Source organism: Diceros bicornis, chromosome 32 (genome assembly GCF_020826845.1).
Source record: "Diceros bicornis minor isolate mBicDic1 chromosome 32, mDicBic1.mat.cur, whole genome shotgun sequence".
Lineage (NCBI taxonomy): Eukaryota > Metazoa > Chordata > Mammalia > Perissodactyla > Rhinocerotidae > Diceros > Diceros bicornis.
In genome coordinates, this window is record NC_080771.1 from 12078675 (window position 1) to 12222853 (window position 144179).

Sequence of the window (144179 nt, forward strand, 5' to 3'; positions counted from 1 at the left end):
TCCCAGATTCTAGCACAGTTCCTGGCACATATTAGGTGCTCAATACATTTTTGGGGTTGGAATTAATTTCCTTATCATATCATCTTTGCTTCTATGTATTTTTGCTCACTCTGATTCTCCTTCTGCAGGATGCTGTTTTTTGTTTCAAACTCCACTCAATTTTTCCTCGTCTCTCTCTGTTTCTCATATAAACGAAGAGAGAGAGAGAGTTAGTTCTGGTTTCTTATGAAAAGAGGAACTCAGTCATGGTGGTCAGAGCCAATTGATTCCTAATTAAATGAAACATAGAATTGAGCTGGGATGCATTTGTTCTGATTCAAAAGCCATCTTTCCTTCCTGCCTGATGATTGTGTCTCTTTCAGTGTCAGCACAATGTGGGCAGGGAGGAACTCTCTCCGCTCTGTTCCACTCCACACAGGGATAAAGGGAGATGTAAGCACAGAATGCTTTGTGATAAAGCCGGAGCCACTTGTTAGAGCAAGGGGAGAATCGACAGTAATAGGAGACTGCCCAAATGGAAAGGATGGGATCACAGGCACTCGTTCTTTTAGCAGCGGAAACTTTTCACTCCCCAAGAAGCAGGAAAGGAGCCAGCAGAGGTGATTAAGCCAGTGATCAGGATGAAGAGCAGTCTGAGATACAGTCGATGTGCAGAAACGACTCAGCAGGCTCGCCGAGCTGGGGCTGAACCTGTGGCTCTGTGAATCAGCCCGAATAGTTCATCACCTGGAATCTGCCAAGAACCAGCACTGTAATTTGTCTGTGGCAGTGGACGCTGATCATCAGACATCGTGTTTATACCCACTCTCTCATTCATGCATTCAACAAATATGTGTGGAGCTCCCTCTACATACCACACTGCCTTCTTGACGGTGGGGATTCATAGGTGATTAAGATAGTCTCTTTCTCTAAAGGAGCTACTAATTTCATGGGGAAATGATAAATGATACCAGAGTAAACCCTGCATAACTGGTAGCTGTTATTTTCATGTTCTGGGGACCCAGGCAAGCACTCATTAGTGATTATTTCATGTAACAACTCTAGGAGTAAATTCTATTTTTCTCTCTGCTTTTTAGGTAGAAAGCAATATGATCAACATTACCCAAAAATCAATGGCAAAGCTGAGGTTTGAGCCCATGTGGTTAAGAAGCAAGCACAAAGTACTGTAAGAACATAGGGGTGACTGACTCAACCTTTTCTGGAAGCATTCAGCAAAATATCGTTTTTTGATTTGGATCTTGAAGTATAACTAGGAGTTCACCTGGCAGACAAAGACTGAGGAGGTCATTTCAGTGTTTGTAATATATGAGAGGGAATGGCCATAAGAAGTATTTCTGGATTCTTTTGTGAAGCCCAGTTAAGTTATAGTTTTCATTGAACAGACTATTTTGATAATCTGATTTAGGTTGACTTTTATGACTTTAAGCAATATAGTTTTGGCTTCAGTGTGATGTTCTCATTGTATTGACTTTTGTAGTAAGTGGCAAAGGGTTAAGAGAATGTTAGAAGGGAGGATGGGTTTGTGAATGGATATGGGATCAACTCTCAGAATCAGGCATAAGATTTAGGGCAAGAGCAGAAAAGCCATAATGGAAGTTGAGCCCAGAGTGATTGTCATAAGGAAGATTAGGGTGTGAGCACCGGGCCTTTATCATCCATTTGATATGGGGCACAAGGATGTTTCCATTTGACTTAAAAGGGTTGGGTCAGAAGGCAGAAATGGTGTATGATCCTGTAATTTCACCGGTCCTTATGTTCCATATGTTGCCTTAGTGTTGATTGTCTCATTTCCAGCTAAATGGTCTCCCAGGCTCATTCCTGCCCTCCTCAAATCAATAGTTTCACCAGTAACCAGAATTAAAATTCTAAAAAGCAAATTTTTTTCATGTCACTCCTTTGCTTAAACATCCCATAGTCTTTAGGATAAAACCCAAAACCATGAGCAAATCATATAAGGCTCCCGCTTGACTCTTTAATTTTTTGTTTTGTGACCTAGAGCCTCCCCTCCTTTCCACCACCAGCACTATGCCCCAGTGTCTTTGCATCTTTTGGGATATTATTGCTGTCCCACACCTCCCTTATCTAGCCAACTCCTCTTTTCTTGCGAGTTTAATATTAAACATCCTCTTTTTAGGAAGGCGTCTCTGACTCCCTTGAAGACTGGGTGAGGGTTGCCCCTCTCTATGCTCCCATAGCACCTATTTTATCACTTGTCACAGGGTATTGGACATGACTCGGTGTGTGTGTCTCCTCCACAGGCTCATGAGCATCGGTGTCTGATCATTTCATATGAAGGCACTCAATAAATGTTTGGTGAATGAATGAATGGATGAATGACAAGATGAGAACTTCACTAGAAATGTTATGGAAAATTTTGACCAGATTTCTAGAATGCGGTTTTGGTTGTGTCGTTTACATGACAATATGTTTGGTTTGAGTTGTGTCAGGGTCTAGTTCTTTACTTTTCAGTCGTCCTCCTAATGGAGCTATTGCAGGAAGAGAGTCTTCACTATGATAAGTTAAAGTAATAAATTTCTTTTAATATAGAATAGTCCCCATTTAAGTTTTTTTATTTTGAAATAATTTCAAGATTTCAGAAAAGTTATAAGAAGAATACAAGGAATGATGTCTTTCACCCAGGTATCCCAAATGTTAAATTTTGTCACATTTGCTTTATTATTCTATCTATATATGTTATTTTTTCTTCTGTAACGTTTGAAAATAATTACAACTATGATATCTCTTTAACCCTAAATACTTCAGTGTGTATTTTTGAAAATAAAGACATTCTCTTACATGAATACAGTACGGTGATCAAAATCAGGAAATTAATATTGATACAATACAATTGATTGATTGATACAATACAATACAATTGATACAATACAATACAATTATCTGGTCTGTAGATTGTATTCAAGTCCAAGTTATTTTATAAGAAGCATTCAGTATTAAAAAAGCACTTGGTTTGTCCTGAGTCCTCATGCTTATGTAAGTGGGACATCCTTGAATCAGGAACTTGCCAGTGTGGGCTCAGGAGGCAAGGAAGCAGGAGTCAGGATTTCCCTGTTAGGACACGAGGGTCTGGAGCACGATGATGTCAGAACCCTTTTTGGAAACATATATAAAAAGAGAGACGGAGCAAGAGAGAGAAAGAGAGAGAGGGGAATGAAAAGAGACTTAGGATGTTCTTAGGAGACAAGCACTTATCCTTATAGCCCTCTGTCTAGCTTCTGAAGTCCCCATTCCCTGGACTGCAAGAAAAATATGCTACATGCTAGATGGGGCTCTTTTTGTTGAACGAGTCGGTCTGCCGTTCTAGCAATTGTGCTTTAGGACACACACACACACGCACCTCTAGCTGATCTTTAAAAGACTAGTCTCTTTTAGAAACTAAACAAGCCTTTGCTTTCTCCTGTTATACCAGTTTGCCTCTCCAAATAATTTTCCCTTCCATACTTTCTATTTTACCCCTCACGCCCCGCAAGATGGCAGCTAAATGTGAATAAATATATCAGTCCTTCTAAACAGAAACTGACACTCCATTCACAGTATACAAACATAGAAAGGAAAGCAGATTGAAAACACCTAATGAATTGAGTCTGTTTCTTTCCACCAATGTTTAGGAATGGCTGAAATTTAGCTATCTAGGGCCACCGTGTCAGGGGCTGCTGAGACCTGGTGGTTCTTCAGTTCTCATTTTCCATCACGGTGATCATGCCATCTGCCTTTTGTCGCTTGCTCTTATCAGACACACCACCACAGACCACACTGGATGTGGGAAGCAGGCAGCACTGTCTGATTAGACTCAGACATCCCTGGGAGTTGCACCCACTCGTCCCTTGCCATATAAATTGAAGCTTTGCTTCTGGGCATGATTAGCCCTAGACCTGGAATATGAGAACAGTACATTGAGAAATATGGGGAAAGAGTGCCAAATCTGTGTCTTTATCCAGAGAGGAACAATTTGTCTATGAATTCTGCAATTATTCACAATTCTCAGCTATGTGGTCTTGATCTGTTTAGAAACAGAACACACTTAGCTATAATCTGTATACAAATGTAAATCTAGCTTCTCAAAAACGATGAGGATTTGGCAGCCAAAGTAGTAATTGAGTCAGAGTCAGCATTTTGGTGTTTGATAAAAATATTCTCTAGCTCAATGATTACATCTCTTGTCCAGTGGATGATATTATTTCTTGGCACTAATTAAATCAGAGAAATTTTTAGCTTGAAAAGAATCTTAAAAATGACCTACTCTAATCTCTTCTTGATTTCCCATGAATGTGCCTCAGTTTACTCACTTGTGCCCCCCTTCCCCTTAGGGGTTGCTAAGTTTCACAGGGCAGAGAGAAGGTGGCCCTTGGTCCTGAACTTGTGGAGGAATTTTGTATTCAGTGGAGGGTGTCCACTTTATCCTGCATATAGAAATGATTATTTTCCATGACCTTCAAAACAGATTCTAAATACAAGATGTCCTCCTGTGAGTTAGGGCTGTAGAGTGGGCAAAGACAGAGGATGGAAATAGACTGCTAAGTGGACCCAGAGCTCTGATCTTGAGTAGTTCTCTACTTAGTTTGACTGTGGGGTCATTGCTTGAATGACCTAGAGATGCTGAAATCCTTTTCTGTTCTGGGACTAAGACCACAGGGAGAGTTTTTTATTGTAACTCTTCTCTTCTGGTAATAATGAAAATGAAATATTAAGAGCTCTTCATTACAAGCCTTAGGGAAATACGCAAATATGTTACAACTTTCTAAAATATGTCCTGATTAAATATCTCATTTCTCCACTTTCATAATCGGGAGATAATAGACAAACTGATTGTGCTAAATGGATTCCAGAAAGCCTCAGTGTCTTGTTCCATCAGGAGGGAATACTTATTTCTCCATTGTGGCATCTTCCTCTACAAAAGGTAACTCATTTCTGCTATTTAAAGTAGATTTCTTTAAAAAAAAGAAGAAAAAACCTAATAATCAAAGCTCTATTTCTGATCTATATATTCCTATTTATACATGTATACATAGATATGGATGTATATATGCATTGGCCCATAATGTTGAAAGCATTTTTTTTCCGTCTGGGGAGATTAAGGACTTTTTTTTGCATCCTTCATAATGCTTTTTTCCCTTTTATTTGTATTTTTTGGGTAAAATTTTATAATAATCATGTGCATTTTTATGAACAGAAATAAGCAAACATTATAAAAATTTAGTACCAATTCCTGAATTGCTAACATAATGTTGTGGTTTGTTTTAAACTCGCAAATTCCTCCTATACCAAAGACCTGGGTAGAAAAGTTCAGGTAAATTAGACAAATAAGGATGGAGCACTTACTGTATGCCACATGTTGGGCTGACATCTGGGTATATAAGAATAAACAAGTTATGGATGCTTGTTTATCAAATGGGCAAGACTATTATTTTTGGCTTCTATATCTTGTTTTATGTAATAAGAATAAAGATATAGATGAGACTTTGGAGATGGGGAAATTGCCTTTATTTGGAACAAGCAGGGAAGGTCTTTCTGAATAGCCTGAATGGGGTTTTGAAGGGTCACCATCCAGGGTTTTGAAGTTTACCATCAGCAGTAGTGAAAGTGCTCATTCCAGATATTGGGAACAGCATATGCAAAGGACGGAAAGCCTTTTTTTAAATTGCATCATGTGAAAGGGCAAATAGAAGTACTTTTGGACTGCGGGAGTATAAGGGAATGGCACAGCATGAGGGTGAAAGATCAATCTGGTTTAGATTGTGAAAATCCATGAAGACCGGTCAAGGAACTTGACCTTTATCTTATAAGAAAGCAGGAACCAATGAAGAGGAGCAAGAAGAAAAAAGACAACTAGTCACTCCCAAGACCTTAGTTTCACTCCTGTCCAGAGCTTTGCTACTTAGCCACGGGAACACGGGTGATCATACCTCGGATGGTGTCTGCCAGCACTCATTAAGACCAATGCTTAATCTCAACTGACAACGTCAATATCAAAATCAGAGCTTGAAGCTGGCAGTATTTCAGCAGAGGAGTCTTCGGAGCTTCCATGAGTTGGTTCAATAAACAGTCTTGCTGCGAAACACAGAACTTGGTATTTAGAAGGGTTTTAGCTGGCACATCCACAAAGTCGCAGTGTCCTGTCCACTGACTAATTCCACTGTGAAATGTTGAAATACGGCTCTTAGCTCCAAGAAAACATGTAGGCTTCTATTTGCATGCAAATCGCCGTCATTCATGTGTGAACTACAGCAGGTAACGGCTCTGCCAGATGGAATAATTTGGGGTAGGGCCATCCTCCTTGCTAAAGGCCACAGGTATCCACACACGCTGCAGTGCAGCTCAGTCCTCTTTTCACATCACCCCCTGGGGAATAATCATTTCAATAATGGGCGTCAAGGAAAGGAAATTCCATTCCACCCTGTCATCATCTAGTCAACAAAATGGTACTAATTAGTGTAATTCTGAGCTAATGTAATATTTGATGCAATTAGTAAATTGAGTCATAGATATTGAGAGGGCTAGCAGGGGATATGGTAAATTGACAGATCAAGAAAACTCCATTGGATTTTGAAAGGATACAGTGTATGCAGTTTTCAAAGGAAAACCATTGTGGTCTCAACCTGCGTAGTGATTAGGTGTGTGTGTCTCTGGAATCGGAATGCTTGGGTTTTAATCACAGCTCCACCTCTTACTAGCCAGGAGAATGAGTCAGTGCCTTAAACTTCCTAAGTGTCAACTTTCTCATCTGTAAAGTGAAGATAATACTAGATGATTGAATTTAATCCTCTCATGATCATACGAGGCAGGTCTGATTTAAGTAGTTTGACAAATTGCCTGATACACAGTAAGGCTTAATAATAATAACTATAATAATTATCATTACTATTAATAAAATAGCCATAGAAGCTAGCTGAATTAAATTTATTTATGCATGTAGCAGCTAATGCTGCACTGTGAACACAGAATCACAGATCTGATTTCTCCAATAAACAGGAAGTTCCTAAGGACAGAAACCATGTCTTCTCTACTTATTGTCAACAGTTTCCTCAGCTAAGTGCACACACTTAGCAGGTGTTCAACAAATAGCTGTTAAATGTAGTTTTTTTAACCTTCAGTAGTATTTGTTGTGTTATTTATTTCTCCTTCTCCTCCTCCTTCTTATCTCCTTCTCCTCTATCATCATCATCATCATCATCAGCATCACCATCATCATCACCATCATCATCACCATCCTCCTCATCATCATCGTCATCATCATCATCACTATCATCATCATCATCACCATCATCATCATCATCATCATCATCATCATCATCATCGTCATCATCATCATCATCACCACCACCACTACCATTTATCTCTTTATTTCCAAGAAATAAAATGTGTCCTGGCAGGATTCAGGAAGATGATATGGAAAGCAACGTTGCAGATATTCAAATGTCCTCTAGGAATACCTACCAGCTTGTGGATCTTCGATATTTTTCATTTGAATCTCCAGACCTATTTTTCACCCTTTCTCAGCCCTGTTCTATGGTGTAATTTTCCGGATGTCATCAATTAGTTTGCTTATCTTTGAGCTTCCTGTTGGATTAAGCCAGTGAGAAGCCAGGAGGGTGAGAGCTCTACCGGGTTTAACTGCTGCCTTTGTGCTCTCTGTGGCCGCAGCTTCTGCCGGGCAACTTTCTCTTAGAGCTTCAGTTTCTCCCTCTGGATTCTGGTATCCGCTTCCTTTCCTTGCCCTTCCAGGCCTTATTGGTTTCCCGTAAGTAATCCTGCCCACTTTTCTGCACATAGTTCTTTTATCAATTTCTCCTCCAAGTTGCTCTCCTTGAGTACGCCATCTGTTGCCTGCCAGGTCTCTGACTGACCTGGGGCTCTAGAGAATGGCAGCTTCAACCGATTACCACTAAGTCCGCGTGTTCTGTAGCTGCCACTTACCAAGTGGCAGGACCTTAGCCATCCCCCCACCATTTCCTGCCTTTATAGGGGTCACTAAACGCAGAGAAGAAGGGAAAGAGTCTCACGTGTAATCAAGCCAGTCACACAGTCCAGCTGTTTGTGCCCCTTTTATGCCATCTGTCTCCGCATCTCTGATATGTTGTACCTGCTTCGACTCTGCTTAGGCCACCCACGAGGTGGTGGCACTCCCTTTCCCCGCCGCTGGCTCTTGACCCTGATGTTGCTGGGACATTTATACTCTCTCACCTGTTACCCTGGAAATCCTCTACCTCTTGTTATCTAATCTCTGCCACCCACCTCTCTCTGTGGTGGGTTAGAAATCACTATCCCATTTTTGTGTGCAGCTGTTTCTTGAAGGAAAAAAACCAGGACCCCTTTGGACACGGTTCTTTCCTTTCCTCCTTCTAGAGTGCATCCTGCAGGTGAGTCAGAGGGCGTTCAGGTACAGTGGACGTAACCCAGCGTCACTCCTTTCTCCAATAACCGCTCTGGGGATCAAGCCAGAGCCTTTCCTTTTGATTTTTGGTTATTTTCTCTCTTGCTCCTCTCACTGACTTCTGGCTATTCTGGGGCTTCTTCCAGTCCAGCAAACGTCTTATATTCCTGAATACTGACTGACATGCAAAGACTTCAGTTTCTTTCCCAGGGGGGCTCCTGGGCACAGCCTAGAAAAAAACTATGGCTAGCTGTCTCTCGAGGTGTCCCCGAACATATGGAATCACTAAGTGGCAGTTAACGCAGATTTTTATGGTTAAGGTAGCTCTTCCTCATTTCCTAAGGATTGTTTCCAAGTAAGACATCGTGTTATTTATTTAGGCCTTTGAAATTCATAATAACATCTCATATTTGTTGCTTTCAGATGATTTTACCTTTATCTCGTTTGATCCTTAGTGGGCAAAGAAGAACTCTGAAGCTTGGAGTACTTAAGTGATAAGGTCCGTTGTGGTGAATAATTGGACTTCAGGGTCAGAAAACCCAGGCTCAAAGCCTTTCCTCTACCCTAACCTGCCTATCAGAGAGGATCCAACAGGGATTCTGGGACTCCTTTAAAAAATTCAACTTTTTTTTTTGCCATGAGGACAGGGAGGACTTGCTCAACTAATGTATTGCCAACTACAAACAACACTTTCACCATCTATTGGGTAAGAGAGATACTTAGATATGCTTGTTATTTATAAAGAAATATATAAAAAGGAAATTTCAAACTTTTGTGCAAACTAACGTGGCTTGAGAACTGCAAAAATATGCCCAGAGATTCCCTCAGTTTGAAAAAATACTCACTTAAGAAAACTAGAATTTTATCCTATGAAAACGTATTTGGAGACTCATTCCTGCAAGAGAAAGTTTCCACTTTAAAACTGGTACATTTTTGTTTTTAGATTATCAGCAAAATGAGAACATAAAATTGAAACAGGAGTCTCAGAGACAGTATGGGTTCCTGAATATACATTCTTATGTCACAGTTTGAGAAATGTCATCATAAATAAACTATAATGATACAATAGCAATTTACCCCATTTGAGGAGTCAGAAAGAAGTGATGTTTAATGTGAGTCTGTTAAGGATGAGGGAAGAGAGTGAAAGGGATAAATATGGCAGGACGAGGGAACTGCAGTCACTCATAATAGCAACCATTTCTTGAGAGCATAGGATGTATTGTGGCGAAAGCTTGTCTGCAAACCCATGTTTTAGGGCATGACATGGTCTGGGAAGTGTGGGTAGTGCAGTACGGCTGGGCTGCAGTGTGTATTATTGCAGAAGTAGCTGAAGAGTAGGTTGAAATAGATTAGCTTTGAAGGAGCTTGACTGTATATTAGGAGCTGGGCTAGTCTAGGTCAGTGTTTTTCAATCTCTCTCTCTGCAAAACTCTTTATCGCAAAATTCTTATTCAGAAGACAAATGTGTAACAAAGAAAAGGAGGTTCACCTCCAGCGGAAGCCAGGGAGATGGCCAGGAATCTGCCCGCTCTTCCTATCCCACCGGGAGCCTCTTATTCAAATGTCCTGGAGAACACATCTACCAACTCCCTAGGATTTCAAAAAGCACAGTCTGAAAACCTGCCCCAGGTGGTGGGAAATCACCACATCTACGTTCAAGAAAGATCAGCACCCCCTCTATGAAGAGAAGGAAGACCAAATAGTCTATTGAGTAACGGAAAGGAGAGGTGATGAAGGCTTGTGTTAAAGCTATGATGATGAAAGTAAAGAAGAGGGACAGATGCATCGTCAGGCCCAAGTGAGAGCCAGTGTGATGTTGTGATTTCTTAAATATAGGGTGTGAGGGAAGTGTGAGTACCGAGATTGTCTGGGGTTTTCTTGTCAGCTTAGATTGATTAGAAAATTCTGGGCTAGACTAGGAAACAAACATGAGAGAGCTATATTCCCCTTGTTCCAGAGCATGGGGCCATCATGCTGAAAATATAGAAGGCAGCCCTCAAGAAAGGAGAAAGGCATTTGGAAAGAGAAAGGGAATGACGAATGAGCATCTAGAATAGAACACAGTCCCATTATCCCATTAACCACACATAAACCCGCCAAACAAGGACTCAGGATGGAGAGCTCTAAAATCCTGATGGTCTGAAAGGGGTGTGGAGGACCCTCCATAATACTGTGGACTTGGGTTGGGTGTGAGGTAATTGTGCGGAAGAACAGGTCCAGTTCAAAACATAAAAGAGATGAATTACGTCTGAATAACAACGTTGATATGAGTTCCCAAACCTGATATACAGATTCTGGAATTTACCAAAGCCCATATACATCAACTAAAAAAGATTCCTGAAGTTAATGGATACTAGATACACAAAGGGACTTACTAAAGGAACAAAAAAATATCTCGCGTCACCATGATCCACTCTCCTGAACACACGAAGCATACTCATGTTGCTGTGCTTGAGAGCATAGGCAGCTCACTCACAAACCACTCCTTCAGAATGTCCTAGGAGCCCATTCCCTCAACTAATTGGCATTCGTCTCATCTAATATGTCAGCAAAGTCTATTGGCTCTACCTTCAAAATGCCTTCTGAGTCTATAGGCTTGTTTCTATCCCTCTTGTCATCATTGTCATCTTTTCCTGGTTCAATAAAATGGCGTCTCTATTTCCACTCTGCAGTTTTTACCTCCACCCTGCACCCAATAAAATCTATTTTTCAAAGAGCAGCCAGGGCGAGCTTTTAAAAATGTGAATCGGATCTGTTACTCTCCTTCTCAAAACCTTCATTGCTTTCCCATACCTTGTCCTGGGCTTCAAGGCTCTGTACGATTTGGCCCCTGCCTGGTTATTAAGCCAAACTCCCACCACTTTGCTACCTCCACCCAAGACTATCTACCAGTTCCTGGTTACTCCATTCTCTCTACATTGCCTTTCTTGCTGCTCCTGAAACATACAGGAGCAGGACATTTGTGTTTACTTTTTCCTCTGTCTGGAATGTGATTTTCCTCAATCGAGTTAATTTCCTCCCACACTTTTTTCAGTTCTTTTCCCAAATGTCCTATACTAAGAGGCTTTCTTTGACCACCTTAACTAAAATAGCCCTATCTCCTATTCCCACCCCAAAGCCACCCCTTGACCCTTCGTGTTTCTTCATAGAACTTATGTACCTTAGAAATTGCATTTTATTGGCACTCATGTATCTCTTTAATAAGTGCCTTCCTCATTAGAATGTAAACCTTTGATGGTGGGAACTTTAACTTTTATTGGCCATTGTTAAACCACTGAGACCTCCTACAATGTCTGGCACATAGTGGACAATATATGTTTTTTGATGGTATCTTGATGCATGAATCAGATGTCTGCCTTCTCCCTTACATGTTTCTTCTCCTGGCTCTCCCTTGAATATCTGCCGGTTGTCTAACCTACAACCAGACCAGAAACCCCTTGCCTTAGACTCAAGTAATATGATTTTTTTTTTTTGTGTGTGAGGTAGGTTAGCCCTGAGCTAACATCTGTGTCAATCCTCCTCTTTTTTCTTTTTTTGGTGAGAAAGACTAGCCCTGAGCTAACATCCATTGCCAATCCTCCTCTTTTTGCTGAGCAAGATTGGCCCTGGGCTAACATCCGTGCCCATCTTCCTCTACTTTATATGTGGGACGCCTGCCACAGCGTGGCTTGATAAGCGGTGCGTAGGTCTGAGCCTGAGATCAGAACCTGTGAACCCCGGGCCGCCGAAGTGGAGTATGTGAACTCAACCACTATGCCAATGGGCTGGCCCTCAAGTAATGTGATTTTTCCAGTGCAGAGGAGAACTTCACACTTGTTCAGGAATTGGAGCATCTGAAAAGAATGATTTATTTTGCAGAATATCATGAAATCTGGATAAATCAGTTGTGAAATAATGGCATGTATAATTGTGTGAAAAATCAGATATCATCATATATTTAGCAGTATACCAAAGTGTTTAAGAATAATTTCTAGAAGGAAAGGAGACTTAAATCTGTAGAAATTCTGTTCAATGACTTATTAGGGATTTTTGCTGAGAATTTGAGGAAAAGGGTCATTTATTCTATTAAAGTTTTAGAATTTCTTGGACAATTTTGAATCATGGTGGTGTGAGAATTATTATCAAAGGCATTAGAGTCTAAAAGAAGTCAGGAGGGTTTTTTTCCCTAGTGATAAACTTTTTGAACCATTATCCAGTTAATTTAAAATATTTTAAGGAATAATTCACTTACTATTCCCTTTGTATGAATAATCTGCTAATATCTGATAGAAGCGTCAAGGAAAATTTTTTCTTGATCTAAAGCTTATGCTTTCCTTTTCTTAATTTCACCCATTACTCTTACTTACATCTCCTTGTTCTTGTTAAATATTCACTCTCCATTTTCAGCCTTGCACACCTCAGCTGTGTTTCTGGCATCAGTGAACTGGATTAAATTCTTCTGTCTCTCTCTTGGCCTTGCTCCTTCCTTTCCTTTTATTCTTCTTGGAACTTTCTCCAGTTTTACTCCATATTTTGGGAGTTAAAGTGCTCAGTCCTGAGTCCAGCAACTCATCTCAAGGCAGGGATGAATCAAAGCCTGCTTCACAAAATGTGTAGCCACGGTTTGCTGGAATGTCTGGTCATGCCAGGTATTGCGCCTGTTGCTTTTGATGTAGGCTCTCATTTCATCCATACAGCAGTCCCACAAAGTGGTTATCCTTATTCTCATTTTACAGATGGAAAAATTGGATCCGACGGAAGACCTAGGTTTGAATCTCAGATCTGTCTTCCCGACTCCAAATCCAAGGTTCTTTCACTCTACCAGAGAGCGGTAAGCCAGAGTTCTTTTTGGCAGCTGTTTCACATTACAAGCTAAGATCTAATTGACTTTTCACTTTATCCCCGCAGCTTTATTGTGTAAGTTTAAGGTGTACAACGTGTTGATCTGATACATTTACATATTGCAAAATGCTGACCACCATAGTGTCAGCTAAAACCTCCATCGTAATTCTGATTTATTTTATTACTATGATGGAGTTAGATATGTAGACACAAATGATCAACCTAAAATGCAACGTGGAAATTTGAGAGTTGAGAGCAAGGATGGCAGGTTGGGGATGGGCTGGAGGGGAGAGGGAAGTTGATGGAGGAAATGTTATTAACTTTTCTGATGTTGTTGACTAAGAGGCTTCCAAAGCATTATTCCTAAAAGAAACCCAGGAGTTGAAGAGAAAAGTCATTGCTGAAAAAAATAAAAACTCTATCATAATAATTAAAAAAAGCCACATAATTACCGTTTCTTTTTTTGTGGTGAGAACATTTAAAATTTCCTGTCCTAGGAACTTTCAAGTATATCATGTACTATAATTGACTATAATCATTATGCTGTACATTAGATCCCCGGAATTTATTCATTTTATAGCTGGAAGTTTGTACTCTTTGACAGACATCTCCCTTTTTCCCCCACCTCTGGTCCCTGGTAACCACCATTCTAGTCTTTGTTTCTATGAGTTTTGCTTTTTAGATTCCACATATGTCATATCATACAGTATTTGTCTTTCTCTGACTTATTTCGCTAAGCATCATGTCCTCGAGGTCTATACATGTTGTCACAAATAGCTTTCTTATGGCTGAACTATATTCCATTGTATAAATATACTACATCTTTGTTATCCATTCATACAAATGAACAGCAAAAAAAAAAAAAAAAAGCCCAATTAAAAAATGGGGAGAGGAACTGAATAGACATTTTTCCAAAGAAGACATACAAATGGCCATCAGGTACATGAAAAGGTACCCAACATCACTAATCATCAGGGAAATGCAAATCAAAATGACAATGGGATATCACCTCATATCTGTTAGAATGGCTAGCATCAAGAAGACAAGACATAGGGCCGGCCCCATGGCTTAGCAGTTAAGTGCGCGTGCTCCACTACTGGCGGCCCGGGTTCAGATCCCGGGTGCGCACCGACGCACTGCTTCTCCAGCCATGCTGAGGCCGCGTCCCACATACAGCAACTAGAAGGATGTGCAGCTATGACGTACTACTTTCTACTGGGGCTTTGGGGAAAACAAAAGGAGGAGGATTGGCAATAGATGTTAGCTCAGAGCCCGTCTTCCTCAGCAAAAAGAGGAGGATTAGCATGGATGTGAGCTCAGGGCTGATCTTCCTCACAAAAGAAAAAAAAAAAGAAGAAGAAGACAAGAGATAACAAGTGTTGATGAGGATGTGGAGAAAAGAGAACCCTTTTGCACTGTCGGCAAGAATGTAAATTGGGTGGCCACTGTGGAAAACAGTATGGAAGGTCCTCAAAAAATTAGAAATAGAACTACCATATGATCCATCAATCCCACTTCTGGGTATGTATCCAAAGGAAATGAAAACAGGATCTCAAAGAGATATCTGCATTCCCATGTTCATTGCAGCATTATTAATAATAGCCAAGACATGGAAACAACTAAGTGTCCATTAAGGGATGACTTTTTGCTTTGACTCCTGGGTTTCTTTTAGAAATAACACTTTGGAAGTCTCTTAGTCGATGACATCATAAAAATTAATAACACTTCCTACATCAACTCTCTCCCCCATCCCTGCTTTCAATTCTCAAATTTCCACTTTGCATTTTAGGTTGTTCATTTGTGTCTACATATCTAACCTCTTTGGATTTCTTTTGATAATTTAGCAGTCTTTATCAGTGTTTGCAAGGCCTCCTCATATATTAGCATTTGTGAATTTCATAAACAAGCTATTTGCTCCCTCCTTCAGGTCATTAATGAAGATGCTAAATGAAACTCAGCCTATCAATCCCTGTGCCACCCCAGTAGCAAACTACGTACTCAGAGGTTTATGATTATTTCTTGTTCGTGACTCTTGAGCGAGTTCCCAAATCAACTGCGAGTGCTCATAGCCAAGCCAATTTCAATTAATTCTGCAAGGAGAATTTCACGAGCAAAAGCAGCACCTGTTTCTCTAAAACTAAGATGGATCACTCACATTTACTTAACCTACTAAAATTAAAGTTGTGTCCAAGTGGCAATTATAGGACATTTCTCTGGTGGCATTCAATCTTTTTTTTGAATTTCTATTTACCTCATATTTTCCGTGACCAGGAACTGTTTCTTAAATATGTCTATTTTTCAGTTCCATGTTTGAAAATCAGTATGAATAGAGACATTTTTGTCTTCATAATTTAGAAGATTGCCATTTTAATTTTATTTGTTTCCTTCTCCACAGCAGCTAATAACTTTCCTGCACACAGTTTATGCCGAATAAAAATCTAATGATCAGCATTGTGTAATAAAAAATGTGCAGGCTTTGGAGTCAGCAGACTTAAGTTTAAATCTCTGCCCCACTACTTCCTAGTCATAGAACTTTGGACAAATAGTAACTTCGTGTCTATGCAAACCTCAGAATAATGTCATAGTGTAATAAAACGTATAAAAATAACAAAAATGTAGGAGTAGTAATTCTTATCTTACTATCTTTCACAATTTTCGTATTAGAATCGATGAAATGTAATAAGTACTCAACAAAAAAGTAGCCATTATTGAATAGAATATTTTCATCATTTGCAAAGACTTCTGGACCTACTCATGTATTCAGATAATTGTGTTCCATAAATTAATTTAAAAAATAGTCAAAAGTCCAATAAAATAAGAAAGCCCAATATGAAAAAAAATAATCAACCTCACTAGCAATTAATGAATTGCAAATAAAAAAATGAGGTTGTATTTCATACCCACTAGACTTAAGAAAATTTCCTTGGCCAGGACTTAACATTATCAGATTGGCAAAGATGTACGGAATCAAAAACTCATGCACTGTTTGTGGGAACGTAAAGAACCCTCACCTTTTTAGGTGTTTTTAACTGTTCTCCAAAGTTGAACATCAGTGTGATCTTATGAACTTTCAGTGCTCCTAGGACATCTCAGATGTATGTAAAGAGAAGTTCATTGTACAAGGGTGTTCATTGCAGTACTGTGCATTACAGTTGTAGCTGTAAAGAAGTGGAAGTAAGTAACTTATTGGAGTGGATAAATGGGTGCAGAAACTATACCATCTTCATTAGTGGAATTCTATTATGAGTTAGGAGTTAGTAAGGCTATATATAATAATCAACTACTGTACCTTAACCAAAAAGAAATTCTGCTTTTCTCACTTAATGTGAAGTCCAGAGGCAGGACTGCTTGTCACGTTAGTTTCATAAGGCCATCAAGAATCCAAGCTTCTAGTCATCCTATTCCGCCATATCTAACATGTAGCTCTTTTCCTGATCATTACAAAATGGCTGCATTACCACCATGAATCACATCCTCATTCTAGGCAGGAAAAAGGTGAAGAAGAATGAAACAAGGAGGAGGAGGAGGAGGCAGCTGAGGCGTCAGGAATTTTCCTGAGCAATCCCAAGGAGACTTTGCGTATCTCATTTGCCAGAACTGTGTCATAGAGCTAAACCTAGTGCAAGAGAAAAATAGTGTCCAGTTTTGCAGGGCACATGACTGCACTGAAAAAATATTATGTTTCTCTTAGTAAGAAAAAAGGTGAGGCATGGTATTAGGCAGGCAACCCGCAGTGTCTGCCCCCTCTATTTAGAAGTGGAAAAAAAAAAGAACTTTATTCGGATTTATCAATCTGGGTAAATTTCAAAAGCACAATTTGAGTGAAAATCTAAGGAACAGAAAAATATCTATGATATGATACAGTTTACATGATTAAAAAAAGCCACACACAAAATAATTCCGTTGTTTGTGGATACCTACATATCATATTAAAAATGCAAAAACATGTCTGGGAAAGCTATACCGCTTGGGAGAATAAGAGGGGAATAAATTAGGGCTGGCTACAAAGGGTTTCAGTTGTTTCTTTAATGTGTGATTTCTAAGCAAAAGTTCTGAAATGAAATAAAAGAAACAATTATGAACACATTTTATGAAATTCTATATTAGAGTTTGCTTCTCGGTTATTTGAATTGTGTCTCATCTTCCCCTCATTGCAATGATTTTTTGTCTTTGGAATCTCTTCTGTTCCAAACTTCTTAAATATAAAAAAATTGACCCTGAGGTAACAATTTAATTAAATTGATATAATCATTCTCCGAGAATGAAATCTGTCATTTCAAATCTATAATAAATATTTAGAAGAGGAAAATAATAAGAAAACATAAATAGGGATTTGCTTTTGGCAATCTATTAAAATATTTAATCTTGAGTGAGAATGAAATAGTTCCTTATGTTATTCAGTGCCCTCTGAACTCTGAAATTCTTGTGGAGGAAATTACAAAGATGAAAACTAAATGGCATTTGATACAAGAATACAATTGAATACTTTTTGAATAATATATGTTGTGTTATAAAGCTGTTATGAAAATACATTGTTACACAGAAGTGATCAAGTCTGTAAAGTTCTTTTCCAATTTCTAAATCAAGTTTAAAGCTTACAGTATTTACTGGCAGCAATAATGAGACGATAAAGCCCAGTGTAACTGATAAAAGCATTTATTTATGCTGAGAATTACCCTTATAATTTCTACCATTCGTTTATACACTTATTCAATAAACTTTTATTAAACACCTTTTATATATGAGTCCTTTACCGTGTGCTGGAAATTCAGATATTACACAATTATTGCTCATATTGGCATTTAAGAAGCTAATGGAAACACAGACATGTGAAAAAACCCAAAACAATTAAAGTGTGAAAAAAAGTGTTATTAGCAGAGTCAGGCCTATGACTGCCTTTTGGATGGAAGGATGGAAAGACTTAATTTAGTTAATGACTGAATCAGTCCAGATACCAGCAGGAAATGGATGGCACATCCCAAAACAGGATAGTTTGAGGTCAGTTGAATAAAGGACCGTTCACAAAGTGTAGCCAGGGAATAAAGAAACTACAAGGCATGGTGGGTATGTACCACCGCTAAACTCAAAGTGGAGATGGGGAAGAAAGGGTCAATCTCCTCCCTTCTCAGGTCTCTTGCCAAGTTTCCTCATTCGCCAAATACAACCGGAAGTCACAGGGTCTGACACACTGATAAGTGTCATGCATGTAAGTGACCCTTTCGGGAAAGGTGGAGATGGGGGCAAACACCATATCTGGCAGGAAGGTTTCAGCTGGACTTAGACAAATAAAAAGCAGCTCATTGAGAAAACTTTGCAGTGGGAGAGAAAGGGTGGGGCACAGCAGTCTGGATCAGGAAACTGTGCGCAGAGGAACAGAAGAATGAAAGAGGAACTTCTGTTTCTGGGTTTAACATGGCTAGAATTTAGGGAATGTATTAGTGTATTGGAGTGTGTTAATGACAATAGGAAAGACAATCCCTCTTTGCTGTTTTGGGTGAAATGAAATCTCGAAATGACATGGTCAAGTTCTCTGAGTAATTATAAAATTTGCTTTCACTTATGCCATGGCACTGTAGAATATTGTACTATGTATTCTCTCTCTTTCTCCCCTCCTCTATCTCTCTCTCATTGGGGAAAAATGTGCCTTGAACTCAACTCAATGTAACATTGTGTGTGCATGAGCGTGCGCACGGTGGACTTCTTTAGCAGCCCGAGGAAGACTGTAGACTCTTTTCAAAATAATCTTTTCAAATATCTAAATACAATATATAAGATTACAAAGGAAACAAGTATGTTGAAATACTATTATGACAGTATATAAAAAATTATGATGTAGTAAAGTAAGAGCTTCTTTATGAGTGCATTAAATAGTATGTTCCTGTGGGGTCTATTAGCTATCATAATTTCAGTGTAATGATGTCATGGTAAGCGTAGAAAGTATGTCAAGATAACAATTGTAATGTTAAATGACAATATCTGTGATTTCTACTAGTGACAAAGTGACAATTGAAGGAAATGTTAAAATTCACTTAGAGGTTAATGCAAAATGAGATGTCATTTTTCCTGCCCAAGTTTGGAACTACTGGTGGTCTATGGACCTCACGTAAAAAACCCCTGTTTTAAAGCTCATTTACAATATCTTTGAACAAACCAAGTGAATTTTACAATCATTAAATTCACCAAACATAAGATGAATGCATATCTTATGCCAAACATTGTGCTAAGGAGATACACGGTGAAGGAAAATTTTTTTTTAACACTTTAAAATTCTGTAGAAAAATGCAATTAGCCCCAGATGACTAGTCACAAAATATTAGAATGCAGTAACTAAAGATTTCATCGACTACTTCATGGAGCTAATTCATAACACACAGAGATACTCATGGAATAATACACCAAATTTAATGTAATAAAAAATACACGACTGCTAAATTGCTGCAATGAAAAATGTAACCTCTTTTTATGACAGAGCTTTAGCCAATTATAGTCATTGTTAATTCTTACAATTGGACGCAAGTCATGCCTTGTTTCAGGGAATAGGCTGTAAAGATATTTTCTTCTATTAAATGTTGCTACAGATGTACTACTTTTAAAAATTTTTTGTTGAAGTAAAATGTAAATAAAGACAAGTGCACATGACATAAATGTCCAGATCAACGAATTTTCACAAACTTAATATACCCATGTACCCAGCACCTTGGTTAAGAACTGAATATGAAAGTACCCCATAAGCCCCCTTCATTACTCCCTCTCAGACAGTATGCCCTACCCAGCGTCCTTAACGTCTACCAGCATTATTCATTTTACCTGTTTTTGTATTTTATGTCGATTGAATCACACAACATGTATTCTTTTGTACTTGGTTTCTTTCACTCAACATCATGTTTGTGTGATCAATCCATATTGCTATGTATAGTTACACATTATTTATACTCTTAGATGCTGAGATTTCATTGAGTGAATATACCACAATTTATTTGTTCATCCTGCTGTTGATAGGCGTTTGGATGATATAAATAGCAATGAATATTCTAATGCATATCTTTTGGTGAATATATGTGAACATTTCTATTGAGTATATACCCTGGAGTGGAGTTACTGAGATATATAAAGTGGATATGGTTAAGCTTTAAAAGATACTTCCAAATATTTTTCCAAAGTGATGGTAACCATTTACACTTCTACCAGAAGTGAGAGTTCTAATTGCTCCAAATTCTAGTTAATACTTAGTATTTTCAATCACTTTTATTTTAGCCATTCTGGTGTATGTATGTAGTATGTTGTTTTGTGGTTTTAACTTGATTCCCCATTATGGTCGATAAAGTTTATGATCGTTTCACATGCTTGTTGCACACTTGGATATCTTCTTTTTTGAAGTTCGGTTCAAGATTGTCTGTTTTTCTATTGGGTTTTCCTCATTGTTAAGAGTCCTTTGTTGGATATATGTATTGCAAATATCTTCTCTCATTCTGTGGGTTATTTTTCACTCTGCTAATGGTATCTTTTGGTGGACAGATATTTTTTTTTTTGTGAGGAGATCAGCCCTGTGCTAACAACTGCCAATCTTCCTCTTTTTTTTTTGCTGAAGAAGACTGGCCCTGGGCTAACATCCGTGCCCATCTTCCTCTACTTTATATGGGATGCCGCCACAGCATGGCTTGCCAAGCCGTGCGTCGGTGAGCGCCTGGGATCTGAACCGACGAACTCCGGGCTGCCACAGCGGAGTGCATGCACTTAACCACTTGCGCCACCAGGCCGGCCCCTGGACAGATATTCTTGATTTTATTCTAGTCCAATTTATCATTTAAAAAATTTATGGTTAGTACATTTTGTGTCTTATTAAAAGTAATCTTTGCCTACATTAATGATGTTCTATATTTTCCTCTAAAATCTTTATTATCTTAACCTTTTATATTTAGGTCTGCAGTTCATCTAGATTTTATTTTCATGTTTATTTTGAAGTGGATGATGAAATATATTTTTTCCATATGGATATCTAATTGACCTAGAACCAAATGAAAAATAATTCTCCATTGTGTCTCGTGTAATCATGGAAGTTTGCTTTTGGACTCTATCCTGTTCCCTTTGTTGTTTTGTCTATCCTTGTGCTAATACCACACTGTCTTAATTACTCCAGCATTACACTAAGCCTTCATAGATGGTAGCATAAATCCTCCAGTTTTGTTCTTTTTCTTCAGGATTTCTCAGATGTACTACCCTTTAAATCAGACCAAATTAAAAATTAAAAATTCTATTTCAGAAGCTGGAGCAATTCAGACTAGATGTAACTATTTGGATGAAGAATTATATCAGGAGGCAGATAATCATACAGAATCCTTTATATATGTCTGAGAGAGAACCATCCCTGATGAAGTCTTTAACCTGAGTTGAGATAAAGTGCGGTATAACAGGAAGCTCACACGCTTTGATTTCAAAGCTGGTGGAAAACACAGTACTAACGAGGTTTCCGCGATTCAGATCCAGCAAATATGTCCTTAGTACCTGCTATTTGCCAAGTGTTATTCTACACCTTTCTGCTGCAGCAGATGATTAACTTCATTAACTTCTGTGATCCTCATGCTCCTCCTTTGTAGGATATATTACTATAGAGAAATAGTCTAATATTCCACCAAATTATACCCTTGTCTCATAAACTGGTTAAGATTCCTTGGTTTTAAGCAACAGGAACTGACTCTTACCAAAATGAAATTTATTAGAGAGACACTCATATAAAATCAATGAAAAGTTGAACAAAAGGACATTAAGAGGGATGAGGATCCGCTGGCCCCGTGACTTAGCGGTTAAGGGCTCGCGCTCCGCTACTGGCGGCCCAGGTTCAGACCCCGGGTGCTCACCAACGCACCGCTTCTCTGGCCATGCTGAGGCCACGTCCCACACACAGCAACTAGAAGGATGTGCAACTATGACATACAACTATCTACTGGGGCTCTGGGGGAAACAAAAGGAGGAGGATTGGCAATAGATGTTAGCTCAGAGCCGGTCTTCCTCAGCAAAAAGAGGAGGATTAGCATGGATGTTAGCTCAGGGCTGATCTTCCTCACACACACACAAAAAAAGGATGAGGATCAAGATGGGTCAAGAGAAGGAACTCATGGAGACCCTGAGTTCCCTAAAAACAGAGTCTGAGGCAAGATTTAAGTGGCAATGATTTATTGGAAGTTCAGATCTAGGGCAGAGAGTGAGAGCGAAAGGAAGTGAGGCAGGAGAGGATGGGGACCAAAGGCAAGGTGATGCATGACTGCGTGGCCACTGGTTCATGATGCGTCATGAAGAGTCACGGTTAGTTGCTCAGTAGGTGCATCCACTAAGCTGTGTGGAATGAACGGCTGGACACACTGCACGAAGCAGCTGGGCTTCAGTCTCACGGAGTAAAGAAACAGGAAATTTACCGTCTCTGATCCCCATTGATCAAAGTTGATCCCAGAGAGAGATAGCTCCTCTACCCTTCTCGATTAGATCACCCGGTCCCTTCAGCAGTCCTCCCTGCCCTGGGACATATGCGTCCTCTCAGCCCATACAGATCAGGAGGAGCCAGAGCTCAGCTCAGCTCAACTGCGGTGGAACAAAGTAGCCAAGGGCCTGGAAGACAGACGAGGTGGGAAGAACCTAATGAGGTACGCGTCATATGTCCCAAACACATGAATTCGGGAGGCAGCAATTCTCCACAGTAGGGGTCGCTGGTCAGACAAAAATCCAACCAAGCTAAACAAACAAACAAATAAATATATGCTTTAGTTTTTTAGCTCATCAAAATACTGCTTTTAATAACTAACACAAAAGGACTGGCAGAACTGAGTGATGGCAAGGACTTAGAGTGATTGGAACTCTCACATTTTGTTGATGTGAGTGTAAACTGGTACAATCACTTTGGGAGAAAGTTTGGCAGTTTCTTATCCAGTTAAATACATACCTACCATGTGACCCAGCAATTCTGTTCCCAGGTATTGACCCAAGAAAAATGAAAACTTATGCTCACAAGAGATTTGCACACAAATGATCACAGAAGTATTATTCATAATAACCCATATCTGGAAACAACTCAAATATCCACCAACAGGTGAATAAATAAATAATAAGGGTATATCATACAATGGAGTTCTACTCAGCAATAAAGAAGAATGAGGGCTGGCCTGGTAGTGTAATGGTTAAGTTCACGCACTCGGCTTCGGCGGCCTGGGGTTCGCAGGTTCAGATCCTGGGCGCAGACCTACGCACCACTTATCATGCCATGCTGTGGTGGCATCCCACGTATGAAGTAGAGGAAGATGGGCACAGTTGTTAGCCCAGGGCCAATCTTCCTCGGCAAAAAGAGGAGGATTGGCAGCAAATGTTAGCTCAGGGCTAATGTCTCCCCCTCACACACAAAAAGAATGAACCACTGATACATTCAACAATGTGGATGAATCTTAAAATAATTATACTAAGTGAAAGAAGCTAGAGACAAAAGAGTACGTGTTTTAAGATTCAGAACAGGCAAAACTAATCTGAGGTAAGAGAATTCAGAATCAGTGATTCTCTGGAATGGAGGAGAGGATTGACTATTGGGGCATGTGGGAACCTTCTGGAGTGGTGAAAATGTTTTATGACTTGACTGGAGTGGTAGAAACATGGAAGTGTACATTTATCAAAACACATTAAGTGTGGGTACGTTTTATTTAATTCAAATTATACCTCAATAAAGTTGATTGAAATATACTGCTTTTAAACATGAGTCAGGCCACTCTACATTGTAGGACAATCTACTCATCACGCTGGCCACTAACGCCAACTGGAAAAGTCTGTCTGCCTGGTTTGCGCATTTGTTTTCATCACGGATTGAGAGCAGGAGGGAATGCTAATGTGTATAGCTCATGGCTGATTTCCGTTGCCCCATAGCCATTCATCTGACACAGCTTTGTTGAATTCAGACGAACTTCTACTTACATTGCCCCATATCTGAACATTTGGACTCATGAAAAATTCCAAAGGACTACAGCCTCCTGTACATATTAGTTCTAGGGTCCTTTCTGAGTTAGCCCTCACTTATTAACATTTCTTTTTTTTTTTTTTTGTGAGGAGATCAGCCCTGTGCTAACAACTGCCAATCCTTCTCTTTTTTTGCTGAGGAAGACTGGCCCTGGGCTAACATCCGTGCCCATCTTCCTCCACTCTATATGGGACGCTGCCACAGCATGGCTTGCCAAGCGGTGCGTCAGTCCGCACCTGGGGTCCAAACCAGCAAAACCCGGGCCGCAGCAGTGGAGCGTGGGCACTTAACCACTTGCGCCACCAGGCCGGCCCCCTTATTAACATTTCTATTTGTGTCTTCCACACCATCTTAAATGTGTTGTATCACCACCAGTCCTCCCTCTTTTTAGCCCTGTTGCTGTTCTTAGCTTTACAGCCCTCCAATATATTTTGAACTGGAGACACTTAAAAGTGACTAAGGGATAAAACACAGGAAATGAGTCTCCCAGGATAGGGGCAGCTGCCTTATTTTATAACTGAGCGGGTTTCTGCGTCACTGAATCAGAGATAAATAATAGAAGGAAACCCAAACCCCCTCCCAATTAACTTCTGGGTGGTATGTTTGCTATGAGATCATTTGTAGGGCGTCTCATTTCAGCTCCCTTGGCTCGTTATTGTTGAGGTTTCCTACAGATTCTGGTAATGGCTTGGTTGTCTGTCTGTTTCCAGGCTTCCTTTGTGTTCTTATGTCTTTCTGAGTCTTTGTAGGTATTGCAGCAGCATATTTTGAGATATTGATATGTGGACTGCCAACTAGATGCCATTTTATACTGGCAAATCCACTCATTTACTTTTTAGGATTCTCTTTATAAAGAGGGTTGCATTCTTCAGCAAGATTTATTCTAACCTAAATGTATGCTGTTTAGTTCCGATTTTGTCAGTTCGGAAATCTCTACCTGTGCCTTGCTAGCTCTCTCACTTTCATTTCTAATCAACCTAGCACTTCCTTCCATGCCTATATCTGTGTAATTACATTAATAGGATGGTGTCCTAGAGGATTTATCTATATTCTATCTTGAAAGTGAAAAGTCAGAATCTTGTAAGTCCCTATTTCTCCTGAAACCACCTTCAAAGGATTGATCATATTTCATATTTTCTTAGACTTTATCAGCTTATAAAACACTGCTACAATGAAACTGATACTAGCCTCACTTTGCAGAGCAGTAATTGACTTTCTTTAAAAAATCTAACCCAATTCTTTCCAACTTATTTTAGATAAAAGGAAAGTGTATTTAGAGAAATGTATTTACAAGTGAAATGTAGAAAGATGTAGGTAAGGTTGAGTTTGAAAATATGGCATTGCAGCTTATTAAAAGTGAGCTGAAAAATGAGTTCACTAAATCCTTTAACCCCCTTGAGAAATGTTCTCAAATTTCAAGATTTCACGTTCAACCCCAGACCTACAGGATTAGAATATCCATGGGTGGGAACCAGGAATCTGAATTGTTAATGAACTACTCAGCCCATGAGTTTCAATGCACATGTGTCTAGTCTACAATTTGAACTTTATCCTGTAGTTAAAAGATCCAGTTGGAGTGAGTTTTAGCATATACAAAATTGAAGTGGAGTATTTTTATTCTTGATCCAGTCAACATTGCTGAAACTCTACATTTTTATTATGTAATAAACTAACAATCTTTTTTCCCCAGTAAGCAGACTTACTGAAGAGTTCCAAGAATTAGGAATAGTAAGAGAGGCCTCCATTCCGTTAGGGAAGTATCTGTCACAAAGTCCGTGCATTTTAAACTGGGAGAGAAAGGCAGCCACTGGCATTTTTGTTTTTACTCAATGAAACTTTCATATTTAGCAGGAGTATTTATCTGTTTTCCCTTAGAAAGTTTTTCTAGCTGAAAGCAGAATGTAATACGGAACAGTGTGAGCTGGGGAAAAATAAGGGAGAGAGTGAAACTAGATCTAGTAACCAGCGAACTGAGAAGTGATCCATTTTGAAGCATCATAAACAACAGAAACACTAAGTTCAAGACATTTGGAGCTAGATTGTTTAGGGCAAATAGCACTATCTAAGGTCCTGAAAAAATATCTCCATAATATCAAAGCAAAAATTGGTTTGCAATGAACGATCCAGAATAATAACAAAAGTTGAAATTATGTTCAGGGCCATCTGGTAAAGATGTTTTCACTTGCTTTATTACATTTCTGGAAAAAAAAATCCTTCCTGAATAGCTTCTGTTAAGGCCTAGATCTAAAGAAAGAGAAGAAAAAAATGCTAAATAGAAGAGAAGAAAAAAACATATATTTATGCAAAAGCAATGGGAGTTTTGTTGCTTTTCTTTACACAAGAGGAAAAGGTGTCATGTGCCAGTCACCTTCTCTGGGAAATCAAGTGACACAGACTCACATGTAGATGTATTTCACAGGCCTGTGGGGGGACACTCAGCTGAATTTCTGTCAGTTTTTGATATTAAATTTTAGAAATAGAATTTCTGCAGGAACCTGGGGAAGAAATACCCCAGTCATTGTGAATGATGCTTTTGGACAATTAAAAAACATGATTGAGGTTTTGCTGATTGGATTCTTAATTTCCATGTATGATACACAGAATTAATAGAGATATCATAACAATAGTAACAATTAGATAGGAAGTTGGTGCCAGCCACTGGAATAAGCTTAGTATACGTTCTCGTATTTAATCATTGCATCAGTCCTATTATGTATCTATTATTATTATTCCAACTTTACAGGTGAGACACTGAGATTTAAAGAGATTTAAAGAGATCAATAAGCTTACCCAAGATAACATGGCTAGTTAAGTGATAGCAGCAGGCCTAGAACATATGTTTTTTAACTTCAAATCTTAACTTTTAATCTCTCCGTTAGACTCTGTGTGTGTATATTTATATCAACATTGATATTTATTTTCATATCTATAGTTATGTTTGCATTTATATTTATAAATAAGCATATGTCTCTTTCTATAATCTTGAGCTACCTGTGCTAGCAAAGTGGCAGAAAGCATAGCTTTTTTTCAGAAAAGTAGATATTCACAGTTAAGTTGGGAGAGACCATGGAAAACCAAAAGGAAACCCTAGAAAAATTTAGCACTGAGTCTTCATACTATAGTTGACGGATGTTACTTCCGTATCAGCATCAGTATGGAAGGTAAACCTTGTAAGGACGAGGACTTGACTCTTCTCTTTTTTCTCTGTTCCCTTACTGCTGCAGTATATAGAATAGTGCCTGATACAAAACAGAGACTTTATATATATTTTTGAGTTAATAAGAAAATGAAATAATCAAATAACTCTCAATTTCTCTCTCTCAAAGACAAGTCTGTTTGAGTGGTGAATGGAGGTGATATTGACTTTGATGCTTTTAAGGCCAGGGGGTTTTCTGAAGTCAAAGGCTGAATGATTTGGAGCTGAGTGTTCATTCCTATTCTCTCTTACTCCTTTAAGACTAAAACTTTGGTCAGGACTTATTAGTTTTCAAGTAAGAGATGCAAATGCAGTGTCACCTGGTATTTACACAGGTGCTAGTGAGGGGTGGGATGGGTTAAGGAATTCTTGGGAATTGAATATTTCAGTTGGAGTATTAGAGATACTATCCTTTTTTTCTAATTGCTTTAACTCATTATGAGTTGAAGCTAAATTTGTAAAACACCTTACTATTTTTAGCAAAGTAAGTCAGCGTCACAGTGCTGCCTGTTTTGAAAAATTTTAAATAAATGCCTCTAGATCTCCATAGGAAAAGAGACAAACAAACAGTTGCATTGTAAGTTACTTAAAACCTTTTCTCATCCATCACAATAACTTGTGGCTGCTCACATTGTACATACCATGGGCTTAGGTACAGAGAAAAAAAGAATAGTGGAGAGATTATTAATTCAGGTACATACCTTCTGATAATTTCTCATGAAAGATGGATGCATTTCCCTTCAATGGTTTACGAACGTTTTTATGAATGGGAAGTTTGGTGCTAATGAAAACCATCTTTCGGATTTCCTGAGTCTCATTCAGACAGTCTGGAGACATCAGGCCGTTTCCAAAAATATTCTTTCCTGTATGGTTTTGGATTTACCTGTGTTAGAGAGCACTGGCACAGATTGTGAAAAGAGAATACAAGGATTTGCTTATTTGATAAATATTAAAAAATACATAACTTGCTATTAACAAGGACTGAAACGTGGTTTAGTATTAGGACCTGGCATGATTTTGCTTATATACCCGTTTTTCTGAAAATGTCCTCATTTTATGTGATTTCATTAAAAAATTTATTACAACCATCAACATGCCGAACAGTTTGTCAGGCTCTACAGATGAATGAAAAAGACAAAAAACAGATCTCATTGCATTATTGTTTTGCAAAGCATGGTCCTCTCTCAGAATCTCCTGGGGCATTTGCTCCAAATTCTAGACTCCTTGCTCTCACATCCCACAAATCTCAGAGAATACTGTGGGCTCTACCTTCAAATTCTATTTATATAAACTGCCACATTTTGCCATCTCTGCCCCCACTACCGTGGCCCAAGCCACCATCAAATTGCACCCTTGCTTTCCTACAGATTGTTCTTAATGCTGCACTTAAGACATAAGTCAAGTCATGTCTCTCCTTTGTCCAAAACACTAAAGTCTCCCATTTCAGAGTGAAAGCCAAAGACTGGACACTGGTTTACAATAAGTGTTGACACTCAGAGTAGTATTGGAGATTCTCATGTCACATTGGTGTGTTTCCCTCAGTGACAGCAACATATCCAGAGAAAAGGAAATCCCAATAATTTTGGCTACAATGAATGTTTTATGATTAGCTATTTTTGAACTACATCTTGTCATGTTTAAACAACACATTCAATCACGTAATGTGATCTCTAAAATTTCCTGTTAAGAATAATTTCCTCTGCCCATATTTCTGTCACTCCAGCCAAAACTATACAACTGCACCCCCCCTATAATTACCACCACCAGTAACTACCATCACCATCTCCCACAACTACCACCATCATCATCACCATCACCACCATCATCTCCACTCACAACTACTTCCCCAACTAACATCACCACTGTTACTACCCACAGCAACTACCACTTGCAGCTGTCATCACCATCTTCCCAAACTGCTACCTCCGTGACCACCACTGCTCATAGCTATCACCTCCACCATCGCCCCCATACCCACAACCATTCCCCTAACTCCCACCCCCCCGATAGCTACTACCAGCACAAACGTCACCATTATCTGCCCCAACTGCCACCTTCACTACCAACACCACCCATAACTATCACCTCCACTACCATCACCACTACCCACAGCTACCACTTCTGTCGTCACTACTGCCCGTAACTACCACCACTCCTCCCACAGCTAGCACCACCCCCACAGCTAGCACCACCACCACTAGTACTCTTCTCGGGTAAAAGTAAGTTATTGGTAGAAAATCTTGTGAAAACTAATTGGAAAAAATATTCCAGAGAAGTCATTATTTCTATTAATTGTAAATATCATTGATCTACTTATAATCTAAAATAATTAACATTTTCTATTGCTGAAGGATTGATTAGTTATAAAATACATCTTATAAAATTACAAAAGGGATACTGTACTTCTATTACATAAATTTTGGCATTCTCGAGTTCAAAATGATAACTCTGTTGCTTCTATTAGAAGTTTCTGACTCTTCTACCAGTCTTTGTTATACGTGTTTGTTGTTCATGCACTATAAACACGCTCCTATTGTACGCTGACTCCATTCAGACTTACATAGGGAAAAGTAAAGAGTTACATCCCAATATATTTTAATAATATAGTATAAAATGTATTCTCTTGAAAAACATATAATGTTTATTTGAAACTTTTGGCCCATCTGCAAATATTGTCTCCTTTTAAAGAACGTGGGGACGTATTTCTTGAATCTGAAGGAACTGAATATAAAGTCGTTACACTTTTCAGTTGTTAAGTTGTTGGTCAATCCATAGAAAAGAAAAGTATTAGGAAATGTTGCCTTTGACCTTGCCAAAATACAGCTATGGAGTCTGAAGTGTTCTAGGACTCCTCAAACTTTTTTGTTTGTTTGTTTGAGCCTGGAATTCTTGATTCTGACAACCTTATGTAGATTAAAGCGGAGATGGTCTGATTGAAGCAGCGATGGGGAGTGGGGCTGGGACCCACCCACGTGGACTCCTCCTTAGCTATTCTGATATTTCCCACCTCTGCCTGAACCCCAGGGCTCCGAGGAAACCAGTTTTCATTGACATCACCCACACGGTGTTCGGCAGGAGACTAAACAGTCGCTGCTGTACTGTGACATCCAACGGCATCATTAAAATTGAACATTTGCTTTGTGTTGGGCACTCTCAGCAAGGTGGGCATGACCGAGCCCTCATAAGATGAACAGTCTGGTGGAGAATGCAGAAGGGGAAGAGGGAATGTTTGAAAGTGTTACACAGAAAGTTTAACTGCTCTAACACTAATAAGTTTTCAACGCCCATACAAGCCTCACGAAAGGGCAAGAGAAGAAATCTCTCTCATATGGTACGCCATTGTTATAATTTAGCACAATTTGGTGACATAAAATCAAATCATCTGTTAATTTTGTTAAAGGAATCTCTTTACTATCTTTCAGTAATTAACTCAGCTAAGTCATTAGCTACTTCGGCTACTTTGGTAAATTAAAATCCACAAATATACACACACAACTCACATAATTTGCAGTTAGGAAATAGGGGGGTTTGGTAAGGTGCTCATATTCAGATGGACCGTCGCTCTGTGCACCCCCAATTTGTGTTACAGATGAATGTAATTTTCGTCAGGTCTGTATATCAGGATAAAATTTTTTTCCAATTTTGTTTAAAGAACACTTTTGGGGAAGGGGAAGTGCTGATTGCATAATCATTTAGCACATTAAAAAAGAGTTCTTTTTAATAATATATGTGACTCTATTAGCAAATTTTTAGATCTGCAGAAAATCGGACAGCAGACTTTCTTCATCTAGAATTCCAGGAGATCCATAGATAATGAAAGGGAGTCCATATCACTTTGAAATTATGTTCAGCATTTTGTGTATATGGGCATTTTTCCCCTGAGCGGAGTATTCATTTTTAAAAGCAGATTTTCTGAAAATATTTTGAGAGCTTCCCAGAAGATACGAAGAAATGTTGCATAGGGAGGGCTTTGTTTCCAGTTGGTGCCTATTCTGATTCAGTTTTTGGACCTAGGTTGCAAGTTTTCATTAAATTTATCAAGTATGTTTTTCCTTAGTTTTCCTTAGAAGCAGGAGTTGATTACAATCAGCTTTTACTTAATTATGAAGTTGAAAGCTTTAGCATTTAATATAAATTTAATTAAAGAAAGCCTGCTATGGAATAGTTTCACCGAGATACTCTGGATTATTAACTCCCTACCCCCCCAGCTTTACTGAGGTAGAATTGACAAATAAAAACTGTATATATTTAACTTGTACAACGTGGTGATTTGATATTAGCTTTGACGGAACTCCCGAGCTAGAGAGAAAGATATAAGAGGTGGCCTCTATAGTGAGGACAGGTTAGCAGGGTGACATTCCCATAAGGAAGAAAAGCCAGGGAAAATCAGACAAAGGGTCTTGTTAAGTGTGGATGGTTTTTCTGTTACCTTTTGTGCATGTGGGGGAGTCAGCTACCCGTTACCTATTTATATATTCCTGCTGTGTTGTTAGTGCCAAAGGAAAAGTCTTGCCCAATTTTTCTCTCACTAAATAATTCTTTATTGCAAAATTGAATTAGGAAAAAGGAAATTTTATATCTGTTTTTGTTGCCTTAAAACATAGTTTATGCACATAAATTACTTTGGAGATTGGATGCCCCTCTTATGAAAGAAAACATTTATTTTGGAGACGTATATAAAGCATACACACAGGACATAATGCATGCAGATCTCCAGAAGTTTATGCAAACATCAAAGAACATGACAGCTACTGCTCAACCTCTTTCAGCTATGATTATGCTGGGCGGCCTCCCAAATGCCCAATTTTACATATATAAGTCAAACGATTTGCCCAAGCTAAGCTGTCTGCTTGTTCTTTTAGGCACTGATGAACTTACTTAAAAATCTATAATGAGTAATAGCGACCTATAATTTCAGAGAAATACTTGAAACTACTTGAGCATAGTTTCTCTAAAAATGCCTGCCAGGGTCCAGTTTTAAACAACTAGTCTATTGCAAACAAACCATGGCCAATCAGGTCTAAAAGGAAGACCCCACTCCTAATTGAGAATCCAGGAAAAGTACCAAGAAGGAGGGGATTTTTCATAGGACAGAGAGCTGTTGGTGTCTCTGATTTGAGTGTGTTTTGGGTAAGTCACTTTGGCTCCCCACCTTCTGTTTCCTAATCTCCCAACGAGGGGGGATGACATTATCTCTAAAGCATTTTCTACTTCTAACCTTTCGTTAGTTAAGTAAGTCTGATTTGAAGGGCACTGAGAATTGATCATGTAGAAGGTATTTGCTTACTGCTACAGGGGATAAGTAGTCACCAGACAGCACTACTGCCAAGTCAGACCCCTTGGCCCGCCTCTGATTTCAGCCACAGCTACAGTGGACAGTTCTGACCGTCCTCACACTGTCAGTGTCCCACCTCGGGGCCCTCACTTTGTCTTTTACCTTCAACGCAGGGCCTCTCCTATGCAGCAGGAGTGTGCTTAGCCTGAACACGAACGTGGCCCTGAAGTACGAGGCCCTGAGCTTCCTGGAGGCAATGGCAAAAAAGCATCGTAGAGTATCGTAGAATCTACACATGAAGCTGAGATACTCTAGAGAGGTGGAGAAAGAGTATTTCCTACAGATTATAATAGATTTCCCTGCCAGTGGAGGCAGTGGGTTGATAGCTTGTGACCTGTGATTCCAGCACACACACACATATTTATGTATATGCACACACATATACACACACATGCCATATAGAATGCTGTTGTCTATCAATGATTGATTGATTGATGCATTCATTCGTTCCTTAAAAGTTTATTGAGCACCTCGCATGCCTCAGGTACTCTTCCAGCTGCTGGGAATACAGCAGTGAACAAAAAAGACACAAATATTTGTTCTCACGGATGTTGCGCTATAAGGGGTGGGTGGTAGGATGAGAAAGAAATACAAGCGTTACATTAACTGAGATAATAACAGGTGGAAGTTTGATATCTACTATGAAGCGAAATGAAGTAGGAGGTGAGGAAAAGGAGGAATGGAGGGCCAGAGTGGGAGTTTGCAATTTTAAATAGGGTAGTCAGAAAGGCTTCTTGAGATGGTTACTTTTTTTTTTTTTTTGCTGGGAAAGATTTGCTCTGAGCTAACATCTGTTGCCAATCTTCTCTCTTTCTTTTTTTCCCTCCCCAAAGCCCCAGTACAAAGTACATAGTTGTATATTCTAGTTGTAAGTCCTTCTAGACCTTCTATGTGAGCTGCCACCATAGCATGGCTACTGACAAACGAGTGGCGTGGTTCCACACCCGGGAATCAAACCTGGGCTGCTGAAGCAGAACACATCAAACTTTAACCACTAGGCCATCAGGGCTGGCTAGAGATGGTGACTTTTGAGCTGAGATAGGACGAATGTACAGGAGCAGTTCTTGTTATCTGGGAAAGAGAATTACAGCTGTAGAAAGGCTATAGAAAGGCTGTAGAAAGACAACATAGTCAGGTCACACATTTAATGTGAGGATCTTGTTCTGATGCCTGGAGTGCAATATAAATGCTACTAATGTAGTCAGGCAGATAAAGAAAAAGAATGTAGAAAGCTGGGCTTGAGAAAGACTAGATATGACTTTGCTGAACCAGGGAATGAATGCCCATGAGGACTAACTATTGGCAGATCTTTTTTTTTTTGAATTAAAAAAAATTAAAGGAAAATTTTGGAAAAATACACATACATAAAATTTACCATCTTAACTATTTTTAAGTGTACAGGTTAGTAAGTTAAATATAGTCATATTATTGTGCAACCAGTCTCCAGAACTTTGTTCATCTCGCAAAACTGAAATGCTTTACCCATTAAACAACTCCCGTTCCTCCCTCCCCCGGGTCCTGGCAATCACCCTTCTACTTTCTGTCTCTATGAACTTGACTGCTCTTGGTACTTCATGTAAGTGGAATCATATAGTATTTGTCTTTTTGTGACCAGCTTATTTCAATCAGCATAATGTCCTCAGGTTTCATCTGTGTTGTAGCATGTGTCAGAATTTCCGTCCTTTTTAAGGCTGAATAACGTTCCATTGTTTGTATATAGTATATTTTGCTTATTCATTCTTTCGTCAATGGACACTTGAGTTGCTTCCACCTTTTGGCTATTATGAATAATGCTACTATGAATATGGATGTACCCCTATCTTTTTGAGACTCTGCTTTCAGTTCTTTTGGGTATGTACCCAGAAGTGGAATTGCTGGATCCATATGGTAATTCTATTTTTAATTTTTTGAGGACCGCCATATTGTTTTCCATAGTGGCTGCACCATTTTCCATTCCCACCAACAGTGCACAATGGTTCCAATTTCCCCACATCCTTGCCAACACTTGTTATTTTCTTTATTTTTTTTTGATAGTAGCCATCCTAATGAGTGTAAGGTGATATCTCATTGTAGTTTTGATTTACATTTCTCTAATGATTAATGATTTTGAGCATCTTTTCATGTGCTTGTTGGCCATTTATAGGTCTTCATTGGAAAAATGTCTATTCAAGTCCTTTGTCCATTTTTCTATTGGGTTATTTGTTGTTGAGTTGTAGGAGTTCTTTGTATATTCTGGATGTTAATTCCTTATCAGATATATGATTTTCAAATATTTTCTCCCATTTCATTGGTTGCACTTTCACTCTGTTGTTTGTGTCCTTTGATGCACAGAAGTTTTTAATTTTGAGATAATCTAATTCATCTATTTTTACTTAGTTTCCTGTGCTTTTGGCATCATGTCCAAGAAATCCTTGCCAAACTCAATGTCAAGAAACTTTCCCCCTAGGATTTCTTCTAAGAGTTTTATAGTTTTAACACTTATATTTAGGTCTTTGATCCATTTTGAGTTAATTTGTGTATGTGGTGTAAGGTAAGGGTCCAGCTTCATTTTTTGGCGTGTGGCTGTATAGTTTTCCCAACACCATTTGTTGTAAAGACTGTCCTTTCCCCACTGAATGATCTTGGCATCCTCGTCAAAAATTATTTGGCCATGTATGCAAGGGTTTATTCTGGGCCGGTCAGATCTTCTGATGTTTCAGAATAAAGCAGAAATTCAGAATTTAATATGTATTAATATTTTTAAATATAAGAATGTAAATGGAAAATATTTAAATTAAAGCACCACAGAGCAAAGGATGTACATAGGTAGGCCATTTTTCGGCCCATTACGTACTATCTTGTTTTGAAAAGAATAGAAACGTGTAGATACATGCATATGCATGCACGCACACACACGTTTCAGCAAGTTTGTGCTCTGGAAAAAAATGTTCTTTTATATTGAGTTTATAGTTCAAAAAATTTTTGTGGAGAAGTATTAGTATGGAAAAACATGGCATTTGGGGTTTTTTTGAGGGGCAAAGCAGGAATTAGAGAGGGATTCTGAAGTCATTTCTCCTCTCAAGGATGGAAATTTCCATGTTCTCTGCATGGGATCCAATTCTCTGAGGCCATGAAGATGGGAAATGGAGAAGGAGAAGGAAGCTAGCATTTGTCCAGCGACAAGTATATGCCAAGTGCTTTACAAATTTGTTTTACTGTCTTACAAAACGTCCCCTACAGATTGGCTTTTCTGTTTTTTTTCCTAGGTTGGCTTTTATAATTTCCATTAAAAAAAAATCCTTGAAGTTAAGAGAAAGTGGGAAGCTTATGTTAGGTCACAAAGTAAGTGACTGACAGAACCAAAATGTAGATACAGGTCAGCCACCCTCCAAAATTGAATGATTATATAAGGATATGTTATCTCTAAATAAAAATCTCCCAGTGGCTGAGATGGGCAGCTGGAGGCTGGGTGAAGGAGAAATGGTCATCTTTCTTCATTAGCCCATTAAAAAAATTAACTATATTAAAAATAAATAAAAAATACATGCAAATCAAGAGAAACCTAACCTTCCTGGCTTTATAATGCGTTACTACCTTAATATATACCTGAAATCCATCAATTTATGCAAATATCCTCACTCTGTAATTAGACATTTTTTTTCTTTTGACCAAGTTCCTAAAGTGTGGGCACTTAGTAAGTGATGACAATTATTATTCTGTATAATAATAATGAAAAATCTGAATAACCATAATTAGTGAAAGCAGCAGTTTTTCAACTACTACATTTTGAGAATCCAAAGCGAGTTTCTGAATGCTTATATTTGAAGCTCTTAAGCCTGCAAATCCCTTCTTATGTCAATAAGCCACATGTGTTTCTTTGAGGATTCCAAAAGCAATTGGTAGCCCCCAGAATCACATAACCCAAGCAGGAAGGGACCCCAGAGAGCCCCAATTCTCTGATTTTACTTGTGGTGAAACTAAGGTTAAATGTGTTCTTCAAGTACACAGCCAAGACTAGAAATGAGGTCTCTTCAATCTTAGTGCAAAGCTTGTTCTGATATATCTTTCTTTTTATTAGCTTTAGAGTGTCTACAGACTGAATAAATACTCTACATGTCTACGTTTCTTCTTCCCCAAAATGTATGTAGCTGTTACTGTGATTTTAATGTGCATTGACCCATTCATCAACTTACTGAGTACTCATATGAACAAAGAACTGCTAATTGTTCCTGATACAGCAGTGAACTTGGTGACAAAGCCCAGGCCCTCAAGAAGTTTATATTCTGATGGAATGAGAATGATAATAAATGGTTAAACATGTAAAGCTGTAACATGATAGATGATGAAACATTCTATGGAGAAAAATAAGACAGGGTGAGGATAGGAAGTGTTGGCAAGTGTGGTTTGCTCTTTTATATTGAAAGTACGGGGAAGGGCTCACTTATCTGGGAGGGTACCTTTTGAGCAGAGACCTGCAGCAAGGGAGGGAGCCAGCCGTGGGGCTATTGGGAAAAAGAATTAAAGGGAGAGGACAGACCTCACAAAGATGTCACTGTGCCCAGAATGAAGTGAAAAAGGGGAAGAGTTACAGAAGATGACATCAAAGAGGTAAATTGGGGCAGATCATGTGGAATTGTGTAGATCACTTTAATGTCTGACTTTTACTCCGAGTGGGGTGGGAAACTATGGGAGGGTTTTGAACAGAGGAGTAACAGGAACTGACTTGTATTCTGATAGGGTCACTCTGGCTTCTGGGTGGAAAAGGCTTCTGGGTGGAGTGTGGAAGTTGGGAGAACAGTTCTGGAGCTATTGCAATAATCCCTGAAGACAAGAACATAGTTGTAGTGGAGGAGCTGGTGTGATGTGGTCTGTTTTTTGTTATGTTTTGACGGTAGAAATGTGGAATGTGAGTGTAAAAGAGGATTAAGATTACTTCAACTACTGAACAACGGGGAGGATGGAGGCCCCATTTTCTTGTTTATTTTATTTATTTATTAATATTTTATTTATTTATTTATTTTTGCTGAGGAAGATTCACCCTGAGCTAACATCTGTTGCCAATCTTCCTCTATTTTGTACGTGGGTCGCTGCAACAGCATGGCTGCTGACGAGTGGTGTAGGTTCGCGCCCAGGAACCGAACCTGGGCCACTGAAGCAGAGCATGCCAAACTTAACTACTAGGCCATGGGGCCTGCCCCAAGGTCCCATTTTCTAAGGAGAGGAAGAATGGAGGAGAATGTTTGAGGAGGGAAGAATGTCAGTAAAAGGAGTAGCTTGGTTTTGTTTGAGCATGTTTAGTTTGAGATTACAGTGAGATGTTCAAGCTGACTGATGGGTGGACAATTGAAAATAAGAGTCTGGATAGGGAAGCAGTCTGGAGACATAAACTAGATACCAGTTAAAAGTATTATTAAGCTCATCGCGAATAAGTTGCAGACGTGATACCCCTTTGCCTTAAATATGTCAGTGTGTATTTCCTGAACACAAGGACATTTTCTTATGTAACCACAGTACAATGATCAGTACTATTTTCATATACTATTAACTAATTTCCAAATCTTATTCAAACTTTACCAGAAGTCTCAGTATATAATGCATGCACACACACACACACACACACACACACACACACACACTCACATAAAATCACAAAGTCCAGGATCATCTTATCAGTATCAAGCATTGCACACGCACACGCATACATGTATAATACATTGTATTATATACTGAAATGTATAATTTTTACCTAGATAATATAAAATTTCACATTTCCAGTTGGGGACTATATGTGAGCCACTGGGGATTCTTGGTGAAATGTACACAGAAGTTCTTTTTAGTATACTTGTTTTTCTGTAAATTTGAAATTATTTCAAAATAAAAGTTACAAAAATGTGTTACTAGCTACATCTTTGTTTTAAAAGAATTTTAATTCTGCATGACTGTTTTAGTCAGCTTGAGCTGCTATAATGAAATATCATAGTATTGGGTGGCTCAAACAACAGACTTTTATTTCTCACGATTCTGGGGGCCTGAGAGTCCAAGATCAAGATGCCAGCAGATTCAGTTCGTGGTGAGGGCCGTCTTACTGGCTTGCAGATGGACACCTTCTTGCTGTGTCCTCACATGGGGGAGAGAGAGGAAGAGAGAGATCTTGGTCTCTCTTCCTCTTCTTATAAGGACACTAATCCCACCATCAGGGGCCCCATCCTCGTCTAAACCTAATTACCTCCCAAAGGCCCCCACCTCCAAATAACATCACATTGGGAGTTAGGGCTTTAACAAATGAATTTTTTTTGGGAGGGACACAAACATTCAGTCCATAAGACTGACAAAAAGTTATTAAAGCTCTATATTATATATATAAATATATATAATGTGTACACATACATACATGGAGAGAACTATATACATCTATTATAGACTATATTTAAATGGCCTATATTATATATAGAGGATATATTCCAGGATATTGTAATTGATATGGAAATATTAATTTTATGGAAAAAAATCTCTTGATCAATGTTGAAAATCTTGGTCTATTTTCAGCCTCCACTCCTAACCCTATCACCAACGAAAGCATCTTATCTTCTTTCTGTTATATAAGCTTCATAATAGCAGGGATCTTGTCTATTCTGTTCATTGTTTTACCTCCTCCGCCTAGAACAGTGTTCAGTATCTAATAAGATCTCAAAAATATCTGTTGAATGACTGAATAACATAAAATGCAGACCCCTCATGCATTTATTGTCATATGCTTTTTCCCCCAAATAATGTATCCATATACTTTAAAGTACTGAAAAACACTGTTCTAATGGGAAGAGATGGACTATGGAATCATAAGACTCAGGGAAATTGTATCAGGTATTTCCTAGGATTTTTGTGAGATGTAGGTGTGGTAATAACATAAGTTGAACTCCTAGAGTAGGTTTGGTAGATGGAAGGTGCCCAGCACTGATTCCCAGTAGCTACACTTCTCCTGCCTACCACCGCTTTCTCCTTATAGATTCTGCTTTTGGAATGTGTAAGACAAGCAAGTAAATATCGAGCAGATAAACTTGGGAAGTTGTTCAGTCTTCTAAAATCCCAACCATTTTCACTATGTATTGAAAGCCGAATTGGATAAAATTGTGTACAGCCACCTTATTCCAGGCCCCTGGCCTGGACTTGGGCCCTGTCCTTCCCTCTGTCAAAATATGTCAAAAATCCTGCAGAGACTTTCCCTCCACAGGTTTTTCAATAACCGACAGTTAAAAGATGAGTCAAATAATTAAGACAGCTCTATTTGACATAACCAAGAAACATTGCTCTGGGAGCTGGGGAAAAGATAGTATAGCTGTTCTCTTATATAGTGAATCTATTGAATTATAAATGAACCAATGAATGGCAAAGGGAGAATTCAGAATTTGATGCTGTGTCAATTCCATACTAGACACTGTGTGTCTAGATGCTTGATGCTGTGCGAAATGTGGTAGCAAAGACAATTACTAAAAATGAAACAAGTATGTGTAGGGGTGGAATGAATGATGGGGAGATTGAGAATGGATTGGGAACGAGGAGGTTTCAACAAGGAGCTGGCATATTAAGGGTGTCTCAAGGAATGAGGAGAATTTTGCAAGGGGAACTCTAGAAAAGTATAGCAGCGTAGTCTGTGGGTTAAGAGTTAAGGTTGTGGGGTCAGCAAACCTTACTTCTAAATGGACTTAATGACATTATTAGCTATCTGACCTGTAGGTCTCAGCTTCATCATCTGTACAATGGAGGAAGGGGTGGTTGAGACCAGGCTTGTAGAGATTAAATGAGATGGTACACATAAGGGACTTAGCATAGGCTTCAGATCCAGTAAGTGCTCACTAAATATAAACCACTATTGTTATTATGATTATTATGATTATTTTTCCATTTTAACTAGATGTAAATTTTTGTGCAATGGCACAAGTCCAGAGAAGGCAGCCAGAACTTGCCATGGAATGACAAGGAGCCCAGTGTGGATGTGAGTGTGAAGAGGTTAAATTCCAACTGGTAGGGAAGTTACAGAGAAGGAAATGCCCTCTTCCAAAATGCTGGGAGTTTTGGAGAGCACAGATGCAGTCCTATCTTCCAGGCCCTTAGCTTGGTGAGGGTCAGGCCAGAACCCAAGTCATTCTGAATGCAAGAAAGACTGTGATTAGGTTCTATAAAAGGGGTGCAAATATGTCACGAGAGAGCAGAAGTAGGAATGATCAGTTTCACTTTGAAATACTTAAAAGACGTGACAATAACATGCATCTTTAAAAGAGTGATTAACAAAAGTGAATCAAAAGCTATTTCTGATTCTAGAAGTACCACTACTTTCCTGGCTCTGACATCTGGGTGAATTGCTTAACCTCTGTAAGCCTTAGCTTTCTTATCTATTAAATAGGGATGAGATGGTACCTATTGCTTAGAGCTATTGTGGGGTTTATGGAAGATAATCCATGTTAAGGAGCTTACCTGGCACAATGCCAGGAAACTGATTCAATAAATCACTTGTATTTATTATTATTATTTCAAGACTTTTATAGAATACAAAGCACTTTTTATAGACTACTTCATTTGGTCCTCATAACATCCTTGTAACATCGGCAAGATAAACAACTACCATTCCCCTTTAATTGAATAGGAAAGAGAATATTGAAGAGGTGAATTTATCACATCACAAACACCTGGTACAGGTCAGAGTCAGGACTCAATCCCAAACCTAATGCCGGGAGTACATTTCCTTTCATTTCTGTCTGGTGATACCAAATCACCCCCAAGAAGATGTGATTATTATATTGCCTTTAAAATTGTGGTTTCTTTATAACTTGAGAGCTTCTTTTATTTAAATGAAATCTCATAAGAACCCCTAATTTATACGACAGAAAATAGAGCTGCTCTGTTTAAAAGCTCAAGACTATAAGATTCTCTCCTTTCCCCTTCTCCCAGTGGCTCCATGGAGCCCAACTTGGGAAAAAAAAATAAACAGGCCTGAAAGAAAGATCTGGATTCCGAGTCACAGAGAACAGCATAAATAAGGGCTTGGTGGTCTGGGAGTTCATAGCCTTTTCACAAGCTTTCAAGAAGTTCGATACTCCACCCTTGGCTGGACCAGCTTGCACAAGGCAGTGCGGTCACGTGTGGGGACCTGGGTCACATGGAATCAGTGCCCATGAGCTTTGCTAACTGTGGGACCCTGGGCACGTTTCTTAAATTCCCTTTGCCTCAGTTCTCTTGTCCACAACATGCAGGTGAGAATAACATCTACCTTATGGGGTGTTGTGAAACGTAAATTTGATACAAATGTGCTTGGCATAGAGTAAGTGCTCTATGCAATAATAATTTATTGCAAATAATATCGTCTTTCTGGGCCTCACTTTCTCTTCCGCAGAAAAAGAATAATTTGCCAAGAGAGTTTTTGTCAGACTTACATGGGTAATGCATATAAAATGCACAGTGCCTGGCACATAACATTAACTAAATAGAAGTAACAATAAAATTCGCCTTGTGATTTCACTCTCTTCTCTGAATCCTAACTTTCTCTATAAAAGCAAGTCCTGGACCGGGCCCGTGGCTTAGCGGTTAAGTGCGCGCTCCGCTGCTGGCGGCCCGGGTTCGGATCCCCGGCGTGCACCGACGCACCACTTCTCCGGCCATGCTGAGGCCGCGTCCCACATACAGCAACTGGAAGGATGTGCAGCTATGACATACAACTATCTACTGGGGCTTTGGGGAAAAAAAAAGGAGGAGGATTGGCAATAGTTGTTAGCTCAGAGTCAGTCTTCCTCAGCAAAAAGAGGAGGATTAGCATGGATGTTAGCTCAGGGCTGATCTTCCTCACAAAAAAAAAAAAAAAGCAAGTCCTCTTTTGTGTTTCCAGTTTCTTCCTCTTCCTTCTGCCCCTGCTCACACACGAAGGACCTATCCAGTTTCTGATGTCAGTCCCGGGATCCTTTTCACAGAAAAGACTCGTGTTCTCCAATTAGACCAGTACCAATTGACCTGGGCCCTTCGGCAATCCTGATGCCTTCCACATTAATTTGACATCTGCACTTCACCTTGAAAATATGCTAATTGCAACAGGGATCTGAGAACTGCACGAAACACGGGTTTGTAAGAGGCTATGGTATGCTAGGAATAATTGCAAATTTAATTCCCTTTGAGAAGATGTGCAAAAACCTGACCACTCCCATTAGCCCAGAAGAAATTAGAATCTCTGAAATCATGTGAAATGAACCAAATGAAAGGACAAATATTTCATTTTGAAGGGAAAAAAAGCTCTAAACTTTATTATTTAAAATTTTCCAGAAAAAATGTTGGTTCAGAAACAGTGTTTTTCAGCCCAATCATTTTCATTAGGCAATTCATTTTTCAGAATTAATATTCTGAAAAAAACTGGCCCAATTTTATTTTTCAGAGACAAACTTAGTTAAAATAATAAGTAAATAAAAAGAGTTGTAGGCAAAAATTCATCGTGTTTTATCATCAAAGGAGAACTAATTTCAGTTAAGCATGTAGTGTGGTTACATAAGAAAAAATATAGTCTTAAATTTAAAAAATAACTTTATTGAGGTATATTATATGTATTATAAAATTTACCTATTTCAAGAGTACTATTCAATGATTTTTAGTAACTTTACTGAGTAATGTAGCCATCATCATAAATCAGTTTCAGAACATTTTCATTCCCCCAACCAGATTCCTCATGTCCATTTGCCATTAATCCCCATTCCTGCCCCCAGCCCCTGGCAACCACTAATTTACTTTCTGTACATTTGCCTTTTCTGGACATTTCATGTAAGTGGCATTGCACAATATGTGGTCTCTTGTATATAGCTTCTTTCACTTAGTGTAATGTTTTTGAGGTTCATCCATGAAGTCGCATGTGTCAGTAGTTCATTCTTTTTTATTACTGAATAGTATTCCATTGTATTGACAGACCACATTTTATCTATCCATTTTCCAGGTGATGGACATTTAGGCTGTTTTCAGTTTTTGCCTATTGTGATGTAATCTTATTTTTACAAGACAAAATGTGTTAACAATCTGGTCTTCTGTTGGCTCTTTTCTCCTGAACTCAAACCACATGGGAAATTTTGGTATGGAGCAGAAAGGCATCACTCATCACTACCAATGACTTCTGAGACATCTATCTTCCTCTGCTTTCTTTATTCAACTCTGTTTAACATTCTGCTTCAGAAGATGAACAATATTTTCTGCATATTTGGAGCCTAATTTAGTTTCATAACTCAAGAACCACAGATTATTTTAATGGGCAGTGAGGAAGGGGGACTGCTAAATGTTCCATGGCGTACTTTGGAGAATTAAGTTTTCAGGTCAAATTCCCCACTCACATTTTGCAAAATTTCCTCTCTGTCAAAATTTCCTTCTTAGCCCAATTGAAGCAATATATCAAAAGTGAGCGGGTGAGTGATTCCCAGACTAGAATTATACATTCTGTCCATTCTCACCCATATTCTTAATATAAATGTGAAGCTATCATGGAAAGCGTTAAGAACTCAGCTGGTTGTATTTTCATGGTTTATGCTTTGCTGAAACAACATTCTCCATCTCATCCAGGATGGCTTCAGAGTAGCATTTGGAACTTCAAATGGCTCCAAAGAGTCTCAGGAAAAAAAATGATGAGAGAGAGAGAGAGACTAGTGTCAAAAGGAATAGAAAATGGAAAATAGAAATGGATTCATCTCCAGATATTTTCAATTCACAGCTTGCATTTGATAGAATTCATTTATTTCTGAGCAGCCAACGTATATTATCTGCCTATTTTCATGCAGAATCCTGAACTATTAGTCGGAGATGCCAAGATAACAATGTTCATCCATTTGATCACTAATAGTATTTATTGAGGGGCTGGCCTGGTGGTGTAGTGGTTAAATTCGCATGCTCCGCTTTGGTAGCCGGGGGTTCGCCAGTTCAGATCCTGGGCGCGGACATACCCACTGCTCATCGAGCCATGGTGAGGCAGCGTCCCACATAGAGCAACTAGAAGGATGTACAACTATGACATACAGCTATCTACTGGGGCTTTGGGGAGAAAAAAGGAAAAAAAGGAGGAAAATTGGCAACAGATGTTAGCTCAGGGCCAATTTTCCTAAAAAAAAAAAAATTATTGAGTAACAATGTTTTTCAATGTACTATAGATTCCAGGCATTGAGAGGTGAAAACCAACTTGGTACCTGCCATTGTGGAGTCAGCAGCCAACTGGGATAAAGATAAAGAAAGCAAATAAAGAAATATATAAGATTCTTGTGCATAGCGATAAATGCTGTGAAGGACTAAAGAAACCAGGATATTAAGAGGGAATATAATGAGAAGGTATTTTGGACCTCTGAGGAGGTGGCATTTAAGCTGAGTCCTAAAGGAAAGAAGGAGATAGATGAAAAGAGTGAGGGAAAGAGTGTTCCAGACAGAGGCAATAACAAGGACTCAGAGAGGGAAGGGAAAGAGCTTGGTTCTTGCCCACACAGAAGACAGACATGGCACCATGTTTATATTATCTGTTTTTGGAAGTACTGTGCATAAAGAATACACAGGTACTATGTGGACAAGAAGAAGTAGCTCAGAATGGTCCTTTGCATGTAGAAATAGAAAAATGAGAGTTTAACAACCAAATGGTTGAATGAATAAACCACAGAATGAACAGATGGACAGATGACTGACTGACGAATTGACCGAGTGTATAAATGGAAAGAAGCACTTTTGGATAGGTGGGAAGAGGGAAATTTATCATAGGAATTTTGTAACCCAACAATTGTGTGAGAGAGGGCATTTAAGGCAAATGGGAAGGAAGGGAGACAGAGGGCTGAGAATATTTTCCAGCCTCACAATTTTTTTTCCCTTAGGGGCTAGGTCTGAGTGGCTTTTTGCATTCTAATTCGAAGAACACTTCCCTACGCAATTCAGGCATAAAATGAGAGCATCCTCCACCTCCATGACAGCTGCCTGGCAAGCAACAGAAAATTAATTAACTGGCACGAATGGCCTGCAGGTCAGATTTTTCACATAAATGGTGCATAAAACAGTTGTATCTTTTAAGATTAGATTCATCTTGAGAAAGTAGGGGAGGCAGGATATGTGAACCTAGAGTAATTCAATGAAAATGATCTTTTTCAGCTAAGCCATTTGTTCCTGAGTATACACACAGACACACAATGTATTTGTTGACTTTTTTTTTTAGATTTAGAACAAAATTTGTGTTAGAAGATTAACAAGACAGACAGTAGACATTTATCTCCAGTGTTGCTGGATTGTATGGCTCTGGGTTGTGACATCCTCCTGTGTTATGCTACATGGCAGTCCTGATAACTGTATGCATTATGTGATAGCCATCATGGGCCAAGACCGTGTAGACTATCGGTGTTAAGAAATCACCTGTACCGCTCACAGCTGGCCAATTTCCGACCTGATGGATTCTCTGTATATCGAGGGAGTAAACAAGGGTGGTCCCGGAAGCCTGAACTTTTTGGTTTCCCTTTAGAATTATTTACTTTTGTTCCAGGAGGAAATGAATACATTCCATCAATGCAGGAACCCCAGAGTGCAAACGCAATTTCCAACAGCACAAGCAGCAACTCCAGAAAAGACACTTAAACTCTCCAGTCATAGCCAGTAAAATCCGTTTCTTCTGATAGCATTAGTGAAAACGACACATAGAACGTTTACTCAAGTGGTAAAGTGGGACATTCCTGGCTCTCACCTTTGTTTAAATCATTCTCCTTTTATATGTCATCCTTTCAGATCAAAATGAAATTAACATACCTAGAGGCCACAGGGAGGCAATTGCTATAACAGGCCACAGCCCTAAATGGCTTTAATAAGTTCTCTGTAAGCAGAGAGCAATTGCTCACCACCAGGTAGAGGCTTCTGGGTGGATCATGCCAATGCCTGGTCCTGATTGCAAAGAAGAAATGGAGGTAGGAAGGAAGACCAGTGTGTGGAAATCAAGCTTCTATTTTGCATGTCCATTGCCTTCTAAACTTTATTTCCTTTCTTTCTCTCCAGTTTCACTCTCTCACCTCGATGACTTTTTCTGGGTTTTCAAAACACAGTTAGCATCTCTTCCTGGCCAAAGCATTCCTGGGCCCTCTCCTCTCTGTCCTCAGAGCTGGGGTCTCTCTTCCTTCCACTTGGGGCATCTTACACTTATCACTATCATCACGTATCAAAAAATTGTTATGGTCTTTGTCATGAGGTATTGCTTCTGTCATTGTTGGGGCAAGAATTGAATGCTTTCACCTATCACCAGCCCTTACTTCATGTTAAGGGTTTGAGTACAGTAGACTCCACTTAGAGGCTGTATATTCCTGGAAAAGGAGTAAGATAGAGCCAAGGGAAGGCAGAGAATAGCTTTCTCACTGTTACTGTCACACCATCTCCACATTCAGAGGACCTGCCTTGTGAAGAGCTCTATGGAGGCTGCTTCATCAGACTCTTTCCGTCTTCATCCCTGGAGTAGAGTGAATTCAATGTGGTGAACATCTCCTGAGACACTTTTAGCTTGGTGGTGCAAAAACTGTTGATTTTGATGGCCCAGGCCTTCTTGATGATTTTTGAATTGAAACTATTTCCTCTTTCTGTTCCTATTTCTCTCTTCATTAAAAATGATGCTGTGTACAGGTGAGACGGCACTCCACCCACTCAGAAGGCACCTGCTCTCGTAGCACAGCAACCCCTGGGACTTACTGAGTGGTAGTTCAGCCCCTACGTAGGCACCTCTCCTGCCTAGTGTGTGGCAGCTCAGCTGGTCTCCTGCCAAGCACAGAGGCCCTGCCTATGGTGACCTCCTGCCCAGTGTAGGGGCCCTGCCCATGTGAGAGAAACCTGTAGAGCAGCTGCAGCCAGCCCACACAAATGCAGAGTAGCCCTACCTGCAAAACTTCCAGCAGATGGGGTGGGATCAGAAAACAGCTTCTCCCCCAGAGCTGCAGCAGGTGGAATCTGTGACCTGATATTACCACAAATGCACTGGTAAAGAATCACTTCATCAAACACCATGAAGAAGTAATTTACACTCCAGAGCAGAAAGAAAATGACAAGTCTCCAGAAACCAATCCTGAACTCACAGAAATTTACAACTTAAATGACAGAGAATTCAAAATAGTTATCATAAAGAAACTCAATGAGTTATAAGAAAACTCAGAAAGACAGTTCAATGAGCTCAGGAATAAAATTAATGAACAGAAGGAATACTTCACCAAAGAGGTTGAAACTCTAAAAAAAATGAACAGAAATTCTGGATATGAAGAACATAATTAATGAGATAAAAAATAATCTAGAATCCCTAAAAAATAGAGCTGACATTATGGGGGACAGAATCAGTGATTTAGAGGTTAGAAATATAGAAATGCTTCAGGTGGAGGAGGCGAGAACTAAGATTTGAAAGAAATGAAGAAATTCTTCAAGAAATATCCAACTCATGGGAAAGCAACATAAGGATTATAGGTATTCCAGAGGAAGAAAATAGGGAAAAAGGAGCAGAAAGCTTATTCAAAGAAATAATACCTGAGAACTTCCCAAACTAGGGGAGGGAACTACTCACAAGTACACGAAGATGACATGACTCCTAGTTTCATCAATGCAAAAAGACCTTCTCCAAGGCATATACTATTAAAACTGGCAAAAGTCAATGATGAAGAAAAAATATTTAGGGCAGCAGGGCAGAAGAAAATAACCTACAAAGGAACTCATATCAGGCTTTCAGTGGATTTCTCAGCAGAAACCTTATGGGCTAGGAGAGAATGGAAGGATATATTAAAAATTCTGAAAGACAAAAATTTTCAGCCAAGAGTACTCTATCCAGCAAAACTATCCTTCAGATATGATGGAGAAAAAATAGCTTTCCCATATAAAAAAAGCTGAGGGAGTTCATTTCCACTAGACCTCCCTTTCAAGAAATGATGGAGGAAGCCCTCCTACCTGTAACAAAAAGGAAAAGGTTTACAAAAACTTGAGCAAGGAAATAAATAGAAAGATAGAATTAGACAATTGTAGCTCTATATAAGAATAGGTCAGTAAACACTTAATTATAACATAAAAGACAAAGGGAAGAAAAGCATCAAAAATAATTACAAACACTTCAATTTAGTCATAAACTCACAACACAGAAAAGAAGAATTTATGACAACAATAACTCAGAAGGGGAAGAGGAAAGGGATGGAACTTGCTTAGGCTAATGGAAATAAGAGGCTTTCATAAAATGGACTATCTCATCTATGAGATCTTTTATACAAACCTCATAGTAACCACTAAAGAAAAAATCAGAGCAGAGACACAAATCAAAAATAAAGAGAAAACTGAGAAAACCATCGCAGAAAACCACCAGACTGAAATGGCAGTCAGAAATACAAGGGAAAAGAAACAATGGAAATATAGAACAACCAGAAAACGAGAGATAAAATGGCAGTGTTAAGCCCTCATATGTCAATAATCACTCTAAATGTAAATGGATTGAATCCTCCAGTCAAAAGACACAGACTGGGGGCCGGCCCGGTGGCGCAAGCGGTTAAGTGCGTGCGCTCCGCTGCGGCGGCCCGGAGTTCGCTGGTTCGGATCCCGGGCACGCACCGACGCACTGCTTGGCAAGCCATGCTGTGGCGGCGTCCCATATAAAGTGGAGGAAGATGGGCACAGATGTTAGCTCAGGGCCGTCTTCCTCAGCAAAAAAAAGAGGAGGATTGGCAGATGTTAGCACAGGCCTGATCTCACAAAAAAAAAAAAAAAAGACACAGACTGGCTGGATGGATTAAAAAACAAGACCCCAAAATATGCTGCCTCCAGGAAACACATAGCAGCTCTAAAGACAAACATAGGCTCATAGTGAAGGGATGGAAGATGATACTCCAAGCAAATGACAAGTAAAAGAAAGAAGGTATTGCCATACTTGTATCAGACAAAGCAGACTTCAAGATAAAAAGGACAATGAGAAACAAAGAGGGGCAGTATATAATGATAAAAGGGACACTCCACACGACATAACACTTATGAATATATATGCACCTAACACAGGAGCACCAAAGTATATAAAGCAACTTAACAGAACTAAAGGGAGAAATTGACAGCAACCCAGTAATAGTAGGGGACCTCCACACCCCACTTACATCAGTGGATAGATCAGCCAGACAGAAAGTCAACAAGGAAACAATGGCCTTAAATGAAATACTAGACCAGATAGACTTAATATATGTGTATAGAACACTCCATCCAAAAACAGCAGAATACACAATATTCTCAAGCACACATGGAACATTCTCAAAGATAGACCATATGTTGGGAAACGAGGCAAAATTCAATAAATTTAAGAAGATTGAAATCATATCAAGCTTCTTTTCTGACCACAATGCAATGAAACTAGAAATCAACTACAAGAAAAAGGCTGGGAAAGGCACAAATATGTGGAGATTAAACAACATGCTACTGAACAACCATTGGATCAATGAAGAAATCAAAGGAGAAATAAAAAAAATACCTGGAGACAAATGAAAATGAAAATACAACATATCAATCTTATGGGATGCAGCAAAAGTGGTGCTAAGAGGGAAATTTTTAGCAATACAGGCCTATCTCAACAAAGAAGAAAAATCTCAAATAAATGATCTTAAACTACACCTAACAGAACTAGAAAAAGAAGAACAAACAAAGCCTAAAGTCAGCAGAACGAGGGAAATAATAAAAATTAGAGCAGAAATAAATGAAATAGAGACTAAGAAAACAATATAAAGGAACAATGAAACTAAGAGCTGGTTCTTTGAGAAGATAAACAAAATTGACAAACCCTTAGCCAGACTCACTAAGAAAAAAAGAGAGGTCTCAAATAAATAAAATTAAAAACAAAAGGGGAGAAATTACAATAGATACCACAGAAATACAAAGGATTATAAGAGAATACTATGAAAAACTATAAGCCAACAAATTGGACAACCTAGAAGGAATGGAGAAATTCTTAGACTCATATAGCCTCCTAAAACTGAATCAGGAAGAAACAGAGAATCTGAATAGACAAATCAGAAGTAAAGAGATTGAAACAGGAATCAAAAACCTCCTGAAAAACAAAAATCCAGGACCAGATGGATTCTCTGGAGAATTCTACCAAATAGTCAAAGAAGATTTAATACCTATCATTCTCAAACTATTCCAAAAAATTGAAGAAGAAGGAATGCTTCCTAATTCATTCTATGAGACCAACATCACCCTGATACTGAAACCAGACAAGGACAACACAAAGAAGGAAAATTACAGGCCAATATTGCTGATGAACATAGATGTAAAATTCCTCACCAAAGTATTGGCAAACAAAATACAGCAGTACATTAAAAGGATCATACACCATGTTCAAGTGGGATTTATACCAGGGAAGCAGGGATGGTTCAACATCTGCAAATCAATCAATGCGATACACTATGTTAACAAAGTGAGGAATAAAAATCACATGATCATCTCAATAGATGCAGAGAAAGTATTGAACAAGATCCAGCACCCGTTTATGATTAAAAAAACTCTTAATAAAATGGGTATAGAAATAAAGTACCTCAACATAATAAAGGCTGTATATGACAAACCCACAGCCAACATCATACTTAATGGTGAAATACTGAAAGCCACCCCTCTGAGAACAAGAACAAGACAAGGGTGTCCACCCTCACCACTCCTATTCAACATAGTAGTGGAGGTTTTGGCCAGAGAAATTAGGCAAAAAAATAAAATAAAATAAAAGGTATCCAAATTGGAAAAGAAGAAGTAAAACTCTTGCTGTTTGCAGGTGACATGATTCTCTATATAGAAAACCCTAAAGAATCCACCAGAAAACTATTAGAAATAATAAACAGCTACAGCAAATTTGCAGGGTACAAAATCAACTTACAAAAATTGGTTGCATTTCTATACACTAATAATGAACTAGTATAAGGAGAAGTCAAGAATACAATCCTATTTTTAATTATTTTTATTTTTATTTATTTATTTTTTCCCCCAAAGCCCCAGGAGATAGTTGTATGTCATAGGTGCACATCCTTCTAGTTGCTGTATGTGGGACGCGGCCTCAGCATGGCCGGAGAAGTGGTGCGTCGGTGTGCACCTGGGATCCGAACCCGGGCCGCCAGCAGCGGAGCGCACTCACTTAACTGCTAAGCCACCGGGCCGGCCCGAATACAATCCTATTTACAACTGCAACAGAAAGAATAAAATACCTAAGAGTAAATTTAACCAAGCAGGTGAGAGACCTATACACTGAAAACTATAAAACATTATTGAAAGAAATTGAAGAAGACATAAAGAAATGGAAAGATATTCCATGCTCATGGATTGGAAGAATAAACATAGTTAAAATGTCCATATTACCTAAAGCGATCTACAGATTCAATGCAATCTCAATCAGAATCCCAATGACATTCTTCACAAAAATAGTACAAAGAATCCTCAAATTTATATGGAACAACAAAAGACCCCAAATAGCAAAAGCAATCCTGAGAAAAAAGAACAAAGGTGGAGGCATCACAATCCCTGACTTCAAAATATACTACAAACTCTAGTAATCAAAACACCACGGTACTGGCACAAAAACAGACACATAGATCAATGGAATAGAACTGAAAGCCCAGAAATAAAACCAAACATCTATGGACAGCTAATCTTCGACAAAGGAGCCAAGAACTTGCAAAGGAGAAAGGAAAGTATCTTCAATAAATGGTATTGGGAACACTGGACAGCCACATGCAGCAGAATGAAAATAGACCATTATCTTACACCATACACAAAAATTAACTCAAAACAGATTAAAGACTTGAATGTAAGACCTGAGACTATAAAACTCCTAGAAGAAAATACAGGTAGTACACTCTTTGACATCAGTCTTAGCAGCATCTTTTCGAATACCATGTCTACTCAGGGAAGGAAAACAAAAGAAAAAATAAACAAATGGACTACATCAGACTAAAAAGCTTCTGCAAGGCAGAGGAAACCATGAACAAAATGAAAAGACAACCCAGCAACTGGGAGAAAATATTTGCAAATCATATATCCAACAAGGGATTAATTTCCAAAATGTATAAAGATATCATACAACTCAACAACAACAACAAAACAACCTGATCAAAAAGTGGGCAGAGGATATGAACAGACATTTTTCCAAAGAAGATATACAGATGGCCAAAAGGCACAGGAAAAGATGTTCAACATCACTAATTATTAGGGAAATGCAAATCAAAACTAAGTGAGACACATTACACCTGTCAGAATGTCTATAATTACCAAGACAAAAAGTAACAAATGTTGGAGAGGATGTGGAGAAAAGGGAACTCCCATACACTGCTGATGGGAATGCAAACAGTGCAGCCACTATGGAAAACAGTATGGAGATTCCTCAAAAAATTAAAAATAGAAATACCATACGATTCAGCTACCCCACTACTGGGTATTTTCCAAAGAACTTGAAATCAACAATTCAAAGAGATTTATGCACCCCTATGTTCATTGCAGCATTATTCACAATAGCCAGGATGTGGAAGCAACCCAAGTCCCCATCAGCTGATGAATGGATAAAGAAGATGTGACACACACACACACACACACACACACAATGGAATACTATAGAGCTATAAAAAAGACAAAATCATCCCATTTGCAACAATATGGACGAACTTTGAGGGTATTATGTTAAGTAAAATAAGCCAGACAGAGAAAGCAAACACCATATGATTTCACTCACATGTGGAAGATAAACAAACACAGGGATAAAGAGAACAGATTAGTGGTTACCAGAGGGGAAGGGGGTGGGGTGGCGTGGGTGAAAGGGGTAAAGGGGCACATATGTATGGTGGTAGACAAAAATTAGACTATTGGTTGTGAGCACGATGCATTCTATACAGAAACTGAGATACAAAAATATACACCTGAAATTACAGAATGTTATATACCATTGTGACCTTGATAAAATAATAAAAAAAAAATGACACTGTACGTCTTAGAAAACAAATGAAGTCTGTTAAATTTGGCATGTAATTTAGTGTGTGTGTATGTGTGTGTGTGTGTGTACGTGTGTGTATACCAAGATGCATATATTGTATGACTATCTGGGATGTGTGGCTGATATGTACATTTGGTGTGACTTATCTGGTCTGGCACATATGGTGGCCGTGTCTTAGGTGTGTGGGTGTGGGACACATGGGGAGGCAGTGGCATATGTATTTGACATGGATATATGGAGGGCATATGTGTATGAATGTAATATTGTGAGTGTTGGTATTCCTGGGGTATACACTACATACATGTTTGTGTGGGTGAGTCTACCATATTTATATAGCTGTGATAGACATGTGGGGCTATGAGTGTGAATACACGTGTGTGTCTGTACCCATCTTTTTATCTGTTAGTTTTGTATCTTCCAGTTGCGATGCTCAAAAGCTATGGAGTTATAGCTCAGACTAGTTCTCATAAACAAAAGCATTTGGCCCCCGTGGTTTAGCTGTACAGAAATTGGCAACACACTCTCTATCAGAGTATCTATTGCTAAAGGTGAGGCTTTGGGGAGATTCCCCACAACTATCTGGAGGCATGTTAGATGACTCAACTTCATGGATGAAAACACCCTGGAGATTTTATTTTTTCATGGTCATCACAGCCCTAACTCTGCCTTTTGACTTGATTTTTTTTTACACCCTAAGAATAGAGCCACCAGGATCCAACTTTAGCCTTTTTATTGACTCACAAGCCCCAACTTTCATAATTCTCAAGGAGAATTAGAGAGTTGGCAGCAATTAGAGATCTGTTTTTTTAAAATTCCACCAGCTTAAACGTATTTTCTGGAATAATACATCACGTTAATCTGAGCATCTGTTTTGCTCATACTACCTACACAGCTTTGCACTTGGCCCACACTGAGAGGCTTCATGCCTTAGCGGGGAGAGAATTGATGCCGGATGTTCCCATAAATCTCCTTAAGGAGGCCTTTTTCCACAGCATCACCACCACGCCCTGCAGCGACTGCAGTGTATGCCATGAGCCATCTCTTTCGCTAAACCTTTGTTGACCACCCCGGTGATGGGGGAGGAATGCCTTTCTCTGAGTTCTTAGTTCTTCTATCCTAATGATTGCACATGCGGCACATAAACCGACTCATAATGGGCGTAAGGTCTTCTCCACCAGACTGAGGTGTATCTACGTCTGGTGACAAAGCACCATGTAGTCTTCTATTTCCTGACTTAGAAGAGGAAATATTGGACTCGGAAAAGGAGGGAGGAAGGAAAGACGGAAGGAAGGCAGGAAGGAAGGTTGGTTTGAAAATAATAATGGCCATCATAAATATGTTTTTTCAATGTGAGTCACTCTTTTAAGTGCTTCAAGTTATTACCTCACTTAATTCATTTATCAACCCTATTAAGTAGGTTCTATTACTCACCCCAAGTTATAGATGGGGAAACAGAGACATAGAAGGGTCAAATTACTTGCCCAACTTACGAATGAGCCGGGCTATAAACCCAGGCAGTCTGGCTCGAGATGCCAATCTTTAATCAGCCCACATATCGCCTGTATTGGGTTTGCACTCTGCCCCCATAGGTGTGCATCACTGCTTCTGTGACACAGAGAGGGGCAGCCTCAAACTCAATCCACGTCATTTGCCTGAATAGATTTTTTTTCCTTTTATCTCCTTATATTAGTAAAAATTTTTTTGATGGCAAATGTCATACATCAAATTCTATCTTGCTTAAGCTAAATGGGAATTTATCAGCTCATAACAGTCAAGTCCAGTTCTAGGACGGCCTTCATGCATGACTAAAGTAGGCAGGACTTCGTAACATCGTCAGCAATCTGTCCTTTCATCTTGAAGTTCTGCTTTCTTCTGTGGGTAATTCCTTGTCAGGTGGCTCTGGGCACAATGGAGCAAAGACGGTCACCAGCAGCTCTAGGGATATATGTTTGGAGTTTAGACATTCCACTGTAAAGGAGGAAGACTATTTTTTTCCTGATAATTTCTACAAAAGTGCTAGGTGTGGTGCGTTTGGTTTGGTTTGGTGCATGCCCACCTTGAACCTACCACTGGGTGGTGGATGCTGTTCCCTCATTGGCAGGGCCAACCTCATCTGTTCCCCACTGGAATGGCAGGTGCGGGAGCTCCTCGTAGGCCATAGAGACTGAGGATGGGGAAAGAGTGGTCCCCGTGGACACACTGGGCAAGCGTGAGTAGTAATACAGATCCATCACTGTGTCTCTTCTGACCTCTTTCCCTCTCTTATCTCTTTCCCTTAATTGACAGAAGTGGGTATGAATCTGCAGTTATTCTGAAATACGTAGGTCTGCACTATTTCTAACACTTGGGGGTCCAGGACACCACAGAGAAGAAAACCTGCTCATCAAACTCAGAGTCCTCGTCTAACACTGGTCAATGAATCCCTCATAGTTAGAGTGGACCATGCTTGTCCAAAGACCAACAGATTCAGCGACATCTTTGCACTGGAAACAAAGACTTATTTAAATTTGGTGAGAGGATTGGCATTGTAACCCTGGATACAGTCGGAGGGACAAAGAAATCTTTAGGATCGGAGGACAGGAGACTGCATTCATACTACGAGACGAGATGGTTTAGATTGTTTAAATGAGGAATAAGTTTTTTATAGCAGAAGAGGGAAGGAATGTTTATACACCATCTTATATTTCCAAACAACTGTGGATAAAAAAAACTATACAAAATTATCAATACTCTGCTCGCACCATTCTTCCCATTCGGCCCTCCGTACATGTACCTGAGGGAGGGCCCTATAATTCAGATTTAACCATCTTGTTCTCTGGCTCAATGATTCCTCATTCCCTACAAGATAAAGTTGAAAGTCTTAGAGGTAACAAAAGAGCTAGGTTAAAACCTTTAGGGACTGTAAGCGCTGAAAATATTATGGTATCTACTTCATATGTAATAAAAGATGAAAACGATACTAAACTTAGAAAGTAATGATTTTTCCCATGATGACTACTTGGGGATTGTGTTTGTGTTTGTAATATCAAATTTTCTTTTTCTCTCTCCTCTCCTGAGTGCTATAGCATTTGCCAAGTCTCTATATAAATTCTCTCTTACTTCCCTGCCTCTCAATCTTGCATGCTAATCACGTGGGAATCTTGTTAAAATGCATATTCTGATTCAGTAAGTTTGGGGTGGTCTGGGATTTTTTTTTTTTTATATGTAGGTTATATTTATTGATATATATATATATATTTATTGATGTTTTAATGGTTTCTAACATTGTGAAATTCGGGGTTGTACATTTTTGTTTGTCCATCACCACATATATGACTCCCTTCACCTCTTGTGCCCACCCCCCACCCCCACTGCCCTGGTAACCACAGTCCAGTTTTCTCTGTCCATGTGTTGGTTTATATTCCACATATGAGTGAGATCATACAGTGTTTGTCTTTCTTTTTCTGGCTTATTTCACTTAACATAATACGCTCCAGGCCCATCCATGTTGTTGCAAATGGGACGATTTTGTCTTTTTTTATGGCTGAGTAGTATTCCATTGTATATATATACCACATTTTCTTAATCCTATCGTCAGTTGAGGGACACTTAGGTTGCTTCCACTTCTTGGGTATGGTGAATAATGCTGCAATGAACATAGCGGGGCATAAGCCTCTTTGGATTGTTGATTTCAGGTGCGTTGGATAGATTCCCAGTAGTGGGATGGCTGGATCATAGGGCATCTCTATTTTTAATTCTTTGAGGAATCTCCATACCGTTTTCCATAGAGGCTGCACCAATTTGCATTCCCACCAGCTGTGTATGAGGGTTCCTGTTTCTCCACATCCTCTCCAACATTTGTTGCTTTTTGTCTTGGTGATTATAGCCATTCTAACAGGGGTGAGGTGGTATCTTAGTGTTGTTTTGATTTGCATTTCCCTGATGATTAGTGATGTTGAGCAGCTTTTCATGTGCCTATTGGCCATCTGTATATCTTCCTTGGAGAAGTGTCTGTTCATTTCCTCTGCCCATTTTTTGATCGGGTTGTTTGTTTTTTTGTTGTTCAATTGTGTGAGTTCTTTACATATTATGGAGATCAACCCCTTGTCAGATGTATGTTTTGCAAATATTCTCTCCCAGCTGGTTGGTTGGTTGTTCATCTTGATTCTGGTTTCATTTGTCTTATAAAAGCTCTTTAATCTGATAAAGTCCCACTTGTTTATTTTTTCTTTAGTTTCCCTAGTCTGGGTAGGCATGTCATCCGAAAAGATTCCTTTAAAACCAATGTCAAATAGTGTGTTGCCTATATTTTCTTCTGTGAGTTTTATAGTTTCAGGTCTCACCTTCAGGTCTTTGATCCATTTTGAGTTAACTTTTGTGAATGGTGATAGCACATGGTCCACTTTCATTCTTTTGCATGTGGCTGTCCAGTTTTCCCAACACCATTTATTGAAGAGACTTTCCTTTCTCCATTGCATGCTCTTAGCACCTTTGTCGAAAATTAGCTGTCCGTATATGTGTGGTTTTATTTCTGGGCTTTCAATTCTGTTCCATTGATCTGTGTGTCTGTTTTTGTACCAGTACCATGCTGTTTTGATTACTATTGCTTTGTAGTATGTTTTGAAGTCAGGAATTGTGATGCCTCCTGCTTTGTTCTTTTTCTTTAGGATTTCTTTAGCTATTCGGGGTCTTTTGTTGCCCCATATAAATTTTAGTATTCTTTTTTCTATTTCTGTGAAGAATGTCATTGGGATTCTGATTGGGATTGCATTGAATCTGTAGATTGCTTTAGGTAATATAGACATTTAAACTATGTTTATTCTTCCAATTGGTCTGGGATTTTTTATTTCTAATATTTCCCAGGTGATGCTGACGCTGCTCTTGCAGCAAAGAAATAGATGCTCTTATCTTTCCAACCTTTCTCATCATCCTCTACTACAGGTCCTAACTCGATTTCTGGTTGATCTTGAACGTATCAAACTCTTCCATAAACTTTACTCAGTTTCCTTCCTCCTCTGGCACCCACTTCCCTCCTCACTTGTCAAACTTCTACTTTTACCAGTCCTTTAGTCCTGTAGGACTATCATATGGATGGGAATTAGATTTGTTTTTTGCTGGCAAAAGGAACAAACCTAAAGCCTGGAAATAAGAGATTTAGATGCTAGCCCCTTGTGAAGAAGAGCTCTTAAATATTCAGAGGTATTCAATAATGGAAAGGGCTGCTTGTCTTGGGTAGTAATAAGCTTCCCATCCCTGGAGGTGTTCAAGGAGAGTCTGGGTACCTGCTTATTGGGGGTACCTCCAAAGGGATGAGTCCACGGGAATACTGGTACAGTTCTCAAATGTAGCACTGGAGTATATGACACCACCAGGCATCCATCTTACTCCACAGTTTTTGGGGAGTGAGAATGGAGAGGGAGTCAAGAAATCTAACTGGTAAAAAATTTAAAGCATTTTTATAATATCAAAGCAAACGGATTTATTATGGAACAAAGCATAGAATGTTAATGCATTTTTAAGATGAAAGAGAAAACTTCAACCAAATTTCAAATTTGAAAGAGGCTTATTCCAATTGTGTTCCATATATCTTAGATAAAGCTTTCCTTCTGCAAAGCTGTAAGGATGTGTTAGTAAAAACAACTGGGGTGCCAGCCCTGATGGTCTAGCGGTTAAAGTTCAGCATGCTCCGCTTCGGCAGCCCAGGTTTGGTTCTTGGGTGTGGAGCCACACCCCTTGTGTGTCAGTAGCCATGCAGTGGTGGTGGCTCACATAGAAGAACTAGAAGGACTTACAACTAGAATATACAACTATGCACTGGGGCTTTGGGGAGGGAAAAAATAGAGGAAGATTGGAAACAGAGGTTCACTCAGGCGCAAATCTTTCCCAGCAGGAAAAAAAAAAAAAAAGGAGAGAAAAAAGAAAAACCGGGGGAAATGGGATGAACTGGACCAGTGATTCCCAAATCTGGCTAAACATCGGGAAGACTTTCCAACCCAAAACTCTTGGACCTTACACTTGAAAATTCTTAATCTCTAGGGGCTCAGGAATTTGTATTTTATCAAACATTCTCAGCTGGGTTTGGTGATTCACCAAATGTGGGGAACAATGAGTACGAGAATTCACTTGTCTTTCTAATGTGTATTTAGTCAGGTGACTTCAGTACCATCTGCTGCAACACTTAGCCCCACAATCAAGAAGCTGAACGCATTAAGGGTTTCTTTCTTTCTCTCAATCCAGTGTGATTCAGGATCAGGAGAGATGGGAAGCTCTGCTCCACACAGTCAGTCAGGGACCCAAGCTCCCTCTAACGGTTCTGTGGACCCCCAAACTTTAGCTGAATCCTAGGCATTTGGCTAGGGAGCAAGGAAAGAATCAGAGCATGGAGTGTTGCATAGAAGACTTTAGCAGTGGTATGCCAGAGCTAGTTCATACTGGCTTGTGAGAGCCAATTGCTAAATTTTTAGGAATTTTGTGAGTTGATTTTTAAATATGACCACTATGAGAAATTAAATTATATAAACTTACAATTAAATAAATTTTATTAAAAATAAAACTAGTCATTTACTAATTATATTACTACATTTTACTATTATCTATGCTCTTGTGGTTATTTACATCTATTCTATCTATACAGTAGAAATAGCACATAATACATCTTTCCCAGCTCCATGTTTGGTAGTGTTATGTTGGTACATTGAAATTAGCCATGGTGGGAGTACTTATACCTTAGAAATTGGCAAATGCTGTGAACCAGGACTACCCGCCACTCTCCCCAATAGCTTGTTGTTAAATATTTACCAGCACGATACTGGTTTCAGGGGTCTAGGTCTGGAAGTGGCTTATATCACTTCAATATGTATTCCACTGTCGAAAAGTCTGTCATGTCACTTCACCTAGATGCATGGGTCTGAGGAATCTAGTTTAGTTGTGTTACAAGGACTGTGGGTACTGGTAGGCACTTATAGCCTTGTCATGAAAGATAGTTTAGCCTTTGAAATGACTACTCTCTAGGACATTTCTGTGAATAAATTATATATATGTGTGTGTTTACGTTTATAGTCATTTATGAAAATTCATGAATCACCTGTACAAAACTAGAATTGGGGGTACTCTGTGAAGAAAGGTCCATGGTAATGCTAGGTTTTAATATATGAATACTGTATTTAAATTTATCATGTACATTGCCACTTTAAAATTTTCCTTTTCCTCAAGACCTGCAATTTTATGTTGACCTTATATTTGTGAATCAGGGTATAGTATTTCAATGAGAACACCTGCCTCGGAGGATAAATATATTTCAGCATCAGCCTTTTACTCTGATTGGTTTTGAAAGTTCTACTGATTAGACAGATATTTAAAAACATAATTTCTAAAAAAGAAGACATCAAAAATGAGTTATATAATTAATTCTCAAGTAACTCATTCATCAAAATGCTAGAAATTCCCAGACTGTAGTAAAACTTGTGATCATACTGACCTGGGTCTCAGATGAGTTGAGTATGTAATAACATTTAGATATTTAATATGAATTGGGGTACTTAATTTGTATTAATAATTTCCATTTTGTGTTCGTATAGTATCATTTTTCTTAAGAAAGTTATACATTTATTGAAAATTTTGTGTGCAGATTATTTTCTTGAACACATTGTCTTTTATAGATACCACTTAAGGCACTATGGGGTTCTTATCCTCTATAGTTTCTTTATTTCTATATTTTTTTGGTGAGGAAGATTGGCCCTGAGCTAACATCTATGCCAGTCTTCCTCTATTTTGTATGTGGGATGCCAGCACATTTGGCTTGATGAGCGGTGTGTAGGTCTGTGCCAGGGATCGGAACCTGTGAACCCCGGGCCCCCGAAGCAGAGCGTATGAACTTAACCACTACGCCACCAGGCCTGCCCCCTTTTATTTTTTATTTAGTTAATTTCTGCTCTTATTTCTTTCCACTCATTTTACCTATATTTATTCTGCTGTTTTTTTTTTAACTCACATCTTAATTCAAATGTTTGGCTTATTAATTTTTCATCTTTCTTGTTATATCCATTTAAGGCTTTAATTTCTCTATAATTATTTGCTTTAGAAATAGTTCTTCACTTTTATTATTTAATTAGTTATTTTTCAATAAAAATTGTGTATATTTAAAGCGTTTAATGTGATGTTTTGATATATGTATTCCTTGTGAAACGATTACAACAGTCAAGCTAATTAGCATCCATCACCTCATATATTTACCATTTTTTTATTGAGGTGAGAGCACTTAAAATCTACTCTCTTAGCAAATTTCAAGTATACAATACAGTATTATTAACTGTGGTCATCATGCTCTACATTAATCTCTAGACTTTTTCGTCCTATGTAGTGGAAACTTTGTGTCCTTTGACCAACATCTCCACGTTTCCCCGACTCCTCAGCCCCTGGCAACTACCGTCCTACTCTCTGCTTTCTATGAACTTGATTTTTTTAGATTCCACCTATGAGATCATACAGTATTTTTCTTCCTGTGTCTGATTTATCTCACTTAGCATAATATCCTCCAGATTCAGCCACATTGCTGCAAATGGCAGGATTTCCTTCTTTTTAAAGGCTGAATAATATTCCATTGTACCATAAATTCTTTATCTATTCATCTGTCAATGGACACTTAGGTTGTTTCCATGTCTTGGCTATTGTGAATAATGTTTCAACGAACATGGGAATGCAGATATCTCTTTGAGATCCTGATTTCATTTCTTTGGATATATACCCAGAAGTGGGATTGCTGGATCATATAGTAGTTATATTTTTAATTTTTTGAGGAACCTTCATACTGTTTTCCATAATGAGTGCACTAATTTACATTCCCACGAACAGTGCATCAGGGTTCCCTTTTCTCCATATCCTCTCCAACACTTGTAATCGCTTGTCTTTTTGATAATAGCCATCCTAACAGGTGTGAGGTGATATTTCATTGTGGTTTTGATTTGTATTTCTCTTATATTTAGTGATGATGAGCATCTTTTCATTGTGCGTCTTGATCATTTGTATGTCTTCTTTGGAAAAATATCTGTATAGCTACTTTGCCCATTTTAAATTAAATTATTATTATTATTTTTGTTCTTGAGTTGTATAAGTTCCTTATAAACTTTAGATATTAACCCCTTATCATATATATAGTTTGCAAATATTGGAAGTATTGAAGTCTCCTACTGTTATTGTATTGCTGTCAATTTCTGCCTTCAGATCTGTAAATATTTGCTTTATATATTTAGGTACTCTGATGTTGGTAAATATATTTTTGTAATTGTTATATCTTCCTGTGGATATATTGAACCTTTTATTATTATATAATGACCTTCTTCCTCTCTAAAGACAGTTTTTGGGTTAGAGTCTATTTTTCTGATGTAAGCATAGTCACCCTTACTTTCTTTTGGTTACCATTTGCATGGAATATCTTTTTCCATCCCTTCACTCTCAGCCTATGTGTGTCTTTAAATCTAAAGTGAGTCTCTTGTAGACAGCAAATTGCTGGATCTTGTTTTTTAATCTATTCAGCCACTCTTAGCCTTTTGATTGGGGAGTTTAATCCATATACATGTAAAGGAATTGTTGATAGGTGGGGAGGTACTATTAACATTTTGTTAATAGTTGTCTGTTTTGCTGTTGTTTTATTCTTCTCTTCCTCTCTTTCAGTCTTCATTATTTGATGATTTCTTGTAATGATTTGCTTTGATTCTTTTCTTTTTATCTTTTGAGCATCTATTATAAGTTTTTTCTTTGTGATTACCACAAGGCTTGCATAAAATATCTTGCAGTTATAATCATCTATTTTAAGTTCATAACAACTTGACTTTAACTGCATATGAAACTCCACACTTTTACTTCCCCCTTCACATATTGCTTTCTTTAGTCCAAGTGTGTGTCTTCTTATGTCATGTAACCATTAATAAACTTTTTTTAATTTAATTTTTATTTTTTAAAATTTTTTGTGAGGAAGATCAGCCCTGAGCTAACATCCATGCTAATCCTCCTCTTTTTGCTGAGGAAGGCTGGCTCTGAGCTAACATCTATTGTCAATCCTCTTCCTCTTTTTTTCCACAAAGCCCCAGTAGATAGTTGTATGTCATAGTTGCACATCCTTCTAGTTGCTGTATGTGGGACGCGGCCTCAGCATGGCTGGAGAAGTGGTGCGTTGGTGCGCGCCCGGGATCCGAACCTCGGGCCGCCAGTAGTGGAGCGCGCACACTTAACTGCTAAGCCACGGGGCTGGCCCAATAAACTTTTGTGATTATAATTATTCTTAATATTTTTGTCTTTTAACTTTTATATTAGAGTTAAAAGTAATTTACACAATTTACTGTAATACCATTAGAGTATTACATTATCTCTGTTTGACTATATATTTAACTTTATCCATAAGATTTATGTTTTCATATGCTTCATGCTGCTGTTTAGCATGTTTCCATTTCAATTTGAAAAACTCCATTAAGCATTTTTTGGTAAGGCAGGTCCAGTAGTGATGAATTCCCTCAGTTTTTGTTTGTCTGGGAAAGACTTTCTCTCTCCTTCATTTTTAAAGGAAAATTTTGCCAGGTATAGAATTCTTGTTTGGTGGTTTTTTCTTTCAGAGCTTTGAATTTGTCATCCCACTCTCTCCTGGCCTGTCAGGTTTTTGCTGAGATATCTGCTGAGAGTGTAATGTGGGTTCCCTTATATGTGATGAATAACCTCTCTTGCTGCTTTCAAAATCTCTCCCTGTCTGTGACTTTTGACAATTTGATTATAATGTGTCTTAGTGTAGTCCTCTTTGGGTTGATCTGTTTGGGTCTTTTGAGCTTCATGAATCTGGATATTGATTTCTCTCTAAGATCTGGGAAGTTTTCAGCCATTATTCTTTATATAAACTTTCTGCCCCTTTCTCTCTTCTCCATCTGGAACTCCTAGAATGCATACCTCATAAATTCCATAGACTCTCTTCAATCACATTTTCATTCTTTTTTCTATTTTTCTCTTCTGTCTGCATAATTTCAAATGACCTGTCTTTGAGATCTATTAATCTTTCTTTGCTTGACTGAGTCTGCTGTTGAAGCTCTGTATTGCATTTTTCATTTCAGATATGTTCTTCATCTATATAATTTCTGTTTAATACTTTTTTGTGATTTCTCTTTGTTGAATGTCTTGTTTTGTTCAGGTATTGTTTTCCTGATTTCATAGAGTTGTCTGTGTTCTCTTGTAGCTCACTGATCTTTAAAAAAATTCTTTTGAACTCTTTGGCAATTAGTAGACCTCCATTTCTTTGGGGTTGGTTATGGTGAGTTATTGTGTTCCTTTGATGGTGTCATGTTTCCCTGGATTTTTATGTGTCTTGTAGCCTTGCATTATTATCTTCACATTTGAAGAAGCAGTCATCCTTTCTACATGTTACAGATTGGCCTAGGTAGGAAGACCTTCTTCCACGGGTAGGTGCAAGGGCATCAGCGGGGTGAGGTGAGTGGTGACTCCATGTCTGGATCCATGTTGGGGGATGCATGGGGATGCCAGTTCTGGGGGTGTGCAGTGGTGCAGTCTCAAGGGGACATGCAGGTTGGGTCTGGTGGGTGTGTGGATGCACATGTGGCTGCAGCATGCACCTGGCCCCTTGGGTGCACCTGTGTAGCTGCAACAGGCACCTGGTCCAGTGGCTATGTGAGTACATGTGTAGTGGTACTAGTGGGTGCCAGGACAGTATGTGGGCATATGCTTCATGGTGGGTGTCAGTTCTTGGGCATGGAGGCCATGACCTCACCAAGACTGGGATGAGGGGCACCAGAATCTCCAATTACAAGAGGAAAGGAGTGGCTCTTGGTGGGTGGGTGCCTCTGGCTCCAGGCAGATCCAGCAGCTGGGGTCTGTCTGAAGACTGTGGGAGTTCTCTGCAGTAGTAGCTCAGGCTGCTACGATCCTCAGTGGCAAAGGCTGCTGAGGTCCTCTGCTCTCCTTCTCCCCCATGGGAGGAACTGGTGGCCAACAAGATGCCTTACTATGAGACGCCAGACTAGGGGATGAAGCAACACAGGCAGAATGCTTCTTACCCCTTTATATGTTGCCAGTCCCAGTCTCTGTGCTCCTTTGTGTCACTGCAGCCCCCCAACTGCATCCAGCATTCTCCCAGAGCTATCTTCATCCAGGGATAGTTGACTTCATCATTGTTTTTGTGTGAGAGTGAGGGCTGAGATCTCCTAACCTGCTGTCTTGCTGGTGTCACTCTTAGTATATGATTTATAAATGAAGCTTTGGATAATACTAAGTTATAATTTGGTTAGTACTAAAATTGAATTACAAGCCAAGACCTAAGAATCTCCTTCTATTTAAGGTTCCTGTAGAAGTGAACACAATGAGTAATATGAAATGGAAACAAAGTACACTGTTAGTTGGACCAAGGTTGAGTGCTCCTCAGAGCAGCATTTTGGGAAAGCAGGTTTGGAGTATATGTCTTAGGCTTAAGGCTTAAATGAGACTGCCAGTTTCCCTGAATCCCAAATCTAGACTACAGGACATTATCCCCCTATGGATTGCTGCAATATCTAGGGGAATAAAACAATGATGAAGTGGGGCCAGTCCAGGGGCATAGCAGCTAAGTGTGAGAGCTCTGCTTCAGCGGCCTGGGGTTTGCAGGTTTGGATCCTGGGCACGCACCTACTCACTGCTCATCAAGCCATGCTGAGGCAGCGTCCCACAGAGAGCAACTAGAAGGATGTATAGCTATGACATACAACAATCTGCTGGGGCTTTGGGGAGAAAAAAGGAAAAAAGGAGGAAGATTGGCAACAGATGTTGTTAGCTCAGGGCCAATCTTCCTCAAACAAACAAACAAACAATGGTGAAGGAACCCTGAGGTTTCAGACTTTTAGTCAATTTACCAACCCAGCCACACTGAGCAAGAAAATGAAAAATAACAGTGAGCTGCAACCATATGAGTTAGTGTTTAATGCAATAGTTATCCGGCCCTTTAATAAACACAGACCAATTTGTGTTCCAGACATTCACAAAATATTTTAACAGTTCTTTCTCCTCATGAAGCTGGGAGAGAGATAGAGTATGTTTCACTCAATCACTAAACCATTATTTCAAAGAACAGGTCTTATCAAATATAGTAGTGAAAATATGGAGCAAATGAGCATATTCCACCCCCCATCCCGGTGTATTTATTAACTACTATGTAATTGTTTTCCACATTAGTCATCATATCAATACAATAAATTAAAATGATATATATGTATATATGTAATATATATATGCAATAGTGTATAAAATATATGTTTAACTGGGCACATGTATTTTACCCCTTCTGGCAACCGTGAGATTGTGCCTTGCAACTCAAAGTGTAATTGACCAAAGGCACCAGGTGCTGTGCTCCGAAAACCATAGCAGCCTGTGTGTCCAGAGGATGTTTCCCACCAGCTGCTCCCTGACAATGAATGAGTGTGGCAGGGATAGTAGGGTGGGCCCATTCCGAGGAGACATGGGACTCTTCTGATGGTGACTTTGACTTGAGAACTCCTTGATGGTCTTGGCAAAACCTCCTATGACTGCAGGACAGTCTAGGATGCCTCGACCCAACCTCCCCTCCCCCTCACTTTCATTTGGGATCAGATTACTTTCATGGCCTGATGGTTTTCCCAGCCTTTTCAGCTGCCTCTTCATTTTCTCTCACATAAGTGTTTTCCCTAATAACATCCTTGAATGTTTAATCTTGGATTAACACACCCTTTTAAAGTGATGATCTTTAGGTAAAGTTCCTTTAACCTGAGAGTTTAAGAAGAACTTGAAAAAAAGTGATTTTAGTAATTTCATTTAAAAATACATAATTTGTGATGCCTTTAAGAAAGACTAGTGAAAAATATCTCAATTTTCCTCATGGTTTTGCCTTATTGTTTAGTTACAATTTTCCACATTAAGGAAGTTGTTTCACCCTAAATGTGTTAAGTTTAATGAGTTGCCTTCAAGGACTGTTCTGTTTAAGCTTTATTGGTTGAAAGTACATTTTCTCAGAGGCCGTGTTTTTAAGAAAACATTCACTTGGAGCAGACTGAAGAATGAGATTTTCAACAGCATACCTTACATAGAATCAAGTAGCTAAAACTCTATCAGGTATGCTCTATCTATTGATTGATAGATCAATCTATCTATTGATTGGTAGATCATATCTATCATCAATCATTAGTTTATTATTTAAAGTTTTTGTTGATATAGTCCAGCAACTGTGATATCTTTAGTTGGTTATCTTACTTTGGGATAAGAGTCAAGACAAATGCAAAAGAAAATCTGACTTTCTCCAAGCAAGAAGTCCATAGGATAATGGGGTGTGTGTTGCTGTGGTAAACACACAGAGTGTGGTTAGTGGTGAATGAGTGCTTGGCTGGGTGTATCCTTTTCTCAGATGGTTTCCGTAGTCATGTTTGCCCAAGTGCTACTGAAGCTTGAAATTAACATGGCTCTGTTGGGTTAATTCCTGGTTTTCTGCTGGAGTCCTAGCTACCCTGTCCTGTCCATCTTAAACGAGGGGCAAATGCATTTCTGGCAACATCTCTTGTTGCTGGAAATTTTATCAGGAGAAAAATGAATAGCCATATAGTTACACTTGTATTTTTTTTCATCCTGGTATATTTATAGTAGTTAAGTAAAATTAATGTGTGAGTGTGTGTGTGTGTGTGTGTATGTACCTATGATGGTTCTTAGAGCACATACATCTCAATAAATGTTAGGCTGATGGTAATGATGATAAATAGTCTCTGCATAGTATAGGAGATTTCATAAACCATGTCCACAGACATTGTGTATTTCAATACCAATAGTAACTCTGAGAGGTAGCTGTAATTATCCCTATTTTAAAAATGAAGGTACTGAGGATCAAAGAGGTTAAGCGAGTTAAAAAGATCCTGCAGTTAATAAGAGAACATTAACCAAGAAGGTGTGACTGTATTTACATACTCTTATCAATACACATTACTTCTCTTTTATGATATATCTTGGATTGTGCTTGTGACGTATATTCAACTAGGTATTCTATGGTTTTGAATGGCTGATAATTGTCATAAAGTTTGAAATTGGATCATTCTTTTCTCTTATTAAGAGGAGAAAGAAAAATGATTTTGCATGCTCATAATATGCTAGGCAACGGGTAGTTATTTCTACATATATGATCTCACTTAATCTTCACAATAACAGCTTAAGAACAAATCATTTCCATTTTTACAAAAGCTAGGAGATTTTTCTGGAATGGACTTCATGTTTTCAGATAACGTTAAGAGGAAAGAACAGACTGTTGTGGAAGACTAACTATTTGTCAATTCTAATGTAAGTAATCTTATTTCTATGATGTTATTTTACCCTCTTCTGTCAATTCTAATGTAAGTAATCTTATTTCTATGATGTTATTTTACCCTCTTGATCCCATGAGGGCGGCAGTACAGGTCACAGTATCCCTGGTGTTAGAAATGGGGAAAGGGAGTATTAAAGACATAATGTGCCACTCAGAGTTCTTGGTTGCAGGTACTGGGAAACAACAGGTTAGCTTATGAAAAAATGGTAACTTATCGGCAAGATATTGGGAAGCCTTGCATCCTACTAAGACTCACAAAAGGAGGGGCTTCTCCAAAATATGAAGGTGGTTCAGTTTTCAAATTAGGATATATTTACAAAAGTGATAACTTCCCAGATATCATAAATAAAAGTATAATTGATACTCAAGTCTAACTTTTACTTAATTTTTTTTTTAAACTCCAAAACTCATGTTTGGCTATTTTCAAAGTGGAAAGTTTTATATATTCCTTTATCTTTTTAGGAGAACTCAAAATGTCAAGGTACTTATCATTAAGTGTCTATGAATACTTAGAATTTGTGAAAGTAGCTTTAAGTTTTGTGGCGAGCACAGAGAAATAAAACATACCTTTGCTAAGTCTCCTTCAATCTTCCCTTTAGGATGGCTGTGCTGGGCTAGGTGGGGCAGCACTTGGACTGGCCTAAGCTACTAGGTTGGTGGGAGCAGGTCTTGAGTGGCCATATTGTTTTGGCAGCCAGTCATGCCCTAGACTGCGGAGGCGATTAAACACAGATGATTAAACTATTACATCCCAAATGATATGAATGGCCACAAGGCTGAATGAATGACATGGGAAAAAACCGCTGTATTCTGTATTTAGGAGACAGATCATAGAGACCTTGAATGGCAGCCAAAGGATGAATAGATTTATATTGTAAATTGTGCTTATTTTGTTAAAAAAATTCTGCAATGATTTGTTCTCTTATACCACAAAATCCTTCTTCATTAATAACAGACTTCATTATTTAAATTTCTGCTGTGAATTTCAAATATCAAATATCAGACCACTGGTGAATTATTAGCCAGTCTCTAAATAATAAGAACTAATATTTATTAATGAGGATTTAAAATACGTAAACTATGTAATTTCTTAATCTAATCCCAATGCAATGAAATAAGTAATACATGTGAGTTCACACCACTTTGGTCATATTCTCAACACATTCCACTTCCCTCTTTATTACCATGAAATAATCGGTCAGCTTTGTCATATGGCATATAATAAAATTGATAGTGACCCTACCTGCCAGCGAAAAACAGATTTCACTTTTTCTGCCTGTTCTCCCCTTCCCCCCATATCTCCCAACATTTATTAATGAAATGCCATGAAGAATGGCATTGGAGATTAAATAGCTAAATATTTTATAAGATAATAAGTACAACACTGTTGCTCTTCCTTTTTTCTTTACCCTTTATTCAACTATGGTTTCAACTGTAAAATGTGCTTATTGCACATGGAGCCTAAAGTTGGGATATAAAAATTTATGATGAAATTGTGATTCAGTTTTTTATATATGGAAATATTTTAAATGTGAAAAAATAAACATATGTTGTTTGATTTCAACATTGAACTGTATCTGCTTATAGCATATGATTTGGGTGTACTGGAATGCTGCTTTTGGCTTGTGTAATTCTATGAAAGAATTTTGCTTCTGTGCAACAAGGATATCCATGCACATAATGGGAGAACTATAAACTACTTTATCCAATGGAAACACCCTTGGATGGAGGGGAAGTGGGCTGTAATCATTTACGCTCCCATTCCTGCCAATGATATAAATGTCCTCTCTTTTGATGGAAGTTGGCCACGAGCAAAATTTGTTTCACGTGACATTACATACCATATTCAGATTTGCAGCCATAATCTTGTCAAAGTCGATTATCACATGATTGGAGCAGTAAAAAAAAAATGAATTGGGGTTTAAACTTTTATGAAAAAGCACTTATATTATGGAATAAGACTTTTTAATGGAGTGCAGGCATTAAACAGACCTCGTATTAGGCTCTGAAATTAATGGGTCACTGTATAACTTTCTAGCTTTCATAGCCTGATAAGATTAATGCTTGCTTATATAGCAAATTCAATGGCTCGTTTAATTTCATATGAATGTTTAAAGTTAAATTGCTTTTGGATTAAGTCTAAACTCATTATTCATTTTAATGTCTGAAAGAACTTTCATTTTTCTTTCATTTCATTTAATCAAGTGCATCATCATTAAGTAAAGGCTAAGGACCTAGATAGCTAAAAATAATGTGAAAAGGAAATTTATTAATTTACACTGAAAAGAGACTTATTTGTTATAAAATTTATTTAATACTATAGCATGCTTACATATGGTGCTATTTCAGAGAAGATGAGATATTTATGGGTTTCTTGTCATGTTTTAAAATACCAAATTGAAAAGCTGCCTACTTGGCTGCCTAATGTTCAATGTTCATTCCTTGAACAAAGATTACCATTGACCTTTATTTATACATTTTTCATTTGTTCTCTTAGTCAACAAACATTTAATCAGAATTTACACACTGTAAGGCACTCACCAAGCTCTGTGGAGTATTCACTGATGAAAAACACTCCATGCCCGACCTGAAAGAACCAAGTCTAACAGAAGGGAACTTGACTTCAGAGGGCTGTGAAGTTCTCGTCTATACCATGAGGGAGTTTTATTCAATGATCTCTGAGATCCTCTTCAGTTCTCATGTTCTGTGATCCCATGGCTATATCAGCCTTTGGGTTATGGGCAGAAAATGGGAAAAAAATAAATGAATCTTCAAATTTATAGTATTTGTCATATTAATATAATATCAATTATAACCATAACAACTATAATCATTAATTTGAATATTCCTTTGAAATATATAAAGCATGATGCCTTTCATTCTATCATTTCGTGTTGAGCAGGTAACCATTATTATCTGCAGTTTAGATAACAGTCGTGATAGGCATTTATTGAACATGTACTATATTTTTAGGACTTGAGGGCAAAGATATATTGGTCTGTCTTGGTCATTGCTCTGTCCACATGGCCTATAACAGTACTTGGCATGTGGTGGTTGATCAATATACGTTGAATGAAGAATGGAAGAGGAAAGGAGTGAAGGAATAGATGCTCTTATTTCGTTTACTCTTCATGAGTAACAGAATGAGACATTTTATCCTTATTTTATAGATGATGAACCTGAGATTTAGAAAGATTAAGTTACTTGCTCTGTGGAATACATGTAGTATGATATGGCTGAATTGGAGCCTTAGTCAGTCTCTGCTCTTTTCATGTTAACACAAAACAAAGATGCTGATTTTTAGAACAGTACGTCATAGTGGTTCTCAACTTTGGCTATATGTTTCAATATCTAGAGTTCTTTCTAAAACTACCAATGCCTAGATCCCACCCCAGCCCAATTAAATCAGAATTACTGTAAGGTTGGACCTTGGCTTATTTATTTTTAAAAGTTCCCCGAAATGAGTCTAATGTTCATCAGTGTTTGGGTTCACAATGACCGTAATCTCAACAGTTGCGGGAATAGAGACTATAACATTTGCAAATTCCTCAGCCTTCAAATGCCAGTATTTAAAGAACATAATTTGTTTCTCAATATAATGCATTTGAGTTGGGATAACATAGCAGTGGGTTGGAAAGGAAGATAGTCAATGAAATCTATTCACTAAGGTTGACTGGTGCCTCCTGTGGCACAAGAGTTTATTTGAGTATCCATAAAATTCGTAATTACTATATGTCTTAGCCTGCTTTTCTTCCTTTCTCCCTCCTTCCTTTGTTCCTTCCTTCTGTTAAAGAAAAATTATTCTGACACTTGTTAAAATGGTAAGGAAAACTTTATTCTAGACTATTACGGTATGGGAGAGAGATTGAGCTCAACTCTGAATATAACAAAGACAAGTGGGTAATTATAGCCAATGAGCAGAATGAGGGGGTCAGTGGATGGAAAACTACCAAGAGGAGACATCAAGGATACAGGATTCTTGCTAAACTGGTCTAACAGGATTCTTGCTAAAGACAGGTAGAGGAGTTAGACGTCAAAGATGGGGGATGAGGAACTTGATCAAGTGTCAAGGGTAAGGGATTATTGCTAAACTGGCTTAGTGGGATTCTTGCTAAAGGCAGGCCAAGGTCAAGGCCCAGTCGAGAAGTGGGCTTAGAGGAGCCTAACTAAAGTTTGGTCAAGGAGGGAGTCTTTATCCCTTCCTCCCACCCACCCTTTTTTCCTTCCACTAGTCTTTACTGTGCAAATCTGGGAAGAACGACTAAAACCTTCCCCTCAAAGAACTTATAGTTTGGGCCGGCCCCGTGGCTTAGCGGTTGAGTGCGCGCGCTCTGCTGCTGGCGGCCCGGGTTCGGATCCCGGGCGTGCACCGAAGCACCAATTCTCCGGCCATGCTGAGGCCGTGTCCCACATGCAGCAACTAGAAGGATGTGCAGCTATGACAGACAACTATCTACTGGGGCATTGGGGGAAAAAGTAAATAAATAAAATCTTTAAAAAAAAAAAAAAAAAAAAAAAGAACTTATAGTTTAGTGTAATTGCTACTGAATAGTCAAATCTGTAAAAGATAAATCTGAGAATGCCAGTTGTAGTAGATCTATTGTAGTAGATATTCTTCACCTGCATCAGCCATCTTCCTCAAATCATAATTATGCTAAACCTGTTGGTTCATAACTATTTTTTGCTCTTGACAACTCAAAAACTTCAATATGCCTGTGAGGGGGATCAGAATCAGCCACCCAAAAATGTGTCTCTTTGGCTTAGTTTTTTAAGACCAAAAGACTCTGAAAGAAACTTTGACCTTCCCTCTAATTGCCTAAAAGAATTTAAGATAGAAGGCCTGTTCCAGGGAGGAGCTAATACCATAAGATAACTATAGTATAAATGTAAAATAGGTGTGATAAATAGAACGGCACCAGCAAGCCTATTTTTATCAAAGTTCTGTCTCTCCGGTTACATTGTCTATAGATGGCCCAGTAAATACTTGTTTATCAGACATTCACATTTCCATCTCCATGTAAATTGCCTTCCTCCCGTTTGAAGCCCAAAACCACTACCCCCAACATCCTACTTTGTCTTTAGCTAAAGATGATATTTAAGGTGGTGGCTCTGGCCATTTTGGAGAGTTACTCAGTTTTCCTGGGTTTCTCCCATAATTACATGTTATTAAGCATTGTTTTGTTTTCTCCTGTTATTCTGTCTCATGTCAATTTAATTCTCAGACCAGCCAGAAGGACCTAGAGGGTAGAGGAATTGTCTTCCTCCCCTACACCTGTTTATAATAAACACCTGGAGAGCTTGTGAAAATTAGAGATTTACTGAATGGGAATCCACAGGGAAGGGAGTCTGAAACTTTGCATTTTTTTCCCCCAGGCACTCCCAAGCAATTCTTAAGAACAGGCCCTTGTGGGAAACATTAATATAACTTGGGAATTCTTAAAAATGTGATCCCCAGTAGCATCAGCATCACCTGGGAACTTGTTATAAATGCATATTTTCTGATCCCCTCCAGAGCTACTGAATCTGAAACTCTGGGGTGGGGCCCCAAATCTATATTTTAACAAGCCCTCTGGATGTGCACTGATGTTTGAGAATCACAGATAAAAGGAGACAGCTTAGTGTTGGGTCCTAAGGAGATAGGAGCACATCCTCTGCCCATGCTGGTCTGAGATCTGAAGGGTTGAAGCAAAAGCAAGCCAGCTTCCAGTCGTGTCAGTGGGAAGTGAGGGTGTGAGTGGGAGCAAAGAGGCTGAACTGGAAGGAGAGCTGTGAACCTGCCTAGACTATCTTCCCGTGTGGGCAGGGAAAGGGTCTGAGGCATCATCCACAGGAGCTGCCAAACAAGTGTGTTCATGTCTGCGGTGAAATTGGGTGTGGAAACAGGACGTTGCTTTAGAAATGGGTTTAAACCAATGGAGAGGATTATCTTAGAAGCTGGAGAGAGCCAAGACATGGATGTGGAGATGAGCTAGGAAGTTGGTGATGGAACAGCAGTGCCCACATTTCCCTAATAATGATTTTTTTAACAGAAAAAAAAGGGTTTTCTGATGTTTCTTATGAGAATTTGAGAATTCTAAAGTCCTTACTTTTTTCCACATAAAGGGTGCTACAACATGATCTTTTTTCCTCAGGTATGTTGGCTTAGAGAAACATAGTAGATAATGAATTATTCAGAGTGATTTCCTAGGTTGGAGGAGAGACGCACCTGTCTGAGATGCTTATAGACTTGATTAGATAACATTTGTCAGCTGCATCAGCCGCCGGTAACTCCTGACGAGAATTGTATTTCCCTGTAGGTAGTGGAACCAAGCGATGTTCCGAATTTCATGGGGTTGTTGAAGAGCTTTGCAGGAGTGTCATACCTAAGAGGCTGTACAGATAATCAGACTATTTGCAATCACTATTTGCTGCTCTCTTTTTTTCAAAGTTCCTAAATGGGAATGTAAAATAGCCAAGAAGAGATGGCACATTTGTATGCCATAAATAGATCATTTCCAGTCAAAGTGTAATAGATCTATACTTTTGTTGATAAATTCCTATGAGTGCTTTGTCTTTTTTTTTTTTAACTCTTGTCTGTCTTTGAGTACAACTCCTGAATCGGGGATACATAATGAACCAAGTGTTTCCTGCCAAAATCTTGTTTTCATACACCAGCTACTCATAATATCCATAGGAGATTTTCCATTTTGCTGAAAATGGTTTTTATTTTAGAAAAGTTTGCATTTTCTGTAAAGCTCTCTTTTGGGCTTGTTTTAAAAATATATCCCCCAGAAAAGCACATTATTTATCGTGTTGGAGGAAAAACATCTGTAGTTTTGCTCTTAGCATAGCCAGCGAGAAGTTTGAGCTTAAATCATGGTGTGTGAGAAAGCATTTGAGAGACAGAGTCTTGCGTTCAAATCCAGCTCCCTCACCCACGGGCTCTGGGAGACCTCAGGGACAGTACACCGCCTGCCTCAGGCGGTGCTAGTGGCCGTCTAAAATGAATGCTGTTGTATTAAATAGAATAGTATATGCAAAGTGTTTTTGCTCAGTGTTGATGAGTTCTTTATAATTGTTAGCTTAAAATTTTGGTAAAAGGTAGCAAAGTAGAGTGAAAAGAGCTCTAAGTGGGGATTTGGGAAAGCTGGCTCTAAAATCCATGTAATTTTTCGCTGGTCCACAGGTTTTTTTTTTTTTTTTTTTTTGTGAGGAAGATTAGCCTTGAGCTAACATCCGATGCCAATTCTCCTCTTTTTGCTGAGGAAGATTGGCCCTGGGCTAACATCTGTGCCCATCTTCCTCCACTTTATATGGGACGCTGCCACAGCATGGCCTGACAAGCGGAACATCAGTGCACGCCCAGGATCCGAAGCTGTGAACCCCAGGCCACCGAAGTGGAGCACATGCACTTAACCGCGCTACGCCACCGGGCTGGCCCCAGTCCACAGTGTTTTTTAATCAACACTAGGAAGGGTTTGAATTCGATGGTTTGTAAGAGCTGTTGCAATGACTGAACCTCACCATGCTATTAAAAGGACCCCAGACTTATTTTGAGAAGAGAGAGAGAAGTGGAACTAGCTATTTTCCTCCCAGTCCCTCTTTCTCTCTCTTACCTTCATTTTTTTTTTTTTACTCCCACTCTCTCTCACTACCCTCATGTTACATGTCTCTTTAACACATCACCTCAACATTGGTGGCATTAGAGAGAAGAGTCAGAGGAAATTGACTTTCTTCCTAAGAGAACTTAGCCACCCCTCAACCACACATCTCCACATTGTGCCTGGAACCCTTTCAATGACAGGGCTTAGGAAGGCAGCAACCTCTTGTTTCCTTGGAATCAAGCATCTTCAGGACATCTGGGTTTGCCTGAGGGCTGAATGATAAGGGAATGGTTGATTCAGTTTGGAACTTCAAGTGGGGCCCCACATCCTGGGGTCAATTTTGGTTGCTAAAGGGTAAACATTAGATCTCCACATCATGAGAACAGGAAAAAACTCCTATCAATTATTCAATGGCATCTCAATATTAAGCTACAAGAGTATTGATTGGAGTATTGTGTCCAAGTGAATAATTTGTAAACAAAACACATGAACAACCACAGACGGATGGCAAAATAAACTACCAGATTTGTGGAGCCGTGAAAATATAGGCAGTAGAAAGACAATTAAGTGGCTTTGAAAGATGATTGTTATATCACTTGAAAGTAGCAAGTTAAGCAGTAGGTGCCACTTGATGTCAATTAAGAATGTGTCATATATGAGACTGAAAGCAATGAAAAGTTATTAGGGGTTGTCTCTAAATGTTGAGAGCTTGAGCAAATTAGTTGTTATACTTTCAGTATAAAAACTTCTAACTTTAAAAAGATGGATAGAAATGTTAACATTTATGACTAAGACAAAATCAGAGTACTGAACACATACTAGTCAAAGAAATAATTCTGCAGAGAAATATGAGCCAGATAAAAGGACGGAGAAGTGGTTCTGTTTTTCAGCCAGAAATTGCCCTGTGATTGAGCTGACTCACTTTCCCAGGTCCCCTACCCTAAGCACCTTACTCAGCCCCCTGACCCCTGTTTTATTTCCCCCGGTTGGAACTGAGCTACCAAATGGTCGACTCTGCCTTAAACTTTGAAAGTGAGTCAAGGAGAGAATTAAGTAGCAATTCTAAGAAATAAAAACCCTAAGAAATATAGCCTCAGACTAAAAAATTGCCCCTAGATTTTTCTCAAGTGCTGCGGAAGTGAAAGCAGAAAATTGCTCTGTGCCATTTCTGGGGCCCACTGCTATTAGAGACAGATGATAAACCTCACCAAATTGGCACACCACGCAACGGGCTGGAGCAGATAGACACAGCTTGCCCTTTTTAAACAGAGCTAACATGGCAACAAGCTGATTGCAGCTAAATCAAACACTGCCATGGAGCTCTCTTTCTGGAGGCCATCAGTTAAAAGGAGTAAATATAAATACAAATGCAAATGTCTCATGTTCCTTTACTTAGATCCCTCCAAAAAGGAGCAGACAGGATCTAAGCAGTTTAAGCTTCCTCCTGCTTCGTGGATTGGGATGTGGTCTCAAATTACTCTGATTTTTAGGCAGATTAGGAGTTTCCGAATCTCCCAGTAAGGCCCAGTATGTCTTTGGAATCAAACCCGAGTTTTACTCTTAGCTCCAATGCTTATTAGCTGAGCAATCTAAGCAGGTACCTTCCTTCCCTGGTCCTTAGTTTGAAGGATAAGATTTATTATATTGCTGGTGCTATTTTCCCCGCATTCCTGCAAACTGAATGAGTTTTTTGCTTATTTTGTTTCGGTAGGTGGATCTCCATTGTTAAATGTGAGGAATGAATTGAGAGAGGGAGAGTGAGAGAGACTGGAGAGGGAAAATGGGAGAGCACAATAAAAAGCCTAAATGGAAGGAGAAGGAGAAGAATTACAGGGATTGGGGAGTTTGGGAAAGTCCCACGAGAGGGTCTGGAATGGCCACAGAATTCCTGAGAATAGGAAGCGGTGGTGGGAAGTTTGACTGTGAATTAGGATTTTGATCCTTTTAAATATTCTTAAAGAGATGCATGTCAAGAATGAATTCCCTTTATAATTCCCAAGTTTAATTTCATGGCTGGATGGCACAGAGACTGGACCACAGGGGCCATAGTTTATATTCAGATTATACATGCATGAATTTATTTTGACTTCATAGTGTTAAAACATAGGTATTGGTATGCCCATTTTATATACGATAACTCTGAGAGTTATATATAAATTATTAGATGAGATTATTAGATAAGGGAATCAGGTTTCTAATCTGGGTCTGTCTAAATACCAATCCTTACTCTTCTCCATATCAAGCTTCCCAGCCACCTGGATTCCAAATGAAGGTCTATGACAAAAATAAATGACTGTTTTAAGCAACAGGAATTGTCTCATGGGGAAACTTTTTGCCTTGTTAAATAGTGGAGGGCAAAGGTTGGCTATAAGTGGGTAATTGCCAGATATTCATCAGTGCACACATTTGTTCATTCGGCAAATATTCGTTGTATGTGACACACACTGTAAGGAGCTGGGGAAACAAATACAAATAAAAAAGAGATGTAATCTCTGTTCTCATGGAGCTTATAGGCCTAGTGGGGAGATGGGCATTTATCTACTAATAAATTCACAAGTATGTATAGACCAAGTTATTTGAAAGAAAGGAATATGGCTTTTTGAGCGTGTGTACTGAAATAACGTGAGACTAGGGCTTAGAGAAAGACGTGACGATGCGCATTCAAACCTTTTCAATCTGGAATGCTGCCACCTCTCTTTTGTTCAAAATACCCATTGACTGTCTATCTTGTTCACTGTATTCAGTGCCTAGAATAATGCCTGGTACATAATAGGTAAAATACCTGCCTTGTATAACTTTCTTCCCAGTAGAGGAGATAGACAATAAATAGATAAACTAATATATGACATCTTTTCAAGTAGCAATAAGGGAGATGAAGGAAAATAAGACAGAGTAAGGAGGAAGAGTAACCAACGGTGTTATTTTGGATAGGATGTTCAAGTGACACATCTGAGAAGGTGACACTGAAGGAGAGACCTGAATGAAGGCCAGGACTGAACCATGCAATGCAGGGGAGAACAACATTTCACAGCAAAGGGACAGCGAAAGCAAAGCCTCCAAGAAAGGTGTATTCTTAGTGGGCTCAAGGAGCAAGGAAGCAAATGTGTTTGGGCAGTGTGAGTTATGGGGAAAGCTGAAAGCATATACACATATACATATATGTGTCTATATATGTCTATACACACGTATATGTAGATGTGTATATATATATCTATGCACACATATATGTAAATGTGTCTATACATATCTATATACACACATCTTACATATATCTCCTAGGAATAAAGGTGACTGTTGTCATCACTGGGCACACGCTTCCTATTGCATAAATCAAAATGTCTCAGATCACCTTTGTACCCCATGGCATAATGTAAATGATGAAGGGAAGGGATCTTGTTTTGTCATCTTTTTTTCAAATATCAAGTTGTATTAAAGAAAACATGTTTCTCAATCACAGGTGCAGATGGGAAGAATGAGTGACATTTTGATGTCCTCTCTTTGATGAGTCTTCTCCCTTGGCAGCTTCCAGTGTACTTTTAGCAACAAGCTTCAATTTATCTTGTACAGAGTGGATCTGTGTCTTGGAGCCAGCAGAGCTGCATTTAAAAGTACGCTTCCAGCTTGAGATTCTCAGAGGAGCAGCAAAGCAAAGAACAGAACACTGCCCTGAATGTGTGGGGATCTCAGATGAGAGCTGAGCCATCAAATGGAACTGTCACCATCATGATCCCTTGCATTTAAGTTTCCAAAACACTTCTTACCTTCACTCATTCACTTGATCTTCATAACAATCCAGTGTGATAATCAGAGCAGGAATATTTGCTTCAATTTTACTGGTGAGTAAAGTGAGGCTTAAAGAGATGAAGTAAATGACTAGAAATGAGGACACACATACATAAGTTTGCTGACTTAAAATTATCTATGTAAAATTCTTGACACGGTGATAGGCACAGAGTAGTCTCAATAATTTTAATCTCCTTACCCTATTGGCCACTATATATATTTTTATATGGATTGTTGAGCTATCATTAGCCAGTCTTTAGTGACTTTACTTTCTCTTTGGTTTATGTGCTTTAGTCTCCATGATACTTTCAGCAGCCCACTGACAGAGAATTCATTTATGTTAGCGGTATTTCAATAGAACCTGCTTTCCTAAGACCTCGGTGTTTTCTAGCTTTCCCGTGGATATATTTCATGTGGCAGTTCTTGTAGTGAAGAAGCTCTTGGAAAAGGGAGAACTGCTATCATGGAGGCACTCAGAATTCCCAGCATTGCTATGCTTCTCCATGGGAATCATGATGCTGGTTCTCGAAGCATTAAAAAATCCTGGAAATCCTTATAGAATCTCTGTATAGAGTATAACCAACACTAAAATCAAACTTCAGACAATTTAAACTTCATGTGTGTTCTTTAAAAAAAAGTATTGCTTAACCATCCATGAAGGGCACAATTTCTTAGCAAACTAGAGTGAGCATTTGTTAAAGTCTTGAGGACTTTTGAAACTTTTTTTGAAGGGGGAGGGAGTTTAGACTTTGAGGCTACTCAGAATTCAAACTTTCTATTTAGAATAAGTTCCTGTTATATATAGTGTAGAAGTGCCTCACATTTCAGAAACTGAAGGTGGTTGGGTAAGGTGTGGGGGGATCTTTCTTTCCCCACCTGGGCACCATTTTATGGAATCTACTATTAACAGAGACTTTTCCTCCTTCCTCCTCCTCTTCTTCGTCTTTGTCTTTCTTCTTCTTCCTCCTCTTTCCTCCCTCCTCGTCTTCCTTTCTCACTTTCCTTTTCCTTCTTCCCTCCTCCCTCCTCCCTCTCCTGCTCTTTTGTTTTTAATACTGAGAAGGTTATCCAAATAAGGAAAAATAGTTTAGAAATTCATGATTATAGTAACAGAGTCAAGAGTCATTTGTAGTGGCGTCAGCTGTCTGGTGACTGTTCTGGTTGCATGTCGGCGGTAGAGTCTTCAGACTAATTCTACCAAATGACCTTGGCTCTGTTTGACTGATATGTGGCCTCCTTTGGTTCCTGCCCATTTTCCAAGCTCTGTTCCTAGCTCTGTTTCTTCTATGAGGTAGAGTATGTCTTTCCAATAAGTTCTTTTTTGTGTGTAAATTAGAATTGGTTCCTATTGCATGTAATAAAAAACCTGACTGGTAGACGGAATAACAGCAATTTCTGTACTTTCCTATCTGCCTATCCTTATTTGACTTATCCTGTAAGAACTGATTTAAATTCTAGCTCTTGAGTGGAGCCCTCCAAGGCTGCTTCATTTCTGTGTTGATTTTGTGCTTTTTTTGAGTGAGTGTGTGGTCCTGCACTGCCTAACATTTTATCACGTTATGCCTGGTAATTTTTTCTAACTGAATGAAGTTAATTTATTTCAAATTCCTAATTCCATCAAAAGTTCCTCGAGGGCAGGTTCTCTCTTCTTCCCTCCCACTCCCCTTTTTCTCCTTTTCCTCTCTCCCTGATAGAACCATGTATAAGACTGAGCACACCGAAGGTTTGAAGGTGAGAAGACACTTTTTTTTAAATTGATGCATGTCATAATGCTTTGGTGATTAACAAAAAAATCAAACCAAGCCTGTTTAACCCTGTGTTGGAAACTCCTGTGTTTGGGTTTGTAACTCATCTCGATGAGGACAAGTAAGAAACTGGTCGGATTGAGCATGAACTCGGGAGCAGACAGACCTGGATTTGCCTTTAGTGAGCTTTAACTTATTCTAGCTATACGGCCTTAGACTGGCTTTAATTTGCTCACCCATAAATGGTTGAACCACACTTTCTTTCCAGGGTAGAAAAGACGATTAAGCAAAATAATAAGAATAAAGTAAAACACCTAAGGCACATATGACGAGCTCAATAAATTCTGGCTCTCCTCATTGATGGATGTATTTGTCATCAATCTGATATGGCTTATCAGAACATTGACGAGTGCATAGAATGAGGTAATAGAAGTAAATATTAAAAGTGAGGGAAGTGACAATTCCACTGTCCTCAGTCCTTCTTATTTACTTAAAGTGAGCACTCCTGGGGTTCTTTAGGTGGAATGTTGACCAAATAGGACATTTCCAGGGATGGGGAACCAGGATGTTGGAGGGTTGCCCTGTGGAGAATGAGTCTTGGTTTATGTTGCCCTAGAAGTAAGGTCTGGGAACAGTGGATTCGGATTACAGTGAAGAAGCATGCAGTCTGACATTAGGAAGCACTCTCCCACTTGATTGTCTGAACGCTGAATGGGCAAGTGGACATGCTGGGTTAGGAACCGCATTAACACTTGGTGAATGTGTAGTAGAAAGGACCAATCGCTGGAAGAGTGGGTTGTATGCAATTAACCTTGCAGATTCCCCCCACAGATTCCCTATTATCCTATGGCTGCTCATCATCTAGAATAAATGATTCCCTGGAGTCCTATAATCCTTATGGGCCAGCATACCTCTGCAAATTCTCCAGCACAAATATTTCAGATGTCTGTTCTTCACTTTCCAGACTTTCCTGAAGGCATCCAATCCTGGGTGAAGGGAGCTTATTTGAACTATCCTACAAGGTCCTGTCCTCCGCTAACTGCTATTGTGTCTGCTCAGGGCATTTTGTGAAAATCGCCAATAAAATGGCTTCTGCAAGTGCTGGTGTCACTCACCCTTGAACATGATGGAAGAAAAATATTGAAAGTACTGGAGATGCTTGTTACCCTACATCCTGAGCTGTCTGTGATGTGGCGCATTACCTGCCACTGCCCTGTGAGATGCTGTCTGCTTCAGCTAATACATCCACACTTGAAAGCAGCCTCACATCGCGTCTTCCTTTTCTCCTCCCTCTTTAGGGTCAGCGTTTCTTTATCCGTTGACAATGGGGGCAGGGAAAGGAACTCATGTTTTTGGGCACTGTTTTCGGTTTTTCCAGCTGTTATCAAATCTGTTATCATATCCACCCTATGTGGGAGTCTTCATGACTCCCATTTTACAGAAGAGAAAGCTGAGTGTCAATGGAGTTGAGTAAGTTGCCAGATCTAGTAAATCTAGACACAGATCCAGTAAATGGTGGAGATGAGAGCATGAATTGTATGATTAAACTTATGAGAGTCAATTTTGCTTGCCACTAAGAACCCCAATACAGGAATCAAGTCCTCTTTAAACCAAAGCCTACACTCAATCATCAGCTCAAATTCATCGTTTCTCTTTGCGATGGACATTAGTACATGAGTTAGCCTGCTTAAGAAGATTTGAAGAAAGATACTCTTGTTCCCTTGAGCCCTGATGGGTCAATATTTGTAGGGGAAACAAGGGGGTGTGTGTGTGTATGTGTGTAGCATTTGTGCACGATTTCAAAACTAAGTTTCATTCTTCACTAACTGAGGCTAAGAGAAGTTAAGCAGCATGATCCAGCTCAGTTTTCTCATGTGAATGATAGACATAATATCCTTCTATATGAAATGAGCCATTTTTTTAAAGCACTTCTCATGTAGTAGATGTTTAAAAATATTCATGAATATTCCTTTATCGTAACCATCTATATGAACCTATGTATTTCTGATGTAACATTACAAATTCAATTAATCTATGGACTCAAAGCCAAATGAAATAGATGCCTTTAGTTTTGTTGATCTAAAATAGGTGGAAATCTTCAACCAGTTGAAATCTGGTCACCCATTTGCAGAGTATGGGCAGGACTGACAGAAAGTTAAATCTGTCTGGCCTGTTGGAGAGAGTTAAGCACTGGCAACAGATACGTCCCAGATCAGTGATTTTCAAATTGTTCTGGAGTGCCTTAGGATTCTCTAGAAAGCCTCAGGGAGTGTCAGAGGGATGGGGGAAGGGACAAGCCTGAGTCTTGCTCCATTTGAACTCTTCATCATCTCTTTAGGTTACATGGCATCCATGCCACACAGTGGGAATTACGACCAATGGACTCACTGGTCTAAGTTAATTTGTCTTCCTCATCATTGCTACAAAGCCAGGGCTTCTGCTTCTCTGGGTGCTCATATCTGTTGTGTGTACCCTGAAAATGACTGTGATCAGTGTAGCCATTGGTGGCCCTCAGAATGAGGCTCAGGCATGTGTGGATTTACCGTAGGCCCACTGGCACCCTCTCCTTAGCTCTCTGACTTTGTTGGTTCACAAGGGCACCCTGCTCCTTCTTCCTACTTTGGTGTTGACTCTCTCTCTGCAGAGTTGGATGCTGATGTCTCACGGGAACTCAGCATGTGATTTTAAATTCAGATGATCAGATAGCTAAGAAAGTGCTAATAACTTATGCTTTGGTGAAATATGCTTTTTTGTTTTCTGTACATAATTGCCTTTGTATTTTGCTCCCTGTATCCCCAACTGACAATATTTTAATTAAAAGTTGAGGTGAGAGAACGTGGGGAGTCTGTGGAGAGACATGCTTGCCTTTTGTTTAATTCTACCACTCCAAAAAATGCTTTAAGCCTTTTGGTAAACAAGTAGAGAATTGGAAAGTGAGAAAAAGTCAGACACAATGTGTTTTTCAAAAATATCTTATTTTGTTTATTATCTTTTTAAGAAAAGACTCAAAATTCAAATGCCTTTGCTTTCCAAAATCTATATCGTTGCCTCAAGAAATGAACAAGAACATTGAATCCTTTCCTTCCTAAATGATATAAAAATAGACAAATCATATATGTTAACATACAAACATATATATATAATTATATATACATAATTTTTTGAATGGCAAATTCAGCACAGGACATAGGCTAAGTCAAATATGAATCCCAAACCTGAATCCAATTGATTAAATTAAAAATCATACTCCACTAAGTAAAGTTAACAACCCTGCTAACCACCCACTTACTTCTGATTTTTCCCTTTCTTCTAAAATCCGCATTCTGAGAATTGTTTCCTAAATGGATGCCCCTATATATTCCTGCTCATAGGCATACAGTGGGGAGGAGTGCTTCATTTTATTTCTTCTATCAGATTTCTCTGTTCAGTTCTGCAGAAAAATAGAAGTTGCAGGATAACTAGAAAAGACATTTATTCCTAGTCCCACTGCCATAACCTTACATTTAGCTGCTCCCTGCCAGGTATACCTAGTCTCTCTCTAGTGTGGTCTTCTACCAGGCATTTTTCCTGGGCCTTGTTTTCAAGGAGAGAAGGAAGCACACAGAAGCTTTTCCTAGAAACATACTTGGTTGACTTTTGCCACTCTTTTCTTTTTCCTGATACAGGGTCATTAAAGCCTTCTTTAGCCTAAAGTTTATTTTCCCAAGGTTGAGCCAGTCCACAAATGATCTTTGCAAACAAACAGATAAGAAGTGCCAGGACAAAAAAAAAAGGTATTTTAAGGATTTCACCTTTCTCTAGATACAGATATTGTTGAAGGCTTCACCGGGTTTTACCATCCTCTCTTTGGAGACCCTGTAATTTACACAGGAATTTTTCTTTTGGCATCAGCCCTGCCAAAGACTGAATGTTTGTGTTTCCCCCAAATTTGTAAGTTGAAACCTAATCCCCAGTGTGATGGAATTTGGAGCTTGGGGCCTTTGGGAGGTGATGAGATCAGGAAGGCAGAGCCCTCATGGATGGGGTCAGTGCCCTTATACAATACACCCCAGAGAGCTCCCTTGCCCTTTCCACCACATGAAGACACCGTGGGACGACAGCTGTCTATGAACCGGGAAGTGAGCTCTCACCAGACACCAAACCTGCCAGTGCCTTAATCTTGGACTTCGCAGCCTCTAGAACCTGGGGGATGGGGGAAATGGGTGAAGGTGATCAAAGGGTAGAAACTTCCAGTTATAAGAGGCATAAGTTCTGGGAATCTAATGTACAGCATGGTGACTGTAGTTAACAAGCTGTTTTATATACTTGAAAGTTGTTGAGAGAGTAGATCTTAAATGTTCTCACTGCATACACACACACACACAAAGGAAACTATGTAAGGTGATGGATATGTTAACTAACCTCATTGTGGTAATCATTTTGCAATATATACATATACCAAATCATCATGTACACCTTAACCTTACACAATGTTATATGTCAATTATATCTCAATAAAGCTGCAAAAATTTTTTTAAAAAGGGACCAATAAGTATATATTTAGAAAACATTTCACTATTATGATCGCCGGACATAGGGGGTTGCATGTGATTTATACAATAATGCTTGCCATAATTATTGACACACTTGGTATAATAATAAATATTTATTTCATTCAGTTATCCATCCATCAATGCATTTGTCACAGGTCTGTGCCTAAACAGAGCCCGAGGGAAGGATTAGTGCTGATGCAATCAGCTTGCATCCACTTGGCAGTTAAAGGGATGAGGAAAAGAAAGTGAGTAGGGGGAAGATGAGAGGCATTCCAAGGAAAGTGGGCACTCTTTTACTATCAGCTACAATAGACACAGCTGATTGCTCAGCAGAATCAGCTAGTCGAGATCACAGGACGCTTTGGGACAGAGAAGTTGTTCCTTACAATAGTACCTCAAAGGGAAGAGGGTAAGAGAATTTATCCCCTGGCTCTTTCTTGTCTTCCTATCTCTTATGGGTCAAACTTTGTCTCATTGGGAATCAATTCCTCCAAACTTCGGGGTTGCTTCTTTTATCTCCATTGGCAGGCAGTATAGAAGCCATAGTCTATACAATTTCGTGTGGCATTTTAACTGGGTCCAAAGCGGTATGATAAGGCAGAAATTACTTTTAAGATTAGCAATTTTACATCCTTCTATTTACCGTATTTTTACTTACTCCAACGCCATGAAGATTTTTTTTCTAGGAGCTTGCTGGTTTATCATTCACTATAGATCTACAATTCATCTAAAATTGATTTGTGTATATGGTGTAAAGGAGGGGGTCTGTTTTTAAATTTGCATATCCAACTGGCCCCTTATCAATTATTAAACGCTGTCTTTTTCTCACTGCATTTCAATTTCACTTCTGGACTTAAAAAAATCTTTCATTGGTCCCTTAGTCTTTCCTTGCACCGATATCCAACTGTCTAAATTGCTGTGATTTCATAATTAAGTTTCAATGTCTAGTAATGTAAGTGCACAGCTTTGTTCTTCAAAACAAAGTTTTGACTGTTTGCATATCTATAAAATTTTACACAAACACATGCACACACACACACACCCCTGAAATTTTTATTGGAATTGCATCAGATCTGCAGATCAGTTGAGGGAGAATTGATAACTTTAGGTCATTGAGTTTTGCATCTATGAACATGACTTTTTTTCCATTTTTTTGTTTTTCTTTCTTTCTATCTTTTAGATCTTTAAATTTTTTTCTCAGTAATTGTTTTTCATTTCCAGCACAAAAGTCTTGCACATTGATCTTAGATATATTCTTGGGTATTTGATTTTTTGGATGATATTTTAATTAATACTTTTTTTGAAAATAATTTTCTTTTTGTTTCTGGTGTTTAGTAATACAATTGGTTTTTATATATTGATCTTGTCTCCAGGAATTCTTGCTAAATTCACTTATTTTATTTTGTTCAATATATTGTTCATATAGTATTGAGCTTTCTATGTATATAACCATGTAGTCTGTAAATAATGACATTTTTAGTTTTTCTTTTCAATATTTATGATTTTTTTTTTAAATCTTAAAGTCAGGCTAGGCCCTTTTCCATTAGTAAATGTTGAATACAATTGGTAAGAGCTGACATTTTTTTTATCATTCCTGATCTTGGGGCAATCTTTCAATATTTCATCTTGAAGTATGGAGTTTTTCATATGAAAATGTATGACCTATGGTGGTGTTTTAGATGTGATTTATCATATCAGGAATGTTCCCTGCCATTCCTAATTTGCTAAGAGTTTTGTTTTGAAATCATGAAAGGGTTTTGAAGTTTATTAAATGCCTTTCTTGCACATGTAAAAATGATGGTAGATTTCCCCCCTCATTTTATTTTCTTAATTTGGAAAATTACATTGAATTTTCAAGGCCAAATCAATCTTGTTTCTTAAAAGAAACAAAAGATGATTGTAATATATTTTCCTATGTATTAGTGAGTTTTATTCTGTTCAGGATTTTGTGCCTGTATTCATTAAAAAATAAGTCTCTTTTTCTCATCAGGCTTTGATGTTCAGCTTATACTGGCATTATAAAATGAGTTGGGAATTTTCTCCATTTTTTCTTGTGTCGTGTGGAAGAGGTTGTATAATGCTGGGGTTCGTTCTTTCGTAAATATTTAGAAGAAATTACCAGGCGAGCCATCTGGTTTGAAATTTTATTTGTGGGAATAATTTAATAATGGATTTAATTTCTTTAATAGGTATAAAACCATTCAGATTCCCTATTTCTTTTTCTATTTCTTTTAGTTTAAGTTGTATTTATCTAGAAAAATTTTCATTTCATCTAAATTTTTAAATTTATTAGCATAAAGATGTTAATAATATCTTATTGGCTTGTTAATATCTGTTGGGTCTGTAGCAATAACCCTTTGTTCTTAACTGAAATTGATGGTTTGTGCACTCTTTTCCTCTTTTTATGAATCACTTTTACTAGGAAGCTATTCAATTTTATGATCTTCCCAAAGAAACAGTTTTCATATTTGTAGACTTATTCTTTGATATGTATGTTTTCCATATTAATCTCTGCTCTTATTTTTGTTACCTCTTTTCCCATTTTCCTGGGGTTTGATTTCTGTCCTTTATTTTTATTTTTTTATTTTATTTTTTTTATTTATTTTTTTTGTGAGGAAGATCAGCTCTGAGCTAACATCCATGCCAATCCTCCTCTTTTTGCTGAGGAAGACTGGCCCTAGGCTAACATCCGTGCCTATCTTCCTCCACTTTATATGGGACGCCGCCACAGCATGGCCTGACAAGTGGTGCATCGGTGTGTGCGCGGGATCTGAACCCAGGCCACCAGCAGTGGAACGTGCACACTTAACTGCTATGCCACAGGGCCGGCCCCTCTGTTCTTTATTTTTAAATATTTTCTTTATTTTTGTTGAGGAAGATTATCCCTGAGCTAACATCTGTTGCCAATCCTCTTCTTTTTGCTGAGGAAGATTGGCCCTTGGCTAACATCCGTGCCCATCTTCCTCTACTTTATATGTGGGATGCCTGCCACAGCATGGCTTGATAAGTGGTGCATAGGTCTGCACCCGGGATCTGTACCTGTGAACCTCAGGCCACTGAAGTGGGCATGCAAATTTAACCACTATGCCACTGGGCTGGCCCCTTAAATATTTTTTTTTTGAAATAGATACTTAGCTGTTGTTCTTTTCTAATATATGCATTTAAGAATAGCTTTAGCTGCATTCAAATGTTGATGGGTATGTTGCTCTGTTTTTGGATGTGTGTGTGTACGTGCACATGTGTGCATAATATCTAGTTCATTTACATTTACTGTTTTATTAACTGTCTTACTATTTGTTCTCTATTTATCCCACTGATAATCTTTTTTCTCTCACATTTCTTGCCTTGTTTTGATTAATCATTTAAAAATTATTATTCCATTTCCATCACTTATTAAGTTGTTAATTTTACTGTTTTTTCTGTGGTTCCTCTAAAAACTAAAACATGCATCTTATCTCATTCCAGTGTAATATAATTTAGCACTTTTACTATTTCCATAAAAATTCTAGGGCTGTTGAACTAGAATTTCTATTTATTTACCTCCTGCCTGTGTTATTGTTATGCTACACTTTTCTACATATATTAAATACCTCAATGTATTACTATTATTGTTTTGTACAATAAATATTTATTCAGATTCACCCACTTTTTTTTTAACCTTTTTCTTTGCTCTTCATTTGGTCTTCCATTTCCATGTTTCCGTCTAGGACCATTTTCTTTCTGGCCAACCAACACACTTTAGAAGGATGCTTACCATATATATATATATTTTTGCAGTATTTATAATTGTTTTGAGGAGATTTTTCAGGATAATCAACTATATTTCCAGGAATGGAAATCAATTGATTCGTTTCAGGAGACTCACTTTCTCTACTGTAAAATTCTCAGATTGAACTGCGTGAGCCCTCCGATCTTTTTTTATCCTGATGTTATTTTCAATGAAAATTCAGTAACTTAGTAGAATTAATTATTTTGAACTAATAAGCTCAATTAGACATCAATTATTTTCTTTAGCTAGATTGGCGTGTAGTGTTAATGCTTAAATAGGCAGGGAATTAATTTCTTTTAAAATTGTTGAAAGCACATGATTAGTTGAGGCTTGCTAAAACAGAATACTCCATATATATCTGTAACACTAATTTCATTTTTCTATCAAATACCACATCTACATTTTTCTATAGTTCTATAGTTCTAGTCTTTTCCACCTTTTATGCTTATAATTGCTTTGCACTTTTGCTCAACATACTCTTTTCATTTTATTATATTTATTTTTGTGTTTGATAATTTTGTCCCCTGAACATTTGTCTGGCAGCTTGGTAGTAACAGTAGTTGTTGTTAATATTATTTTTCTCTATTTATTCTGTTAAGGGGAAAAGGAAAGCCCAGAGGCTGTTACCTGATAAAACCCTATTTTGAGTCTATAATAACATCTACCTTGTTTTTTCCTGAGATGATACACACAGGGTCATGGTATCAGAAACATTCTTTATGTTAAAAATCTCTATTAGCAAAAATCTCTTCCACAACCATAACATATTAACTTGGAAATTTGCTATAACATTTCTCTCCCTCGGGCTTCATTTGGGATGTGAAATTTATAAACATTACTGTTGTCTCAGATCTGAACGTTAGAAAACAGAATCTGACAGACTCACCAAAGCCAAATTTTACTTCTATTACAAAACAAATGTTGTCTGTTTGGATTTATTATATGTAATTAGGAGCTTACTGGAGTCTAATGAAGGCTATCTGTCTATCACCATTGTTGCAAAAACATATTTTTGACGATCAATATTTTGTGTGTAGAATAGAATTTAATTTTGTGTGTTAGAGATATTTTGGTATTCAGGGATTGTCAGACCTTTGGTTTAAGGAAGTTTGATGGGGTTACTTTGGACTTCATTGTTCAAATGAAAAGTTCAGAATAGAGAGTATAATGGACTTTGGAATCTATTCTATCTTCTTTTGAATACAGTCCAGCTATTATATTAATACCAAGACGGATAGAACAGAGCTGGCCCTGTGTGCAATTTTTCTTACTTTGAAGCAGGCTACACAGAGAATTTTTATGTTTTGTTTTTGAAAAGTAGGTAGATTATATTCTTAGTTCATCGTTGTTTTGCAGAGGTAAAATTAGAGGCCTCAGCCTCCTGCTGGCAGAACAAGCTCTCAATTTCTCACTGTCGAAATTCAATCTGATTTCTATCTTTTTCACTAAAAAGCTGTCAACAGCAAATAAGCCTTCCCCATCAAAGAGCCACATTCATTTCTGAGCTACACAAATTTCTCTCATGGGAGAGAATTCAAGTAATTTAAATTGTTTCTGACTTTTAATTTCTTTCCTAGGAAATGGGAAATGATATTAGCATGGACTTGCGCTGCAATCCAAAATGAAAGAAGAAAAGACGTGCTCGGTTGCTCTTCACTGTGACATCCCAGGACCTTTAAGCCTCAGAGTACAGCATGTTTACAATGCACCAAACAGTGTTTCCATCTGCCTTCTTGTTTGTGGCTCCTGATCTAATCAGAGCAATAGCTTCATACTCTTAAGATGCATCAAAATGAACTCATTTTTTTTAGAAGAAGACAACTTGCTGTAGGAGTGTATATTGCCAGCATAAAAGTAGGAAATGCCTCTGGAAAAAAAAATATTTTTCTTTCTTAGAATTTAGTTTGAGAAATGGCCTGTTCTTTGGAAAAAAGGTGAAATTCTAGGTATTGTCTTGTCTCTTATTTTTCCCTTTTTGGGTTTATTTTATCATTTCAGATAAAGGTTTAATAGAGTGCATTGGTTTGCAGCTGCGAATTTATGAGGAGTATATGCATTACTTTGTCTGCAGAACATCTTTAAATAGACTTGTAAAAAGGTAAGCTTTTGGTTTTAAACTGTACATTTCATTATCTTTTATTCTCTCCTGTCAGTTCATGCAAACATTCACAACCTTAGAATCTTATGATTGGGATGAGAAGTGGTAGACATGGTGTACACATACAAATAAGTAAGCTACCTGTTACAGTTAAAAGAAAAACTCCCCTTCTGTGCAAATGCATTTGACAATATTTAGAAAAGAAGCATCATTTAACAAGTAGATTTGGAGTGAGCTAGAAATCTACCACAAAGGTTATCAGATGACTTCTAGGACTTTTAAAGTCCTCCCACTTTTCTTAGGAGTATTCTGATTAGTCACGTTCCTCTTAAAATGAAGATAACCAGAATTGAACTCAGATCGCAAATGGTTATCTCATCGGCACAGGATAAAACGCAATCTAACTATATTTTTTGATCCAGCGCATATATGTGTGTGTTTCCATATCCACATTTATCTATGTCATCCATCTATCTATCTATCTATCTATCTATCTATCTATCTATCTATCTATCTATCATCTTCTATCTAAATCCTGGATTCATTCTTTTCTTTATTCAATAGAAGTTTTGAAGACCTACAGAGGAGGTTCCCCACAGCGAGCTGAGCACTATACAGTATTGAAGGAGAATGAACAAGGCTGAATCTTACAGTATTGGGCTAGAGAAGATGCATGCTAATTACATTATTACGTGTGTGACACATTTTAACAATGGAGAAGTGAGGGACATTAAATCAGCACATAACAAGTCATACGTAATCCCCAGCTGGGTTTAGAAGGTTAACCTATTAATGCAGAGCCTCCTAGATGGACAATTGTGAGAGCATTTGTTCCACAGGTCCTTGTAGGAGGGGCTGAGTGGAGAAGCAGTGGTGGCAGTGCTGAGACCCTCCTGTCCCGAGTGATTCAACACTGGCCCTGAATTGCACACCCCATTCAGGATAATAGAAGTCCTGCAGTTAACCAAAGCCACCTCTTACAAGGAAGTTTAGCAACTGCCTGGTTTTAGCTGATCAGTCCCCTTGAATTTCACCCTGACCGCCAGTGCCACAGCACGTATTTGACAGGAGTTCGGTAAATTCAGTTTGTTCTCATTTCATTTCATTTTGAGTGATGTTTCAGTATCCTTTATTGATTAGGACTCTGAAATGTTGAGGTCTCCCAAAGTCTCCCTGAGAAATGGTGTTCCACTGGGGCCTCCAAGGAGGAGGAGAAGCTATGTGCCTGAAAAGAGACTGGAGGAGGGAATCCGAGACAGAAGGAGCAGCATGTGCAAAAGCTCTGAGGGGAACAGAGCAGCTGCTGAGATGGCCAGTAGGTCAGGGGAGGGATGCAGAGAGAGCGGCAGGTGGGCTTGAGATGGGGCTGGAAGGATGGGGAAACTTCACTCCTTTTTATTCATTTGTACCCCTAGTTCTATTCTTTTCCCTTCTCTGTCCCATTGTGGGCTCTGCAAAGTTGACCCTTTGCAAACTGCATCACCCAGACTCCCTTGCTGGCTGGCTAGTTGTTGGATTTGACCCGTGAGATGTGACAGCAATATATTGAAGTGTGGAGGGAGAGATAGGTCGATGTATGTCTCTTCCAACAGCCTCCCTGCCTTGGTGCCCTATCTCAAGCAAGAACCGAATCCCACCAGTTCCTCTGGAGACCTCTCCCTTCATGGTCCAGCTCTCGTTGGGTTCCTGGAGCATACCAGCTTCGGTTTTAGGGATATTAATTAATGTCTTCATATTATTATTTCTTATTGCCCCATCATCATTGGTTTGTGCCCTGAACTATGCCTATATGCCTGTAAACAGTCCCTAAATTAAAATATCTTCATCTGAATGATCTGGGATGAATTCTGTTTCCTTCAGGGAACCCGACTTATTCAGGTGGGTTCGAAGGCTATGCAGCTGAGGAACATCTTGTAAGTCCAATAAAGGCACCACTTTTCTTACCTCACCCAAGATGTTTGATTCCACACAATAAAAAGATGGAGCCTTGCAGCATTTTAGTAACTGCTCTCCTGCTCTTTCTGGTATGAATCGTATATAAAGCTGGCTGAAGGCGTATCTGCATGGTTGGAGGAAGGTTTTCCATGCCTCCCGATTCCCTCTTCTCCCTTCCTATTTGGAAGGCCACTTATGACCTGTCACATTGCTATTGTGTGCTAAGCTGGGGAAACTAAAAAATTTACCCTGAAAGCTACACATTTCCAGACTGGCAGCCAACACATATGATATATAGATCCATGCTAAAATATATATAGTTTATGGTGATTTAGTAAGTTACTCCTTTCTCCAGGGCAGGAGTCTTACTAGATCTCTGGGGATCGTAACTTGGCCCAGAATATAGTATCTCAATACCTACCTCACTTGTGAGGTGGGTCACAAGTAATTTGTTACCATTCATAGTTTCGAAATAATTACCTATGGATCCCTACTTATCCTATAATAACAGAATACTTTCTTGCATTCTGTTGTGTTCCCTTGAGAAAGAGAAAAAGCAATTAAGATACAGCTGACATGCAGAGAATTGTACAGAACCCCAGCCTACTTTGTCTATGTCACATAGTGAATGGGAGTGGTGACTCAGGTATTTAACTAGCACCTTGGAATAAAAAGACCAAGAACCACTGTCTTTCACATTTAGATATGACTAGAGGTATAATTTCTCATTTTATGACATATGTATAATGAGATCTTATTTTCTTTTTGTGGGGAGCGTAGATGGCAGGGAATAATAATCATTCATAAACCATTAATGTTTGCATTTAGAATGTCAGCTTCAGGAGGGTGGGGACTTTGTTTTGTTTACTGCTGTGGCCCCAGTGAGCAGACTAATATCCAGTATATAACAGATGCTCAATACATATTTGTGGAAAGAAGGGAGAATTGGACAGCGTCCTTTCTGCTAGAGACACACAGGTGCTTCTTTCTCAACCTCTCCGCCTGAGAAGCATGATATGAGAGTAGGAGAACAGATTTTACAGGCCAATAAAGCTGCTTGCATTCAGATCTGTCCTTTGTTGGGTATGCCACTTCATTTGATTTAACTAATTTTGTGCTCTTCAATTTCTTCATCTATTCTTCTATAAAATATGCTACCAATATTCACTGTGTTGTAAGAGTTAACATGAGGTATGCAGAAATTCAGAGTAAGAAACATTAAATAAATGATTTATCATTATTATTCTTTTTAGCAGATGAGATTGGTTATGAGAAAACTCTATTTGTAACTTCTGCATCAAGAGACACTGATGGGTGTTTCCCGATATTGACAGAGTTCTTGGGATGGAAGAAGTATCTCTTCAGGCTGGTCCTATGGGAAAGTGCAGATTTGAGAAACAGATTTATGCCAAAACCAAGGCCTTTCTGCACCTAAATTTTACTAGATATGGGTTAAAGTGGGCTCTGATTAAAGGAAACAATCATTTTCATCAGTTTGGCTCAAATAAGTCTTCATTTCAGGGGGAAAAAAAGCTCAATGGTTTTTATGAGAATACAATGGACTGGATAGAGCCCCCAAAACTCGGAAATCTAGCCTCCACTCCCTAAATGCTTTGTGGAATTAGTTTTCTCATCTGTAAAATGGATATGAAAACCCCTGCCTTCTCTCTTACATAGGGCTGCTAGGAGGGCTGTATCAGAGAATAGACTGGAATGTCCTATGCTAATCTTTAGAACTCTTTGCCTATCTTAGAGAGTACCATTTTTTTCTGAATTTAGTTTGGTCAGTTAGTGAATCAGAATGGCCAATCCTGGTAAAGACTAAGGTGTGATGGCAGATGAGATTGTGAGAGCTTGGTAAACACACGACACACTGCTTTTCTGAGGCGTGGTGCTTCAGCTCATGAGTGGTTGCAGACCTGAGAAACCACGGGAACAAACATCCTCAGTCCAAGAGAAAGAGGGACGCCTTATTCTCTTCCAGGAAAAACGCCTAAGCTTCCAGGGCCCCGAAGGCTGGAAGCACAAGAGTTAAACACTGTTGCTCGTGGAGAAATCAATACCAGCCTTTGTTCTGTTCTGAAGAATGAGACAGCTCTGTTCCAATGGGAGGGAGATGTGCAAAGCATAGGATAGCCTGTTTTGGGCCTAGCCTGGCCTGCAATTGTGAAGGAAGCAACTTGATAACCCCAGGTGACTGTGACAATGAAATCCACTGGGGACTTGAAAATGAGAATGTCAGTACATTCCTTCTATTTATTTCCTAAAGACAGAAGGGGAAAAAGTTTAAGGCAAATATTGTCTTGAAATGATGGAATGTTTTCAAAATCTTTTGCTGTTAAGCTAGCCCAAGATCTGGGTCTGCCTTACCCAGAGTGTCTTCAAATACTTTTTGATTATGGGATCATGTGTTGATCAGAGAAGCCCAGTAAGTGATACATGTCAAAGTGGACCTGTTCCAGCTGAAGGAGAAGAGAAGCCACTGGGTTGGTCCCTGACTATGTTATTTGCCCATTGACTGTCACCTCTAAGATGACAATCTTGGAGTTCTCTTAGCTCTGGCTACTCTGGTCAAGCTGTCGAGCCAAGCTGTCAGGTCACTCAAATGATGTCCCTTCCTGCTGGGCCACTCAGGTGGAGTCACCAGGGACCACCTGGGTGCTTGAGACTAGGACTGTCTCATCTCTTATCTCTACAGTGTATAGCACAGTGCCTGGCACCTCAGGAGGTCAGTTTGCATTTGCTAAATTTACCTGGATTTTCCATTCTGCCCATCTTGCTATTGCTACCTATACCTGAGTTCTTCCCCATTCTTTTCTCCATCTCTGGAATGTGTCTGTTCTCTGAACTCTTGGCTCCTTAGGTCTGGGCTATCTTACTGATGTTGAGAATTTTATTAAAACGCTAAGGTGTAATATTTGGATGGAGAATTTGAACTCATTGGAGATAGATAGGGGCCTTGAATGCCAAGAGGAACGTGATGAGGTATTAAACAAGACCTCTCTCCACAACTTATTTATGCATGTCTATATCCACTCAAGGAACACTTACCGAGCACCTACTCTGTGTTTGACACTGTTCCAGATGACGGGAATACAGCAGAGAATAACAAATGGAATCCCTGCTCTTAAGGAGCTTACCTTCCAGTGGAGGGAGACAAATATAAATGACATGAAAAAATAAACAAGAAATAATAGATATCACAATGATAATTGTGATGTAACGGGGTGGCTAGTGCCTCTGAGTGAGTAGTCAGGAAAACCTCCCTGAGAGGGTGATTAGAGGAAGAGCATTTTAGCAAGAGGAGATAGCGCCAAGGCCCTATGGATGCTTCCAGAAGCAGAGTGGGAGCCTGACAATAGATGAGTTCAGAGGGATCAGAAGGGCCCAGGTCGGGCAGGGCGCTGTAAGCCAGGGCAAGTAAGGCAATATCATTCTTTTTTTAATTAAAAAAAATTTTTTTTGAACTTAAGAACTTTATTAACAGGTGCTTGCAGTTTGTTGACTCTTGAAAAAATCAAGTTGTAAACATTTATTACAAATTAAAAATGAGGTTCTTTAAAAATCTCGGCTTGACTGGATATGAAACAATTTAAAAATCTTTAAAAGCGTAATGAGAAAAAGCAGGCTTAAAAAAACAAAACCAAACACGTTTGTCATTACCAAAAAGATGTCTTTAGGTGAAAATAATAAAAACCCCGTGCTGCATAGATTATGCAGATAGTTCCTTACCTGGTCAACAGGCAAAAAGCAAGCACTTAAGGTCCACAGTCCAATCTTTTGTTCATTTCTCATTGCTGGAATTTCATGTTCATTTCCTCTTGTTGAATGTCTACACCAGATGGTGGTAGAGATGGTAAACCGGCGTTTACTCAGCCCGCCCTGCTCAGCCTCGAGAGTGGAGGGATCCTCAGCTGGTGGATCGGCTGCTTTGGTCTCTTGTGGGTTAGTCTCTTCTGGGCATCTGCGACGGTAGTTGAAGTTGCTGCGGTACCGACCTCCGTCTCCTTTCCTTATCTTCTTCATTGTCATCCTCTCTCGGCTGTCTTGGGTGAGGAAGGCCCCTGCGGAATCACGGTCTCTAACCCCGGTACGTATTCTGTCTCCCTGGTCTACCTCGTTCTCCTGCACCCTGGTTGTCAGTGCCCTCCCTCACTTCTCCCCTCACGGGAGGGATGCAACACTGTGGAGACACCCGCAGGGTCTCCGCATGTAGGAAGGTGGGGCCTGGCCTTCGGGAGCGCTCTCCGATCCCCCATTCTTACCCCCTTCTCTCACTATTCTGGTAATCCTGCAGGTAATTGCGTGGAGGACCCCTGCGAGGTAGAGAGCCTCTATCCTGGGTACGGTCTGCTGCATATTTACTGCCTTGCACTGGAACTCCACTCCGGCCTGTAACATGTGCTGTATCCACACCCTTTGCTTCTTTGACAACACCAGACTCCACAGTCTCTCCATCTCCTACACTGTGAAGGTACTTCGGGGGTTATTCTTCTTTATGGCAGTCTGCTGTATGAATACCTCTAGCTTGGTGTCTGTCTTTCCTGTTGATGAAACCACATCCATTACTTACATTGAACCACTTAACTTTTCCCAAAACCTTCGTTGCAATGACCTTCTTGTCCCCACAGGCAGGCACCGCCTGCATAAGCCCGCCTGCTCCCTGCGCATCTGCTTGTGGTACCGGGCTTGGTCTTGCAGAGCTGAGGGCCGGCAGGGGTGGTGGGCGGCTGCTGGGTTTCCCCCTCCCTGCTCACGGTTGCGATGGTGGTGACTGACGATGATGGTGACTCCTGGGGTGTGATGGTGACTAGGTTAGTGGTGGCGGTGGGGCTGCTCAGGACTCCCTGGGGTCAGCATTCCACTCCTGCTGGTGACCTGCAATGTTATTCTCAACGTGATGGGAAGACAGTGGGTGATTTATAAAAAATCAACTCTTTTATTTTGACATAACTATAAATTCACATGCAGTTGTAAGAAATAATGCGAGAGACCCTGTGTATCCTATGCTCAGTTTCCCCTAACGTTCAGGTCTTGCAACTTTGCAGTGCAATATCACGATCAGCATATTGACATGGATGTAATCCACTGATCTTATTCAGATTTCCCATTTTACTTGTGCTCACTTGTGTGTGTGTGCGTCCAGGTGCGGGCATGCGTATTTAGTTCTGTGCAACTTTGTCACCTGTGTAGAGTCATGTATCCATCACCACAGTCAAGATACAGAACAGCTCCATCACCACAACGAGCCTTCCTGTTCCCCTTTCATGATCTCCAGGACCCTCCCACCTGCATCCTCAGCCCTAACCCCTGGCAACCACTCACCTGTTCTCTATTTTTATAATTTTGTTTCAAAAACATTATATATATGAAATTTGCGGCAGATAACCTTTTGGGATTGGCTTTTTTTTCAACATCAATGTATATCAGTATGCGTGTATCAATAGTTTGTTTCTGCTCATTGCTGAGTAATATTATATGGTATGGATGTACCGCAGTTTATTCAACCATCACTCACTGAGTTGTGTCTGGTTTTTGGCTATTCTGAATAAAGCTGCTATGAACACTTGAATACAGGTATAGATATGAACCTAAGTGTTCATTTCTCTTGGATAAATGCCTGAGTGCAATTGCTGAGTCATATGGTAGTTGCATGTTTAGTTTTTAAGAAACTGCCAATATATTTTCCAGAGCTTTTGAGTCATTTTAAGTAGGGGATGATCTGATTTATCATTATTTGCTTTTGTTAAGACCATTCTAGATGCTCTGTGGGATGTAGATTGTCAGGTTGCCAAGTGAACACCAGCTCTGAGGTCAAGAGAACAGGGATGATGCTTGGGCTAGGGAGGCACTAACGGAGATGGAGAGCAGAGGGCTTGACCTCAGGCAAAATGTGTAACTTTTCTGAGCCTTCTCAGACTCTTCCCAGCCTCATCTGTAAAAGGATGAAATAGAACATCCACCTCATAGGATGTTGAGGGCTGCAGATCAAACACAGAGGGCTTGCCGTATATTGGAAGCACAGAAATTAGGAGCCAACATCTTTGAGCCCGGTTTCTATTTTAATATGTGCAAGTTCTTTTTCTCTTTTTAATACTCTGTGCATCCTGAATTGGTCAGGGTTTCCTTATTTGTTCGTTTTCTAACTAATGTATACTAAAAAAAGACCAAATCTTTGCTGTCATTAACAGATGCCTGCCTTTGCAAAGCTCTCTGGAGAATGAGACTCGATGCAGGATTTCTTTTTCCGTCTTGCTGTGCTTCCAACTGCCTGAGATATTCTCTCTGCTGCAGAACCCCACCCCCACCCCCTTTTTTAAAACACTTAAGCTGATGAAGGGATTCTGGGTTTTATGGAGAATGAAACAATAACTGCAGCTTGTTGGAGATGGTAATCTGGTTAGTCACACTGCGATGGAACTCAAGCGAATGGAAAACCGAACCTGGAACTCCGTACCTGAGCTGACAGCCTCAAGGGCACAATCACAAGAACTGGTCCAATTCTCTCTCATCTCCGGGTTTCGAAGAGGTAATCGGGAATGGAGGAAATAGTGTACGGAGAGCATATAACGCGCCATACTCTTAATATATTTCATTTTATTTAATCCCACATGGTATTTAGCTGTCTCTCCATTCTACATATGCAAAGGTAAGGCTCAGAGAGATTAAGTCATTTGCTCAGCACTAGTTAGAACACTAGTAGTTAGTAGAGTCAAGGTTTAAATGAGTTCTGTGTACAACTTTTGTTCTTTCTTTTCCCACGCACAGGCTGAAAGACGTGCAATCACAGGTCTGAGGTATTTGAACCTCTTTCCTACTTTTTGTAATCGTCTTAATCAGGACTCTTTCAGTCTTAGTGGTCAAAACCCAACTCTAAACTGACTTCAAGTAGAAAGGGAATTTATAGGCTGACAATTTAAAATATTAGCTTTAGGTATAGCTAGATCTAGGCGCTCAAACAATATCACCAGGAGTGAGTTCTCTACATTCCTAGATTCTGCAATTCTGTTTTGGTTTCATTTTCAGGCAGGCTCTCAACTCAGGATGGTTCTAAGACATTGCCGACTCACTTTTCACTTTCTAAGTCTGTGGAGAAAGCCACTTGTCCAAGATTGACTTTGGATTGATGTAGCCCTGTGACAATCCTGAAATAATCACTGTGGCCAAAAAATGGAACTAAATTGATTGGTGAGACTTGTGACATGGGCCCACCTCTAGATTTAGGGGATATATCAAACCACGTAAACACAAAGTGGAAAAGAGATGCTTCTTGAGAAAAATATTGAGTTGCTATTGTCATAAAAATGGCAGATGGGCATTGGATAGGAAAAAAATATGAAGGGCCACTATGATACTCTATTAATACCATCTTACTAAAGCTTTTCCTTACTTTTCCCCTCCCTCTATCTTTCTCTCCCTTCTTCTTTCATTCCTCCTTCCCTTTTTTCTATAATATTTACTAAGTACATTCATATAAACTATTTTCTTAGATACTTCTTTGGACCTTACAAGATAGATAATAAGGATTTCTTCTTCTTCTCACTTTATAGAGTAGGACATTGAGACTCAGAGGATGAAATAACCCTCTTTATTTCTTCAAGAATTTGTCCACAAAGGAAAAATAGTCAGAACTGGCAAGGTTCAGATATTTGTATGTCTAAACAAGCAAAGGATAATCATTTGTGCCCAAGAGAAATCAAACTTGGGACCTTGACTTCATTAGCATTGAACAACTAGCTCTTTGGAAATACAAGGTAGTGAATGGTATGAGAGAATTAATGCACATCCCAAATGTCTAATGTGTTACTAGACTGAGAAGGCCCAGGGGCAAATGTGGCTCATTCTATGACTACAATATGAGCTATATGTCATTAGGAGCCCTTGGAGAGGATTTGTAAAGAAACACACTCTATGTAGTTAGAAGCAAACCCTCTTCTTTATTCACTGTTGACTGTTTTTAGCGTTGAAGGAATTGATGCTTAGTCTAAAGAAGCTATAAATGTGTTTGAGGCATAGTAGAATGGGAGCTGTGGTTCTGCTGGAAGGGTGATGAATCACAGGCACCATTAGCCTGGCTCTCCTTGATCAAAAGGTGTGTTGAGTTGAGCTTAGGAAATGAACCACCATTGCCTAGTGTGATTATGGATTTGGGGTTTAACGGGCTTTGCTGAATCATCTACAGCTTTGAGAGATGTCTGTCTGAGGCCTCTGCTATCAAAAAATGAATTGCATAAAAATATCAGGAATATTAACTAATTTTTCTCCACTTTCTATTACGGTTAATCTATCAAAAGGAGGCAGTATGCTCCTTGTGAAAATTTACTCATTTAAGACATAGTTCATAAATATTTCTTGTGTACTTTGTGTCTGTCAAGTACTTGGGTTAAAGTGGACATGTGTGGTCCTTGTCCTCAAAAATCTTGCAATCTAGATTGGAGTGCGTAAAATAATAGTATAAGAAGACAGACAGACATTACATTGAATCTTGATTCTCCCATATGCAAATGTTACTTAAAGTCTCTGGCCTTGGTTTCCTTATAAATGGTTAAATATTACTTCTTATAGAAATAAAGCCAGAGAGACAATCTTTCTAGAGTGCCTATCTTGTGGCAAAAATTCAGACATCAGGATGACTTTTCCTGTTTTCCACCACTCTGTCTTGACAATTTAACTTTCTATCCTTCCTCTTTTCCAATTGGTCAAGAACTGAAAGCAAAACTTACTCTCTGAGTTGGGAGGAGCCACTCTGCCCAGATTCTCCTACATCTCCCCATACTACAACTCATCAACTGATGAGGAGGCTGGGATGGAGCATAGACATACGCATCTTAGAGAAAAAAAATATTTTCTCTCAAGGGAAAATAAATAACTTAAATTTAGGGAGCATTAAGGCATATACTTTTTCAATCCTGGAAAAATTTTTACAATTATCTAACCCAGATGTGCATTAGCATCACCTTGAGGACCTGGTTAAAATACGTGCGACAACTGTGACGCAGTAAATATCAGTTGGCCTTTTCTTTTTAAAAAAAATGTTCACCACTGTGGTACATTCATACAGTGGATTCAGCGCTAAAAAGAAACAAGCTATCAAGCAATGAAAAGGCATGGAGGAACCTGGGTGCATGTTACTAAATGAAAGAAGCCAATCTGAAAAGGCTACATGCTGTATGCTTCCAACTATATGACATTCTGGAAAAGGCAAAACACTGGAGACAGTAAAAAGATCAGTGGTTGACAGGGGTTGTGGGGAGGAGAGGGTTGAATAGGCAGATCACAGAAGATTTTTAGGGCAGTGAAACTATTCCACATGGATACATGTCATTATACATTGTCCAAACCCATAGAATGTGCAATACAAGAGTGAGCTTGATGTAAACAATGGACTTTGGTTGATAAAAATGCGTCAACGTTGGTTCATCAGTGGTAACAAATGTACCACACTGGTGCTGGATGTTGATGGTGGGGGAGGCTGAGTGTGTGTGTCTGGAGGGGCATGTGGGAAACTCTCTACACTTTCCCTTAATATTGCTGTGAACCTAAAACTACTCTGAAAAATAAAGTCTATTAATTAAAAAAATGTTCACCAGATGATCATGATGCAGAGCATATTTGAGACCAACTGAACTGACCCCATGCCATCATTTTACAGATGTGAAATAGAGAAATGGAGGAAGAGAGAGGAGACGGAACACATGGTGAGTTAACGGTGGAGGCAGCAATAGAACTTAAGCCTCCTCACTCGTTCTTCAGTGCTTTCCCATGTTTCCCACCCTATGTTGATGGATCCTTGTAATGTCCTCCAGTAGTCCTGTGTTCCGGATAAGCAAACAGTATGATTCAGCTTTATAGTTGTCTAACTCCTTTGGGAGGTAGGGAAGGACTGAAGCTGATTTCTACCCCTTTAATGGCTTCTGAAGCCAGATTAGTGGGAAAAACATCCTAAGGTTGGGGAGACTATTAGGTGACCTGGCAAGACTAGAATTTTTGACTCAATTTTCTGAAGGGCGGTTGGCATGTTATTTTACCTCCCCATATCTCAATTTCATCGACTTTTGCAACATGCTGCGTCCTTTTTCTATTCCATAAAGTTGCTAGGAAGATGAAGGTGATACTTCTCTTCAAAGTGGGGAGGGGCTCAGCAGTTCTTGTACATGGACTATATGTGCAGTACCACAAAGATATCTTTGGATATTATCTCACTGAATTACCGCAATGTTCCTCCACTGTAAGTAATTGCTCACTTACTTTATATAGGAAGATCCAGAGGGCCAGCAAAATTAGTGCACATTGCATAAGGTTGCAGATAGAGTAGGTGGCGGAGCTCAGACTTGAACCCAAATCTTCCTAACTGCAAGCCCATGATGTTTTCTCTGAACCAGGTTGCAAATGCGGTCATAAACACGAGAGGTCTTACTACTGCCCTTTGTTCTTGGGCTTTTGGAGACACATCCTCCAGAAGAGGAAAGCTGACCTTTTCTCAGCATGCCCAGAATGACTACACTGTGGTCCACGCAAAGTTCTTTATACTTCTCAAAATTCATAACGAGAACAGGAGGTTTGCCTGGAGTCCATTTGGTAATTTATTTCAGGATGTCTGGCACGGGCAGCTCCCGGGATGCATATCAAGCAGGAAGGGAGGCCCTTGGACTGAACAAACAGCTGAAGACAGAAGTGGTGGGTCAGCATCAGACGGGACAGAGGTGACTTGGCATCAAACCAGCTAGTGCAGCTCCTTTCATTCCTGTTCATGTGGATGATTATTAAATGTATTGCTTTTTCATTTTGATTTTTTTCCTTTTGGCGCAGAAGAGGGATATTTATTTCATGATAGGATTTTAAAGCTGAGTGTCAGGTTCTGGGTCTCTAAATGCCACTCCAGTATCAACATCACAAAATACATTATATTTCAATGTATGTGCAAGACAAACAAAGCATACCAGAGACCCAGACTTGAGAGTAAAGGGCTCGGGAGCTATTTGCTCTGTGATGCGATTCCCTAGTTCACTTTGTGCTTATGGTGGGCCGGAAAGACACAAGTGGACACAAGAATTGACACAAGGGGAGAAATAGCTAGATAATGGAGGGCTGGCAGCTCATTGTGGAGAAATGACTAATATTGCATCATCAAAGGGCAATTCATAAATTAGGATTTGTCAAAAATGGAGTTTTGAGTCCAGAATGGCCAATGTCTAAATTTCAACTTTTCCATCCACCAGCTTTGTGACTTTAGGGAGTTTCAGTTCCCCAATTGTAAAATTGGAACATCACGAGGATTCAATGGGATAAGGCATGTAAAGTATTTAAATGCTGGGCACTTAGATGGTGCTCAGAAAGGAGGAGGATGAGGAGGAGTTTGCTGCTTTTATCTTTATATCTCCTTTTAGACTTCTTAATCATGAGAGAGAGATATATGGGATATACAACTGAGGAGAGGATAAGTGAAGTTTGTAGTCAGATAGGACGATCAAGAGCAGAGAAAGGAGAAACTAAATTGTTTAGATAAGGGATGGGAAGTGAAAACATAAGTGGAGTGTTGAGGAGATGAGAGGGTATATTGAAGTGTGAGCAGGTAAGGATGAAGTGCAGGATACTTATCGGGGCAATCGTGTATAGGCTCTAGTATAGTTTTCTTGGATGGGAATCAAAGAGCCACACTCAGGATGAGAAAAAAAGGACCTGTGCTTATATAGTACAGTTTGAGTTGCATTAATTTTAGGTATTTGACCATCACTCCTTAAGAGGGTACTTAAGTACCCCTGCCCCATGTTCACAGTTTAAGACCTGAACCCTCTGCATATATTCTTACGTTTATCTAATTCCAGAACATTGGTTCTTTTTTCTTTTTTTTCTTCATCCTATGCCTTTCCCTTGAATAAAGCAACTGCTTTCTCTTCTCTAGTTTGGCCATTGACCCCCTTCCTGGATATGGCCTGATGCCTACCCTTTGATCCCTACTCCAGCTGCCCTATGTAATCCCTCAAATGAAGGAGCCCTGTCTTCTGGAACCAACCAAAGCTTTGGTTCACGTGACCAACATCCCTTACTGAAATGAACTCAGCTCCCTGTAAGGGGGAATCTGAAAGACTTTGTCTTTACCAGCCAAAGAATTTTGATATGGTCATTGAACTTGACAATCAAAACAAACTTTAAGGGCCTCAGCTTATTTCCAGTGGTAATATGTTTGAAAAGGCATATTACATTACAAAGTTGTTTTTATCTCTTTATTTAAGTATCAATGCAGAAGAAAAACAACCTAATGTAGAGAAATAAAATGAAATAATTAAAAAGTTGCAGAATGTGAAACGACTAAGATAAAACCAAGCAGGCGCATTGGAGATAATGGTTATCTACTCGCAGTAAACATGACGTGAGAACAATTCATGACTTGTGATAACGTGCAACTGAAAGGAAGTAAATTAGATGTAGACAAGGTCAGGAGAGGATTACAAACGCACGCAGGGCCAGAGAGTACGAAGGGAGGGTGGGGGCAGGATTTTATCTTTATCGGGTAATTGAAATAATGCTTTATATTAACAGTATGAGTTTAAAGTAGAAACTGGAGTCAGAAGGTACTGAGAGAAAAAAGAGAGAGAGAGAGTGCAAAGATGACTAGAAACTATTTGGTTTGGGAGACAAAAGAATCAGTGAAGGCCTGCTATGTGCCAAATGCTTTTGTGTATGTAATCTCATTTAAGCCTTACAACAAGTCTGTAAAGTGTGATTAGCAGTCTCATTTTTGATGGGGAGAGTGAGGCTCAGACATGTAACTTGCCCAAGTCTTTTTAGCAGGTAAATAGTGGAATTGAGATAAAATCTCAGGTGTGCCTGGCTTCAAAGCTTTGTTCTCTCGAAATATGCCACCCTGTCTCATAACTGCTGAGTAATATTGTACCATTGAGATCAAAAAGACTGTTAGAAATACTGGATATGGCTGGATCAGGAAGGGAGGTGAGCTGCTCTAAGAGTTTCTCTGTTACGCGCGCACGCGTGCGCGCGCACACACACACACACACAATCTTAGCCCCACATTGAGCTGCTCACTTTGTATATCCATTTGAGTGGATCCCACAACAAGTCAGATTCAACTTATCTAGAAATCATTAAAGCATCTTGCCCTGATTGTCATATTTGTGTCATATTTTTGCCTTCTCTGCCCATTTGCTCAAATCAGAAATTTGAGATTTCCCTTGATCCCTTCCTTTCATTAACCCCAAGTTCAGAGAATCTCCAAGTCTTATCAATTCTACTTCCAAAATGTCTCCATTTTTCTCTGCATTCATTCTATCCCAGCTTTGGTTCAGGTTAACATCCCCTCCTTCCCAGAATACTACAGAAGCCTCTTCGCTGGTCTTCCTGTCTTGCATTCCCCTCTCCCTAAATCCACTTTCCACATTATAGGCATAGAAATATTTATAAAAGACAAATGTGTACAGACCTTCCATGCCTCTCTTTTTCTTTAGCATAAAGTTCAATGTCTTCACATAAGCTTTTAAAATAAATGTCTTCGTACGGAATATCATCTCTCCCCTACCTTCTACTCCACAAGAAGTGAAAAAATTACATTCTTTACAGTGTCATCATGCTTTCACAGTCTTCTTGCTCTTTGAGCATGCTGTTCCTTCTACATGGTTCTATGTGGAATACCTGTCTGCATTTTTTTTTATGGACTAGTTAGTTCCTTGTCCTCTAGAAGCCAGGATAGATATCTCTTCCTCCACAAATCCCTTCTTAACTGTACAAAGATTCAGTTAGGAATACCTCATAGGGCCCTCAGAATGTTTACCCATCATAGTTCTTATGACACTGAGTTTGATTGGATACATTTCTGCCCCCTAAATTGTAAGCTTCCAGTCAGCGAAGACCATATCTTATTTACCAGTGCTGATTCTGCTGCCTGAAACATGATGGATGCCTAATAAACATGTCTGATCAGGTGCTGTCACAGATGGAAATTAACATGCAGGAGATTGATCGGAGATCCCTCTTGCGATGGGGACATTGGGCAGAAGGAGAGGTTGAGCCTTGGCACAGCCTTGTGGAGGCATCAGCTGTACTATGGGGGAGCTCTGAAGCTGGAATAATCCTTCAGAGTGGTCTCGAGTTGGGGTGAGGGGACCGGATATTTACACACCTGTGTTGTTCAGTAGTTGGGTGAAGGGGCTCTCTTCCACCAAGGCAATCAACCTCCAAAGGGAGCTGATAGCTGCGAGCTGCCTGCCAACAACATGCCCAGCACCTGGGGAATTTATCCTTCATTTCTTAAGGGGAGTTGAGTGTCACATCTCAGTGCCCACTATGGGTGTCTTACTCAATAAACACACACATCAGCCTGCTAGCTCCAGGACTGACTGAAATAAAGAATGTTGTTGTGGAAGCTACAATAAAATCCCTTCAGGGAGCTCATGTGGAGTCATGCTTGTGTGTTTCCTGGTGAAGAAATATTGAGGAAATCGTCTCAACTCTTTTAAAATGGGCTGTCCTCTTGTACTCTCTGCAACTCCTAGAAGGGGATGCTCTTAACTAGATATTTAGACTCAAAAGACCTGAGCAGTTTAATCAGCACCAGTTTAATCAGATGGATGTTGGTCCAAAAATATAGACAGCATCCCAGTTGGGCTATGTCAGGCAGGCATTTCTTGTCAGAGGGAATAACCCTCATAGCAATCCACATAGCGATATCGACTCTTTGACTGTGCCCTGTGCCCTGCACCTCCCCTTGTCCCCCTCCCCCATGAGAGTTTATGTGTGAGGGAACAAGACCCACATTAGACAGGTGCAATAGCTTCCTGGCATAGAAGCCTCAATCCTCATAGGGACCAATATCTCTTGTAATAGGCTTAGGCATAGCTTTCAGGTCCCCATGAAGGATATGCCCAGTTATGAGTCTCTGAATTCAAGGAATCATAAAGCTATGGCTTCCCACCACGTAATTATGCTTTAGTCATACTTTTCCAGGCCAGAAGCAATTTATCTTTCATGGCCCATTTTTACCACAAATAGCGTTGCCTGGTAATACAAATGAGATTCCACCTTTATCAAGTTTTCAGGAGAAAGAGCTAGAAAGTTAACCTAAGATCAGATTTGTCTTTAGAGAAGGAGAAAAGGGTTTGTTCACCCTTTTCCACACCCCATCTGACCTTCATCACACCACAGGATACAGTCATAACACCAGTTGATGTGCCTGTCAGGGTAGATAATCTTTCTAGCAAATTGTTTTCTACTTAGTTCATCTCTTCTTTTCATGGCTCTGAATATGAGAGAGATTTGTTAATCTTTCTGATCCTGGGGGATAGTACAGTGCCTTGAACATAGTAGGTACTTGCTATGATCTAAATGTTTGTGTCTCTCCAAAATTCATATGATGACATCCTGGGGCCTGATGTGATGGTATTATGAGGTAGGGCTTTGGGAGTTGCTTAGGTCATGAGGGTGAAGCCCTCATAAGTGGGATTAGTGTTTTTATAAAAGACAATCCACAGAGATCCCTTGCCCCTTCCAAAATGTAAGGAAAGAGCGAGAAGGCATTGGCTGTGAACCAGGAAGAGGGCCCTCATCAAAATGTGACCATGCTGTTGCCTTGATCCCGGACTTACCAGCCTCTAGATCTATGAGAAAACAATGTTTGTTGTTTATAAACTACCCAGTCTGTGGTATCTTGTTATAGTAGCCTGAAAGGACTAAGACAATACTCGACAGAAAAGTTCATTTTGTTAACAACAGCAACAAAAAATTTTTTTTTACATTTATTTATTTATTTTTATTATTTTTTATTTTTTTGTTTATTGCAGTAACATTGGTTTATAACATTATAAAAATTTCAAGTGTACATCATTATACTTCTATTTCTGAATAGATTACATCATGTTCACCACCCAAATACTAATTACAACCCATCACCACACACATATGCCGAGTTATCCCTTTTGTCCTCCTCCCTGCCCCCTTCCCCTCTGGTAACCACCAATCCAATCTCTATCCCTATGTGTTTGTTTATTGTTGTTATTATCTGCTACTTAATGAAGGAAATCATACGGTATTTGACCTTCTCCCTCTGACTTATTTCACTTTGCATAATACCCTTAATGTCCATCCACGTTGTCACAAATGGCTGGATTTCATCGTTTCTTATGGCTGAGTAGTATTCCATTGTGTAGATATACCACAGCTTCTTTATCCATTCGTCCCTTGATGGTCACTTAGGTTGCTTCCAAGTCTCAGCTATTGTGAATAATGCTGCAATGAACACAGCGGTGCATGTATCTTTACGCATTGGTGTTTTCAAGTTCTTTGGATAAATACCCAGCAGTGGAATAGCTGGATCATATGGTAGTTCTATCCTTGATTTTTTGAGGAATCTCCATCCTGTTTTCCATAGTGGCTGCACCAGTTTGCACTCCCACCAGCAGTGTATGAGAGTTCCCTTCTCTCCACATCCTCTCCAACACATGTTGTTTCCTGTCTTGTTAATTATAGCCATTCTTACGGGCGTCAGGTGATATCTCATTGTAGTTTTGATTTGCATTTCCCTGATAGTTTGTGATTTTGAACATCTTTTCGTGTGTCTGTTGGCCTTCTGTATATCTTCTTTGGAGAAACGTCTGTTCAGGTCTTTTGCCCATTTTTTAATTGGGGTGGTAGTTTTTTTGTTCTTGAGATGCATGAGTTCTTTATATATTTTGGAGATTAAGCCCTTATCAGATGTATGGTTTGCAAATATCTTCTCCCAATTGTTAGGTTGTTTTTTCATTTTGTTGATGGTTTCCTTTGCTGTGCAGAAGCTTTTTAGTTTGATGTAGTCCCATTTGTTTATTTTTTCTATTGTTTCTCTTGCCTGGTCAGACATGGTGTTTGAAAAGATGTTGCTAAGACCGATGTCGAAGAGCGTACTGCCTATGTTTTCTTCTAGAAGTTTCACAGTTTCAGGTCTTACATTCAAGTCTTGAATCCATTTGGAGTTAATTTTTGTGTATGGTGTAAGGTAAGGGTCTACTTTCATTTTTTTGCATGTGACTATCCAGTTTTCCCAACACCATTTGTTGAAGAGACTTTGTTTTCCCCATTGTATGTTCTTGGCTCCTTTGTCAAAGATTAGCTGTCCATAGATGTGTGGGTTTATTTCTGGGCTTTTGATTCTATTGCATTGATCTGTGTGTCTGTTTTTGTGCCAGTACCATGCTGTTTTGGTTACTATAGCTTTGTAGTATATTTTGCAATCAGGGAGTGTGATACCTCCAGCTTTGTTCTTTCTTCTCAGGATTCCTTTAGCTATTCGGGGTCTTTTGTTGTTCCATATAAATTTTAGGATTCTTTGTTCTATTTCTGTGAAAAATGTTGTTGGAACTTTGATAGGGATTGCGTTGAATCTATAGATGGCTTTAGGAAGTATGGACATCTTAACTATGTTAATTCTTTCAATCCAGGAGTACAGAATATCTTTCCATTTCTTTGTGTCTTCTTCAATTTCTTTCAGAAATGTTTTATAGTTTTCGGTGTACAGATCTTTCACCTCTTTGGTTAAGTTTATTCCTAGGTATTTTATTCTTTTTGTTGCAGTTGTAAATGGGATGGTATTCTTAATTTCTCTTTCTGCTACTTCGTTGTTAGTGTACAGAAATGCAACTGATTTTTGTATGTTGATTTTGTATCCTGCAACTTTACCATAATGGTTTATTACTTCTAAAAGTTTTCTGGTGGATTCTTTAGGGTTTTCTATATATAAAATCATGTCATCTGCAAATAGTGACAGTTTCACTTCTTCCTTTCCAATTTGGATACTTTTATTTCTTTCTCTTGCCTGATTGCTCTGGCTAGGACTTCCAGTACTATGTTAAATAGGAGTGGTGACAGTGGGCATCCTTGTCTGGTTCCTGCTCTTAGAGGGATAGCTTTCAGTTTTTCACCATTGAGGATGATATTAGCTGTGGGTTTGTCATATATGGCCTTTATTATGTTGAGGTACTTTCCTTCTATACCCATTTTATTCAGAGTTTTTTATCATAAATGGATGCTGTATCTTGTCAAATGCTTTCTCTGCATCTATTGAGATGATCATGTGATTTTTATTCTTCATTTTATTAATGTGGTGTATCACGTTGATTGATTTGCAAATGTTAAACCATCCCTGCATCCCTGGAATAAATCCCACTTGATCATGGGGTATAATCTTTTTAACGTATTGTTGTATGCGATTTGCTAGTATTTTGTTGAGGATTTTTGCATCGATGTTCATCAGTGATATTGGCCTGTAATTTTCTTTTTTTGTGTTGCCCTTGTCTGGTTTTGGTATCAGGGTAATGTCGGCTTCGTAGAATGAGTTAGGGAGCTTCCTCTCTCCTCAATTATTTGGAAGAGTTTGAGAAGGATAGGTATTAAGTCTTCTTTGAATGTTTGGTAGAATTCACCAGGGAAGCTGTCTGGTCCTGGACTTTTATTTTTGGGGAGGTTTTTGATTACTGTTTCGATCTCCTTACTGGTGATTGGTCTATTCAAAGTCTCTACTTCTTCTTGATCGAGTTTTGGAAGGTTGTATGATTCTAAGAATTTATCCATTGCTTCCAGATTGTCGAATTAGTTGCCATATAGCTTTTCATAGTATTCTCATATAATCTTTTGTATTTCTGAGGTGTCTGTTGTAATTTCTCCTCTTTCATTTCTGATTTTACTTTTTTATGCTTTCTCCCTTTTCTCTTGGTGAGTCTAGCTACAGGTTTGTCAATTTTGTTGATCTTTTCAAAGAACCAGCTCTTGGTTATATTAATTTTTTCTATTGTTTTTTTAGTCTCTATTTCATTGATTTCTGCTCTGATTTTTATTATTTCCCTTCTTCTACTGATTTTGGGCTTTGTTTGTTCTTCTTTTTCCAGTTCCTTTAGGTGCATTGTTAGATTGTTTGAGATTTTGCTTGTTTGTTGAGATAGGCCTGTATTGCTATAAACTTCCCTCTTAGAACTGCTTTTGCTGTATCCCATAAATTCTGGCATGTTGTATTTTCATTTTCATTTGTCTCCAGGTATTTTTTGATTTCTTCTTTGATTTCTTCATTGACGCAGTCATTGTTCAGTAGCATTTTGTTTAATCTCCACGTCTTTGTGGCTTTTCTGATTTTCTTCATATAGTTGATTTCTAGTATCATACCGTGGTGGTCAGAAAAGATGCTTGGTATTATTTCAATCTTCTTAAATTTATGGAGACTTGTTTTGTGGCCTACTATGTGATCAATCCTGGAGAATGTTCCATGTGCATTTGAAAAGAACATGTATTCTGTGGTTTTTGGATGGAATGCTCTGTATATATCTACTGGATCCATCTGTTCTAGTGTGTCATTTAAGGCCAATATTTCCTTATTGATTTTCTGTTTGGACGATCTATCCGTTGGTGTAAGTGGAGTGTTAAAGTCCCCTACTATTATTGTGTTACTGTCTATTTCTGTTTTTATGTCTGTTAATAATTGCTTTATATATTTAGCTGCGCCTACATTGGGTGCATAGATATTTACAAGTGTTATATCCTCTTGTTGGATTGTTCCTTTGATCATTATGTAATGCCCTTCTTTGTCTCTTTTTACAGTTTTTGTTTTAAAGTCTATTTTGTCTGTTATGAGTACTGGTACCCCAGCTTTCTTTTCATTGCCATTTGCGTGGAGTATCTTTTTCCATCCCTTCACTTTCAGTTTGTGAGTGTCTTTAGGTCTGAAGTGTGTCTCTTGTATGCAGCATATATATGGGTCTTGTTGTTTTATCCAATCAGCCACCCTATGCCTTTTAATTGGAGCATTTAATCTGTTGACTTTTAAAGTAGCTATTGATAAGTATGTACTTACTGCCTTTTTTTAACTTTTTTTTCTCAGTATTTTAGTAGTCCTTCTCTGTTCCTTCTTTCTTCAATACAGAATTGATGGTCTCTTTAGTTTGACCTCTGTCTGGAAGCTCTACTCTTTAACTCCCCTCCTCCCTCCTTTTATGTTTTTGATGTCATATCTAACCTCTTTTTTGTGCATTTGTATCCATTACCCTCTTATCACGGAAATAGATAATTTTTCCTATTTGTGGTCTTCTCTTTTCCCCTTAAATCAGTCCCTTTAACATTTCTTGTAGCACTAGTTTCTTGGTGACAAACTCCTTTAATTTTTGCATGTCTGGGAAATTTTTGATCTCTCTTTCCATTTTGAATGATAACCTTGCTGGTAGAGTATTCTTGGCTGTAAGTTTTTTCCTTTTAGCACTTTAAATATATCGTGCCACTCTCTTCTAGCCTGTAATGTTTCTGCTGAGAAGTCAGCTGATAGCCTCATGGGGTTTCCTTTGTATGTAACTTGACTTTCTCTTGCAGCTTTTAGGATTCTCTCTTTATCTTTAATTTTGGACATTTTGATTGTGATGTGTCTTGGTGTGGGCCTCTTTGGGTTTATCTTGTTTGGGGCTCTCTGTGATTCCTGCACCTGGATGTCTGTTTCCTTCCTTAGGTTAGAGAAGTTTTCATCTATTATTTCTTGAAATAGATTCTCTGCCCCTTTGTCTCACTCTTCTCCTTCCGGGACACCTATAACGTGGATGTTAGTGCGCTTGATGTTGTCCCAGAGGTCCCTTAGACTGTCCTCACTCTTTTTAATTCTTTTCTCTTTTACCTGTTCAGCTTGGGTAATTTCTTCTAGTCTTTCGTCCAGCTCGCAGATCCATTCATCTGTATCCTCTACTCTGCTTTTGAGTCCCTCTGGTGAATTTTTCATTTCCAGTATTGTATTCTTCATTTCTGATTGGTTCTTTTTATATCTTCCATTTCTTTGTTGACATTCTCACTGAGTTCATCTATTCTTCTCCCCAGATCAGTGAGAATCCTTAACACTCTGTGTTTGAACTCTCTGTTGGGTAGGTTGCTCATTTCTGTTCCACTTAGTTCCTTTTCTGGGGTTTTGTCCTGTTCCCTTACTTGGGATGTATTCCTTTGCCTCCTCATTTTGCCTCTTTCCCTGTGCTTGTGTCTGTGTATTAGGTAGGTCAGCTACGTCTCCTGCTCTTGGATAGGTGACCTTATGTAAGTGATGCCTTAGGAGGCCTGCAGTGTGCGTCCCTCAGTTGTCAATGTTCCAGGGGTGACCCCTATGTGGGCTACTTGTGTCCTTCTGTTGTGGCCTGTTTGCTCTCCCTGTAGGCGCCCAGGGAGGCTGAGTTATGCTTCTGGCCAGCTGTTGTAATGCTTAGCTGCTCATAGTTGTTGTGGGCCCTTCAGTCTCTTTATTGGGTTTGGGGAGCCCGAGCACAGTTGGCTGCAAGTTCTAATACCACATTTGTGTTGCAGTATTTCTTTTAAGTGAGTAGTTCCCCAGCGTGGCAGGTTGTTAGGCTCAGGGCCTTACAATTGCTATAAGCCTCCAGCCTTTAGGTCTCTTGTCAGCTCTCTGAGGATTGCAGCTGGGTGGGGCTGGCCTCAGGCATGGGAGCACCCAATTGTTTCAGGCTTTGGAAGGTGGGGCAAACCCCCTATGTGGGTCTTTGAGAAGCACAAGTCTTCTGCAGCTGACAAGCCCTGCCACCCACAGGTCCACACACACGGTCAACACAGTCCTGCCCCTTGTGTGCGCCCCGACCTCCCGAAGCAGACCCAGTCTCTCCACGGCGGGAGCCCCACACACTCCACCACTGCCCCACACTCTCCACCCGCTCCTTGTGCACGCCCTGCCCCACTGAAGTCGGCTCAGTTGCCAGGCTGCAGAGAATCCAGTCACCAATCTATGCAGGCCCACAAGTTGCCTGAGGGCTTGTTGTTGGGTGGGGCCAGTCTCTAGGGTGGGCTGCCTGCCCTGGCTAAGCTGGATTAAATCGGTGCTCTAGTGGGTGGTGCAGACCCTGGGCTAGCAGGCCCCAGGGAGTACTTCAGTGGCGTCTGTGTCAGCACGCCCACACCAGGCCACAACAATGGCCGCTGCCAATGTCCCAGTCCCTGGAGAGGTCTCACCTCTTACTGAGATGCACTCAGGGCCTATTAGGTGAGTCTCTTTTCACCAAAGCACTGTGCACCTTTCTTTCTGGTGATTTTAGGTTGCTTTCTGAAATGGGTGAGTTTGCGCGTGAGCCTTTTAAGAGCAGGTTTTAATTTCTTTGTGAACCAGCTTTTCTGGTGATACTCCCCAATGTTTTAGTAGCAGGCAAAGTCAGATATTATGCCACTCATCTTGATTGTGCTGGGTCCACAAAATGCTCGCAGTTGGGGTGCTCCCCGGCTCAGGGCCCTACTCCTCCAGGGAGGGCTGCGTACCTTTGGGCTGCTCCCGGGTGGCCATGAGGCACTGTGGCTTGTGAAGGCAGTGTTTTTCCTCTCCAGAAGGGAGTTTCTGCCTCTTCTACCTCAATTAGGATTGTCCTTTGTTGCAGGACTTCCTCTTATCCAGTTTTCAGTTCTGTCTCAGGGGTAATTTTTCCAAGAGTAGTTTTAAATTGGCAATGTCCGTGCGAGGAGGTGAGTTCAGAGTCTGCCTACGCCGCCATCTTGACTTCGCCTCCTCCAGCAACAAAAAATTAAATGGAGAAAAATCAGAAGAAATACTTGCATATTTTTCATCTACTAAACATAACAATTGTAAATATTTTAGTATATTTTCTTCCCGTCTTTCTTATATGCACAATCTTAACAATTGGTGTATAATAATACTCTGCTACAAGTTTCTTACCTTCTTTACAGACAGACATTTTTAAAAAGATTATTCCATTACTAGGTTGATTCTGCCTCAATGCATCAACCTAAACATAAATACTCGTTTTGTAGAAGCTCTGGTGATGGGATGTTCAGCATTTATTTTATGTATACCACCTGTCAGACCATGTGGTATGCACATGAGGAGGGAAAGAAAAATAAAGTTTAGTTCTGCCCTCAAAGCACTTACGCGCCCTTCATGGGGAATGAAGGTTCACATTCATATTTATTTCCCATGAGGTGATTGTCTAACGTTAGCTTAATCGTATTTCTGTTTTGTTGAGATTATGCTTTTAAAGGACCAGAAGAGAAAGGCCCATTTGAGAAGTTTCTGCCAAGGAGCCAGTTTCTCAAAAATAAACAGGCCAATACTCCCTGCAGATTAGTCAGTCTCTGTAAAATAATTTTAACACAATATCCAGCTCATCATTTGGGAGGCAAGCAAGTGAGCTGGTGGGGAGTGAACGTTAGTGACTTGGTTGTCATGGAAACTTTTCTTCCAGACCCGGAAAAAGGCAGTCATGGGGAAACATGCCATGTGGAAAAATAGCCCATTTCTCCATGATCTATTCTCCCTGTTGATCGCAAGTCTACGTCCTACTGGGGCTGGGAGTGGGGAGAAATGCAGGCATCCTAGTCACACAGAGGAGAGAAACATTTCCCTTTGTGCAGAGAGAGATCCATGGGACATGGTTTGAACAAGAAGTGTGCCAATAAAAGTTGGAAAGCCAAGGTCATAAATTTATTTTATTTTTATTATTTTTTTCTTTTACTATTTTTTAAAAAAATGATCCCTTGCAAGTTGTTAACAGGCTTATTCTCAGTCACCCACAGATGCTGTGTGAGGAGGGCTGTTGATATGAAACCTTGACTAGCATTTGCAGCACTGACTCAAGACACATCACAGAACATCTTGTCCAGCAGTGAAGTCTGTGTAACCTGTTCAGCCCCATTAGAAAAAGCCAGAGTTAAGCTGTGATGGATAAGATGATCAGTTGTGTGATAAGGAGTCTTTAAACTGTACAAGGTATAAAAATTACTTTTAAAACTCAGTCTAACTTGGTTATTATATCGTTTATAAATGCTTACAATTTGCTGCCAATATCTCTCCACATTTACTTCAAAATAATCTGATTTTACATAATCTTAATTTTACATAATCTTACATAATCTGATTTTACAATAATCTAAATAATGTAAAAAAAAGTGGAGTTGTACACCCCCACCCACACATCACTCTTCAAAATGCGTTATAGCTACTTGTTTACGTTTCCAACTCTCTCTTCTAAGTTTTGAGGTCTTCAATGCTTTGGACGGTGCCTTGTTCATCTTTGTAAACTTAGCATTAGCACAATGCTCAGTTCATAAGTGTTTGATTCATCAATTCCAATTTGTTGAGTTTGTTCCAGACTCTGGGATATATTGGTAAACAATGTTTGTTCAGTGAATAATTGGGTGGATGGATGGATAGATTGATGGATGCGTAGCTATATTCTGGATTTTCTTGGTTTTCTATGTTTTGGAGAGCTAAACAATTATTTCACAGGAACAAACTCCATCACAATTATTTTCCTGGTGCCACCTTTCTAAGCTTCAGAAAATAATTAAGATAGAACTTCAATAGGGATAACTTGATAAATCATCATAGGATGGTAAAGTCTTACTTCTTTTTCCTACTATTTTTTTCATTTGAAGTCTTTTCTTTATAGATTAAATGAGATATTCTGCCCTATTCATTCTTTTTTTTTTTTTAATTTTTGTTTATTGCAGTAACATTGGTTTATAACGTTGTTACCAGAGGGGAAGGGGGGAGGGAGGAGGGCGAAAGGGATAATTCGGCACAAATGTGTGGTGATGGGTTGTAGTTAGTGTTTGGGTGGTGAACATGATGTAATCTATGCAGAAATAGAAGTATAATGATGTACACCTGAAATTTATACAATGCCCTACTCATTCTATATCAAGAGTTTGTAATAGTTTTTCAGTATACTGAAATGTAAACTTTGTATACATTTCTATTTGTATACAAAGACTAATTTACTCACTACCTAAAAAACTTATTTCTCTTGCTGACAGTCATGTGACAATAATTCAAAATATCATCACTTTCAGCAATTGCTTTCTCTGACCCCAATATTCCCCAGGTTTTTCCACTCTCTTCCTTATACACTGAACATGCTCATAATCTTCTCCGAGCATCAATCTTCTTTGCCTTTACATCGTTCATCTGGCTCTCACACAACCTAATTCATTTCATCTCAATGCTTCCTCATCCCTTTGTTTATTCATGATTCCTGCTCTGCCAAACCTTAGCCCTTGTATGATTTATTCTGTTCTTTTCCCAAGTTGAAAAACATTTCTTTATTACCTCTCTCAGTAATGCTTTTGAATAGATCCCATGTACCAGGCATTGTGCATTGATTTGAGCCCTTCTCTCAAGATGCTCATAGTCAAATATAGAGATCCTTAATCTAAAGTAAATGGACTTCCTGAAAGTATATGCAAAATGTTGGATATTTGTGCACCTATTTTTTTCTGGGCAGAAGGTCTCTATGTTTTGTAGAGTTTTCTAATGAATGATATAGGCAAATAAACAATTAAGTTTTAGTGTAAGTGCTGTTTACAATAGCGATAAGAATAGGAAGCCAGCGAAGGACGCTTTGGTAGGATCAAAGGAGGCACATTCTTAGAACTTTGCTGATTGAATTCACCAGAATTCACCTGCAAGCTGGTCCCAGCTGGGACCTCAGGGACTGAGCCGTCTTTCTGTTTTCCTGCTGACCCTTGGTCAAGCTCCTATGTGCCTGCTATCTTCTCAAATCATTGTTTCTTTTCACTTCTTGTGTTACTCATCTTCTTGAAAGAGTCACTACCAAGTCCAGACATTTTGTTGAAAAATTAAAAGGACCTGAGTTGCAGAATCTGAAATGTTCTTAAAATAGTAACTACTTGGAACTAACATCGTCTGCAAGGCATATTAGGCAAGGGTATCTAATTCTAAAGGTGAAAAAGCCTCCAAAGTAAACACAAACTTCTGGGAAAAAAGAGGAAACACCATTTACAGAAGAATATTTTATATGCTTCAGTTTCTATTTTATTGAATTTCTACTTGATTATCTCCAGGGAGTCTATAACCTGCTGAAAATGGCTGTTTGTGAGTCGAGGAGGGGAGTCTTGGAGTCTGGAAGCTAACAACTATATTAACTTTATTTATTCTTCACACTTCTTAAAAGGCACATAGATTATGCACCTTGTCTAAAGTCATACAGCAAACCCATTGTAAACTAAGTTTGGAACCGAGGTCTGCGTGATAGTGTGGCCTATGTTCTCTTTACATCTAGCTGCCTTCTTTTTTTTTTTTTCAGCTTTATTGAGGTATAATTGACAATGAAAAATTGTATATATTTAAGGTGTACAACATGATAATTTGATATATGTATATGTGAAATAATCCTCACAATCAAGATAATTAACATATCCATTACCTCACATAGTTACCATCTTCTGCGTGTGTGTGATGAGAACACAGAAGGTCTACCCTTTTAGCAGGTTTTAAGTATACAATACAGTATTGTTAATTATAGTTACCATGCTATACATTAGATCTCCAGAACTTATAACTGAAAGTTTGTATCCTTTGACCAACATCTCCCCATTTCCCCCATCCATCAGCCTCTGCTAACCACCAGTCTACTCTCTGCTTCTATGAGTTTGACTTGTTTAGATTCCATATATAAGTGAGATTATGCAATATTGTCATTCTGAGCCTGATTTATTTTACTTAGCATAATTTCCTCCAGGTTCATCCATATTGTGCAAATGGGGGGATTTCCATCTTTTTTAAGGCTAAATGATATTCTATTGTATGTATATACCACATTTTCTTTATCCATTCGTTTATGGATGGACATTTAGGTTGCTTTCATATCTTGGTTATTGTGAATAAGGCTGCAATGAACATGGGGGTGCAGGTCCTCAATATCCTGATTTCAATACCTTTGCATAAATACCCAGAAGTGAGATTGCTAGATCACATGGTAGTTCTATTTTTAATTTTTTGAGGAACCTCCATACTGTTTTCCATAATGGCTGTACTAATTTACATTCCCATTAATAGTGTACAAGCCTTCCTTTATCTCACATCCTCACCAAAACTTGTCTTTTGTTTTTTAAAATAATAGTCATTCTAATAGGTATGAGGTGATATCACACTGTGGTTTTGATTCACAATTCCCTGATGATTAGTGATGTTAAGCACCTTTTCATATACCTGTGGCCATTAGTATGTCTTCTTTGGGAAAATGCCTATTCAAGTCCTTTGCCCATTTTTAAATTGGGTTACTTGTTTTTTTGCTATTGAGTTGTATGAGTTCCTTATATATTTTGGATATTAACGCCTTATCAGATATATGGTTTGCAAATATTTTCTCCCATCCCATAGGTTGTCTTTTCATTTTGTTGATTGTTACCCTTGCTGTACAGAAGCTTTTTAGTTTGATGCAATTCCGCTGATTTATTTTTGCTTTTTTTTCCCTGTGCTTTTGTTATCATATCCAAAAATTAATTGCCAAGATGACTGTCAGGAAATTTTTTCCCTATATTTTCTTCTAGGAGTTTTATGGTTTCATAGCTTACGTTTAAGTCTCTAATCTATTTTGAGTTGTTTTTTGTGTATGATGTACAGGTATAGTATTCTTGGTTGGCATTGTTTTCTTTCAATACTTTGAATATATCACCCCCTCTCTCCTGGCTTGCAAGGTTTCTGCTGAGAAATCAGCTGATAGTCTTATGTGGGTTCCCTTATATATAACGAATAGCTTTTCTCTTGCTGCTTTCAAATTCTCTTTGTTCTTGACTTTTGACAGTTTGTTTATAATGTATCCTGAAGAAGTCTTCTTTGGGTTAATCCATTTGGAGACTTTTGAGCTTCATGAATCTGGGTGTTCATTTCCCTCTTGAGATTTGGAAATTTTCAGCCATTATATCTTTAAATGAGCTTTCTGCCCCTCTCCCTCCTTTCTCCCTCTAGGACTCCCATAATGTGTATATTGCTTTTCTTGATGTGTCTCATAATTCTGTAGGCTTTCTTCACGCTTTTTTTTGCTTTTTTCTTGTTTTCTCCTATGACAGGATAATTTCAAATGATTTGTCTTTGAGTTCAAAGATTCTTTCTTTGCTTGATTGACTTTGATGTTGAAGCTCTCTATTGCATTTTTCATTTTATTTATTGTATTCTTCAGCTCCAGAATTTCTGTGTTTTTTTTTTTTTATGATTTCTATCTCTTTGTTGACCTTCTCATTTTGTTGCTGTATTGTTTTCCTGATTTCATTGAGGTATCTGTGTTGTCTCATAGCTCACTAAGCTTCTTTAAACAATTATTTTGAAATCTTTGTCAGGCAGTCCATAGATCTCCATATCTTTGGGATTGGTTACTGGAAAATTATTATGTTCTTTTGGTGGCATCATGTTTCATTGATTTTTTGTGTTCCTTGTAGCCTTACCTGTTCCTTGTCTGCATATTTGAAGGAGCAATCACCTCTTCATGACTCAATGGACTGGCTTTGATAGGGAAAGATCTTCACCTATCGGTGGGTAAAGGGGCACAAGCTAGGTGGAGTGTGGCTCTGGGGGGATGTAATGGTGGCTTTGGCTCTGGCAGTGGTGGCAACATGCAGCAGGGTCAACTCCAGGAAGCTCCATAAGCTGATGTCAGCATTGGCAGAAATGGCGTTCCTCAATGGCCAAGGCTGCAGGTGTCCATGGTGGTGGCCAGGGCTGCCTAGGTCCTCATTGTGAAGGCTGCTGAGGTCTCTCGCTCTCTTTTTCTTACATGAGAGGAAGAGTTATGTTCGACTAGGGGGTGGGGTGACATAGGTAAAATGCTTCCTATGCTTTTTCATATGCCATCCTCAGTTTTTGTGTTCTACTTGTTGCAGCTTCTTCATTGTACTCAAGAGCTTTCCTACAGCTATTTTCATTGGCAGGAGTTGTTTAATCATTTTTTTTGTGGGGGGACAAGTGTTGAGACCTCCTAGTCTGCTATATTGTTGACATTACTTCTTAAGCTGCCTTCTAAGACAACAGAGAAGCTGTCCTTCTCCCAAATCAGAGTCAAAATCAATGGCTTACTTGCAGATTGTTAACTTGGGAATGTGATCCTAGGGAGCAGGTGTGAGGGATAGAGGTAATGGAAGAGGGAAAGAAGGACCATTAGTAGAAGGATGTGTAACCAACTTGGCCAAGGATATAGGATGGCTGGTTCTTTGGGACTTTTTGAAAATCTTATGAGTGTCTCAAAACTTAGAACTGCCTGAGGTAGTAGGGGGTGAGAAGGATGCATTTCAGGTGTTTCCTATATAAGTGTCAAGCACAGCTTCAGAGATATCTGAAGAAGGATGAGGAATGTGCTGTCAGGTTGGATCTGCCTGAATCCACTCACAGTGTTGGTGGTTGGAAAAAGAGATGAGGCTGATATTTGAAGCAGTGCATAAGTGATGTTCAGTACAGAGGCAAAATGAATAATAATAATGACAACAAGCTTCTGTATGTCATAGGAGAAATGAGTAGAATTCAGGGAATCCTTTTTCTGTAGGTCAAAGTGGGTCATCTTTATGAATGCACTAAGTGCTTGGGCTCTGTGCTAGGATGTGCTAGAGTCACTGATTCTCTTCTATCCAAAAGTTCTTAGGGTCTGTGCAGGCATAGCGCTATCTCCGCCAAGAGGATCTGCCATTCAGAAAGCAGTGATACTCTGTGGACTTTGTGACATCTGATTCTTTGGAGGTCCATTATTAAATCTTTGTCATCAGGGTCTTTTCTTTTCCCCGATACAGGTCTTGTGCTTTTTCCCTCTTATGGAACCTAATTGCCAAATGAAATCTTATACAGAACTTTAATACGTTGAACACAAATAAAGTTTCCCTGCTTGAAGCAGGTAGTTTCTTAGAGAACTGAGTGCTGGAGAGGAAAGGGTATGGAGACCCTCATCTTATCTCTTTTGGATGTCCCAAGGCATTTTAAAAATCCACTAAGAATTAAATGAGCAATTAGAACATTCTTGCCTTCGGGAATGAGGTAAAGATTCTGACAGATTTAGAGCTTTTACAACATTTAAAGCCAATTCTAAAATATGAGAGGTATGTCCATGAAGGCAGTGACATTGTTATATTCACTTGTATATTTCCAGACCTTCTAAGATTGCCTGGCACATGCTAGGTCTCAGTATTTGTTGAATGAATGAATGATTGCTGTGTTCAAGGTTCTGTGCTACTATTTGTTCTTCAGTAAGTTGGGAAAAGCTAGTTTTGATTCAATACTGTTTTTCTTAGTCCCTTTCTCACTATCACCATTTGTGAAATGGATAGTCATGATTAGAACACCTGTCTATTAGCCTCAAAATAGAGCAGTACTAATTGACTTTGGAGAATCAAACCCATGACTTCAGTCTACTGAAATATCCTCTAATTGAGAGTTAATCAAACACAGACCTCAAAATGGCCTGGGGAGGAATTGGATCCATGAAACCTGGAGTCTGGAAAAGAATAGATGTGTGTGGGGGAACAAATCTGTGAGAGTCTATGGAGAAAAATTAGATGTATTTAGTACAGATAACATTTTTTTTTGACTCCTCTGTAAAGAAAAATAAATAAGTGAAACCTTATATTAAAACCATGGTAAGGGACTGGAAGTGTTAGGAAGTATACCTTGGGGCTGACCCCGTGGCTTAGTGGTTGAGTGCGTGCGCTCCGCTGCTGGTGGACCGGGTTTGGATCCCGGGTGCACGCTGACGCACTGCTTCTCTGGCCATGCTGAGGCCGCGTCCCACATACAGCAACTAGAAGGATGTGCAACTATGACATACAGCTATCTACTGGGGCTTTGGGGAGAAAAAGGGAGAAAAAGGAGGAGGATTGGCAATAGATGTTAGCTCAGGGCCGGTCTTCCTCACAAAAAAATAAATAAATAAAAAAAAAAGAAATTATACCTATTAGAAAGCCTTGATTGGTCTTATGACACTGAAAATACTCCTGTAGCTATCCAAAACCAATATTTTTCTTGCTTACTAAATGAACGCTTTCGTATTACATATTGCCATATAGAAAATATATTCTCCATTGATGATGTTAGCAATAATATAATTAGATATATTGACAATATTTGTGTTACCACCAAACTTCTGGCAAAAGAAAAGAACGATTTATTCAACGAGGTGGCAAATGGCAATTCCTGGCAGCAATGCTAGTGATGGTGGATTTACCGTAACATAGCTTGGAATTTGTTTTTCATATCCAGAGAGGAAAATTATTGCTGCATATTACAAAGACCATAAACATCAATTTGAAATTGAAAATCCTTCCACTGAACAAGCTTATACAGTCATACGTCACTTAATGATGGGGATATGCTCTGAGAAATGCAATTGTTATGCAGTTTCTTCATGGTGCGAACATCATAGAGTGTACTTACACAAACCAAGATCGTATAGCCTACTACACACCTAGGCTATATAGTACTGATTTTATGGGACCACCATCATATATGCAATCTATCATTGACTGAAACGTCATGTTGCTGCTCATGACTGTATTGTACCACACTTTTTGGGAAAATTGTTTCTACAGTGGTGTGTTTTAACAACAGAATGGTTCATGCAACATCTATCAGTAGTATATCATAACCCTGACAAAGTCTCTTGTGGAATCAAACCTATTCTTTCATTTTACCTATGCTGTTTTTTACAACACAATTTATTTTCAATTATAAAAGTAATACTTGCTCATATAGAGAAGTAAGAGAAAAGCATAATCCTAATACCTAGGAACAATCACTGCTTTTATATTCCTAAACTTTAATGTGATTTGATTATACAAGTTAAATGTGTTTAGAGAAGAAGTTTAGAAAATTCAGACATGCAAAAAATAAGGAAATGAAATCACCCACAATTTCACCACTAAGAGATGACTTTTAACTTGTTGGCCTCAGTACTTATCTAGGTTACATATCTGTATACAGGTATTTAAGATATGGACCTTATTTTTAACAAAAGGAACCATACATATTGGTGCCATAATTTTTTATTGTCATTTGTTACTTCATTTTTATATTTCTAGGCCAAAAAAATTCCTTTATAGCACCACTTTTACTGACTATAGAATTCTATCACACCACCATTTATTTTACCCATCTCTTGTTATTGACATTTTATATACAAACCTCTGGAAAATTTCTTCACTAAGTCTTTACACCTATCCTTAGTTATAATTTTTGGATAAATTCTTACAAGTAAAATTTCTGTGTAGGAAAGGGGAACAATTTTCATTCCTACTGAGAGGATATGAATTATCACATATACTGTTTATCATCATGCTTGGGCATTGTATATAATTACATAAATATTTGTTGATGCCCTGGTCAAAATGGGAAATCTCATTGTGTTCAAGTCATTTGGTTGGAAGGAACAGATGTTCACTTACATTACTTCATGTGATGAGGATTTTGTGAGAAACCTTGTGTTAATCAGACCTTGTAGGATAATAGAAAAGCCAAGCCCCAAGGATCCTGATGCAGAATTGGATAGAGGAAGGTTTTTCAAGATGAAGTCATCTAGCTATCAGATCTTGTCATCTTCTGCCTTCAGTAAGAGATTTTTAAAAAATATTTTAACCTTTTATTTTATTGTTAAATTTTAAACACTTGGATTTTATATATAGTAATGACATAGATAGTAGAAAAGACTGAGAGATTGGAACTCAAACAACTTGATAACAGAAAAACAAATAACCCAATTAAAAAATTGGGCTAAGGACCCAAATAGACATTTCTCAAAAGAAGACATACAAATGGCCAACAGGTATATGAAAAGATGCTCAGCATCACTAATCATCAGAGAGATGCAAATCAAAATGACAATGAGATATCACCTCACACTTGTTAGGATAGCTATTATCAAAAAGACAAAAGATAATGAGTGTTGGTGAGATGGGAGAGAAGGGAACCTTGTACACTGTTGGTGGGAATGTAAATTCATACAGCTATTATGGAAAACAGTATGGAGTTTCCTCAAAAAAATTAAAAATAGAACTAGCATATGATCCAGCAATCCCACAGCTGGATATTTATCCAAAGGAAATAAAATCACTATCTTAAAGAGATATCTGCACCCCCATGTTCATTGCAGCATTATTTACAGTAGTCAAGATATGCAAACAACCTGTGTCCTTTAATAGAAGAATGGATAAAGAAAATGTGGTATATACATATATATATATGTACACAATGGAATATTATTAAGCCATAAAGAAGGAGGAAATCCTGCCATTTGTGAGAACATAGGAGAACATTATGTTAAGTGAAATAAGTCAGATACAGAAAGAAAAATACTACATAATCTCACTTATATGTGGAATCTAAAAAAGTTAAACTTATAGAAGCAGAGAGTAGAATGGTGGTTACCGGGGAGAGATGGGTGGTGAAAATGAGGAGATGTTAGTCAAAGGGTATAAACTTTCAGTTATAAGATAAAAAGTTCTGGAAATCTAATGTACAGCATGATGACTATAGTTAATGCTGTATTGTATACTTGAAATTTGCTAAGATAGTTGATCTTAAATAAGAATGTTTACTAATACCTTAGCACTCTTCCATTTTGGTGTCTCACATAATATTTCTTACTGATTTTTGCTCTTATTACCAACTGTGTACTCTCTATTTCTCATATTTAAACAACTTCCAGATAAATAACATTATTGGTTCAGAGAACATCATGAATGTTCCTCTTGGGTTGCTTTTGCTCCACACTGCTTCATAGGTCAACTGGGTCTCCAAACCCCATTGGCTTGTCTTTCTTGTTTTGTAAATTTAGTGTTAATATATTATATTCCAAGATTAAAATAAATAGAATTGTGGGGCCAGCCGCATGGCCTAGTGGTTAAGTTTGGCACGCTCTGCATCCGTGATCTGGCTTCGGTTCCCAGGCATGGACCTACACCGCTTCTTGGCAGCCATGCTGTGGTGGTGACCCACATACAAAATATAGGAAGATTGGCACAGATGTTAGCGCAGGGCGAATCTTCCTTAAGCAAAAAGAGGAAAATTGGCAACAGATGTTAGCTCATGGCAAATCTTCCTCAGGAAAAAAAAAAAAAATAGAAATGCAAACATTATTTAACAGGAAAATATTTAATTAACATGATGTTTTTGTTTCCTGTTTGTTTGAATTAAGCAACTTTGAAGTTGGGAGGGTACACTGGAAATCCTTAAATCACTTAAAATAGTTTAGACCTGCTATTAATTTTATATCACAAGTGAGTAGTTAATGCAGAGTTAGCAAGTTTGTCACTGCTTTTTAATTAAACATAAGTTGGTTGTAAAGAGAGAATTATTGAGCATTTGAGAGACATATCTAATGGCTATATAATTAGATGAAAATTACATAAGCAAGGAATGCCCAATTTAATTCTTGCTATATATTAGCTGTATAAGAAATATGCAGATACTTTATTCACATTTATCAGAATAGCCTACAGCAAGATAATTAGGGACCACTTTTGAAAATGGTGGCATTTAATAGAGATATTAATTGATATCAATCTTCTTTCAAATAGCTCATTAAGTGAAAAACTATTACATAGAAAATAGTTTATCAATAAAAATCAAAATGCATATCATTTATTTGCAAAGTTAATGGACTGCTGCTTAAATATTTTCATTTATTAAAGTTAAATAATAATTTTCTTTGCTTTGTTGATAATTAAATAGCCATAACAGTCAATGAATCCCAATTAAATGTTGATGGTAACTAATAATCAATTTATAAAAATAATAACAATGATATACCACACAATCAGAAACAATAAAATCTAAATTTATTATATTGAAATAAGAAAACTATATAACTAAGTTTCATTTGAGTGTGCTTAAGATTAGATAAACTTCTACTAATAATTTTTGAAATAATCTCTTTTTGAGGAGGTTGCACTAAGTTGGTAGAATATCATATCAGAACTTTTGTCTTATGGAAGTACTGGCTGATTGAGGGTTATTCTTAGGAAAAGTGAACATTTCCAGTCAATTAACATCATCTACTAGATAGCAATTTGTGATAAAATTCACAAAGCTGAAAAATAAATAATAATAATAGCAAATACTACTAATAATAAGTCAAAATATCAAGGCTTGGGATAAATAGGACCAACTTATAATTAGCCCTTGGATCTACTTGATTATTGTAAAATTTCACTCAAATGAAAAAAAAAACAAAAGCCTGGAAAAAGAATGCAATCTCAGAAGGAGGTCTTACAATAAATGGATTCAATTAACATTACATCATTTTGTTTTTCTAATTGAAAGTCAAACCTATTATTTAACCATAAAGTTAATTTAAGGAGTTACGTAAACATTAATAATAAAATAGAAAAAAATAAGAGATCAGCACCTATAATAACAGTAAATATTTTGCCATGAAATTTTGGTTTTAGTTTAGTCATATTCTTAAGGATATGTGTGTGTGGGTGTGTGCGCACATGTGCGTGCGTGCACGTGCTGTGCTGGATGGTGATATAAACTATATTTCTATGGGAGGTCACAGCCTATATTAGTCAGGGTTCTCCAGAGAAACAGAACCAATAGGACATATAATATATATATAATATAGAAATTGGCTTATGTGGTTCTGGAGGCTGAGAAGTCCCACAGTCTGCCATCTGAAAGCTCAAGAACCAGGAAAGCTGGTGGTGTAATTCAGTCTGAGTCCAAAGGCCTGATAATCAGGGGGTAGGGGCCTAGTGGTATAAGTTCTGATATGAGTCCAAAAGCCCAAGAACCAGGCGTGGTAATGTCTGAGCCAGAAGATAGATGTCTCAGCTCAAGCAGAAGGAGAGTGAATTCACCTTTCTTCCACTTTTTGTTGTATTCTGCGGCTCAACAGATTGAATGATACTTACCCACGTTGGGGAGGTCTGTCTGCTTCACTCAGTTTACCAATTCAAATGCTAATCTCTTCCAGAAACACTCTCATAGGCACACCCAGAAATAATATTTTACGAGCTGTCTGGGCATCCCTTAGCCAGTCAAGTTGACACATAAAATTAATCAATGCATAGCCAAAGTTTGAAAAATAGATAGATTTAGAAATCTCTTGTGTAATGAATAAAAGATTTTATAGTTTATGGTTAGTCTTATAATGTATTGTGATATACAGGTGTGGATACCAACTGGAATCAAATTGTCCAGGTTTGAAATATGGCTTCAGCATTTAATAGCTGGATGATAAAGAAAAATTCCCTTGAACTTTTTCTGTTTCCTCATTTATAAAACACATATGATAAGAATATTTATCTGACTGAGTTTTTGAAAATTTAAATAGAATAAATGGAAACGAATGTGTCAAAAAGTTAGCACATAGTGAACTCAAAATATTAGGGCTCTCATAAATTATTCAAATAAGGTTATTTAGAGAGTCTTCCACTTCTGTCAAAGATAGAGTAACAGACGATGCATTTACCATCCCACTTGAAAAAAAAAACACACCAGACAAAATATATGAAACAATGGTTTTCAAGACACTGGGCAGGAGGCAATGGAGGACAGTGATCACTGAGAGATGGGAAACAAATTAGATGAACCCTATGATTGCCCCAGTTTTCTTAGAGTCTCATATAGGAAGAGAAAACCCAGGTGGAGCCCAGAAGACTCCCTGGGTTGAGAAGATGGAGCTGAGAGTCTGGAGAGACAAAGGCAGCTAGAGTTTTCAGGAAAAAGTACTGAAGATTTGAGAGTTTCACACACACAGAGAAATCTAGAGCTCTTCAGAGTATTTCTTGAGTATTTATCTAAGTATTGATCAACGTATGTATGTGTGAGAAATCTACCCAATGCTGGGGAAAAAGCCACCTGAAAGGATTAGAGAGAATAATACTCAGATCTCACACAGGGTCAGGAATAGTGCTTATTCCCACAAACTGGAGTGGAAAAATTCATAATTCATGAGACATTGGGTAGAGAACTAAGAAGTTTCCTGCCTTAGTGTTGGGAAATAATTAGCATTAGACTAAACATGGCATTGGTCCTGTCTAGTAAATGTTAAAAGCAGAACCTGAAAGGATCAAGCTGTTTCCAACCAACTTAACTGCATCCCAGAACGAAGCTTAAGAATACTTGCGGGAATTCAAAAATATCTGGCACCTAAAAAGGTAAAATTTGCAATGTCTGACATACAATAAAATACTGTGAGGCAGATAAAGAAGCAGGAAAATACAACCCATATTGAGGAGAAAAATCAATCAATTGAAACCAACCCAGCACTAACAAATAGTAGAATTAGCAGAAAATAACATTAAAAATTTCTAACAACTGTATTCCATATACTTAAAAAGTTAAGTAAAAACATGGAAGATACAAAAAAGACCCCAATGAAAATTCTAGAGATGAAAACTACAATGTCTGAAATGAAAAACACACTGAGTGGGATTAATGGTAGACTAGACATTGCAGAAGAAATGATTAGTGAACTTGAAGACATTACCACAGGAAGTATCCAAAATGAAAGAAAATGTGAAAAAGACTCAGTGAACTGTGGGACAACTTCAAGTGGCCTAATATGCATGTAATTGGAGACCACAAGAGTGGGGCACTGAAAATATAGTTGAAGAAGTGATGGTTAGAATTTTCCAGATTTGATGAAAATTATAAACCTACAAATGCAGGAAGCTCAAATAACCCCAAGCACAAGGAAAATGAAGAAAATTACAGCAAGATACATCGTAATCAAATTGCTCAAAACCACTAATAAAGAGAAAAATCTTAAAGGAGCCAGAAAAAAAAGCCACATTACATGCAGAGGAAGAAAGATAAGGATGACAGCAGATTTTTCACTGGAGAATGTAATTGAGAAGACAGAGGAATAACATTTTTAAAGCACTGAAAACACAAACAAAAAACCCTGTCAACCTATAATTTTATACTTAACAAAAACGTCTTTCAAAAATGAAGGTGAAATAAAGACTTTTCAGAAATACAAAAGCTGAAATAATTAATTACCAGCAGACCGGCATTATAAGAAATGCCAAAGGAAGTCCTTCAGGGAGAAAGAAAATCATATCAGATGGAAATATGAATCTACACAAAGGAATGAAGAGCACTGGAAATGGTAACTACATTGGTAAATATATGATTATTTTCTTAATTTTTAAATCTCTTTACAAGATTGTTGACTGTTTAAACAAAAATAAAACAATGCATTGTGAGATTTGTTACATATGTAAAAGTGAAGTGTATGACAAAGGTTGAGTGGAGAGAAATGAAAGTATACTATTGTGAAGTTTTAATAGTTTACATGAAGTGGTAAAACATATGTTGAAGGTAAACCATGATAAGTTAAAGATGTATACAGTGAACTCAAAGGCAACCACTAATATAAAAAAAGACCCCAAACCAAAAGGCAGAGATGTCAGATTGAATAAAATAGCATGATTCAATTATATGCTGCCCATAAGAAACACAATTTAACTATAAAGATACAAATAGGTTTAAAACAAAATAGAAACAAAAATACCATGCTAACACTAATGGAAAGAAAGCTAGACTATCTATATTAATATCAGATAAAGTAGGATTCAGAATAAAGAATATTACCTGGGTAAATGAAGGTCATTTCATAATGATAAAGGGGTCAATTCATCAGGAGGACATAACAATTGTGAATGTTTAAGCATCTGATAACCGAGCTTCAAAGTATACAAAGCAAAAACTGGCAGAACTTCAAGGAGAGCTAGACAAATTCACAATTATAGTTGGATATTTTGATATCTCCCTTCAACAACTGACTGGAAAAGTAGGATGAAAATCAATAAGGATCTGGAAGACTTAAACAGCACAGTCAACCATCTTGATCTAATTGACGTTTATACAATACTCCACCCAACAACAGCAGAATTCTTTTCTGGGAGTCATGGAACATTTATCAGGTTAGATCATATTCTGGACCATAAAAATAATCCCAATAAACTTAAAAGGATTCAAAATATATGGTGTATATTCTCTGATCACATGGAATTAAATTATCAACCAATGACAAAAAGCTATCTGGAAAGTCCTCAGATACTTGGAAACCAAATAACACAGTTCTAAATTACCCGTAGGTCACAGAAGAAATCAAAAGGGATATTAGAAAGTATTTTGAACTGAATGAAAAAGAAAATACAACATACAAAATTTGTGGCATGCCATTTAAGCAGTATTTGTGGTGAAGTATACAGCACTAAACACCTAGACTATGGGGTGGTGTGTGTGTGTGAGCATGCATGTGCATGTGTTGGTGGTAGCAAGACTCATAAAAGTACAATAATCAAGACAGTGAGTTATTGGCATAAAGATAGACAAATAGATCAGTGGAACACAATAGAAAGTCTGGAAATAGACCTATAAATGTATAGGTAGTCAAGATCATAAAACAATAATTAAAAATGACTAGATTTTATGATATATGTGTGTTTCTGAAGATATGAGCCTAGAAATATAGGCAGGGATCTTGCATATCTTTTTGGAAAGTTCAAATATATTATCCTGAACATAATATATGGTCATTGAAGAATCGTAGAGAGAGAGTAACAGGATAAGATTTATTTTAGAAACGTCAGAGAGAAGTGGCATGGAAGGCGGATTATAGAAAGGTAAGATTTGATTCAGACAGTATAATTAGGAGGCAGTGAGGCTGAGGAACGGAGCAGGTAGATTTGAGATGTATTTAAGAGGATATAACCTATGGTCTTGTCTGGCTGATTTAATGGGTGAAGGATAATGGAGTGAGAGGTATCAAGGACAGCTTATAGATTTCTATCTTGAAATTCTGAGTAGAGACCAATGCCATTGGCTTGGGTAGGGAACAGGAAAAGGAGTAAGTTTTGGTGGGCTCTTGATGATTCAGTTTTGGATTTGTTGAGTTTGAGGTTCTTTGGGGACTCCTAAAGGGAACTGCCCAGTACTCAGAAGGATACTTGGGGCTAGAGGTCAGGAAAGAGGATTGGCATTGTGGGAAGAATGTGGAAGTGTTCAGCATTTGTATGGAAATTGAAGCCATAGACTTGAAGTTTCACAGAAAGAATGTATAAAATAAAAACAGAAAAGCATGGAAAATGGAAAATGTAAGTCTGGAAAGTAACAACATTGAAGAGATAAGCAGAAGAAGAGAAGCCACTGAGTGAATCCAGAATTTATTTTTTGGAAGTGCCCAGGGCATAAAATGAATTTGGAGTGAGTGTGTGTGTGTGTGTGTGTGTGTGTGGCAATAAGGGCTCTGCATAGGGAACTTGTCTTGAAGCTGTGTTTCCATCAAAGCACATCGTTTTTACTCAGACTACATGTTTACGGGGGAGGGCTGTTGAAGATTAATGTTGTCACTCTCTCTTGACCACACTCAGACAGACTCATTAAGCAGGTAGAGTCAGAGATAAGAAGAGAATGGACATTGACCTCAAATGTTGGAGAGCAGGCAAGTAAGATAAGGACTGTAGTTTGTTAGGTTGCCAGCAGGAAACAGATCGCACTCTCAAACTGGATAATTTGAGGAGAGCTTAACAAAGAGACCATTTACCAAGCTGTGGGCAAGGCATAGGGAAACTCCATGTGATAATCCATCAGGGCTAGTAAGAGGGTGATGCCATGGCGGCTCCTCAGCCTAAAGGGGGCAAGAAAAGGGAGCAGTTACCAGAACCTGACAGAGGAGTGCTTTGTGGGAGACTGCTGCTGAAGGAGCTCTGACCTTTGATAGAGCAGCTTTGCAGGGAGGGGCTGGAGGGTAAATACCCTGACCCTCTCTTGACTCCTCGCCTTGCTTCTCTTGCCTTTGCTCTCCATTGGCCAAACCCAATCAGAAGCAAGAGAGTCAGTTAATGTAGTCCATATAGATCAGCCTTGGTTGTAGAGTAGGTGGAGGAGAGATTAGGGCGGGGGTGGGGTGGGGGGTGGGGTGGGGTTGGTGGATCTGAAAGGGACAAATGAAATACAGCACAGACTGAGAAATATCTACTGGAATTCATCACAGAAGGTCATTGACCCTTCATTGGAGTCAGGGCAGAAGGTAGATTGCGGAGAGTCAATTGAGGATGAAACACGAGGGAAGAGGAGGAGCTAATTAAGGGAGAGAGTTTGGGGAGTGACTGGAAATAAATTTTGGGTAATGGATGGCAGATGTGCGTTAGGATGGCAGACCCTTATTCATACACAAAATCACTAACTCAAAATAGTGCCTCAATTTCCCAAGATCTCCCTGTAATTTTCCAGAATTGTGAGGTCAGTAAAGCCCAGATCAATATAAAGAGGCATTCATTAAGACCAATCTGTAAGGGGACGTATGTCCTCCTTACTCCGTGTTCATTGAACCTTGTATATGCATGTAAACTCTGCACACGCTGTCTCCCCCCGGAGAGAAGGGAGTCTACCTTAAATGTCTTATAACCTCAGAGCCCAGTTCAGTGTTTGAAACATAGAAGGTGCTCAGTGAAAATTATTGAATACAAAAATGTTCAAATGTCCAAAACTATGAAAACATTCCAAAAGCATAATCTGATGCGTGAACACAATTTGGTTATATTTAGGAGAGCTAAAAAAAAGCTATTTAGCTCTTCAGTATAGCCACATCCCTCTTCATTACATACTGTAAATCTCACTTTGAGCACCCCTTTTGTTCCTCAAATAAATAGTGTTCCTTAAATGAGTTTTAATCCCTCTTATCAGGAGAGAGTTTGATTCTTGTTTGACAAGTTATACCAGCTTTGCACAAAGCTGGCACATTTCTCATGTGAATTTAAGTTTATCGCTAAGTTGTTTCTCTCCATGAAGTTTCTTTGAAAGGCTTTTCTAGTAGTTTTCCTCCTGTCATAACTGATTCCATTTCCAACCTGATATTACAATGTCTCAATTCTAGACTGACTGAGAAATATTTCCTGTGTAACTGGCTATAAGGGGGTAGAAAGTTGCTTTTAGGTACTTTGTGACTTATGGTTCTCTTGTTTATGAAGTATTTTGACATATTTAGAAGTTCTCAGTAATGTTTTTGGAAACAAAAGTGTAAAAAGAATGTTGCTTCCTCCAACCCTTTGATTTTTTGACAATTCCCATTTCTCTCTTCTAAGTTACATTATTGGAAACCAAATTCTACTTCTTATTTCGTTCAAGAAACATAATATCATGAAGTAGGATAAAAGTAAACTAGCCTGAAGAAAAAAATGTTAAAACATAGTGAAACTGGGAAATTCTAAGTTCTAGAACAGAAGGTGAAATCAAAATCTCTATTATGAAAAAGAATCTGGCAAATTTCAGTCTGACTGCTGGGGTCCTTTACAAAATAGGGAGAAACATATTATATAAAAGATGGTAAGTCAAGTCGAGCTTGGTGTTTCTCTCATTTTAACGGTTTGTGTTTAACCCTTAGGACCAGCTCTCCAAACGGTTGTTTAAACTACTGTAGTGGGATTAGTAGGCATAGTTGTGCAGCAAAAGCAGAATTTTCTGCTTCTGAAATGTACATATTTCACAAACTATATATTTTCATATACCAAGATACATCAAAATTTCACTTGTTTAGGAACAGCGTCATTTTTAAGCTTCCAAAGTAGATCAGCTGAAATGATGCACATTTTGCACATAAATATTGGGAGGGCTTGAAGAAGTCAATGTGATTCTTGCATTATGGAGACTAGACATGATGGATTTCCACATTATCCGTAGTCCTAAGTTTTTGTGGTTCCAAAACACACCCAATTTATAGGGTGTTATAAACATGTTGCTCCTCATAATATGCATTTAACATTTTATTTTTATTAAAATACTGAAAAATATCTATTTGACTATTTGGATTATTTCATTTTGAACCTATTATTTTTTTGGTGTGTTTAAAATGCTATTTAAGTAATTGAGTGTTTTTTTCCAAATAATATGAGTGCTAAAAATTCAATTTTCTGTAATTAAAAATAAATCTACAAACCAAATACAGCAGTTATTTTCCCATATACTTTATTGAAAGTGAAAAAAAGAGATAAAGTTTAACCATGAATTGTGCCTATTTCCTAGGAAATATCAAGCTTCTATTTCATTAAATTTGGGGAGGATTTTTTATTTTTTAGAAAATAATATGATGATATTGAAAGAAAGGAAATAAAATGCTTAGAAAGATCTCAAAAGATTATTAATAGATGAGATTTGAATAAGACTGATCAAATGCTGGAATGGATGCTTTCTTTCTTTTCTTTTCTTTTCTTTTTTTTTTTTGATTGCCCACATTGTCTGGAAACTGTTCAGCAGAACAAAGGGTTGTATGGATGAAAGACTGGTATGAAGAAACATGAATGTCAACTCAGGCTCTGAAAGACAGTCTGCTAATGAAATATTCTAAAAGTCATTTTCAAGGTGGTTGAAAGTTCTCACTGATGTGCACCAATGCTTTTGATAAAAAAAATTATATATATCAAATAATTACACAAGTGTTGGCTCTGGGGACAGAGAAAATAAGGTTAGCTCATATGCACCCAAGTATTATAGAAAGATTTGTGTATTGTACATTCTTTCCATGGGTAAAAATGATCAGATGCCTGATAACATTAGTAAATTTCTTATTTCTTACATATGAAAAATGCCTTTTTCTGTTATCTAGGTTATGCTGACTAACTGTGTTCTATGATTTACTATCTTTATGGTTAGCTCTTTATGTGCAAAGTATAGAAAGGAGATGATTATCTTTAAAAATTGAAATTCCCCAAAACATCCTTGAGTGAAGTTTCCTGATAAATGCAAGAAATAGTGACTTTTCCCCAAAGGTCCACTGATCCACTCTATTAATATACATACTTGCCAATGACACCTGCTTATTCTCTATTCTACAGTATGCGTTGTTTCATTAGGATATTTATCTATCTATCATCTATCTATCTATCCTATATATATATCCTATTTTTTGAAATATGTATACCTACCCATATATATTTATATAAATATGAGTATACATGTCATATATGTATGACACATGCATTTATATGGGTTTATAATTTGATGGTGCTTTGCTTTCAGATGTCCTTGGAATCTGTCTCCATCAGTTTCTGTGACTGATTTTAATCATGTAGGGATGATGAGGACTCTCTTTCAGGAGTGTCTATCATAGTACCCCATAGAGAGAGGCCCTTAATTAGGGTAACAATGGTTCTGTGACATGACCAAATTAATGGAAGCATGGTTCATTGGATTTTTTAAACACTCCATATCAGATTGACCATGGCACATATACCTTCTGCCCCTGTCCCAATCCCAGATGACTGACTGAATCACGGTGGTCTGACAACGATGTTAAGCTTTATATGCCTGGGTCTGGGTTGGGCTTGGTTTAAGAAGGCAACTAAGCTCTGGTGGGTAGACCCTATCTCCATTCCATTTTATATTTTCATGAATGAAATCTTAATTGCATGCATCGTTGATACAAACATAAATAAGAACATTGCATGATATTTAATACTCTTTGGGACCAGCCTGATTCCATTCTCTCAGACCCACCTTCCTTAGTATATAATAGGTGATTGCCAGATTGTAACGCACTTTCCCTTTTCACTTTCTTTTCAACTTGAAACTCCTTCTCAGCAGTCTAGATCCACACACAATGCTATCTTCTCTGTGAAATGTCAACTGACATTCTTCCAGCATAGGTAATCACTTTGTACATATTCTTATAGTGTTTTTTACATATGTATGTGAAACAATGTCATATCACATTGTAATTTACAAGTATCTTTATGTTTCTCATACCAGTCAGAGAGATCTTAGAGGTTAGGGCCTAGCGCTCACTCATTTAATAAAATCTGCAGGATCAAATGTAGGCACTCAGTGAATTACTTTTTAAAAATTGTTCAAAGGTAAATAAAAATATGTAAATAGGATCTTTACAGTTAATAAGGAAGTTTAAAAGAAAATGGAGTCCAAGATGTGGTAACATTCAGAGAGCTTAAAAAATGCAGTCGCCTTGCAGAGAACTTGGAACCCTTGTGCACTGTTGATGGGAATGTAGAATGGCACAGCTGCTAAAGAAAACAGCATAGGAGTTCCTCAAAAAATTAAAAATAGAACTATCATGATTCAGCAATGCTGCTTCTATGTATATACCAGACAGAATTCATATACCCATGTTCGTAACTGCATTATTCACAATAGCCAAAAGTTGGAAGCAACCCAAGTGTCCATTGACAGATGAATGAATAAACAAAATGTGGTATATACAGATAATAGAATATTATTCAGCCTTAAAAAGGCAGGAAATTCTGAGGCATGCTACAACATGGATGAACCTTGAGAACATTATGCTAAGTGAAGTAAGCCAGACACAAAAAGATAAATACTGTATGATGCCGCTTATACGAGGTACCTAGAGTAGTCAAATTCATAGAGACAGAAAGTAGAAGGGTGGTTTCTGGGGAAGGGAAATGAGTTGTTTAATAGGTATAGAATTTCAGTTTTGCAAGATGAAAAGGATTTTGGAGATTGGTTGTACAATGATGTGAATGTATTTAACACTATTGAACTGTACGGTTAAAAATGGTTAAGGGGCCTGCCCGGTGGCACAAGCGGTTAAGTGTGTGCGCTCCGCTGAGGCGGCCCGGGGTTCGCCGGTTTGGATCCCAGGCGTGCACTGACGCACCGATTGTCAAACCATGCTGTGGCGGCGTCCCATATAAAATGGAGGAAGATGGGCATGGATGTTACCCCAGGACCAATCTTCCTCAGCAAAAAGAGGAGGATTGGCAGATGTTAGCTCAGGGCTGATGCTCCTCACAAAAAAAAAAAAAAAAAAGGTTAAGATCGCAAATTTTATGTTATGTATATTTTACCACAATTTAAAAAAACTGAAAAGAATGAAGTCATGTTCATTATACACATCACAATTATGTCAGACTAATCCATCACAAAGGTATTTTAATGTCTGTAATTTTAGTTATATATTTTGGAGCAGTTTGTCTAAATAGAGATCATCTGGTTGTTTCAGAGATATCCACATGCAAAAAAGAATTTACTGTTTTATAATTTTAATACCAATCCATCAAGATGTATTTATTGCATACTCACAATGTTTCATAGCCTTTGGTGGTTAGGAGAGGGGATAAAAATGAATATCAAGAAGGTGATACAGACTACCTGACTACGTTCTGAGGGTTTTTATGTAGTGAAGTCATTGCTCATAACATGTTAAGGGAATTGACACAGCTGCTTGTAAAGTCAGATATTCTGAAATTGTTCTAGAATGAATCCTAGTTCAAAATTAACTCAAGAAATTCAGAGCACTGACACCAGGAAAAAGGAGAATGAGCTTCCCAGCAACCTGTGTACTTGGTCAGTTGGCTCTACCATAATTGGCCTTAAATGCCCACCTAGGAATTGCTTTTACAATATCTTTCTCCAGAGGAAAAAAGGCCAACCTGAAAAAATCTGAGTCCTCTCAGCCATTTCTCAGCAGTCATGTAAGTCTTTTTAAGCAGATCTGTCCAATTTCACTTTCCTGTCTCTGATGCTGTTGGAGATGGTCCAGGTTGGTTAATTCCAGAGAAGGACAAGTTGAAAGGCAACTACCAAAAGTGGATTCAAAAGGAGATAGGTCAACTTGGTCTAGAAATTTCAGAGCTTGATTGGGGATTGAGACAAGTGTCAAGAGGAAAGGTGTAGACCTAAATAGAAAACCAAGATTGGCAAAATTAAGGGGAAGTAGGTCAGAGGAGATAAATATTACTAGATAATAACTAATTAACCTGGATAATAATACTAATAGCTAACATATATGGACCACAGACTACATGCCAGCCACTCTAAGCACTTTACTTGTATTTACTCAATGAATCCTTTCAACGGCTTTATGTGATACTTACATTATTCATTATGTCTTAGCTTGTATTACCCTCAAAGGAGACCCAGAGACAAAGAGTTGGTCTCAATTCTTAAGAAATGATACCAAGTTCTCTATTTTCTGTGAGGGAGTGGGGAAGTGAGACAAGGAAGGGAGGATAACCAAATAAAGTTCTGTTAATTAATGGTGTCTGCTGTGGGCAACCAGGGCTCAAATACCCCTGGAGATCTTGCATAGAACATGCCTCAGAATTGTTCCCTTGAAGGACGAGGAAGCTAGGGATTTTGTCCACCACTTCCTACCCCTCATTGGTTGAGGGCTGCTTCTGGGGCATTAATTCCTAGGCATTGTCATGTTACCATGTTCCAAAAACATCATCAAGGAAAGAGATCCAGGAAGCAGTCCTTGGTATAAAAGGAGCTGCAGGTGGTGTTAAGCATATGAGTTTGTATATGAGGAACATGCGACACAAAGTTAACATCACGTAATTTGGATTTATTCTAGAAATATACACCATTGACTGAAGCTAGATTTCTACCTTCTGCCTGTGTTTACACAGGTAACCCCAGTACAGCTAAAGTGGATGAAACAGACAAAAATAGGAAAACATCTTACACGTGGAATTCATAGGTAACACTGAGACACCGTTCATTCATTCATTCCTTCGTTCATTCAGTTGTTTGTTCTTTCATTCAAAAATTTATTAAGTACCAGCTTTGAGTCCAGTACTGTTTTTATGCAGTGGGGATGGGATGGGGTAGGGGATAAAAGGAGAACAATTATGACAAGATTTTTGCTCTCATGGAGCTGACACGGTATTGGAATGAGAAACAAAATAAATAAATTAGTATAATTTCAAATGACAATGAATATGTTGAATAAAATAAAATTACAATTGTGACTAATATCTATGTGACAAATTACAATACCAGTAGTTAGTCAAAGCACCAGAGACTTGGCCATAATTACCAAAGAAAAAGGGAACTTCTACTTTTTACTAGAGCGAGACTCCTGAATATGACATTGAGGACTGTGTAGTCAACAAGTGGATGGGGCACATCAAAGAAGAGGCAGATAAATAAATTGTAAACACGTTGGTAGCAGGGCTTGGTGCATAGCTGTCCTGATTAATGTGATGAATTGTGATGTTTTGAAAAGAAGAGGTTTCGTATATTATCCTATATTATGCTTTGCATAAAAGATTAAAAGCATATTGTCACATATTCCATGTCATTCACTTTAGTGTATCAAGTATATGCTCAAATATGTGATAACTCCAGATCAGGCATTAAGAGCTTCTTTAGGGCGTGTTCCTTTCTATGGAATGTTGTTCAAGTTATATGCTGTAGGTCATATTTGGAAACTAGTCTGTTGCGGAGGTCTATAATCAAAGTCTCCTCGTGCATTCTCTTATTCCTTTAGTGGTGTTTGTATTCTCATATTTACTGAGTGCCAGTTATGGGGCAGTGAAGTGAGCAGGAGAGACATGGTAACTGGAGCTCACATTCCAGGGAGAGAGCTTGACAAGTACGCAAGAAACTGATCAACAAAATCATCACAGCTGGTTGTAAGAATTATGAAGGAGATGAAGTGCGTGCTGTGAAGAAGAAATAACTGTGTGTTGGGGAGGGATGACACACTATGTAGGATGGTCAGGGAATGCATCTCTGATAAGGGGACTTTTATGATGGGGCCTTAGGGACCAAGGACCAGTCATGTTGAAAAACCAGGAGCAGATTGTTTAGAGTATGAACATAGAAGATAGCCAGTACCAAGGTCCCAAGTCTGGAAAGGGCTTGGCATGTCTTAGTTTTAATAGATCAGTGAGTAAGTGGTGGGGAGTGTCAGAGGAAAGGGAGAAGGTTGGCTGGAGCTGGACCAGGCAGGGTCTTCAGGCACTACTGTTACTCAGTTGGCCAGTTTGGTGTCTATGTGAGACAGTAAATTTAACTTGCCTCTTTTATCCCTTATCCTAAATGCAAAACAAACAACATAAGCAAAACTGCATCTTTCTAAAACTAGAGGAAGGAGTGTTACATTCCTGGAACTATGTGCTCACGTCGCTCTCCTCCCGTGCACACGAACCATGTCAATATACCACCTCTAGCTTCTAATTCAAGGCTTGGCCTATACTAGGCATTCAGTGTGTATATACACAAATGATTTGTAATTGCTAGAAGGTATTTTACATTTCCCGTGTTATAAGGTATGCTTAGAACTGTCGGATTAGCATATAGGATTAAAATGATTTTTTTTTTTTTTGCTTAGGAAGATTCGCCCTGAGCTAACATCTGTTGCCAATCTTCCTCTTTTTGCTTGAGGAAGATTCACCCTGGGCTACCATCTGTGCCTTTGTATGTGGGTCACCACCACAGCATGACTGCTGACGAGTGATGTAGGTCTGTGCCTGGGAACCGAACCCAGGCCACTGAAGCAGAGTGCACTGAACTTAACCACTAAGCCATGGGGCCAGCCCCTAAAATGATTTTTAAGAAAAGAGAATTTTTTTTTTTTGATGAGGAAGAGTCGTTCTGAGCTAACATCTGTTGCCAATCTTCCTCTTTTTTTTTTGAGGAAGACTAGCCCTGAGCTAACATCTGTGCCAATCTTCCTCTATTTCGTATGTGGGTCGCCGCCACAGCATGGCTTGATGAGTGGTGTAGGTCTGCGCCCGAGATCGGAACCCGTGAACCTGGGCCGCCATAGTGGAGCTTGCCGGACTTAACCACTATGCCATGGGGCTGGCCCCAAGATGAGAGACTTTTAAGACAATAGTATACAGTCTTTGAGTGACCATTAAGGAACTCGAAATCACAAAGAGAGACTCCTGGGGCTGAAGATTGTTGGTCCATTTTGACAACTTATTAAACATTTAAAATTAATTAATTATTATTCTTTGGCAATTAGCTGGTCCTTACCTCAATTGTAATATCAGTGAAGATGTTTTCATTTATTCATTCATCCAAGGCCCATATAGAACATCTACTGCATGGTAGCCACATGTGCTGGATGTGGAGGAGACAATGAGAAACACTACGTGGTCACCGTTCTTACTGCTTAAAGAGTAAATTGACTATAAAAAAGGAAATGTTATACAACATCAGTCACACAGTTATAGAATCTCTAGACTGTGCAGTGCTGTCATGTACAGTGGTGCAGTCAGGGTCCTCTCCTCTTCGAGCTC

At 38.7% G+C, this 144179-nt stretch overlaps 1 pseudogene; it reads right to left on the reverse strand.

Moving 5' to 3' along the window:
• Positions 1-7522: 7522 nt before the first annotated feature.
• On the reverse strand, positions 7523-101017 carry LOC131395937 (Y-box-binding protein 1-like; annotated as a pseudogene).
• Between the last annotated feature and the right edge of the window lie 43162 nt (positions 101018-144179).